The following is a 130,033-nucleotide window of genomic DNA, read 5'->3' as shown; positions in this document are numbered from 1 at the left end:
ATACCTAAAAAAAATAAACAAATCAAACATTATAAAACTTAATTACTTTACATTCCAAACAAATATTACAAACTATATGATGACTTTCTTACAGGTTCCTTATTTCCAAAATTCTAGCAAAAGTGTTTATACAGCAAGATAACTGCTCACAAAATTATTTATATTGATGACAGCTCCTTATTTATTAAACTATGTTGATGATCAGCCAACATATGACAAGGTGAATAATCTACTAATGTAGATAAAAAAACTACACTACAAATTAAATTTAAAAATTTAGTTCAATGTATTTTTTTTTTTTTGTCTTCAGTCACTTGACTGGTTTGATGCAGCTGTCCAAGATTCCCTATCTAGTGCTAGTCGTTTCATTTCAGTATACCCTCTACATCCTACATCCCTAACAATTTGTTTTACATATTCCAAACGTGGCCTGCCTACACAATTTTTTCCTTCTGCCTGTCCTTCCAATATTAAAGCGACTATTCCAGGATGCCTTAGTATGTGGCCTATAAGTCTGTCTCTTCTTTTAACAATATTTTTCCAAATGCTTCTTTCTTCATCTATTTGTCGCAATACCTCTTCATCACTTTATCCACCCATCTGATTTTTAACATTCTCCTATAGCACCACATTTCAAAAGCTTCTAATCTTTTCTTCTCAGATACTCCGATTGTCCAAGTTTCACTTCCATATAAAGCGACACTCCAAACATTTACTTTCAAAAATCTTTTCCTGACATTTAAATTAATTTTTGATGTAAACAAATGATATTTCTTACTGAAGGCTCGTTTCGCTTCTGCTATTTGGCATTTTATATCGCTCCTGCTTCGTCCATCTTTAGTAATTCTACTTTCCCAAATAACAAAATTCTTCTACCTCCATAATCGTTTCTCCTCCTATTTTCACATTCAGTGGTCCATCTTTGTTATTTCTACTACATTTCATTACTTTTGTTTTGTTCTTGTTTATTTTCATGCGATAGTTCTTGCGTAGGACTTCATCTATGCCGTTCATTGTTTCTTCTAAATCCTTTTTACTCTCGGCTAGAATTACTATATCATCAGCAAATCGTAGCATCTTTATCTTTTCACCTTTAATCTAAATTGTTCTTTAACGTCATTAACTGCTAGTTCCATATAAAGATTAAAAAGTAACGGAGATAGGGAACATCCTTGTCGGACTCCCTTTCTTATGTTGTTCAATTATTACTGTTGCTGTTTGGTTCCTGTACATGTTAGCAATTGTTCTTCTATCTCTGTATTTGATCCCTAATTTTTTAAAAATGCTGAACATTTTATTCCGGTCTACGTTATCGAATGCCTTCTCTAGGTCTATAAACGTCAAGTATGTTGGTTTGTTTTTCGTTAATCTTCCTTATACTATTAATCTGAGGCCTAAAATTGCTTCCCTTGTTCCTATACTTTTCCTGAAACCAAATTGGTCTTCTCCTAATTATACTATTAATCTGAGGCCTAAAATTGCTTCCCTTGTTCCTATACTTTTCCTGAAACCAAATTGGTCTTCTCCTAACACTTCTTTCACTCTCCTCTCAATTCTTCTGTATAGAATTCTAGTTTAGATTTTTGATGCATGACTAGTTAAACTGTTCTGTATTCTTCACATTTATCTGCCCCTGCTTTCTTTGGTATCATGACTATAACACTTTTTTTGAAGTCTGACGGAAATTCCCCTTTTTCATAAATATTACACACCAGTTTGTATAATCTATCAATCGCTTCCTCACCAGCACTGCGCAGTAATTCTACAGGTATTCCGTCTATTCCAGGAGCCTTTCTGCCATTTAAATCTTTTAATGCTCTCTTAAATTCAGATCTCAGTATTGTTTCTCCCATTTCATCCTCCTCAACTTCCTCTATAACACCATTTTCTATTTCATTTCCTCTGTATAATTCTTCAATATATTCCACCCATCTATCGACTTTACCTTTTGTATTATATATTGGTGTACCATCTTTGTTTAACATATTATTAGATTTTAATTTATGTACCCCAAAATTTTCCTTAACTTTCCTGTATGCTCAGTCTATTTTACCAATGTTCATTTTTCTTTCCACTTATGAACACTTTTCTTTAATCCACTCTTCTTTTGCTAGTTTGCACTTCCTGTTTATAGTATTTCTTAATTGTCGATAGTTCCTTTTACTTTCTTCATCACTAGCATTCTTATATTTTCTACGTTCATCCATCAGCTGCAATATATTGTCTGAAACCCAAGGTTTTCTACCAGTTCTCTTTATTCCGCCCAAGTTCGCTTCTGCTGATTTAAGAATTTCCTTTTTAACATTCTCCCATTCTTCTCCTACATTTTCTACCTTATCTTTTTTACTCCGACCTCTTGCGATGTTCTCCTGAAAAATCTTCTTTACCTCCTTTTCCTCAAGCTTCTCTAAATTCCACCGATTCATCCGACACCTTTTCTTCAGGTTTTTAAACCCCAATCTACATTTCATTATCACCAAATTATGGTCGCTAACAATGTCTGCTCCAGGGTAAGTTTTGCAGTCAACGAGTTGATTTCTAAATCTTTGCTTAACCATGATATAATTTATCTGATACCATGCAGTATCGCCTGGCTTTTTCCAAGTGTATATTCTTCTATTATGATTTTTAAATTGGGTGTTGGCAATTACTAAATTATACTTCGTGCAAAACTCTATAAGTCTGTCTCCTCTTTCATTCCTTTTGCCCAGCCCGTATTCACCCTCTATATTTCCTTCCTTGCCATTTCCAATGCTTGCATTCCAATCTCCAACTATTATTAAATTTTTATCTCCTTTTACGTGTTTAATTGCTTCATCAATCTCTTCGTATACACACTCTACCTCACCATCATCATGGGCGCTTGTAGGCATATAGACGTTAACAATCGTTGTCGGTTTAGGTTTTGATTTTATCCTTATTACAATGATTCTATCGCTATGCGTTTTGAAATACTCTACTCTCTTCCCTATGTATTAAACAAATAAATTTTCTAATGGTCACAAGAGGCAAGCAACAAAATTACACAAAACTATCAATGATAGACCCTTCCACTCAATACCCCTAACTACTCCTCACGTAAACTGTTCCATCTGTTACTCAATGCACAATTTAAGGACAACTCACTATACATATGTCACCTGGAGATTTCACAGAATTCAATGCTACAAAATATCTAAAAACATGAATGAATATAAAAGCATATAACTGAAGATTCCTATTCAAAATAATTAAACTCTAAACAAAGAATTAAAGAAATAGTTTAATTTAAAAAGTATAATCTGAAATCATTGTGGCTTCCAGAATAATTAACAAAACAAATCATTGTACAAAGAATACAACCACCAAATTACATGAACTGTATAAAAATTGAACTGCTCCAACTAACAAAAAAGAACCACATCTTAATGTGATCAAGACATTATGAAATTTATAAACACACAGCAAATGAACAAATTCAACTCATGCTATACTATCTAAATATTACTTGAACACACCCAACTGGAAAAAATCTACAAGGCGAACATGTTTTGAAATTGTTAGAAACGCTTTATTTATAAAAAAAAAATTGGTTCATTTTGCTGCTTCAGTTCATAGTTTTAAATAATTCACAATTTGGATGATTAATTATACATGATGATTCACGAGGACAGGGCAATACTTTGACAACTCATTCTAGAGGCTAAAAATAAGAAAAAAGTTCATATAAACATAGATCCGAAAACGCTTCATTAGTGAATTCCTGCGGGTAAATTAATGCTTTCTGAAATTCTGGGAAGGTCAATAAGGGGCAAATTCAATTGCTTCTTATGGTTTTTGAGCTGGGAAATCGAAAAAAAAATAGGTCCAAGAACTGTATATCTCTTAATTTCTAAGATATCCCGTGTAAAACGCCAAAAATAGGGTCAAAAAACTCATTTTTTTACATTTGACGTACAGTAACATTGTTAAATTGGCAATAAATCATACATTTTTTAAACTTAAATTGTAGAGAATTTAATTATAAGAAGATTGATGTAAATAATGTCAACAGAAAACAAATAAAATTTTAAACATGTAGACTTTTATTAACAACAAAACAGATTAATTTTTAACAGATAGAAAAAACTTTTTCGTTATGTACAGTAGATAATAAATGGAGGAAGAAAGAATACTTACTGTTTTTTTTATGATAATGATAAAATGCTGCTTACAAGTTGTATTTCATGTGGTTTAATAACTTTCACAAATGCCACTGTTGTGTTCAATGCACTTTTCAACGCGTTGTACTAGATTTTGTGTTGCCAGTCTAACGGTATCTTTGCGTTCCTTGATTATAGCTGCAGTGTTGAGAATGCAAGCAATCAGTTCATCGCGTGTGTCTACTTTTTGCTTGTAAACCTCATTTTTCAACCATCCCCAAAAACAATAATCCAATGGAGTGAGGTCTGGGGATCTCGGTGGCCAATTAACCGGCCCTCCACATCCTATCCATTTACCAGCAAACTTTTCACCAAGACATTGCCTTAATTCATCAGTGAAATGTGTAGGAGCTCCATCAAGTTGGTAATACATTTCAATTCGTTTTGATAAGGGGATATTTTCCAGCAATATAATAAATTCATTACGTAAAAATTCCAGATAATTTCTCCCTGTAACACGATGTAGTATGAAAGGACCAATTAATTGGTCATCTATGATACCACACCAAACATTCACTAAAAATTGTTGCTGGAAATTATTTTCCACTGTGGGTTTTCTTCAGACCACCGATGCGCATTCCGTGAGTTGTTTATTCCGTTACGACTGAAAATAGCTTCATTCAAAAATAGTATAAATGGAATTAAATGTTGATTCCTATTAACCCACTGAAAAAACTGCAGCCGACTGGTGTAGTTGCACTTTCTGAATACAAAAAGGATGCAATCCATTATTATTTAATGTCCTCTGTACTCTACTTTGTGAAATATTGAGCCGTGTTGCAATTAATTGTGTGCTCGTTGCCGGACTACGTTGAACCATCTGCAGAATGTTTTCACCTTCATCAGCATGATTTGCTTGTCGTTCAAATGAAATATGAGTGCTGGGAAGTGTACCATTCTCACGAAGATTATTAAAATTCTAATAAGTACTTTACGATTTGGTACAACACGACTAGGATACCTATGTCAATATTCTGTAACCGCTGCCGCAGCACTTCCATTGCAAAATCCATAGATGAAAATCATGTCGGCATATTCGGCATTAGTGAAGATATCAGCATTTTTCAAAACAAAACTAAACAGAATTTCACTTTTTTTAACACAATTTGTAAATTTTTGTAAAAAATTTTGTAATTTTGTAATTTGAATACAAAATTACACTTCTTAACAGTTTTCTGAAATTTTTACGATAAGAATTTGACGTAATACTGCAAACACGATTGATCAGCGAAAGGTTATTTAACACATTACCACAGTTAACTGACAACAATGAGTAGTATTCAAAAAAATTGTGATGAAAAAAATCAGTGTTGCCAACTTGTTTTCTGTAGGTCTAAAATTATTGTACCTACTAGACACATCTGTTTTCTTTTTTTGTAACATTTTCTTCTAAGTTTTCGTCGTTAATAAGAGTCGACACATTAAAAATTTTATTTGTTTTCTGTTGACATTATTTACATCAATCTATAATTAAATTCTCTACAATTTATGTTTAAAAAATGATGATCTATTGCCAATTTAACAACGTTATTGTATGTCAAACATAAAAAATGTGATTTTTGACCCTATTTTTTTCGATTTCCCAGCTCAAAAACCATAAGAGACAATTGAATTTGCCCCTTAATTGACCCTCCCAGAATTTCAGAAAGCCTTAATTTACCTGGAGGAACTGAAACTCAGGCGAAATCTTTCACCCTGTATAACTCGCTAATGAAGCGTTTTCGAACCTATGAACTTTTTTCTTATTTTTAGCCTCTAGAATGAGTTATCAAAGTATTGTCCTATCCTCCTGAATCACTCTGTACATGAACTGTTATTTAAATTTGATATTGACTAACCATCCATCAGTACAATTGAAAAATCATTACTTTCTGTTTAGAAAGAATTAACCTAAACAGATGAACATGTATTGGTGGCAGCCAATGACATCACACCAGGGAAGTTACTTTGTAATCCAACTTTTGAGTTTTACCATGTTTTCCATGTACCAATGCTGTAAATAACAAGCCTGCATAGACAATGCTGCTGCCATATAACTAGCTGGTGTATGACATCAACTGATTAGACTGTTTTGTGGAATTTTTGTTCAATATTTGATATTTTAGTTAAATATTTTTTATTAAAAACAAGTTAAAGACAACTGAAATATTTTCAAACCTAAAAATATACTTAAAAATATAATATACTATAAAATTTCAACGTAGCTCAATAATTATTTGATTTTGGAACACATATTTTGCACTATTAAAAATTTGGTCACTAATAATGCCTTCAGAGGACAGAGACTACCTAAATTTGAGAAACATATCTAGATTTTGTGTAATTTTAATTATGATGATGTGTATAGTTTTTTTTGATTCCTGTGTGCTGAGTAGCACACTTTCAGCAAGGTAGTTTAGAATATACTTCCATGCTAGGAACATTAGCTCTTTTTAAACTGATGTTAAATTTTTCAATCTACCGCAGCATTTATTTTCTTCAGACACTTTCAAAGGAGCGTTGAACTAGATTTCACACTGTTTTATTAAATAACTTCATAATAATGTGAAATAATATTTTTGTGCTGAATTATAACTTTTCTCATTCCAAAACCATAAAGTAACAATTTTCATTGAATAGAATAAAGGTGTTCATTTTTTATTGTGTGAAAAAAAAAAAATAGTAGAAATACAGTTAAAAATGAAATTGACCATAAAATTGTTTTCACACAATTTTTATTAAACACAATAAAGGGAATACTGTTTTTAAAATGACAAAAACGTTTTTTTGGTCAGCATTATAAAATGTAATACACTTAAAATACGTGCCTACTGTAATTCAACTATTACAGAGGGATGTGATAACTTTGCAAGGGTCTTCTGGAAGCTCCATGTTCTGCATATGAAAGCCAAGTTGTTTTTAATTTAAATTTTGTTACAAATTTAAAGAAAAAAAAAAAATTACATTTTTATTTTTATTTTTATTTTTAAGGATTAAAATTAGAAATTAACAGACATAAAAATTATAAAATAATTAAATTATATAAAATCAGAAATATTTCCCGTTAAAATATTTATGTAACTTACACTTTCCAGTGAAGACAAATATTCTTAATTTTCAACAATATAAAATGTTTAATTTTTGGTGGAACGGTGACCTGGAATATTTATTTCAGTATCACTTGTTTAAAATTAATTTATGTAAATTTATAAAACACCATATTGATTTAAAATTATCAATTACAAATTTCAATTTTACCTTAATATTGAAATAGTAATTTACCAGTTAAATAAACGTGTTAAAATGCAGTTATTTTTTTTATAAATATAATCGATTTCAATGATTGTAAAAATATATGAAGTATACTTGACAAGTTTTGTTGTGAACCTCAACCTAATCCACAAAAATGTTATTTTCTACAGAAGCAGGAGTAACAAATTATTTTTAACTCTTTGTCTGTAATAAATCAGTAAAATTTATTATTGACACTATCTCTTGTAGGTTTTCTTGGGTCCATTTGTTTAGTAAAACAGCGTATAGATAATACGTGATAATTTATTGGATTGACTATAAAATGTTAAACCTTTTCAACAGAAACGAGAGAACAGATGCACACTAGCACTTTAAATTTTAGAAAACTAACACTGATCATTATACTATTAAATAAACCACCTAGTACAGAATACTGAGTTAAGACCTATCTTACCTTAATTTTTCATGAAAGTACGTTTGCAGGATCCTGGATCCTCTGTCATGATTAAAATAATTCTGTTATTGTAAATTAAAAATTTTTAAATAAAAATACTATAATAATGAAAATTGCATTTTATATGAGTGCTGCTATCTGTTGCATTTTTTATGACAGTCTCCTTCAAATACTATCTTAAGTTTTATAAAAGTGATATTTTGTTTGTATTTATAACACTGATTTAATATCTTTCTAATATCTTTAATTTTATTACATCTTTTTTAATTTCCAATATTTCTAAATTTAAGTTTAGAAGTAGAATGTTTATTTATTATTAGAAGGCCTGCCATATTAGATAAATCTAATTTATTATTTTTATAATTTCCAGAATGTTCAAAAAATCTAGATTTAGAAAAATATCTAGTTTTATTATGTAATTACAAAATTATTTTAATCATGACGGCAGTGTATGCGGGATCCCGCAAAAGTACTTTTATGAGAAATTAAGGTAAGATATGTCATATGTCAATATTCTGTGCTAGGTGGTTTATTTAATAGAATTTAAATACAAATTAACTGTACAGATGAATAATACGAATCTTAAAAAGATTAATCTCAATAAAATAAGATACCCATCTTATTTTACCCATCTTTTTTTTTGTGTGTGTTTACATACATTGTAAAGTAAAATAAAATAAAAGCACTTCAAGTTAAAAAACTTAAAAATTAAATGTAAAACTCAACTTTACTTGAAAATTCAATGTAAAAAAGATGAGCTGATGATTATGATAAAAGAATGTAATAAAATTAATTAATATCTTTATTTTATTATTTTTGAACAAAAATGTTTTAAAAATATGTGATCAAAAATTGATTACAAAATGATAACATGCAAAATAATATAAATATAAAAGTTCCAGTGAATGAAATGATCACTTTTCCCTTTGGTTTATTAGTTTTATGATAAATGAAGTAGTTATGTTATCACCAATAACATTTAAATATAAAAAAAACTAATAATTTAAATCACTGAGCTCAGATTTCAATATTTTAAAATTCAACTTTTTTACACTGTAATAGAAATTATTAATTTAATTTTGGACACAGACTATTTAAAACTTATTCTGTTTCTTGCTTGAAACATATATAACGAAGTCCTTAGTATTTACTAATTATAAATAGTACATGCTAACTTTTGTGAAACCATCTAAAATATACACCTTTCAACATATTTTTAATTTTTTCTGTTTTAGGATCTGGTGTATCAGAACTAGATAAATTCTGAAATCTAATATAAGGTTGATATCCAGATTCATTTGCAATATATTCAACAATCTGTTGAATACCATCTCTCCCATTAACAAAGTAATCACCAGTTTTACTGTTATCAATAAAACCTTTTTCATGATGTCCTTGGAATGTCTGAGTTTGATTAAATTCATAAAGTAGTCCAGAAGGATCACTAGATGATATTTCTTTATTAATATTTGGTTTTTCAGGGTCTGTAAATTTTGTGTTAATTCCCATTTGTGGATTTCTTGAAGTGCTGATAGTTTTTTGTATGTCATTTAAACCCATTTTTTGAATAGACATTAACTTGGTTATTTTTGGATTTTCATTTGGTTTAATATCATTTAATTTAGACATCATATATAAAACTGGACTAATATTATTTTTTTGCGGTTGATTATTTAGATTTTGCCCTTTAGTTTTTTCATTTATATTTGTTTTTGTTGCTGCTGTAGTTGTAGGAATAAGACATCCACTACATCCTTGAATTCCACTAATTGACAACCTCATATTTGGTTTTATAGTTGTACTAGGTGCTACGCTTGGAGCAGTGGTCATTCCTTCATTTGCTGAAAAAAAAAGATTTTTTTAACTTATCTGAAAATAATGACTAGAAATTCAAGAATTTAAAAACAATCTTACTGAACGTTTTGAATTAATTTAAAAAAAAAAGCTAAAATAATGGGCTGGAATACTTTTGAGATTTGTTGTATGAAAGTTGATTGTGCTCTTCTGTTATAAAATAAAAAAAGGAATAAATTAAAAAAAAAAAGGAAGTGTAATTTTTAAAACTTAATGCCTTGGAGCTGGGGTATAAGCTGAGCAGAGGGCTAGGTGACTGTGTTTTAGATTCGGTTGAACAAAGGCAAGTTTTTATCTTTGTTGAATTAACAAGATTAAGTACCATAACAATTCACCAAGCAGTATAATAAAACATTATAACACTAAAATTATTAAAGTAATGAATTATTCAATTTCAAATATTTATAACAGATTTGTCTTTAGCAAAGTCACTATTATTGCTCTTAAAGGTTAGGAAACACAAAAAAAAAAACAAAATCAAATAATATATTCATTCTGTGTTGAGTTTCTTCAATTAATATGTTGTTTTGTCAAATTTTGTAAGTATAATCTTTTTCATGGTGAGATCTTGGTTTTTATGTACCTTGTGCAAAATTTGCATATTGTTGAGATTGTCTTCAAATGCATCTACAAGACAATTTGTAAAATTTGATTCGGATTATTTGAAATTTGATGTTGTGTGTAGTATTTGTGGTTCATCACAATTATAATTTGGAAGAGTGACATATTGCTTCGTGTTAGTTCTCACACTAATAAAAACTTCTTGATTCTAACCCCTGTTAATATAGATTCTCAACATGAACATCTATATAATATGCACCAATAACTTATGAGCTTGGAGGGAAAATGTTACCATCCAATGTAACAAACAGAATGAAACACTTAATTTTCTTTTGATAAGCTCTATCAACCTGTCAAGAAGTAATTTGTCTAATCCATGCGAAAGTATTGCAATACAATGTAACAGATCATCAAGATACAGGTGATTTTTTAGTCCTGTTACCCAATTGTTAATGTCTGGTAATTTTTTTCTAAGAAAGGGAAATTTTGTTTTGTGACACAAAGTTGGTAGCACTACTCAATCGGTATAGGTACAGCAGTGTGAGTTGATTCTCCTTGAACTGTGTAAACTTTTATGCCGTTTCCAGTTGTCTTACGAACAGAATGTCTTTTACCATAGAACGAGTTTTCATTCTTGAACAATATTTTGCTACAAAATTGTACGTGAGTGTAAAAGAATCATTTCAAATTAAATTTGTTGGTGTTCCTCCGCTAGAAAAAATGTCAATTTCCAGGCTAGCAAACCGATTTCGAGAGACAGGTAGTGTTTGCGACAGAAAACGTAGTGGTCGACCAACTCGCTTGACAGATGACGTTTTAGAGAATGTGAAAACAAGATTGCTCAATTCTTCATGGAAAAGTTTATGAAAACTTTCCATGCAAGTCGGTTTGTCATATTCGAGTGTTCAGAAAGCTGCTAAAAAATTGAAATTGTATCCATATCGCGTACAATTAGTCCAACAGCTTCAGCCTCCAGATTTAAACAAGCGATTGCAATATTGCCGTTGGTTTAGGTCTCTCGTAAATGATAACGGAATCGAATTTTTAAACACAGTGTTGTTTAGTGACGAAGCTTGGATTCATCTCAATGGTTATGTGAACAGTCAAAACTGTCGAATTTGGGGGGTTGAAAATCCTAACGCTTTACAAGACAAATCTTTGCATCCTGAAAAAATTGGTGTGTGGTGCGTGATATCTCGTCATCATATAGTCGGACCCATATTCTTCGAACAGACAGTAAATGGTGATGTATACAGGAAATATTATGCGCCAATTTGTGTCCCTCCTGGAACCTCAAGAATGGTACTGCTGGTTTCAGCAAGACGGCGCTACATGCCACACGTCTCGAGAAACCATGGATTTTCTGCAAGAGTGATGATCGAATAATAAGCAAGGGCTTATGGCCTCCAAGGTCCCCAGACCTCACATCTTCTGACTACTTTTTGTGGGGCTAAAGTCTGAGGCCTTCAAAAACAATCCTCACACTATTGCTGAAAGTCAATATTAAAGACTTAATCATGAATATTTCCAATGCAACTCTTAAAAAGGTTTCTGCTAATACGCTGATAAGTCTGGGCGTGTATAGGAGTCTTATATGCTGATAAGAGTCTGTGCAAGGGGTGGGTATTTTGGGCATATTCTTTAACAATTATGTAAGTAATAGCTTTTTATTAAATCTCTTTTGTAAGTAACAAATACATTTTTTATTCCAAGTACATTTCCCTTTCTTAAATTACATTTAAAATTGGGTAACAGGACTAAAAAATCACTCTGTAGAGCATGTTTAGACAGGTCCCAATCTGAACTGTAGTTACCCTTGTCACTGTCTCAGTGTCATTTGCATTTTAGCTGTGTTAGGGAAAAGAGGAAGCGATGTCAATGTGGTTGAAAAGTGAATACCGGGCAATTTTGCATATGGGTTAAGTGCTTCAAGGAAATGACTCCTGTGCTTGGAGAGGATTGTCTTCATTGTACAATATTTAGGTAATACTGAATGTTTGAAAGAAGAAATTTGGCCTTCGAGGACACTCCAAGATCAGGTGGACCGTCTTTGTCTGTGACTGAAGGAAACATTGCTGCAGTATGAAAAATAATTGGTACAGGCAAGCATGTGACTTATCACCAAATAGAGATGTTAATTCATTAATGCACCAACAGTTTGTGCTATTCTGTGAGATCACCTTCAAGATAGAAAGCTTTGTATCCAATGGATGCTGCATAACTTGACAATAACGTAATGATCATATGGCATGTCATATTTTATGGTTCATATTAAATGCTGAAAAATATTTGAAAATGGGAAATCTTTGTATAAGAACTGTATTGTGACAAGTGGTGGAACTTAGCTGTACTATTATGATAGTACAAGGCTTAGAACAAGGCCTAGAACAAAGTGTGTATGCTAGAAGATGTAGATCCTCCTGGCTGTTTGAAAATCCCAATCAGAGAAGAAGAGAATATTATTTAGTGTGAAAGGAGTTTTACAGTATCTTGGAAACTCGGAAGTTACAGGGAAGTAACGTATCAAGAAATTCGTGCCTTAAAATTATCAAAGGTCTCAAGAAGTTGTGACCAAACTCAAGGATGGAAACATTGTTTTTTCACCATGAAAATGCTCCAGTGCACAGCTCCAAAGTTTGCTCTGAGTTTTTGGCCAGCACTTTCAGAACTGTTAGAGCAGCCTACCTACAGTTTTGTTCTTGCTCCATGTGACTTCATTCGGTTCCTTACGATGAAGAACAGACTGAAAGGGAGGTATTTTACATATGATGATGACGTTCTGCAGGTGTGGGACAATGTATGTGCCTATATCTCTGACAAAACAGGCAGGGTTTCTTTGAAGAGTAGAAGTGTATAATGTGTGGTGGAAATTATTTTGATGCATTACAAAGTATAAAGTCATACTACAAAACTTGCCTAATGCCCTTTGTACATATTATTTAGATTGTTAATATTGCACGACACTGGTTAATAGAATAACTGAAAAATGAAAAAAAAATTCCTGTCATCAATACCACCTCTATCACTGTTAGTATGGAATGGTGTAATGAAAGAGTCTGTTACAGTATCTAAAATTTCTTTCTCTCTCAAATATTCAGCAAATTCTTTAACCTTTTCATACAAGTACTTTTCTATAAGTTATATTTGTTTAGTATTACTTAGTAGATTTAAATTTACAATGTTTTATAATAAAACATACCATTTTAACAGTCTTCACTTAAATGAACTTCCAACACAAAATAAAAATTACAAAATGTTTAAAAAACCAAAAAAAAAATTTTAAAATTGTGTAAATCTAAAAGGAAATAAAAGCAAAGTACAGAGTGTCTGGGCTACCCATCGGGTTGGTCTAGTGGTGAACGCGTCTTCCCAAATCAGCTGATTTGGAAGTTGAGAGTTCCAGCGTTCAAGTCCTAGTAAAACCAGCTATTTTTACACGAACTTGAATACTAGATCGTGGATACCGGTGTTCTTTGGTGGTTGGGTTTCAATTAACCACACATCTCAGGTATGGTCGAACTGAGAATGTACAAGACTAAACTTCATTCACACTCATACATATCATCCTCTGAAGTATTATCTAAACGGTAGTTACCAGAGGCTAAACAGGAAAAAGAAAGAAGGGTGTCTGGGCTAAAGGTATCCAACAGTAACGGTTTCTATTTAGAAAGCAATATGTCATAATCTCTTAAACATAGGCTCAATTGACAGGAAATATCTCCAAGATTTGTTCGGTATACTCTCAAGGTCAGTGAAATACGCATGTGCAGGCAAGCTGACTCACAATGCAATTGAAGTCAGAATTAGTCAGTTAAGAGGTGAACCCCACAACAGAAGGATCAATGCATGCTTTGGTTAGCAGAATTACAGTCAGTTATGCATGTTTAACAGCATGTATGAATTGAATGGAATATCGATCCAAGTCTATTCATCAGTGGTATACAGCTTTAACAAAGATTGGAATCTTGGTTTCACAAACTGGAAATCATCCAAATTTTCAGTTAGAAATGAGAATGTGGATCGTGTACGCAATACATTCAATGCCAGTCCTGGAAAATAAATTAGGGGAGCTAGTTACAAACTGCAAATCTTCACTCCACTGTTCACGACATTATTTTTAAGTGGCTTTGTTAGCAAGCGTAAAATTTACAACTCCTTCATCACATTACAGCACATGATCGCCACCTAAGTTACTAGTTTGCTGCAGAAGTAATGCACTGTGTCGAAAACAATCCTAATTAGCTTGATACGTTGTTATTTAGTGACGATGCAACCTTTCACACATGTAGGAAAGTTAACAGGGACAATCGTCAAATTTGAAGTACTGAAAACCCTCATATGGTATTGAAAATGAAAGGAACACACCGAAAGTCAATGTCTGGTTAGGACTGCACAACAATGGCATCATTGGTCCATTTTTTCCTGGAATCCAATGTGACAGGACACACATATCTTGACATACTTGAGAACTTTGCTGTTCCTCAGATTCCTGCAGGCTTCAGTTTCCATGAAGATGGTGCTCCACCACACTTTCTCATTGAGGTGTTACCTACCATGCTATTAAACAACATTTTGGAGGAGGTCCAACTGTATGGATATCTAGATTTCCAGATAACACTCACTCCTTTGGACTTTTTTGCTTGTGTGTACCATAGAAAAGTTTGAGATTTGGACGATTTAAAACAGTTGAAGCTGTTGGTCTAATAACACTGCAGATGACCCTAAACACCTGGCAAGAGTTAGATTATCATCTAAATGTCTGCCAAGCTACAAAAGGTGCCCACATTAAACTTGACTAACCTATATTAAAACTTTGTGAGTGGCAGTGTTTATTGAAAAAAAAAAAAAAATTAAATTATATAAAGGTGACAGACAATAAATGTGACCCAAAAGAATAGTAACTTTTGAGAAATGCAACAAAAAAATTTACTGACAGAAACCTAACCATTACAATTAAAAAAATATAATATATATAAAATTATTAAAATACCTAATATCACTTCTTGAAGATTACATCACATAGATGTACCTCCTTTACATACATACTCTGCCATTGAGGTTCCCCATTGCTCGTTGTAACATCTCAGATGGGATGTCACGAATTTCAACTTGAATTGCTTGTTTCAATTCATCCAATGTCTTTGGCTGACTTAGGGACTACACTCTTAAGGTATTCCCACAAGAAAAAATCACAAACCAACAAATCCAATGATTTTGGAGCCAGGGAATGTCATTGAATCTTGAAATGGCACAGTTACCAAATAATTCTTACACAGGTGCCCTTGACTGCCTTGCAGTGTGCAACATCGCACCATCCTGTTGAAACCAGGCTTCATGTTAGTGTGGGAAATTGTTCAGTGCAGGTCTTACAAAAGATTGCATGTCCACATACAGATCTGTAGTGACAGTGGTTGTGATTCGCTCCTCATTTTCGAAAAAGTATGGTCAGAATACTCCATATAATGAAACTGCATACCATACACAGCAGCAAGAGTGCTGCTTCGTGTTGCTGTCTGTCTGCCTAGTAATAATAGTTCTGCTTATTCACGTAACCTGTGAAATGGAAATATACCTCATCTGACATCCACAGCTTATCCAGAAATTTGTTGTACTTGTTAATGTTTGCCATAAGTTTTTGACAGAGTTCAAAGCAGAACTGATGATCATTCTCCTTCAGTTCTTGCACTGATCTGTAACATGTTAAGGATGAAATTTTAAGTGGAAATGAAGAATTCAGTGAACACTATCTTGGTACAACCCAACCAAAGCTTGCTTGTTTACAAATTAACATCGTGGGCTCTGTATGATTGAAGCACATAAAGCTTCAATATTGTGTGGAGTACAAGCACTTCTTGGTCATACTGTTGACTTCTTTTTCAGAGCTAATCCAGTCTCTTCACAGTTTTTATTGCATGTTATTATGAAACACGCCCTAAATTGTAATGCCCTCAGAACTCTCTCTGTGCACCTTCTTCTAAACTACCATTGGTTTTGTAAAAAATTTTTATGGCAAAAGTACGCTGTGACCATTCCACTGTTACATAATGACTGAGTGGCAAGTTTGTCTCCACCTAAAGCATGCTACCAACTAACTGTACATGGCTGTCACTACGCATTTCAAAAGTTCACATTTTTTGTGCCACTTGTATAAGCTACTTGTAAAAACTATTATGCTTGGATACCTTTACCCGAGACACTGTACATTCTAAATAAACTGGATATTATGATTTAATAAAATTATAAATTATTTATAAATATTTAAAGTTTTAAATAAATAATTAAAAATATAAGCTATTTAATACAATTGTAAATAACTTATGGGGTTGGCAAGAAAGTAATTTCAGTTTTACAAATAAATAACTCTTTATGCTTGTTTTGGAGAACTTCTGTCAAAGTTAATTTTTTTTCTGTTGACATTTGTTAACTGTCACTTTTGATCATTTAGTTGCTCCAGAAATATTTCAAAGAAGTAATATGAAAATTTTGAATATACCAGGTGTTTTCATATAGTTTGATGATTTAATCATAGCAGCTACTGATGAATGTGAACACAAATAGATTTTAAATAAGGTAATGTGGGAGCAAAACAGAATAATGTTAAAATTAATAAATAATGTAAAATTTAATGTCCACAAGTTGTAGTTGAAGGTAAAGCTGATAAAATATTTAGGGTTACAGACTGCATTCCTAAGAGAATTGACAAAAAGTAATATTGAATGGCTTTGGATAAAATGTCATACAATAGTTTTTGAAAAAATTAAACATGTTAATGCTCCAACTTTGAAACTCTTTGACAACAAACATCCTATTGTAATTCAGGCTGACGCATCACAACATGCATTGGGTGCATGTCTGTTACAGGAAGTCTTGTTGTATCAAAGAGCTTCACTAATATTGAAAAGCAGAATCCACAAATAGAAAAAAAGTTTCTGGACATTTGTTTAGCTAAAGAAAAGTTTCACCAGTTCTAATACGGTAATAATGTAAAATTTTAACTGACCACAAACCGACTGTATCAATTGTTAAGAAGGATATGTACATAGTAACTCCTACATTACAAAGGTTAAAATTAAACTTCTTAGATATATGTTAGATGAAGAATGTTTACTTGGAAGTCAAACATTAATAGCCGACTTGCTATCTTGATCAGTCGCAAACGGTGTAGCAAATAATTATAACTAACCAGTTATGGTCTAGCATATAATGAAGTAGTACATGGACTAAATGTTGAAGTATCATGAGTAATTTTAAGGTTAAAGAGTTTCAGATGTCAACTAAATTTGATAATGTTTTACATGTAATTACAGAATACTTTTTAAATGCATGGCCTGAGTCTAAAATGAAAGTGTCTCTTGAGGTATAGCCATATTGGCACTTAAGAGCTGATCTATAACAAGTCACAATATGTTGTTTTTGAATCATAAAGTAATTTTTCCACATTGTTTGAAAAAAAGAAATGATTAAGTTGGCTCATATGGGAATAGAAAAACCTATAAACTAATTAAGACTGTTATTTTACTGGCTGAAATTAAATGCAGATGTTTGATTTTACTGCATCATACAAAATATGTGAAGTTTGAATCAAACTTAAGAAAAAATGTAACTTTTCCTTAGGAAAGGGGATGTGAGATATATGTATCAATTAACAATGTTCAATAGATGTGTGGGTCACAAGAGAAATGAACATCAGTTGTTAATGCTGTACATTAGCTAAATATATAGTTCTGTAAATATGTACTCATTACACTAATAAAATGTATTTAGTTGTTACATGTTTATCAAACTGATCAATTGACTAATGGCTAAAAAAAAAAAATTATTAACAATTAAAACAATACAGATTTTTAAAAATATAATACTCTTAAAAATTATCATATCTTTTTACTGTTTGATTTGTTGATTTGTAAGATTTCATTTTTTTTTAATATAAATGTAGGTTTTTTTAAACATATATTTTTATAATATAAGTATTATGTAACTTTTCTACACCATTTTTTTAGTTTTAGTAAATTAATCTAGAAAAGCAAGAGCATTCTAATTTAAGCTGCAGCATTGAAATTGATCCTTGCTTCTTTTTTTTTAAATTATCTTTTTATTTCAAAAATTTCAATTTATATGGCAGAATTTTATTAATTATTACATATGAAATTAGATTTGCTATTTTAACAGAAAAGGTTTTGTTTTTAATTTTTTGAAATAATCTAAATTAATTACTCATCAAACTTTTTCATTTTTATTAAATGAAAAAGTTTGAAGAGTAGAAAATTCTGCTTTTAACAATTACTTAATCAACAACTGTTTCTTTATAATCTTTCCTTACATGAGTTTGTTGATGTGTATATGTCATAACAACTGAGTGAAAGAGAATAAGGTTGATCTTTGAACTGCTGGTTAAATGGCTTGAGTTTGGAAGAACTTTACAGGTGTTGGGAAAGAATAAGTTCAAAATTTCATTTTTATGTTTGCTTTAATAATGAATGTCTTTTTATCACTCTACTATTTTTTTGTTAGTTTTCTGTCTTATTTTAAGATTAAAATGGTAAATTTTACAAATTCCTGGCAGACTAGTCTGTTATTCTTAATATCTAAATTTTTTTAAATAAAGGATCTTCATGGATGAATTTAAATATATAGATATGTGAACTTAAAATTAATTAGTGGAAGATAATTTAGCACAATTAATGAAATAAATATAAAATTACAAATAAACTTTTTAATATAAAATACATAAATAACTTACGAAGTCCTATGTAAAAATTTTTCATACTGAGGATACGAAAGCCACCATTCTCATCAGTAGCATATTCTGTAACATGGTACACACCATCACCAGTTACAAATCCAAATTCACCTTTAATAATACCTTTTTCATCTGGAAAATAATTAATTAGAAGACAATTATTATTATTATCAACTTAAAAATTATACATTACTTAAAGCCAATTTTTATTTTGTTTATTATATTACGTCATAGTAATCTTTTGGAAAAAAAAATAGGTAACATCATTGTTGCTAATCATCAGATCAGCCACAAAAAACAAAAGTAGATTTTTTATATTTTGTGCCTTAAGGAGATATAAAAAAAAAAGATTTAATGAAAAAAAATATGCCCAAGTTCAAAAAGTCCATTTTTGTCAGATGGACATTTATGAGTATGTAAGTTTGTATGTTGGCCTGTATTTGGTATTTTAACTCTGGACTAATGACTGAATGAAGAAAATTTTCTTCAAACTTGATACTACCTGTGGCGGGGGGGGGAAGACCTTTTGCAAAAATTGGAAAAGTGGTGAGGTTGTTTAGCAGAAATAGAATTTAAAATCTTTACTAGAGCATTTTAGCAAAAAATGTTTCTTACAAATGGCGTAAATATTTTTGGTACTTATGTATTAATGCCACCGCAGCTACAGCTTTATTTAAAAACAAAGTAGTCAATTGGATTTCAGTGGAAAATGAGTCTCGTTATTAATTTTAATAAATGGTTATTTATATTTATTTATTTTATAAATATAATTTAACCAAACTTAACCTACTCTCGCTAACCTTGACTATTAACACTGTAATTTTTTGAGTATTTATTTAATAAATTCAGTAATTATTGCAATTATTTATTATTTAAATAATCAAAACGCTCCTGTTAATTAGTCAAGGTTAGCGAGCGTAGGTTAAGTTTGGTTAAATAATATAAAATAAATAAATATAAAAAATAACCATTTATTAAAATTAATAAAGAGACTGTTTTGAATCTATGTTAAACTCTATATCGGCCCATTTTCCACCGAAATCCGATTTACTACTTCGTTTTTAAATAAAGTTTTTAAATAAGGTGTAGCTGTGGTGGCGTTAATACGTAAGTACCATATTTTTTTTATCAAGATAACAAATTTTATTTATGTTCATCCCCTCCCAAAAAATGACAACATATTTTTCTCTTTTTAGCTTCAGAAAGGAGTTAATGGACGTTTTTTGTATCAGTATTTTCTACATTAATAGGCCTTAAAATAATAACATTTTTTGAGCAACCCATTCCAGCAGTCTGTGGCAACAAAAATATTTTTTTAATTTTTAAAAATTATTTAAAATTTTAATCGATCTCACAAAGTTACCCGTTGATTAAAAATGTAAAAATCATAATTTTTTTTGTCGGCCCTTACTCTAGTATTTCTTGAAAAAAAAATTACCCAAAAATTTTCATTCTATTCCTTGAAAATTATAACTTGGCTGTACATTTGTATTTTTTAAACAATTTTAAAAAGTTGTTTTTTTAAATTTATTATCACCAAGTAGGGATTACTTTCTTAAAAATTAATTTTACCTGAATGCTTTCCTTGAGTATGGGAGTCTCCAGAATTAAAAAAAAAATTATTTCAAAATTTTAATCTGAAAATATATTTTGATAAAGTCACAGAAATAACTTAATATCTTTCACCTGATAGGGGAGTAGTCACATTTTTTAAAATCAGTTTCAGTGTAAATTTAATAATCAAAAAACGCCCTCTGAACACGAGCCCACAAATTTTCAAAAAGTCAAAAACATTTTTTGAGTAGCAATATTAAAAATTTTGGTTATTGCCTTATTTTTTGGAGCATCTTGGGTTCAAAAATTAATGATTTAAATATAATCAAATTAATTTTAAATTTAATTAAAAAAAAAAAAAATTAAATCAATAACATTACAATTTATTACGATATGATTTTTTAATATGTCAATGAAGAAATACCTGATTCTGTCAAATTGAGTTGCTTGGTTTCATAACCAGATACTAAAAATGTTCAAAAAAGGCAAAAAATATTTATCTAATTTTTAACCATACATAAAAATGTGAAACTCTGTTGTTAGATAGATATATAAAAAGCATTTACATATAGAATTATGGATCCTTAGATGACTTCTATTTTCCTGTAATTCAAATTAAATCTTGGATCTATCTGCTTTTAATATGAAAAAGGATATCCAGTTATGATATGAAATAAAGTGACCTATCTGGTTATAAAAGAAACATGATAAAAAAAATATTTACTTACTTTATTTACAAAGTAGGCTATGAATATTCTGTTTTTAATGTAATGTATTTATTAAAATAAGTTTTTAAATAAAAGTATAGTTATTTTCTACAAAATTTTGACATCCTTCTGGATAATCTTCAATGTTACCATAATTCTCATTACTTTCCAACACTGTTTTAAAAAAACAATAAAGATTTTAACGTTGTCCAACTGTCTCCAAAATATTTCACCAATAATTTATCAACATCCCGCTACTTAAGTGGAAGTATTGGCACTCCTGATGGTATTAAAACAGATGGAACAATGTCTGTTACCTTTTTGTTTTTCTTACAAATATTTTGAAAATTTTCAACTTCATCTTTTTGTTTATTAAAACTAAAAAAATCTTTTGCAGGCATTAAATGAGTTAATCGGCCACTGGCCAGGTGTCTTAAGACGTTACTAACACTCTTCCAATCATAATTTATTCCACCCAATGAAAATACTTTCCCAAATTCTGAAAAAAATTCTGTTTATGTTTCAGGACTTATAATAGTTGGGATTTTTTCTCTCTCTGTATGGCCAAAGACCCGGTCCAATGGGAGGAAAGAGTGGCCTACCACTGGAAATATGTACTCAATTTTTTCAATGTGACTTGGAGCATTTTTTAACCATGTACATAACATTCCCATGACAAAATAATTTTTATTTTGACCCCCACAACCATCTGCCGCAAGGCGACAGATGGCTTTCACAGTCTCAGGAATGTTAATGCTCGTTAAGAAGTGACAAATTGCTGAGTTCACTTCATATCCACGATCTAGTATTCAAATCTGTATAAAAGTAATACACTTTACTACGCTTTGGAACTCTCGACTTCCAAATCAGCCGATTTGCAAAGACGCATTCACCATTACACCAACCCGGTGGATTCAAAATACATGTCTGAAGTATGAAGACTACTTTCAGATTTACATCAGTTATCTGGGCATTGTAATGTCACATCTTGTTTACATTTTATTCAGCGAGGTACACATGATTGGGTGATTTACTGCGACAATAATGACTCTACAGTTTTAAAAGATCTTATTAGATTAATTGTGCTGTTTTTCTTGTCTTTGTAATTTACAGATTTTCGACCTCTCCTCTTTTTCTGTTGGGCTTGTCCCCGACTGATAGTGCCGTGTTACAACACCATTCACGAGGTTTTTGGATAACCTTAATGTATCCAGAAACGCTTTTTGGCAAACATGGAGTTTTTCTTTCTTATTTTTAGAGTAAATAAAATAATTAATCATAGATTTCAGTCTTTTTTGGCCATTCGTTAAGTGTGACTTTCTTTTTTAGGAAGCATTGAGTCAGTATATTTTAAAATAAAACAATCTTGCTTTGATTTGAATGCAGATATCTTGCTTTCATTACAAAAAAAATTTGTCTTTTCTAACCTCTTCACAGTGACATGAAGCCGTTCGTTATCCTTGCAGTTAATTGGTATGGGCGGTACAAAAGAGCCATATCTGCAATGGACAAAAAATAATATAGCGTTACTCTCACGGTGGCAGTAATAGAAAAGTTATTTGGAAGGGACTGAATGGAACCAAACGAAACAAACAGAAATACAGGGTCATTCACGGGAACCGGATGTTTTTAAAATAATCATAAAAAATTGAATATTTAGTTTAAAAAAGTTTTATTGGTACTGAAACACTTGTTAAATCAAAGCATTTGTTACTTACTCATGAACGAAAAATTATGTCCGGCAAGTGTTGTCCATTTTGGGCAATACATTGTTGTAGCCTTTCACGGTAACTGGCCTCAATTCTTTGTAGCATGTCTACATCAATCTGGGTGACGTGATGAAGAATTGCGATCTTTAGGTCCTCTAATGTACGCGGTTTATTGCCGTAAACACGCGATTTCAGAAACCCCCACAGAAAAAAATCACAACTAAAGTCGGGGTACCAAGGGCCAACGAATGTCGCCGAATATGGAAACGATCCGTCCCGTAAACAAGTTACGGAGAACAGCCATCGTTGCCCTCGCTGTAGCTCCATTCTGCTGGAATAACACATTTTGAAAATCGATAACGCAGTTTCGTAACTTAGGGATGAAAAACGTATTCAACATCGCAATTTAACGATCAGCTGTTAGTTACGACTGTATAAAGTGAAACATTTATGAATGTAAGCAATAACATACCTTGTTTATAAACCCCACTACGCGCGCAAAAATTAAACATAACCTACAACACAACAAAAATTTATGTATGTGCTTTTGTTTTGTTTGCTTTATTGACTTCTCACATATTTTCATGTAGTTTTTTTTTTACTTATTTAAATCAGGGTACACTTCCATGTTAACCAAATATAACTAAAACAGAGTTAGATAAACTGAACATATGCAGAAATACACAAGACTAGATCACTCAATGCGGTTAAAGGCGTTAAGAATCGAAAGTACAGCAACCCTACCTGCAGTCAGTTTAATGCATCTGGTTTTGATTCTAATGAAGAGTTACTTATCTGTTTACCATACAAATACGTATTCTCAATTGCATAATACGGCGTGATCTATACTCTTATGAAACAACTAACATATACCACAGCTGTACATATAGGAAAGATTGAATTAATCACTTACCTTATTTTTTTTAAAAAATAGATGTATCTGGTTAAGAAACAAACGACGAGTCGAACATTTTTGTATATTTTGTTATATATTCATATTTTATAAAATGAATTCTTAATTTTAGTAGTAGGGTTTTCAATAAAAAGGGAATATTTTATCATAAAAATACAGATGGAACTTAAATGATTGAATCAAAAAAACTTTTCTACTTCAAAAATTAGTAGTATAACTTTACTGGTGTGGAAAGTTATGCTATTCATTGCCGGATTTTTTTTTTACAGACTGCATAAATTAGCGAAACGTGCTTAATAGAATAGCCTTCTTTCCTTTTCCTGTTTAGCCTCTGGTAATTATCGTTCAGATAATACTTCAGAGAATGATATGTATGAGTGTAAATGAAGTGTAAGTCTTCTACTGCCTCAGTTCGACCATTTCTGAGATGTGTGGTTAATTGAAATCCAACCACCAAAGAACACCGGTATCCACGATCTAGTATTCAAATCTGTGTAAAAATAACTGACTTTATTGGGACTTGAACACTGGAACTCTTGACTTTCAAATCAGGTGATTAATAGAATAGCCATGTTAGCAATGAAAATTACTAACTGGACATCCCCATAGGCTTCTTACTTAGTACTGGGTAGTGAATAATACAGTTAACAGATTGGTTATAAATTGGTATCACTCTAAATGAATCATTTAGAATATGAATTCAATCATTAACACTAATTTTGAGATATCAGAAAAGTACTGAATTAACAACCTCTGCCAGAATGATAATATCTCCTCTTTCATCCAGAGTCCTGGCTTGTTCATTTTCATATATTACAAAATAAACACCGTAAATTTCCATGCACAAGCTTTTCTGACAGGATTATAAAATTTTCCCATTACTGTATCATATTTTTTACAAAATGTTAAAATGGAAATATTACTATAAAATTAAGTTATTAGGTAAAGTTTTTTAAATAAAAATGGTAAATATTATTATTATTATTATTATAGAGCTTTTATGAAAGTAAAAATAAAACAATACTTATTAATATGAAGTTAATATTCTTATTAAATAATTGAACATTGTAAATATTATTAATTATGTAATTAATTATTATAATCAGTATTGCTTTTAATAGTGTAAGTAATGTTTTTATTGTTTTCGATGACCAGTAACAGGAAGCAGATTTATTCACATTTGCAATATTCAGTAAAACGATTTGGATCCGATTTGAACCCCTTGATCAGAATTAAGCTAAAAATGTCATTAAATATTTTCCTTAAAATTATGCTACTAAAAGTATAATTGAGAAAAAAACAAAATTTTTAATTAATTATTTTTAATTCCAATTTGCCACCATGATGTTTTATTGTGAAAAAAAATTGGGTCCAATTTGACTGCCTTGCTTGATGGCTAAATCAAACACATATTTAATAAAAATCATAATTTGAAAAAATGATAAACGAATTCAAAAAAAAAAATTAATTCTTGTCAAGTAATTTGGGGCCCCTTTTTTTTTTTTTAAAAGTCCTATGTTGTCTATATTAATACTAGATGTTGGATTTTCAATCTTGAAAATTAAGGTTAACAAAAATTTATATTTAAATATAGGTCCCATTAAACCCACTTAATTATTTGCTGTCGTAGCATAAACGTTTATTAAAAATGAAATGAAATAATTATTAATTTCAATAAGTTAGCACAATTTGGTACACTGTTATTGAACAAGGCTAAATGAAATTACAGTTTACTAAAAAAATGTGAATCCTGTATGTCATGCTCTCTTGTCAGATGGGATCAAAAATCAGGTCAAAGGTGGATATATATACAAAAGTCAATTTGATGGCAAATTGAAACTTTTTTGGTCAATGGGTTTTCAAGGTATGAGGTAAAAACTATTTAGTTAAAAAAAAAGTGTTGAATACCCCCCTCCCACCTGTAAATCTGATTGACTTAAAATTTAGAAATTCTAAATAACAAGTACTTCCATCGTACTAAAGCTCAATTTTCTGTGATCATTACACAAAAGATCAGTAATTAAAAATGGTGAAAATTACCCCTTCCCTATTTTTAATTTTGTCTTAAATTTAATGCGTCAATTCCCCATAAAGAGAGAGATATTAATCAAAATACAGGATAAACACCTATACATGCAGATGTAAATCTGAAAAATCTCTGTAACTTTTTCTGTGGCCTAAGAGATTCTTGAAACAGTGACATTTGCAAAAACCCAGATACTCAAACTTATGGCCGATTGCTATATTTTCTGTTAATAGCAAGACTGCTGCAGTAGCAATAGTTGTAATCAGGAAGGTAGAAAAAAAAATGAAAAAGGAGACAGTGATAACTATAATTGAAACTTCATTTTTAAGAAACATATTTTAGAAACAAAAATGTTAGAAAAGCTCTTTAAAAAAGTTAACTGAAATGGGTTTAATAGCTGCTATATTTTCTACACAAATTATTCTACATTAAGTAACACATAAAATTTTATTAAATTATTTTATGATTTATTCAGTTTACTAAAACATTTTTTTTACTGAAACAGCCATTTTCTACCATTCTTTTTAAAAATAAATGATTCTTAACCTCACAATAACCTGTATCTTTGCATTTGACTGTTTAAAGAATTTCATTAACTATTTCTTCTTTCTTACATTGATGAAAGACATATTCTTGATAATAATTTTTTCTGTTTATATTACAAGTTCTATGATATTTCTATATTTTATTTAGCTGCTGGTAAAAAGCTATCAAATTAGAAGTAATTATAATAGAAGTTGTCATTTGACATCTAACCTGAAATGATAGCTGAAGAAATTGATTTATCTTGATGTACTTATACTTAACACTTATCTAAACGTAATTTTACAACTATTGGTTCTGGGAAGATCACTTACAGAACACCATTACAATACGTTGAGAGAAAAAGAAAAATATTCAGATTACTTATTCCTTAAAATAGATTTATTCCTTTGCTTGAAATCCTTGTAACTTTGTATTATTATTTTATATGATTTTGATGTAGTACCCACATTAAATTAAAAGGAATTTACTATATATTATTTTTGGTTTGATTTTATTATTGTAGGTTTCTTAATTATGCTTTGTAGCTGTTCTATAACATTTTAATATTTTGATCACCTTCATATTTTTTTTTTTTTTTTTGTCTTCAGTCATTTGACTGGTTTGATGCAGCTCTCCAAGATTCCCTATCTAGTGCTAGTCGTTTCATTTCAGTATACCCTCTACATCCTACATCCCCAACAATTTGTTTTACATACTCCAAACGTGGCCTGCCTACACAATTTTTCCCTTCTACCTGTCCTTCCAATATTAAAGCGACTATTCCAGGATGCCTTAGTATGTGGCCTATAAGTCTGTCTCTTCTTTTAACTATATTCTTCCAAATGCTTCTTTCTTCATCTATTTGCCGCAATACCTCTTCATTTGTCACTTTATCCACCCATCTGATTTTTAACATTCTCCTATAGCACCACATTTCAAAAGCTTCTAATCTTTTCTTCTCAGATACTCCGATTGTCCAAGTTTCACTTCCATATAAAGCGACACTCCAAACATACACTTTCAAAAATCTTTTCCTGAGATTTAAATTAATTTTTGATGTAAACAAATTATATTTCTTACTGAAGGCTCGTTTAGCTTGTGCTATTCGGCATTTTATATCGCTCCTGCTTCGTCCATCTTTAGTAATTTTACTTCCCAAATAACAAAATTCTTCTACCTCCATAATCTTTTCTCCTCCTATTTTCACATTCAGTGGTCCATCTTTGTTATTTCTACTACATTTCATTACTTTTGTTTTGTTCTTGTTTATTTTCACGCGATAGTTCTTGCGTAGGACTTCATCTATGCCGTTCATTGTTTCTTCTAAATCCTTTTTACTCTCGGCTAGAATTACTATATCATCAGCAAATCGTAGCATCTTTATCTTTTCACCTTGTACTGTTACTCCGAATCTAAATTGTTCTTTAACATCATTAACTGCTAGTTCCATGTAAAGATTAAAAAGTAACGGAGATAGGGAACATCCTTGTCGGACTCCCTTTCTTATTAGGGCTTCTTTCTTATGTTCTTCAATTGTTATTGTTGCTGTTTGGTTCCTGTACATGTTAGCAATTGTTCTTCTATCTCTGTATTTGAACCCTAATTTTTTTAAAATGCTGAACATTTTATTCCAATCTACGTTATCGAAAGCCTTTTCTAGGTCTATAAACGCCAAGTATGTTGGTTTGTTTTTCTTTAATCTTCCTTCTACTATTAATCTGAGGCCTAAAATTGCTTCCCTTGTCCCTATACTTTTCCTGAAACCAAATTGGTCTTCTCCTAACACTTCTTCCACTCTCCTCTCAATTCTTCTGTATAAAATTCTAGTTAAGATTTTTGATGCATGACTAGTTAAACTAATTGTTCTGTATTCTTCACATTTATCTGCCCCTGCTTTCTTTGGTATCATAACTATAACACTTTTTTTGAAGTCTGACGGAAATTCCCCTTTTTCATAAATATTACACACCAATTTGTATAATCTATCAATCGTTTCCTCACCTGCACTGCGCAGTAATTCTACAGGTATTCCGTCTATTCCAGGAGCCTTTCTGCCATTTAAATCTTTTAATGCTCTCTTAAATTCAGATCTCAGTATTGTTTCTCCCATTTCATCCTCCTCAACTTCTTCTTCTTCCTCTATAACACCATTTTCTAATTCATTTCCTCCGTATAACTCTTCAATATATTCCACCCATCTATCGACTTTACCTTTCGTATTATATATTGGTATCCCATCTTTGTTTAACACATTATTAGATTTTAATTTATGTACCCCAAAATTTTCCTTAACTTTCCTGTATGCTCCGTCAATTTTACCAATGTTCATTTCTCTTTCCACTTCTGAACACTTTTCTTTAATCCACTCTTCTTTCGCCAGTTTACATTTCCTATTTATAGCATTTCTTAATTGCCGATAGTTCTTTTTACTTTCTTCATCATTAGCATTCTTATATTTTCTACGTTCATCCATCAGCTGCAATATATCGTCTGAAACCCAAGGTTTTCTACCAGTTCTCTTTATTCCGCCTAAGTTTGCTTCTGCTGATTTAAGAATTTCCTTTTTAACATTCTCCCATTCTTCTTCTACATTTTCTACCATATCTTTTTTACTCAGACCTCTTGCGATGTCCTCCTCAAAAATCTTCTTTACCTCCTCTTCCTCAAGCTTCTCTAAATTCCACCGATTCATCTGACAACTTTTCTTCAGGTTTTTAAACCCCAATCTACATTTCATTATCACCAAATTATGGTCGCTATCAATGTCTGCTCCAGGGTAAGTTTTGCAGTCAACGAGTTGATTTCTAAATCTTTGCTTAACCATGATATAATCTATCTGATACCTTCCAGTATCGCCTGGCTTTTTCCAAGTGTATATTCTTCTATTATGATTTTTAAATTGGGTGTTGGCAATTACTAAATTATACTTCGTGCAAAACTCTATAAGTCGGTCCCCTCTTTCATTCCTTTTGCCCAGCCCGTATTCACCCACTATATTTCCTTCCTTGCCTTTTCCAATGCTTGCATTCCAATCTCCAACTATTATTAAATTTTCATCTCCTTTTACGTGTTTAATTGCTTCATCAATCTCTTCGTATACACACTCTACCTCATCATCATCATGGGCGCTTGTAGGCATATAAACGTTAACAATCGTTGTCGGTTTACGTTTTGATTTTATCCTTATTACAATGATTCTATCGCTATGCGTTTTGAAATACTCCACTCTCCTCCCTATCTTCTTGTTCATCACGAAACCTACTCCTGCCTGCCCATTATTTGACGCTGAGTTAATTACTCTAAAATCACCTGACCAAAAGTCGCCTTCCTCTTCCCACCTTCATATAAGAAATTAAAAAAAGGTTAAAATTATATGGTTGGAAAAGTCAAATAATAATGGCTGTAAAAGCAGCATTTTTGAATTATATTGGCTTAATCAGTATTTAATGTGAAAGATGATTTTTCAATGTGAAAGAATAGTAAAAGTGAGGTTGAATTGGTGAAGGTAAATAAGGAATGGTATTGATGATCATGATTATGAATGATTTATACTTAATTCTAATTGTGCTGTGTATTATTTATAAATATATTTAAACTGAATTTGACAGCTGTCAATAACTATTAACTCATTATCAGTAAATAACTCTCGTGTTTAAACACTGACCTTTTACAAGTGTTATTTTTGTGTGTAGTTGTGTATGTGTGAGCTCATGTGCACATTGGTTATGTACTTCTAATCAGTATATATAATACAAAAAAAAACAAACAAATCAGGTTTCGGTTACTATTATTATATTTTTAGTGGGAAACAAAATAGTAAATGTTTTATTCTTTTTTTGTAATCCTCTATATATGAATGCATAAATTTTAAGAAAACAATAAACACAATACATAGTGCATTATATCTATTAGAGGTCATCGTAAATGTTTAAGTTTCCTGGTTGAGTCATGACTTTTTTATTTATAAATAAAATATTTATGCGTGATTTAAATTAATGTAGTAAGTGTGTAATTTTCATTGTGAATATAATATTTTTTTTTTTAGTTAATTGCAACATTATAAATAAATTAAAGGAAAAAAATATTTAACATTACAGTTCTTTTTATTTATAACTTTTAATTTTTTTCAGAAACTTTTTAATGAAGAATGTTTCTTTGTGACTAGTAATGAATTTAAATACAGAATAAGAGAATAAATTTTAATTAAGTGTCTTACAATAATATAAAAGTAAATATTTTGTAATGCAGTATAATAAAAATTATTGTTACACAGTTTTTTTTTTGTCTTCAGTCATTTGACTGGTTTGATGCAGCTCTCCAAGATTCCCTACCTAGTGCTAGTCGTTTCATTTTGGTATACCCCTACATCCTACATCCCTAACAATTTGTTTTACATATTCCAAACGTTGCCTGCCTACACAAGATTTTCTTCTACCTGTCCCACCAATATTAAAGCAACTATTCCAGGATGCCTTAATATGTGGCCTATAAGTCTTGTCTCTTCTTTTAGCTATATTTTTCCAAATGGTTCTTTCTTCATCTATTTGCCACATCACCTCTTCATTTGTCACTTTATCCACCTGTCTGATTTTTAACGTCCTCCTATAGCACCGCATTTCAAAAGCTTCTAATCTTTTTTTCTCAGATACTCCGATCGTCCAAGTTTCACTTCCATATAAAGTGACACTCTAAACATATACTTTCAAAAATCTTTTCCTGATATTTAAATTAATTTTTGATGTAAACAAATTATATTTCTTACTGAAGGCTCGTTTCGCTTCTACTATTCGGCACTTTATATTGCTCCTGCTTCGTCCATCTTTAGTAATTCTACTTCCCAAATAACAAAATTCTTCTACCTCCATAATCTTTTCTCCTCCTATTTTCACATTCAGTGGTCCATCTTTGTTATTTCTAATACATTTCATTACTTTTGTTTTGTACTTGTTTATTTTCATGCGATAGTTCTTGCGTAGGACTACACTTCATCTATGCCATTCATTGTTTCTTCTAAATCCTTTTTACTCTCAGCTAGAATTACTATATCATCAGCAAATCGTAGCATCTTTATCTTTTCACCTTGTACTGTTACTCCAAATCTAAATTGTTCTTTAACATCATTAACTGCTAGTTCTATGTAATGATTAAAAAGTAACGGGGATAGGGAACATCCTTGTCAGACTCCTTTTTTTATTATGGCTTCTTTCTTATGTTCTTTATTACTGTTGTTGTTTGGTTCCTGTAAATGTTAGCAATTGTTCTTCTATCTCTGTATTTGAACCTTAATTTTTTTAAAATGCTGAACATTTTATTCCAGTCTACGTTATCGAATGCCTTTTCTAGGTCTATAAATGCCAAGTATGTTGGTTTGTTTTTCTTTAATCTTCCTTCTACTATTAATCATTTGTTATGCAGATAAGCATATATAAATAATTACTGTAACTAAACACACACACGCGCGCGCGCGGTATATTCATAAAGTAAGGACCGTCGGCTCATATTTAAATATTAGCGGGTCTGAATTCAGTTTCATGCATGCAGGGCCATCTATCGGCTATTTATGAAGCCACTGCAGTTGTTTTGATAAAGTAGTCGTTTGCCTGACAGTGAATACAGATCGCAATATCCGCGACAATCGTTTCTCCCGCCTGTTGTGAAGTGCGTGCTGTGATTTGATTTTTGTGTGCAAAAAGATCTTCAGCTGCTGAGATTCATCGGGAGTTGTGCCTAATGTGTGGACCTACATTAACGAGTGAACACTGATCGCTAAACTGTTTCGAGGCTCAGTAACCGTTTGTGGCACTGACATTCGGTCTTATGCTTTAGGGCGACCGAAGGGGGTGGTGGCGGGAGAAATGTCAAGCTAACCAAACGAGTGAAGAAAAGGTTAGAAAATGGTGTCGAGACTTTAAAATTGGCCGCACAAATGTGCATGACGAAGATTGTCAGGCCCACTATTCAGACCGACGAATTTGTTGAACAAGTGAACCGAAAACTGCGATGTGATCGGCGACTGACGATTAATGATCTGGCTGATGAATTTCCTCATGTTTGACGCATCTCTCACAATTATCACAGAAAAGTTCGGATATCACTATTGTTTGCAAAGTGGGTACCGAAAATGCTCACCGACCAACAAAAAAAAAAAACGAATTGAACGTAAAGTGAAGGACATGAAAACACGACACATAATTACAACATCGATTTTCTTCCATAACTCGGCTGTCAACCGATTTTCAAAAATAAAATGCCATTTTGTTCAAAATAAAAGGCTCAATATTTTAGTAAATAACATAAATTTTGATAAAACTAATATTTATGAAGATATAACGGATTGAAAAATAAACATGGCTGCCATTTTGTAATTGCTAAGGTATTTAAGTCCTGTTTTTTTTTTTGCTAATTTTAAAGCTTTATTACCAAGACGCTTATTAAATATTAATGTGATTCGTCTATTCGAACTTGAGATATACATTTTTATATAAAAATAACAAAATGACCGACAAGGAGAGAACGAAGTTGCCATTTTTGTTAATGGTATTTTTTTTTTAGTTTTAAGTAAAATTCGAAAAAGTATAGCTAATCCATCACTTTAGAAACACTCTGTACAAACATTTTTTTTTTATATATAGCCTAAGACAAACAAATAAAACATGTTAATAACAATGTTAATTTAACTTAAAATCAACGATACAGTAACAACTTTTGCAAGTCATTAACGTCATCTCACGAACAAATTTCGTGTATTGAAATTCATACAAGAAACTTTTTCCGTGTTTTACTTTAATGACCAGCTGTATAAATAATAATTGGAAATCAAATATTGTTCAATAAATTATCTGAATAACAATATTAATGGTTTATTTTATACGAAAAGACGATTGCCTGATGATATTAAATGTTATGGTAGATGTAACCCGTGAATGTTATTTAATTTTTAAATCTAACTATATTTATTAATGTTTAAAGATCACAAAAAATATTAATAGGCATTTTTTTCTGCTTTGAAGTTTTAAGCCTTATCTAAGTTTACCATTTACACACAAGTACAAAACAGTATTAGATTCCACTTTGCAAAATTTGTTTACATTATAAAATTTAATTAAGGCCAACCATAACTTCAGTTATATTTGTGTGAGCGTGTGTGTGTGCGCGCGCGCTCGCGCATGTTTATGTAACCGTTAAAAAACTGACAACACAATTGTAGGATTTTCCCGTCACTTGGCTAAAGCCGTGTTCTGGGAAAGTCCTACAGCTGTGGTTTGTTTCTGATGCACGGTTTACACACACAACATAATTTAAAATATTTTTATTTAATTTAAATGTAATATTTTTTTCGTTTATTTAATTCAATGATTCTAATTAAAGCGCGCGCGCATACGGTATTTAATTTGCGCGGGTGTGGCGGTACTAGCGGCGACGGTCGGTACTGCTAAAGTAATGAAATTTCACAACTTGCATAGAACAAATTTGGCTTGTAGGTCGGCAGACTGGTGTAGCCGTAAGGATTAACGCATCAGGTACCAAATCAATCGAGCGAGACCAGCCCGACCCAGCTACTTTTTTACACTTTAAATATTATTCGTTTATTTAATTCTACCGCTCACCTGTGACGTCACAAAATAGAAGATGATTACAACAGCAATTTTTCGGGTGGTGGTGGGATTTTGCAAAAATTTGTTTTTGCAAATATTGTTATTTTTCAATTGTTAACAAATGTGCCTAACAAAAATATGACCTTTTTCTACAGCCTCACCTCCTTGACCTTTAAGTTGAAAATTTAATGGTATCAATGCCATATATATACAAGGGATATCTCTAAAGTAATGACCGGTGGGAAATTTATCTCCTTGAAGGTTGGCGAACTTGGTCGTTCAGGGCCACGCTAGTAATGTACACACTGTATTGTCCGTAAGTTGTCGCGTTGTAGTATCTTTGATTTCGTGTGTGTTATTACGTTACAAAATGAACAGGAAAATCGATGTTGCCGCAGACTGTGAAATACGTGGTCATACGTTTTTTAAACCATCAAAACGTTAAGCCGGCTGATAGGCAGTTGGTTGCTGTATATGGTGATAATGTAATGAATTAAAGAACGTCCGAAAATGGTGTGAAAGGTTTAGAAACAACAAAATTAATGTGGATGGTGAAGAACGTTCGGGGAGACCCTCGACAATCACCGAGGACTTGTTGAAACCCGACGATGATGAAATCAGAAATATTTCCCTCAACGATTTCCGACCTGGCCCTTCTTTTTTCTGATGTTTTAAGAGCAGTTATTGGTCGCAATTCTCATGACCATTCAGGCTTCAAAAAGGTTTGTGCATGTTGGTTGCCGAACGTCTTAACGGAACGTCACAAAAAATCCAAATGGGATTTGCTTTGGAATTTTTGATGCGCTACACAGAAAAAGGTGATGAGTTCCTTAATTCAATTGTTACCGGCGATTAAACATGGATTTCGTATCACATGCCCGAGAGAAAACGGCAGTCAAGTGAATGGCGTATCCTCGATCACCAACCAGACCATAGTCATAGCCTTTTGGACGCAGACTGACGGCACAGTCTTTTGGGATCGGTTTGGCATACTGTTGATTGATTTCATGCCACGTGGAAAGACTATAAATGTAAAATCAAACTGCAAAACTCTTACGTAAGTTACGGTTCGTCAAAATTGGTGACGTGGGCGGCTGACCTACGGCGTCGTCTTTCTGTACGATAATGCACGTCCACATGCTGCGGGTCCGACACGTGATTTACTGAGAACATTTGTGTGGGAAATTTACAATCACCCACTACGTAGTCCGGACTTAGCTCCTTTTGATTACATTTGGGAAATTGAAGGCGTTTTTGAATGGAAAGCAATTCGCGGGTGACGATGAAATTAAAAATGCTGTTAATCACGTGGTTGGTAAATTGGTCATTGCAAATCAGCTGATTTTGAAGTCAAGAGTTCTAATGTTCAAATCCTGGTAAAGGCAGTTACTTTTATACAGATCTGAAAACTAGATCGTTGATACCGGTGTGCTTTGGTGGTTGGGTTTCAATTAACCACACATCTCAGGAATGATCGACCTGAGTCTGTACCAAGACTACACCTCATTTACATTCATACACATCATCCTTATTCATCTTCTGAAGTAATATTTTGTGATGGTTCCAGAAGATTTACAGAAAAAGGGCAGATTTAGGTCTAAACATTTTTTTGACTAAGTGTTTAAATCTTTTCATTATGTTTGTTTTTAGTTTCTAAAAATCCTTTGGGCTAGAAATGTTCAGCAGTTAGTGTTACCACTATTTTTGATAACCAGAAAAATAAAAAAACTTTATCATTTAACTTTTCAGTTTTGTGTAATTATGCTACTGTATAATTAGTTAGTTAATAATAATAATACCTTTGTTAATAAAAATAATACCTTTTTGTTCAGATCGGTGTTGATATCCTTCAATAGTAAATGCAAACTTGTAAGGTCTATTCTCATCTGTGAACCCGTCTGAATTTTGTGGTTTAACAAATGGCATTACAATCAATAAAAACAACAGCTTCATGCTCTAAAAAAAGTAAATAATAATCAAAAAAAGCACTCTTATTGGAGTAATAGAATGATTTATGTAATAAAATTTTACTTAAAATCCTCTTTTTATTATTTACATTGACAATGTTCTTATCCATGATAATTGGTGTATAATATGACATTCTATTTGAGATCTGAAAATTATTTTTGATTTAAAACAAAAATCAATAAAATATTTTAAATATTAATATTCACTAAAAAAGATACAATTTTATGAACTAGTATTAGTACAATTGAATTTGTATACAAATGCAGAAGATTTTGGTAATGATAATCAGAATGAAGTCCTGTTTCATCAGTAGCTACATTTATGTTAAATCAGGCAACACAGCTCTTTGGCCAGCACCAAATTTCATTCATTTTGTTTTCCATTAAATGATTAAAACATTATGGTGCTCATCAGATACATCAAAGAGATTTAATAAAGGAACAATTTTACTCCTTTACATTCGTAATAAAATCCTTTGCTAGAGACTGGTAAAGTTGATAACACTCTAGACCCAAATGTTTTTGATTCTTGGTGTCCTTGTTGAATCCAGATTTTTTCAAGGCACCCTATGCCAAATTCTCACAAGTACACTTTATGAAATACGCAATCATTTTTTGCAAGGATTAGGTAAAAAATAAACTTCCATAAACAGTTAAAGTTGTTTGCACCATATTTGCATGTCACATCCTATGATATAGAATTAAAAATGGAAATAAAGTTATGAAAATTGTGTGATTTTTTCTCTGTTGGTGTAAGAAAGGTACAGCTTCCCAGGGTGCCAAGGTGCACACCGTGAAAAACACTGCTCTATCTGATCTATACATTGAATGAAAACTGGTTTGGTAAAAAAAAAACTCCTCTAATTTAATAATGGCCTTTCTGTTACTGTTTACATATCTGTCAGAGGTGTTATCAAATTACTGGAATGATATATAAGAATTACACTGGCTAGTATTTAGGATTAAAAATTTTCATGCATTTAGTTTCATGAATATATTACTTATATAACAAAATAAGATTATCTAACTTTATCAAATCGATAACAGAATTATTTTAACATACACTTTTAACTACAGTACACGATGTTTAACTACGAAGACATACTTATTATGTGCACTTTTCGATTTTACAAATTACCTAACCATCTAAAAGATCTTTTGAATAAATTCCCCTTATTTATAAAAAAATTACTTTGTTAAATATTTTTACTTCCTTGTATGAAGTAAAGGAAGTATTGTGTTCGCAATTAATTTCAGATTTCAGTGAAAATATACATTTTGACCATCCCTGAATCCATTTTGACTAGTTTTGGCATAATGTCTGTACATATGTACGTAAGCTGTAATATTAAGTTGTGCACCGCCTCTTTTGATTGCAATCGACATGACAAAAAATGCCCCAAAAAGACCAAAATCCAAAACATTTGCATTTTGTACTTTTTCTTAACTGCATTAATAAACCTTCATTGAGAGCTTTTCAATGAAATATCATAAGCGGTAATTATTTTCATTGGTTCCAGAGTAATATCCAAATAAAATTTTAATTAATGAAATGTTTTGATCTTACAAGGGAGCACATCAGTTCGAATTTAACTTCATTTCTTTTTTTTAATGTAAATATATTGATTTATTAATAATTATTAACCTGTGATTGTAAAAATATTTTTACAGTACATAATAATCCAATAATAGAATAAAAAAAAAAAAATGAAAAATATCAGATGTTATTAGTGAAATATAATTTTGTGTTCTTTTCATTTTAATTCAAAAATTTTTACAGGGGTTAATAATTATAAATAAATTAATATATTTAAATTAAAAAAAAAAAACAGTAAAAAAAATACATATGTATATGAAGTTTGATTCAAAACGATGTGTGCATGTTTACGGATCTGACATGTTTTCACTTACACCACATAACTACTTGAGCGACGTGAAACAAAATTAATATATAAACTAATATAAAATGCTTACACAGACACCACAAAATAATATGATGCAAATGTGGTATCCACCACAATGCAAATGTGTAACTTTCCACTTTATTAAAGAATTGGATCTCACTTTCAAACGAAATGGGTTTAAATGAAGTGCAGCAAAAAATGTGTATATGTCGTTTAATAGAAGTACAAGGAAGTCATGTGGTGTCCACATCAAACCTTTTTATTTATTAATCTATATTTTGTAATTGATACTGCTCTGACTGCTCTGGTAAAGATTTTCCATGTTTTCCCTGATCCTTCCAGGCAAATGCTGGGATAATTTTTTTTTGTTCTCTAAAAAGCACAATTAATTATCCATAATATAATCTTTGAAATATAAAATTTTTTACTGATCAGAAAAAAATATTTATTTATTTGAATTTCTAGTAATGATTGTGACAGCAAATGAATCACAAGTCACTCAAAAATGAAATAGCCATCCTTAAAAAAAAAGCATCAAAATCAGATTTTCTAAGAAAAGTGAAGAGTGAAATAGTTTTTTATTATCTTTTCCACTAAAATAAATGTACTAAGGCATATTATGCATGCCAAGTCAGCTGAAAAGAGAATGATATTAAAATCTAAATTAACACTACTCTGTTCATTACAGGAATTATTGTGTAATGGACATCATTACTTACAGAGAAAAATACTCTGACCAGTGCCATTTGTACCTTAGTTGTTTTATATGTATCACAGTTATAAGAAACAGACCTCCACAGTTATATAACCTCCAGCTCCATAAGGAAACATTTTTGTGGAATGAAGAAAATATACTGTTGAAAAATCTTGTTTTAAGAAAGAATTAATGAGCACTTACTAAACTATTTTATGAAAAAATATGAGTTAAAATTTTTTTAGTTTTTTAGAATGAAAGACACACCAGTTTTAATGATAATATTTTGGTTAACTTTCATCTTACCTGCTAAAATATATGTTTATAGTATTGTAAAAATAGTTATTGTTATAAAATATGTCTATAGGTATTTTTGAAAGGTTCACCAGGAACCCTGTTTATTTTTAGGGAAAAGATTTTCCCTACTAAGCTAGAGCTTACGAAACACACAGTTTCACAATAAAAAAGGGGTTCATTTTACTTTGGAATATCTCCTAGTCTGTATCTTGTAACTGTAATGCACATAAATAAATTTTGGTACAAATCAGTTTATTCAATAAGTATTTCAGCCAATAGACATACTGTTGTTGAGTAGGAAACCTTTTTACCTAGGATAGAAACAGTATATTACTGTATTAATAATTTAGCACTGATCAGCTTAAATATAAGTTATACAACAATAAAAATTATTTTTCCTCTAAAAATTAAGGAATCAATTGAGTAGTAATGATACAACTATATACACATCTCTGAAAGCATGCGATATGTAGATGTATCCAAATGAACCATAAATCGTTTTTGGGAATTTCCTTTCTAAATTAATTGTTGAAATATATGCTGGATAAAGCTCGGGACTCATTGTTCCTCGGAAATATATATTTATACAGTATATGATATATATTTATTGTATAATTCTCTTATGAATAATCCCAATCAACATTTTTTGTTCATGATTTTTGACAAATTATAGTTCTATCTTTTTACAGCTGTACCCCTCATTTTTATAAGTTATAGTATTTTTATAACTTGTAGATCGGTTGATTCAAAAATGACTTCACAACTTTAAAAGCTTATAAAAATTTATTGAGATAACTTACAGGCTTGGTTGAGATCTCATTTCATAGCAAAACACATCAAGTTTTGACTTACATAGTGCATTATTACAAAAGTCGGCCACCAGCACTGTTAACAGTATTTTTTTAAAATGGATACAGTTATTGGTGAGGAACATGCTCGCTGTGTGTTTTGGCTTCATGATTTGCAGTTAGCAACTGCAGTTCAACATAATTTTTGTAGAGAGTCTACTGGCATACAATTTACTCTTGGCACCACTGAGACAGTTTATTGTTCTTCCAGGAGGCAACTGTAAATGGTATCATTTATCTGGACATACTTGAAAATTTTCTAATTCCTCAGTTAGATGATGATGAAGAACAACATTACTATCAGCAACAAAGAGCACCACCTCACTATTGCCTAGAAGCCCGAGATTTTTTTGATGCTTGATTCGCATGTGAAGATCCATATGCATGGCCACCTCGCTCCTCAGATTTGACCTCGGTATTCTTTTCTTGTGGGGTTTAATTACAGATTGGGTTTATGTACCACCTTTGCCTGCTGATTTTGTTGAGCTAAGACTTCATATTAATGCTGTATCCCAACCCTGTAGGTTTAAGACACCTGCCTTGTGATGCTTCCTGGTCACTACACTCCCCCCCTGTTCCTAGCCCTGATGGGCTTTAATGGGAGATATTAATGCTGCAGCTGCAAAGGTAACGCCTGACTTGTTGGCTACAATCTGGAATGAAATCGACTTCAAGTGGGATGTATATCAAATTACTCTTATAAACCATAGCGAAGCAAAATAAAGGTTGAGTGACAAACTTTATATGTTTTTCTATAAAATGAGACCTCAATCGAATCTGTAGTTATATAGATAAATTTTTATAAGCTTTTAAAGTTACAAAGTCCTTTTTGAATCACCTGTTATTTCATATATAAAAAAATTTCAATTAAAAAACATCATTTCACCTTATGTTTCTTCTCATGGTAAAGATTTATAATTCTTGTTTATACATTCCACTAAATGTTTGTACAGAGTTTATTCAAATAAGGATAAACTACCACTGGACACTAGCAATGAATAAATTAAATAAATTATTAAACTGTAATTAACAAGACAATTACTTCTATTATATTGCATAATATTTATTACAACAGACATCTTGCTATTCGGTAAGCTAATTTAACTTTGTAATAAATAAAAAGACATTAATGCAATATTCTTTATTAGAAATCATTTTTAAAAGAAACTATAAAGTACAATATAAGATTTTATCTAGATAATTACATAATTTAAAATACGTAAAAATGAATTATTATCATTAAATAACATTAACATAATCAAGTTTTAAATAATGTACGATATTTAAATTATTTACTGATTTGCTAAAATATATAACCCTATTTTATGATACCTTTAAAATAAATCATTGATACAGGTAATACATAAATATATTAATATTATTTAACAAGCATATTACAACAATTATTCAATCGATATTCCTTTTTAATTATAAATATGAGTAAAGAAATATTTTTGATTATCTAAGAAAACATTATTTCTCTACTTATAGTAAAAAATTATTACTTTTCTATTTTATCATATCCACTTTTATTTCAGAATAAATAAGATTTGTTACAGACAACTTTAAAAAAAAACCCATAAAATATGTTAAAAAAAAAAAATTACTTTTCTGACATTATTACTTTTCAGTCATAAATAGTGTATGAGTTTTTTCATTTCTTAACGTTTCATAACCCAGGGAAAAAAGAAAAAAAAAGTGGAGTTAATATTCTTACATACATACATTGGTGTGTTTGAAGCTTAATAACTTTTGATTGGATAAACAGATTTTGATGAAATTTTGTACAATGACGTGTATATCAGTCAATTTTTGGTAAAATGTTGGAGTCTATATCTTCAGGGGGTAGGGTAGAGTTCTTTGAGGTGAGTTCTCAAAATTTTCAAACGTAATCCCAATTTATATTAAGCTTAGTACTTGTGTACATGCTTATCTAACCACTAAAAAAAAAGATTGCCTCTAAATTCTCCCGTCTTCCTCAAAAATTGAAAAAGCTATCATGTTATTATTAATTACATATTTTTTAACAAAATATATTTTATCTCTTTTTCAGCATAATATTAGTGCAAGTGGTCCAAAAATAAAATACTTTAAAGAAAAATTGGGTGGGGAGCATAAAAAAGTAAAAGATATCGTTTTTTTGAATTTTTTAAACTTTTTCATGTATCATTATTTTTCCACTACATAAGAATAAATAATTAGTGCCAGGAAAGTATACAACTTGGTTGTCATCTTTTTTATATTTCTACTTTAAAAGTCGACATCAAATTCATAATGAATACCAACTTCAAAAAGTTAAAATTAATAAAAACAATAAAATTAATATTTGTTTTATATATATATATGTAAGATTTTACACTTTTTATTTTAGTTTTAAAAATGGATAAGTCTACAAAAATATGTACGTAAGAAAAAACCATTCCTAAAAAACAGAAGGTTTTTTAAAAATAAGAAAAAAGGATGCCGGAAATGGAAAATATATATTCCGCATTTATATTGCGAGCGTGCGCACGTGTGTTATATATATATATATATATGTGTGTGTGTGTGTGTGCGCATAAAGTATGTTATTAAACAATTTTTGAACCCTTAAATAACTTTTCAGCCGTTGTGAACATAGAAATATGAAATTTAATGAATGCTCCTATCTCGAAAACCGATCTCCGTGGCGGAGTGGTAGCGTCTCAGCCTTTCATCCGGAGGTCCCGAGTTCGAATCCTAGTCAGGCATGGCATTTTTCATAGGCAACAATACTGATCGGTCAAGAACGACTCACGTCCGACTCAACTAATTTATATCTAATTCTAACATGCATATCTAAATCTCAATGAAACTAAGGTAGCATTTTGGAAATTTTTTGCCTCAAAAGTTTACACACACGCACGCACACACACATACGAGTATATATATCCTGTCAAGTATTTTCCGTGACTTATTTGATATTTATATTGAACACTGTTCACGCGCATACAACCACGCTTCTTCAAAACAGAAATTTGTCTCCGAATTTACTTTCAAAATTAGTGATCATTTTTTTTATTTACTTGTACGAACTAAAGGAAGTACTGTGATCGCGAAATATTTCGGTTTTCAGATTTCAACGGAAATATCCATTTTGATCATCCCTGAATCCAATTTGACTAGTTTCGATGTGACGTTTGCACGTACGTGTATGTACGTATCTCGCATAACTCAAAAACAATTAGCCGTAGGATGTTAAATTTTGGATTTAGGACGGTTGTAACATCTAGTTGTGCACATTCCCTTTTGACTGCAATCGACTGAACCAAAAGTATCCAAAAATCAACAAAAAATATGAATTTTGGACTTTTACTTAACTGCAGTAATAAGCCCTCATTGAGAGCTTTTCAACGATGTATCATAAGTGGTACTTATTTTCATTGGTTTCGAGTTACAACCAAATAAGATTTTAATTAATTAAATGTTTGGATCTTACAAGCGAAGGCACATCGGTTTGAATCAGACTTCATCTCCTTTTTCTTTAACTTTTTTTTTTTAATTTAAATATATTGATTTATTAATAATGTTAACGTCTGATTGTAAAAAACGTTTTACGATAAATAATAATAATTCAATAATAAAAATTTAAAAAAAATATATGATAAAATCAGTAAATCAGTATTAATGAAGTAAAATTTTATGTACTTTTCATTTAAAAAAAATGTGTATATATAAATTAATAGGCGTACAAGAAAGTCATGGTGTCCACATGAGATTTTTTTTCTTAGAGCTGAAAATGTAGTGGAATTAATAAAAATGATCTTATATTGAAATAAAAATGAATCAATGTAGAAGTAAAATAATAGAATGAAAGTTTAAGCTTAACAGAATGTGTCTAGCTGCATGTAAATAAGTCGTACTTGCTCCTAGATAATCTTTTTTGTAAAAAAAAATGATCATTAATTTTGAAAATAAATTCGGAGAAAAATTTCTTTTAGAAAAAGCGTGGTTGTGTGCGTGAACAGTGTTCAATATAAATATTAAATAAATCATGAAAAATACTAGACTGGATGAGTTTTGATTTTGAAATATTCTACAAAATATGCTTACGGCTGGCGTGTCGTTGGCGATTGGACACATCAACGGGCCAGTGAAACAAATTTGATTTTTAACTAACTTCTTTGCACTTTCAACACTTTTCATTTTCTTTTTCGTCTTAAATTTTATGCACATTTGGAGTATAATTCCGTATCCAGTAATATCACATTTATTGGGGTTTGTGTTAATGATATCTTACAAATGGTGCACAGTTGTCTCTTGGCGTATTATAGAGAGATTTAATTTAGTACCGCAGAGTACTTTTTTGGACATTCTATATATGTACTCGAAGGAAATGTTTCTTCAATTTCATTTAAAACGAGTAAATTTCATGTGTGCTGTCATTTAATAAAAACTAAGACAAATATAAGCCTGAGGCATGACGTAGAACCTTTTTACTTTTGGGACGTGTTCATAAAGGCGGTCATTTAAAATTCCGGCTAGAATGCAAATTTTAAGGCCTGATTTTCTCTATCGTTCGACTATGATAACTCGTTTCTTTAAAAAAAAGAGAGTTGAATACGTAATTAAGTGAAATAGGAATAAATCTTTTTTTTTTTTAATTTTGTCCGAGCGAATCTAGGTTGTTATGACAAATGTTCATCTCATTATTTTATATGTTTATGTGTTAGTGTGTCTATATAACTAGGCCTACGACTTTCCAACGGGTGAATAGATTTTAAATAATTTGCTATATTATACTATTAATCTTAGATAAAAGTAGGCTCTTCAGCGGGAGATTCTCAACTAAATAACTAGTTTAGGATTTGGGCCATCATACAGGATAATATTGGTCCAGTTCTAATAGAGTTCACTTTTCTCCTTCATTAATGTGTATCTCGGTTCAGGTAAAAATGAAAAAAAAAAAGAAAAAAATGCACTGTATTAAATAACTGTTTTATAAAAATAATTTCCAAACGAAAGCCTTGAAAAAAATTAAGTTTTACAAAAGTCAGAATATAAAATATTTCTCTTTATACAACTGCGAACTAAGTAATAGCTTCTATACGAGAATTTATAAGCATTATCTATCTTTCTTTTTAAATTAAAAATATATAATGGTGTAATTAAAAAAAATCTGATGTGGACACCATCTGACTTCCTTGTACGGTAATTAAATTATATATACTCATTTATTGCTGCACTTCATTTAAACTTATTTCATTTGAAAGTGAGATACGATCCTCCAATTCTTTAATAAAGTGAACGGTTACACAAGTGCTAAAATATTAGTTTTTATTAACATCAAATATTTATACAATTATTAATTCAACAATCTTACATGAAATATTAGGATAGAGTAAAAGTACCCTTAATTACTCGTATTACTAGATCAGTATTATTCGTGTCTTTATGAGCTTACTGATATACAAACCTTTCAGATTTTTGGTGTGTCGTATAAATAAAAGTTAGTAATAATTAAACTATTCCGTTTAGTGAACTCCTGTATACTAGTTACAAATATTAATTTTGATCTTACGGGGTAAAATATTCTGTTTTTATTATTGGATTATTTGGTGAATAATCAGAAATGAAAAAGAAAGATAACATGAAGATATATATCTCAAAAAAAAAAACGAAAGAAGATAAACGTGAAAATGTTACGAACAAGGTAAGAATAAAAAAAATTAAGAGAAGATGATAAATACAAAGAGGAAGAAATGTTAAAACCAAAGAAAAAATAAAAAGAAAGAAAATGTTGCAAACAAAGAAAGAATAAAAACATTAAGAGAATATAAAGATTACATTAATATAGAGGAAGAGAATGATAAAATCAATTAACATTAAGGGAGGATGATGAATACAAAGAGAGAAAATTTGAAAACAAGAGAACGTGTACACAAATTAAGATCAGAAGAATTATATCAAACCAAACAGCAATTAAATGATTGGCAACAAAAAACAAAACGAAATGATTATCAACTCCGACTTGGGAGAATATTGTCCGACAATATCAGAGGAGTAATGAACTAAAATAAAATAATTTTTAGCAATTTATTAAAGATCAGGCATGTATGCCTCAGTATATATGTTGTTTTTGTGAGGGTCTATTTTTCAGTCACTCTGTAGTTAACTTAGATAAAATTAAACAGAACTTAAACTAGAAAAAAAAAATACGATTCTAAATTATAATTTTCAATTAATATTAAATAATGAGATGTTTCATGAAATCTATTACATATAGAAATAGTTAATAACGTCTATTAAATTACATATACATATTTTTAGGTACATAAAATTTTATTTCACTAACTTCTGATTTTTTTCATTTTTTTTTTATTATTATAGAATAATTATCTATTGTAAAGATTTTTTTACAATCACGGGTTAGTAATTAATAATAAATTAATTTATTTAAATTAGAAAAAAAAATTAATTAATTAAAAAAAAAGATGAAGTCTGATTCGAATCGATGTGCCTTAAGTGGTACATAAGTACCACTTATGATACATCGTTAAATAGTTCTCAATGAGGGATTATTACTGCAGTTAAGAAAAAATCAAAAATCCATATTGTCGTTGGATTTTGTGCTTTTTTTGGACACTTTTGGTTTAGTCGATTGCAGTCAAAAGGATTTTTAAGATTACACCAGTCAAATTTTTTAATTACAGTCATGTATATTTTTAATTTAAAAAGAAAGATAATGTTTATAAATTCTCGCATAGAAGCTATTATTTAGTTCGTAATTGTATAACTAGATGTTACAACAGTCCTAAATCCAAAATTTCAACATCCTAACGCTAATTGTTTTTGAGTTGTGTGAAATACGTACAAACGCCACGCCGAAACTAGTCAAAATGGATTCAGTGATGGTCAAAATGGATATTTTCGATGAAATCTGATAACTGAAATTTTTCGCGATCACAATACTTCCTTTAGTTCGTACAAGGAAACAAATAGTTACCAACTTTTTTAAAAGTTTATTTGTGTATTTTTTATAAATCATTCGTTACTAAATAACATATTTCTTTTTAAGATACGGGATGGTAAAGATTTTGGGAAAATGAATAAAACAACTTTAAATTTTTTTGTACGTGTTCTTACTATATTTGACTCTAATGGTTTATAAATTATTTTACATAATTAGGAATATTAATTGTTTGATTAAAAAAAAAACCATAACACTTTGGTAAAATTTAACATATACATAGATATTTAACATTTATACATATTCATATATATATATTACTTTCCCGAATAATATAGATAGAATAACAGCTATATTAAAGATGAAAGTATGGTTGTTTTCAAAAATAGGTATCGGATTTTTTGCAAATCTATATGATTTAGGGGTCTACTGTTCATGTAGACAAAAATACATATTTATATACGAATTTGCATCCCACTGTTTTTGGCCTCATATATCAGGATTGACGGAACCGATTTTCTTCATATTTGGCTCAGATATTTCTATACGTAAGCCATTGATCTATTAAATCTTTTCAAAATTTTTTAAAGGGGAGGGAGGATATCGCGAAAAAGACGATTTAGATTTTCTTCAGAGGATTTTCAACCCACCGGGTTGGTCTAGTGGTGAACTCATCATCGTAAATCAGCTGATTTCGAAGTCAATAATTCTAAGGTTCAAATCCTAGCAAAGGTTTTAGCACTTTTATATGGATTTGAATACTAGATTATAGTGGATTGTGATTAATCACACCTCTCAGGAGTGATCAACCTTCTGTTTCTTTGTTTTAGTCTACGGAACCACCGTAAGGTAGTACATCAGAGGATGATATGTATGAATGTAAACAAAGTGTAATCTTTTACTGTCTCAGGTTCCTGAGATGTGCGGTTAATAAAAACCCAACCACCAAAGAACACCGGTATCCATGATCTAATATTCAAATCAGCTAAAGTAACTGCCTTTACTAGGATTTGAACCTTAGAATTCTCGACTTCGAAATCAGCTGATTAAGATGACGAGTTCACCCACCACTAGATCAAGCCGGTAGTTAGGAATGGTCGACCTGAGACTGTACAAGGCTACACTTCATTTACATCCATAAAAGTCATTCTCTGAAGTAATACCTTACGGTGGTTCCGGGGACTAGACAGAAAAGAATTAGAGAAGTTTTTAGAGAAAACTTTACTTTGATAAATTTGTTATTTTTTAAAATTAGTGATTTTTTTCAAATAAATCAACCCCCACCTCTTAAAATTGAAATATATGGTTTTTGTTTTTTCTCTATTTCTCTTCGGTTTTAACGGTTAAATTTTTTCGATCATAGTTAGATAGAGCTACCAAAACAAAACAAAAATATCTTCAACTTTCCAGAATTATAAACATTTGAATTAGAACACAGAAAGTAAAAACGTTCATTACCAAACAGGTTTTGGATGGCAGGCAAAAATCCTTGTCTGAAGCACATCTAAATACGCCTTACCATTTACGGTACCCTCGAAGAAGGGACCAATCAAATCACGCACTAAAGACCGCACCACACAGCAACCCCCGGTAGATTCACTGCCCTGTCCACATGGGCGTGAGAATTTTCAGGAGTCCAGTAGGTACAATTGTGGTGCTTCACAGTACCGTTAATTTTGAATTGCGCCTCGTCAGTCCACAAAAACTTTCCTGCAAATTCCTCATCCTTGCCAACCATGTGCTCAAACCATTCACAATACTCCATCCTTCGGTCTGGGTCATCCTCATTCATCGCATGTAGCAGTCTTGGAATGTACACTTTCCACTCTTCAGAATGCGTCTTACACTTGACCGCTCACCCCACTTTCGCGCGCTCCCTGATTCACTGATTTTTGTGGTGATCGGGTGAAATGTTGCAACACCTCAGTACTGGACGCCGGACTCGTAGCTGTTCGAGGTCGGCCGGATATTTCCTTGTTTCAAACTCTCTCTGCCACTGCCGTTGTACCTCGTGAATGTTCTCGCACTTCCAGTACCACCTCAGTACAGCCTTGCGTTCAATAAAAGATAAGCGAACCTCAGCCATTGTTGCTACTCGACTGTCTTCTACTGCACTGGCTAATGTGACTGGCTCGTTCTACCGGTATCATCGTTTTGAACACATGATACTTTTATTTCTTTTAGCCTCCGGGACTACCGTTACGTATTGCTTCAAAGTATGAGATGAATTCGAATTCGGGACCTTAATTACAATGAAAAATGATTTTAATTTCAGTGATCTATTAAAGTTAGGTTTATTAAATACGATTTCGATCTTTAAGTATTTATCCGAAAATTCATTCTTTATTACTTTTAACATTTTATATTCTGAGATGGACGAATTTACTATCTGTATTTTTAGCTTCCGGGATCATCGTTACGTACTGCTTCAGAAGATGACATGAAATGACAATTCTGTACCGTGTGAAAATGCCATGTCAGACCGGGATTCGAGAGTTCTAAGGTTCAAATCCTAGTAAAGGCCGTTAAAGGTCTAGTACTAGGTAAAGGTCAGTAAAGGTGTAGTTCTAGACCGTGGATACCGGTGTTCTTTGGTAGTTGGGTTTCAATTAACTACACATCTCAGGAATGGTCAACCTGAGACTGCACAAGACTGCAGTTAATTTACATTCATACATATCATTTTCAATCATCCTCTGAAGTAATACCTTATAGTGGTTCCGGAAGCTAAACAAAAAAGAAAGAAGATCGAGATTCGAACCCGGGACCTCCGGATGAAAGTCCGAGACCCTAACACATGATACTAAGTGGACAACCTGAGACTGCACAAGACTACAGTTAATTTACATTCATACATATCATTCTCAATCATCCTCTGAAGTAATAATACCTTACGGTGATTTCGGAAGCTAAACAAAAAAAGAAAGAAGATCGAGATTCGAACCTGGGACCTCCGGATGAAAGGCCGAGACCCTAACACATGATACTAACGTAACATGAAGTAAAAAAAAACAAAACCAAAAGCTAGTTAAGTTAAAACAATGAAAGCAATTATTTTCAAAAATTATTACAGCAGTGCAACATCCTTTCCTTCTCTACCTAAAATCAGAAATTCGCTCTTTTGGCGCAATTACTGCTACAGATTTTATTTCACTTTTATAAAATAAAAATATTTTATTTAATATTTATCAAGATTCAGGTTTCTCACCTTATTTCTTTTTTACAAACGCTTTATTCAAATGAACAATGATTTTACATAATGATCCATATTTTACATAAAAATTTAAAAGTTAAAAAATACAACTGATTAAAAAAACAATAAATAAAAAAAATCATTCTTCTTTAAATTCGATTTTTAGATTCACGGACAAATTGGGAGTTAGTAACATATTGTTTTTAATATGACCGTTAATTTGGTTTTTAATTTAAATTTTAAAAATTTTGAAATTTAAAAAGTAATTTTGTTTTACTTTTTAATATTGTTTTTAATTCGATTATCTTTTAAAGATTATTTTATTATTGAATAATTTGCTCTTACAATTTTTTACGCGGAGGTTTAAGGAGAGTCGATTATTTTATATATAGAAAATTAACTGGGACTTTAATGACAAAGGAAAGAAGAAGAAGAAGAAAAAAAGATATAGAATAGTGAAGAAAGATATTAAATGAAAAGAAAAAAAAACATGAAACGTTAATAGTTAGCAGTTACCGTGTTATTATAATGGCAAAAAAGGGACGGGTAAAGAAAAAGATTATAAAAAGAAAAAAAAGACAAGTACTGTTTACTTGAATACATAATCACGTATTTGAAATTTATCTATATGTCATACGGGTCAGTTAAAGAATATTGTGGATTGTTAATCGTGACAAAATAAAAAAGAGAAAAAGATAAGACAGGAGGCAAAACATTATTATAAAATTATATTGTTTAATATCAAAGAATAACAAGTTTCAATATTTTATGACGTCACGGATTAATATCTATTACTATTCTATAGGTTATATCGTGTATTATAATTCTAACATGTTAATAGTAGCTTATAAATATTTCATTTATTTATATGTATATTTATAGGGCATGGCAATAACTACATCCTTTATTATGTACCGTGAGTGATGAAAGGAGAGAACGGATTCCACATTTATCTATAACTGTCCCTGAGAAGAGCTTTTGGTTCTGCGGATAGATTAGAAATGTTTATTTATACGTATTTACCGTCTTTTTTAAATTTATAATTATTTTTTGTAATCAAAAACATTGGCAATGATGTTACTAAATTCCTAGAATTCTTATTGAGCTTATGATTTATTCCTTCTTTTAGTGATAGGAAGTTGACAATAATTATTATTATTAATGTACACTTAACTTTTGGTAAACTCCTAAGAATTTACCTTATACATGAATGGAAGCTTATGACTGATAAAATCTCTACAAGATACAGGTAGCTAGAAAAAGGAATAAAACAAGAAGAATAACAAAATACAAATGCAGAATGTGCGTTGGTGTAGTTATATCTATTATATACGGTGTATCACGAAGTTCTCTCAGGACTTTCATAATCTATTCTACTCCTAAAAATAATGGAAAAAGTACATATAAGTATGTTTGTCCTAACGTGCTTCGTTTGCGAGTTACGGCTAGCGAAAGATTTCGCTCGGTTTACAACCACCCCGGTGAAATGAGATCGTACTGAAACTTTTAAAACGTTAATTAAGGGACAGAATTAGTGATATATGGTTTTTGACCTGAAAAATCGAATAAACTAAATGATACAAGTACTTTAATGATAATTAATCCTTAAAAGTAATAATAAAATACATAACTTGCCGGCTTCCATGGCGCGAGTGGTAGCATCTCGGCTTTTCATCCGGAGGTCCCGGATTCAAATCCCGGTCATGGCATTTTCACACACGCTACAAATCTTTCACCTCATCCTCTGAACGGTAGACCCGGAGGTTAAGAGATAGACTAAAAGGCCATACTTTGAGCAACCATGGTTATTTATTTTAATTTATAAATAGGGATAATTTTATTGTAGATGTAAGCGAGAACGCAAAAAAATATTATAATGGCACTGTAATAGATGTTACATGCATTAATAGATTAAAAATGATAACACCTAATGGGATGGAATCGAGAAGTGCAATAAATAATACACTAGTGATTAATGTTGTAAAAATTAATAAAAAATTGTTTTACCTTGAAAGAATTACATAATATATTTATTTATTCTTTTATTAATTAAACTTTCTCAAAACACTTAAAAAACCGATTTTAATATTATTGTTTTTATTCATTTTTTTTTTTTAATTTAAGAGCGACGAAGTGTCCTTAAATTAAGGATTGCTCTCTCTATAAGGATAATGATGTTATATTAGTCATATTAGTTATGTTAATGAAAAATGTATTCACGAATAAATTTCTTGATTGCGTTTTTTTTTTTTTTTAATTTAACCGTATCAAAAAAAAATTATATATATTATACTAAATTATTTATTTTTATTTTTTATACCTAAATTTGTTTTACACACATTAACATTAAATTTTTTACTTAATTATTTTTATAATGGAATACAAAATAAACGAAAAGAAAATTAAAAAAAAAAATATGAAAAGAATTATAAAAGGTATGTTTAATATAATTTATTATTTTATAAAAATAGTAATAATTATGGTCATGTGTAATGCTGTTGTAAGAATAGATTTTGCAATATTTATAATACCTGAACAGCTGGTAGGTGATACTAGTAGGTGGGCGTTCATATTAAGTATTATTCAACAAAAGATGAGTTAATGACGTTCCAATGTCATCATTATTTATTGAAAATATCTAAGCCGGTTTTATAAAAAAAAAAAAAAAAAATTACCAGTAATTTTTTACTATTAGTAGTAATTTTATAATTATTATATAACATACTTATATAGTGATTGTCTTCACCCGATTGGTGATCAATTATTATTGATAATAATATTTCATCAGCAACGACTCAAAAAATGTTGAATATCTTCTTTTTTCCTGCCGAGTTGAACTAATGTACAATATACAGAATGATATTAAAGTATGGAAACGGCTTCATATTTCAAAACTGAGAGATAGTAGGAAGTAGAAACAAGAGCGGATCTAGAGAATCCAAAATTACTACTCTATGGTGTTTGAAATTTTTGTCCGGATGGACAATTATATTTTATTTTTATATGGATAAGCCCATATTGAATCAAACCTTTTTTTAAAATAAGAAAGTGGATATATAATATATGATTTTAATGTAAAGTTTTACAACGATGGCGAAAACCGTTTCTCGATAAATGCCTTCGTTTTTTATTTATAAGCAATCAAAGATGGAAAAAAGGAAAAATTGCGGTAGTAATAAAACGAGGTAAAACGTCCCGTAGTAAACTTTTAGTTTATATTACCTCAGAATTAATTAAAAAAGGAAGAAAAAATAATAAAACTAATAATTTACAATTCTACTACAAATGGGTAGATGAACTTATATTATAAAGTTTCTGTTATTTTGAAAATTTAACGGTTGAATTGATAAAATTTGTTACTGGTAAATAAATTATTGCAAAAAGAAGAAAAAAAAAAGAGTAAATGTTATAAAATAAATTAATATATTGTGCAATATTAATGTAACACCGTAAAAGAAAAAAAAAATGTATTAAGCAATATTAATATTATTATGAGAATTAATCTTAAAATTTAAGAAAAAAATAATTTTCTACTACCTTTTCTTTTAAAATTTAAATCATAACTCTACACATTTTTTTTTTTTTAGAATTAAATATCTTAATTATAAAAAAAAACAGTACTGATGAGAAGTACGTAAACAGAGAACATAATCCAATTACAGACTACAGATCGATGTATTTATTTTTAATGAACAATTATGTTACTCCAGTTACATCTTCGTCAACAAGATTGAGAAGTGCTAAATTTTTTCGTAATAATGATAAAAAAATCTGATGTGGATACCACACGACCTCCATGTATGCCTATTAAATTACCTATACAGATTTTTTTTACAACCAGAGGTTAATAAATCAGTATAATTCAATTTTAAAAAACTAAAAAAAAAAAAAATTGTTAAAAACGTTTAAAAAACCTTTTTACAATCAGAGGTTAATAATTATCAATAAATCAGTATATATATATATATATATATATATATATATATATTAAAAAAAAATTATATGAAGTCGGATTCGAACCAACGTGCCTTCCCCTTGTAAGGCCCAAATATTTCATTAATTAAAATTTAATTTAGCTATAACTCTGGAAGGAATGAAAATAAGTACCGCTTATGATATATCGTTAAAAAGCTCTCAATGAGGGCTGATTACTGCAGTTAAGGAAAAGTCCAAAATCAAGATTTTTTTTCGGATTTTAGGCTTTTCTGGACACTTTTGGTCTAGTCGATTGCAATCAAAAGGAGAGGTGTACAACTAGATGTTACAACAGTCCTAAATACAAAATTTCAACATTATACAGCTAGTCCATGCTGAGTTATGCGAGATGCATGCGTAAGTACGTACAGACGTCACGCCGAGGCTAGTCAAAATGGATATTTTCGTTGAAATCTGGAAACCGAAATTTTTCGCGATCACAATACTTCCTTTACTTCGTACAAGGAAGTAAAAATATAGTTTGATGCTATTTTATTTCCCAACGATCTGTGTTTTTATTTTTAAATTACGAAATTTAATTTCATTATTTACAATTTTTGAAATAAAAGTCAATAATTAAAAAAAATTAATAGTTTAATTAAAGAAAAAGAAGGGAAACTGAAGAAAAATACATTTTTTTGAAGTAGAGTTTACACGTGTGCAATTTGCACAAAAATCTCTAAAAAATATGCCATATAATTAATCAAGCTGATGCGGTTTTTAACTAGTCGTCGTAAATCAGTTGATGTTTCGAAGTCGAAGGTTCGAATCCTAATTAAAGCTAGTTGCTTTTATACGGATTTGAATCACAATGGATGCCGGTGTACTTTGGTAGTTTGAGTACAGTTAACTACACGTCTCAGGAATGGTCGGCCTGAACAAGACATGTCATACATATCATCCTCATCTCATTGGGTCATGGGGAGGGTTGTCTCATTTACATGTCATACATATCATCCTCATCTCATTGGGTCATGGGGAGGGTTGTTTATCGTTCATTAGTTGAACAATTGTAATGTACAGATTAAGAAAATAGAGATATTTTTTTCATTGTACTTGCCGATTTCCGTGGTGGAGTGGTAGCGTCTCGGTCCTTAATCCGAAGGTTCTCGCTTTGAATCCCGCCAGGTATTACATTTTTCATACGCTACAAAGTTTCCATTTCTATATTTTCATGTACAAGGTTCTGGGTGAATTAATTCATCAGGGAAAAAACTTGATTGAAAACTCTCAAATTTCGCGAAGACAATGAGAAAAAGTTATTTTTTATTAAGCAGAATATATTTAATTTAATATATTTAGTGTGTTAATATAAAATTTTTTAGTAAAGGTTTTCATGATAAAACAAAATTTCAAGGTAAATTAAAAAAATGATGGGAAATAAAAAAGATTTCCCTTGATTTTTTACCGTTAGTTATATCTAATCAATTATCAAGCACAAATTACGATTTTTATTGGGATTACCTGAAACGGTATTTCTTAATGTTTTTTTTCTTTTTATCAACAGCTGGTATTTTTATTCTTTAAACACTATTAGAAATACTGGTTTTATTATGTTTCGTAAGTATTGTTTATTTATCTAATTAATATTTATTAGTTCTATTATTTCTTCAACAATTTATCTATTCACAATATTTTACATATTATAACCTTACCACTTATTCATAACGATTGTTTAACAATCTATAGTTTTTATTTTAAGAATATTTTTTAAGGTTTTTCTTTTTGTTTAAATTATTAATCTTCAAATTACCACCAAAAATATAGCTAACTTAAAACAATACATAATTATATTATAAATTTGTTTAATATTTTTTTATCAGAAAATATCTTTCTTTGGTTAATTTAAACTTATAGTATTAGCTGAAGAGGCGTGCCGTGCACGCTCTCCGCAGCTAGGCCCTCCGGCGGGTTGCCCTGGTGGGCTGCGTTTAGGAATGGGATTATTAGGTGTCCAAAATTGATTACCTCTGGTGCAAACATATATTTTTTTTGAACGATGAAAATTGATATAAGAGAAAGTTAAATTAGAAATTAACTCTAGAAGTTGATACTAACGAATCAGGATTTTCTGCTAGTGATCGATACATTCCGATGCTTACGTTTTCGTTATAATTCATTATTTTATGAAGAAAAACAATCACATGAATAAAAAAAATGAATATATATTTCGCATATATATCCGTATATAATAAGGGTACATCTGACCACTACGAGACATGTACTAACGAATCAGGATTTTCCGCTCGTGATCGGTACATTCAGTCGCTAAGCTAAGGAGGACACACACACACACACACACACAGAGAGAGAGAGAGAGAGAGAGAGACAAATGCCCTTTAGTAGGGTAGGATCTAGAAAAGGCATGGCATTTTCATACCCTATAAAACTGCCATTTCATCTCATCCTCTGAAGCAATACCTAACGGTGGTTTCCGAGGCTAAAAAAAGTATTATCTAAGGAATGTGGTGGTAGGCCAAACGCGTAACTCATAAGCTAGGAATGAAACTTTAATTTATTTCTAAATGTCATTAAACAATATTCTCATACGATAATTATTAGTAGTTGCTTTTTATGTTTGTTCAGTAATCATACATGTTTGATTAAAGTAATTATAATTGGGTGTTGGCTGAAAACTTCAGTTATATAAATAAAGGCAATCTTCGTTTTGTGTTTCCTAATAACTCAAAAACTACTTAACCAATTTCGTTGAAAATTTCATAATTTATTATTATTTGTCCCGGGAGAATTTACGTGTTATTAGTTCCATCATATTTAATAATTTAATAAAATATTTTAATCACATAATAACTGTCTGAGGAATTCGATATTGACATAGACAACGATCGATATAAACAATAATAATCGATACGGACGACATTTCTCGATATATACAACGACATTAAATTTAGTAAAAGAAGTTTTAGATTATTTACTTATACATTTTTTTAATGATTTATATAGTAGTGAGATTCCGAAGCATTGCCGGGTCCCCACTAGTAGAGATATAAATTTGATATATTTATTTTAAGTTCAAATAGGTCACGAATGTTACTATTAGTTTATTGTTTGGGCATTAATTAAAGCAAAGTTATATTATTATATTAGAGGTAGATTTAATTGTTTAATTCAAAGCTGTTAAAGTGGACTAATATCGTGAGCTATAAAAAAAAAAAATTAAAAATATTTTTTACTTCTGTGATAGCGTAGAGATTAAAAATTAGTTCTATTCTGCTAATACGCTATTTTCTGAAAAAAATTATATAATTCATTAGGGTTAGAAAAAACCTATTAAAAAATCGTGAAAAATAACATTTTTGACGTGGTCAGTTCTTATATGAAAAAATGCTGATTTATTTTTCTGCTGATTTTTTTTTTAAATGTACAAAATAAAAAATGTTCATAGAGATCAACCAATTTTAACTGCCAAAAAAATTCATCTAATGGGAGTTTTCTACTATTTCATGGTTATAGAATAAACTGTGCTGGATATATCGCGGGCGCGTGTATATATATATAAAACAAATTTAAAAAAAATATATATATAAATATAATATTAAAATTATAAATTTTATGCTTTTTATAAATAAAAAAAAAAAAACTAACAAATTATAGTACTTTCCTGGCATTGGTTACTTATTCCTACGAGGTAGTAAAATAATTATACATGAAAAAACTTAAGATTTTTTTTTGGGTGGAGGTAATTTTCGGTGAAGTTTTTTTGTGAAATTATCATTAAACCAAAAAAAGTTTTAAAAACTAAAAAAAAGTCATTTTTAATTTTTTTTCTGCTCCCGCACCTCTAAAATCACTTTCCAAGGTTTTTTTTTATTTTTCTACGTTTATTATGTTAACTGGAAGAAACTAAAAAAAAAAATCCACTAAAAAATGTGCAACCAATAAATGTTGCCTAAGATTTCTTTTTTGGTGGTGGGGATTGAATGCGATGACATTTTATTGTAATATTATTACTAAAAGTTCATTATTTAAACTTTTAATAAAATTAAAGTTTAAAAAACCAAAAAAAAATTTGAAAAATCAAGAAATCGACATTTAAAAATTTTTATCGGCTCCCACAACCCTCATACTGCTCCCAAAGTATTTCTTTTTTGACGCTTGCAACATTTCTATTAACTTATGCCTAGAAAGACATTAAAAGACCGGTTAAAAAATGCAATAAATAAAAAGATAGCTTTTTTCGATTTTTGGGGAAAGTGGAATTTTGGGGCAAAATTAAAAAAAAAAAAAAATTAAGATAAGCATGCACGCATGTACTGAGTTAAAATAAAGTAGGGTTATGTTTGCAAAATTAAAAAAAAAACTGACCCCAAAACCTGTTACCTCTTGAAGAAATTTATCTAAAAATTTTAACAACAAATTGTCCCATATACACTTGTCTCTGTGTCAAATTTCATCAAACGCGGTGTATCCAGTTAAAAGTTATAAAGCTTCAAACACCCCAACACATGTACATGAGCAATGAAACGTCGAGAAATGCAAATAAACTCATACACCATTTTTTGACTGATTACCACGCTTTCCTTCTTAAGCTTATCTCTAGAGCTAGGATGACAGGAAAGTAAAAAAAAAACTTTTTACTATTATTATTACTGATTACTATTATTATTACTAATAGTGTATTTTTTTTTAAAGGTAGACAGACTTATCAAATAATCTGGAAAAGTACTGAACCTATGACTTTCCCGACTACGCTGGTCATATACTTTTATCAAGTATAATTTGATATGACTTTTATGAAATAAATTAAAAAAAATCGCTTTTCATTTTGGGTCCGGAATATAATTTAGGTGCCAAAGCTATTTGAATTTTAATAACGCTATCAAAATGAAGAAAATTAAACTTTATTCACATAAAGTGAAGAAAAAAAAATTTGGTATAAAAAAAAAAATTAACGTAAAAAATTAAGAGAGCCAAAAAACACAAAAACAAAATATATATTTTTAGAGATTAAAAATAAAATTGAAGAAGCGTTTTTCTAAAAATATCCATACATAGGTTTAGCCTAACAAATTTTCTTAAGTAAAGTTTTCTATAAATCTAAACAAACTCCTTTATTAAAGGAAAAATAAGAAAAAAAAATTTCAAAAGACTTTTCTTCATTTTAAGTCCAGGATCTAGAATTTTTAAAAATTGTAGAAATTTCTTGGTACCTCTATATTAACTTTCAAAAATATTAAAACCAAACGGAAACAGAGCAAAAGAACAAAAAAAAAATATACATCAGTAAAGAGGTGAGAACTGATTCTTTGAAAACATTTTTTTGAGAATATATTTGCTTTAATAAAGTTTTCTTCTCTAAAAAGACCTCTCTGGAGAAAACCAAAATTGAATTTTCATGATATCTCCCACCACCCCTCAACGAATTTAAAAAAATATATATAATCAATGCCCATATATATATATATATATATATATAAAGAAATATTTGAGTCAAATTTGAAGAAAATCGGTTCGGTCGATCTGGAGGTAAAGGCCAAAAATAGTGCGTGCGACACACAACATATACACGTACATGGTCTAGTTGAACTAACTGCACCGAAAAAAGTAAAGATTTTCATAAAACCCGATATTTGTTTTTCACGTGATAAACGGAACGAAAGAGTGGCAGGAGTATCATCATATCTCCCTACGAATCGCAGAGCCGGGACAATGTACCTTGCTGCTGTATGATTCTGTAATCGGGCGTGTTTCAAAGGTTTTCTTTTAATGTCGGTTACAGGATTTAAATTTTATTTTATTTATGGAAGAATTTAGTGATTTGTGTGACATGATCAACATACTTTCTCCTTTGATATAATTATTCTAATTTTATTCGCCGGGTTAAGTAATATTGTAAATTTATTTAACATTTTTTTTTGGTTTCATTTTTACTTAACACGTATTTAAGATTAAAAGTAACGCACAGTGTATAAAAAAACGCACAGTTTCAAAGAAACACAGAAAGCAAGAATCTTGAGCCTCGATAAATAAAAATAAGGGAGATAACAACCTTATGTAACTACTGCCGACAGTGTACTAAGGCTGTTATGAATGCGGAAATATATATTTTTATAGTAATCAATGTTTTAATTATTAATTTTTTGAAGTTTTACGTAAAATTACTTTTAATATCAAAGGAAGTAACTCGGTTTATATATTATCATCCAATAAAAAAATTTAATAATGATTAATGATGACAATTTACAAATAACAACTTATCTTTCAATCATTAACGTGACTAATTTTTCGTTAATCTGTACATTTGATCGTGAGTAAAAGTTGAACTAGAAAAATAATAAAAAAAATATACAGGTTTAGTTGAAAATCTTTATCTGTTGAAGTAGGTTGAAAACCAGAGGTTCACATACACTCGCGCGCGCGCGCGCGACCGCGTGAATATAAGATAGAGATCTCTGAAAAAATAAACTATTTATTTTTTATCTTAAATTTTCGAATTAATTTTCCCGGTGTGAATAATATTTTCAATAAAAACATAAGGCTATTTATAGTTTCATTATTAAAATTTAATACAAATCAATGTTAACACAAAACTTGTGTTAACATTGATAACCTTATAGCCTTATAGCCTTATGTTTTTATTTTCAATAAAAACATAAGGCTATTTATAGTTTCATTATTAAAATTTAATACAAATCAATGTTAACACAAAACTTCCTTTAAACCTTCTATGTAAATTTAAATTTTACGCTAAACAAAATATCTTTTACTAAAGTGTGTTGGAGAAATAAAACGGGAACTATCAGAGAAACTCCACTATAAAAAAAATTATTGAAATCGATCTATCTGGAAACGTTTGTACATAAAAAAAGTTTTTTTTTTATAGGTCAAATTACGAACCTCTTACTTTTTTGTAGAAATTTCTTACAATTCGTGTAGATTCTGAGAATTTTAAATATTTTCGCAACTTTTTCGTGAAACATAATTAAAAAAACGTTTAAGAAATGAAAAAAAAATTATTAATATCTGAATCATAATTTTTCGTCAAAAGAAAAAATAATTTCTGTAAAGAAGCTAAGAAAAATTATTTTAATGCAGTGTTTTCCTGACGCATTATTTTTGTTTTTTGCTGATTAATTAATTTACCATAAAAGCAATATGAAAGCAATATTAACATACAGAAATGGAATTTTGTAGGGTGCAAAAAAATGCCATACATAACGGGATTCGAACTCGGAACCCCCGGATGATAAAATCCGAGATGCACTTCGCCAAGAAGATCGACGGATTTTATTTTTTTTTATATTTGTCCTAACTCATAAAAAAACTATTCTGGTATGACTTTTTTTATTTATATAAAAAGTTGCTCTGGTGGTTGCATTGTAACTTTTCCGAAAAATAAAAATATATATTAACAGTAAGAAAATATTCTTTACTTTTCATTATAAAAAATTATTTTCTATTTTTATCCAATTCTTTAGTACTGGATACTTGTAGAGAGAATATAGACGGCTAGACATTATTTCTTCATTATATAAGATATCTTTTTACGTTTTTTTACGCAATTATTTTTTTAATCTTTTTTTAAATACTTTTATTTATAGTCGCATCAACAGTTAAAGCGAATTATCAGTGTAATGTAACTGTACCGGTAAATGTATAGTCTTCAACAAACTCAGGTCAACTACTCCTGAGACGTGTGGTTAATTGAAATCCAACCACCAAAGAACACCTGCATCCACGATCTAGTTTTCAAATCTGAATAAAAGTAATTACTTTTACTTTTTATTTTAATCTTATATTTATTAATATGTAATTTTCTAGCTTATGTGTTTCTTGTGGAATGTTTTTTCTCATCGACAACGGTGTTTTTATGCATATAAAATAAAAAAAGTGTTAAATAAAAGAAATTAAACAAAATCTGGCACAATCTCCTCAAAATTATTCGACTTTCCGTTAATTTAACTTAGTTTTAATATATTTTTTTTATGTATAACTACAATTTAAAAACAGCTTACCAAATTCCAATTTGATTTCCTCGAGCGCTTTCGGCTAATCTGCCGTCTTCAAGAGGATAATTATGACTTAACATATGTAAAACTAAAATCTTACATAATTAAATTTTGTGTGTGTGTATGTGTGTGTGTATATATATATATATATATATAACAATTGATCATTATTTTGTTAAAATTCGTCAAAAGTTAAATTTTAAGTCTAAGTGACTACCTCAGTTTTGTAATAGTTTCTCAATTTAAAAAAAAATTTGGTTTAATATTGCTAACAATAGATACCGTAGAAAAAGAAACGTCAACGTTCCAACTTGCAGCATCATAACGAACCACGTTTCTATCTTGCTTCGCTCAAATTTTTCGACCTTAAATTGAGCGTAACTCAAGAACAACTCAACTAATCTTCATCTAATTTTCACACGCACAACTTCATACATTACTACAACATAACTAGATTTCATTGAAAATGATCAAGTAGTTTTGGAGATTTTCGAACAACAAAATTATATACATTGGCCTAGATATATATATATATATATATATATAGAAACCCTTATTTAAGTGAATGTATTTTCATACTCCTCATACCTCAAAACGTAAAGAAAATTCATTTTAATTCCCCATTCCTACCATACGTCCGAAAGTAATACTATACTTTTCTTCGAAAAGTGTGTAAAAAGCGATTAGATATCCTAACAATTAAAAAAGAATACCTTTTCATTATTTTTTTTTAAATAAATTTTAACTATTTAAAATCAGTGTCAAATTTAGGGTTGGTTAGTTTTTTTTAGTTTTTGCCCCCATTCAAAAAAAATAAAATAAAAATAAATGAGAATTATTGTAAAAGTATGTTTTTAAATAATTTTTACGGCATTTTTATAAGGCGGTTTATTATAATTTATGTAAAAATAATTTTTACGGATAAATTAAATTTGTTCTTAACTAAAATATTTGGTTTTAACCTATCGGGTCGGTCTAGTGATAAACTCGTCGTCGTAAATCAACTGATTTAGAAGTCGAAGTTCTCAGGTTCAAATTCTAATTAATAAACGTAGTTGTTTTTATTCGGATTTTAATACTAGTTCGTGGATACCCGTATTCTTTGTAGTTGGATTTCTAATTAACCAAACGCCTCAGGAATGGTCAGCCCGAGTTTGTTCAAGACTACAAATTTACCGCTAGAATTACATTTCAACTAATAAGTCAGCTAATGACTTGTAATTGTTGATGCGACTATGAAAAAAAAATTAAAATAAATATACGTATTTGGTTTTATTTTTATAAAGTGTAGAAAAAATATATGATAAATCTTTATTATTTAATTAAAAAAATAATAATTATCTACGTAATAAATATTATTCGATATTTTTATTATTTATTTTAATTATTCAAGCTTCACTATAATATTTTTTAAATTATTATATTATTTAAATATTAAAGTAATTTTATTAATTATTTTGATATGTTTACTAAAATTTAAAACATATTTAATGACTAATGTTAATAACACAATTGTTAATACGCGACACACCACACCACATGAATGACTGAAAATTAATAAACAATACATTAATAATAAAAAAAAGACAATTAAACAATAGATAATAGTTTACGTACCGTAAAAACCGTGTTAACAGATGAAGAAATTAACGGCAACAAATATAAGTTAAGCGCATAACCCCACCCCAACAAATAGTGTCCAGTTAGTTATACATACACTCGTAGACCAACTATTCCCCCAAACTCTTCCACTTCATGTCGTTTTTTCTATGCTAACATCTTTCTCCCCCTGCTAGAAATCTTTTTTTCCTTTTGTAATCTTAAAACAAAAAAAAATTCTACATAACTGAATATAGAATCCGGTTTTTAAAAAAAATACACATGGCTTTGCTTAAGTTGAAAAATCATATGACTATATGATAATATAAGTTGACTAAAATTATTTAAATAAAATCGATCCTTTCACGCATTTTAATTTCCCCCTCCCACAAATAAATTCTTATATTGAAAATCAAAAACATTATTAAAGAAGATATAAATCTAATCATAGATATGTGAATATAATTGTCTAGCTTAGTAGATTTATTGAATAATTCATCAGTTGTACTTATGTTAAGTGTGTAATCGGAGATTGAAATAAAACTTTATTGTAAAATATTGTTATTATAATGTTTAAATTATTGTAGTTAACCGGCTAAGTAATAAATAAAAAAAAAATTGAACAATTGTTTATCCATTTCATTGGCCATAAATACTCATTTCAGTTGTGAACATAACTTTTTTAAAATATTAAAATTTTTTTTCCCGGCAAATATAGCTATTGGAAAAATTTGGTGGTAATTCAAAACTGGGGTACCGGTTTTTTTTTTTGCAAATCTACGTTTTAAGGTCCAGATAATTTAACGACCATTTGTTCTCAAAGTAGGTGATAAACGTCCCCTTGTGGGCGCTGGAAGCCTTCAGGGGGAGCGGTAGAAAGCCCACAGAAAACAGGGGGCATTCAGGAGGTGACTGATTAAAAAAAGGCAAAAATGATGTTTTCCTGATATTTCAAACTAAAATTAAATACCTAATACACTAGTACAAAAAATTAAAGGAAAACCTATATTTTATAATAAAAAATTATGTATTCAAACTACTTTAACTTTGGCATTAAGAGGCTTAGAGAGACGAATAAGAAAATAGTTAAGGCTTGAATACTCTACTTTTTGACAGTATACTTCAAATTTAAAAATCAAATTAAAATAAAAATCAAAATCAGAGAGAAAAAAATTTTTACAAATTTTATTACAAGTTATTCTTCGTGTCTGATCGAGCGCATGGGGGAAAAAAATTTTTTTCAATAAACTGCATTAAAATCGTTTAAAAGCTCAAAATGTTCGCTTTAATTTCTTTTTTTATATCTTTCAATTGAAAGTTTTGTTTTAATTATTGTATTGTTACATTGAATATGCTATCACTATTGTTGTTATAACTACACAGACACAATTGTAATTTTTTTTAAAGCAATTTTATTAATTAAAATACTTCCAACTATGATTAAATATTCGTTTTAATTGCACTCATTTAAAATGTAAGTTTCAACTCAGAAATACGATATGACACTTTTAAAAAAAAACTGCAATTGCTGTTTTTAAGAACGCATCTTAAAAACAGCAATTTCAATTATTATTTTCAACAGATGGTAAGTTTAAAATTTTGGGGGCACAAGAAAATATTTGGTTCTCAATATGGGCGGTGAGCAAAAAGTTTTGAGATTCAATGAACTAGACCACTCATGTATGTATGTGCGTATGTTATGTCGCACTACTTTTGGTTTTATATCTCAGGATCGACCGAACCGATTTTCTTCATTTAAATTTGGCTCAAATATTTCTATAAACGGGCATTGATCATATTATTTTTTTCACAATTCGTTAAGGTCTGTTGAGGAATATCGTGAAAAAACAATTTCGATTTTCTTCAGGGGCATTTTAGAGAAAATTTTATTAAAACAAATTTGTTACCTATAATACTTATATAAATAATAATCTCAAAATTTTTTTTCAAAGAATCAACAACCCACCTCTAAAGTTGAATTATTTATTTTTTGTTCTTTTGCTCTATCTCCCTTGGGTTTAAATATTTTTCAAAAATTCTTTGAAAGCTTTTACTTAAGAAACGACTACAATTTTTAAAAATTATAGATCCGGAACGTAAAACGCAGAAAAGGTTTTTGAATATCTCCTTTCTTTTATTTTAACCTTTATTGAAAGGGGTGTTGCAATTTAAAAAAAACTTCACGTAAGAAAATTTGTTAGTTAAATATAACCTATATTATATGAATACTTTTAGAAAATATTTTCTTAAGATTTATTCCCCCAACTCTAAGAAAATATATATTCAGTTGTTTTTGGCTGTAACTTTTAATTTTTATCATTACTAGCCGGGAAAGTTATGGAAATACTTTGCCAGGTTTTTTGAATATGATTCTTAGTTAAAAAAGGGAAGAAAAAATATATACTCAGAAAAAATATTAACTATTTTGAAATAGAAATAAACTTCATTGTAAATAACTTTCAAAAATGTTACTGAATCTGAGACCATTAACCAAACAGCTACAAAGAAATCAATGAATGGCTTGATTGTATTAGGCTAACTTAAAAAAATATATATTTGGATATAAATAAAAACAAATATATTCTAGGCATACTAATCTAAATATTCAACTGCTTTGTCATTAAGTCATTTTCAGGAATAAAAAAAAGAAATTATTTATGAGAAACAAAGTAGTAAAGGTTTTCACAAAAGTAAAAGGTGCACTGGATAAAATATGAAGAGAAAGGGTATAATGTTTTAGACATTTAAAAGAATGAAGGAATAAAGAAGAGTTTTAAAAATTAGGTACAGTATATAAAAAGGAAGAGATTGAAAGTTAAGGAAAACATAACTAAAAAAGTTAAAGCTAAGAAGGAATAGTCCTGCACTTCTGTGAACAGTTCCCTTACACATTTTATACTGAGCTTAACAAACAGAATTTTGCAAGACAACTTTATTAATAAAGTAAAATAAAATGTGTAAGAATTAAGTACCTAATGGGTAACCACTGAGAGACAGGCTAAACAGAATGAGTGGTCAAGAATAATTTGCACCAAGATAGAGGAAAGGCTATGTTTTTGATGTCTTGGTAAAGTCAGTGCACCTCTTTATCTTAGAATAAAAATAGCCACTGTTTTGAAATGAAAAATTCTATAAATGATTGCTACATGTATGTTCTTCCATCTTATTTAAAGAAACACTGATAAAAAAACCAAAAAAAACTGGAGCTACATTTTTATAAGAAATGGAAATCACTTTCGCTGTTACTGCATTACAAACACACAAAAATACCAAAATATTTTGTTAAAATAGTAAATCTTGATTTGCTCGTTTAATAAGTAGAAATATAGAAGTAAAAAAAGTTATGGTGAAGAAATGATAAAGGGGTATAATGAAATGACAATTCATGATCTATAGTCCAATTCAGAATAATAGATAAAAGGAAGGATACGTCAATTTCTATTTATTTCTAATTTCTAAGTTTCTTCCAGTTTTTTTAATACAAATGCTGTTAAATTTTATAATCATTAAAGTTAAACCAGCTCATAAAACAAAATATTCTAATCTGATATCTAAATACATATATAAATCTAGTTGTCTGCAAGTCTGTTACACTCTTTCATGCAAAAACTAATCAACTGACTGGGCTAAAATTTTTAGCCACATAGTTTTTATATCTGGAAAGAACGTAGGACTATTGCCGTTTCAAAATGGTAGTTGTTTCAATGATTTGCAACAACAACCAGAATATGTTCCTTGGCAATATTCAATTTTATGGCCAAACCTTTGGTCAAATCGAATTCAGGGACCACTTACAGTATCTGAAATTAATTTTTTTACAAAAAAGGTCTCATCTTTTTTGGTTATAGAGAAAAGCATCTTTAAAGGTGCAACGGTTCACTATTTTTGAGATAGGGGCTGAATATTCTGAAACCTCCATTCTCCAGATAACTCAAAGTTTTAAGTCCAGTGCTGACCAAAATGTTGCTCTGAAAAATTTTAATACGTTGATAGTTTTTATAATTTAACAGGCTTTAATTGTTATTTATCAGTATTATTCTCATAAACATGAGGATAATGAACACAGTGGGGTTCCAAGGGGCGGAGTCCCCAGTCTAGATGAGAAGGATAAGTGAAGCGAGGTTTGACCAGCTAGTTAATAAAAATCTTCAATTAAATGGGTAATTATATCTATTTTATGATTTATGCCCAGTGAAATGTAATAATTTTAAATTTATAAGTTCTATATACATTTTTATAAACTAAGCCTTTTTTAAAAGATTTATTCCAATCTTTATCTGATTGAATTCAATAATTCTTATAGAAATACAGTCTTTTAAATGCCTATATTTTTTAAATAAATTTTCAAAATATGTTTTTTTTTAAGTAATTTTATTAAAAAAAAACATAATGAAAACAAAATACGCTTCAGTCCTACAGGTTCCATTGTATCCATAAAAAGTTTTCAGTGAAGAAAATTTTGTTAATGTGGTGCCACCTATGTACCTGTATTGTATTATTTATTCAATTTTTTTTTTGTGCAGACATTCATTAGCATATGAAGCATTAGCCTACCCTTATTATATGTTTTTCTATCATTCATTCATTAATTTTATTTAATGCACAATTCTGACCAAAAAATTGGTTATTCAGTATTCTAAATATTTAAAATTTGCGATGTAAGTGTATTCTCTTCATACCTTAAAATAAAGAAACAAAAGCTTAAGCATAATATGTATAATCTGGAGTTTATAATACCAGAATTATAATACCTGAATTATAAAATGAAACCAGAATTATAAAATGGCTGGTCAGTTTGTGTAAATATACTTACATAAATATATAAATAATTTTCTCATGGTATTTTAAACTAATAAACATTTAGAGTTCATCTTTTTTAATTTTCTTGAACTATTTATAGTATATGATTAGGACTGCAGAACTGTTTTTAAGTGGTTGTGTAGGATACTATTAAGTTAGATGACAAATTTTTAATTATTCTAGTCAGCCGAGTTTTTGTGCTATATATTGTGACCACTTCAGGGTTGATTATTGATAATTTTTACAGACCCTAGCTGAGAATCAAACCAGAAATCTTCATTACAGCAGGCAAGCACTGCCTTTACTAACAAGATAACCACTGCACCCCATTTGATTATGTATAGATTTGCAAATGTTTTTTAAAATACTTCTGTAGAAATGCTGACCTATTTGTCCAGTTATTATTATTAATTATTTGAATCCACAATAAAATAATACACGATTTCTCAAACATGGTTACTGCTGATATATTAATAAATTATTATTAAAAAGTATGAATCCATCTTACCAGCAATTAATTTGAACTTAAGATTTTTCAGTCCTTAATACTGAAAGATCATAATAAAATAAAAGTTAAAAATTAAAATAATAAGCAGTCATGAGTGATTGTTAGTTATCAGTAAAGTGACTGAAATTTACAGTCTAATCTGGTGGAATTAAATAAAATCAATGGGAACTGTGTTGTACAAATGATAATTATTTGAATTATTATCTCTTTCTATCTATATTTACGGTGTGTTTAAACAACTTATCATCTTTAATAAAATTTAATAAAACTTAAAAAAATTTTCTCATTAATTAGATTTTTTTATTTATTGTAAAGGTGATATTTTTCTAAATTAGATGTATTATAATAATTATAGGATAGGTCAAAAATTTTCATAATAGTATTTGGGTTGTATGTATGACCTTTATCTAATATATGTTTAACAAGGTTTTTTGTCTGTTCACAAAAATATTTTTTAAGCAAATTTTTAGCAAATACATTAAAAAATGTAATTAAATTACACAATACATAAATGTTAAAAAATTGTAATGTTGTTATTGTAGTTTTTTTTTACTTTTAATAACCAATATTATAAACAACCATTCGGTTTGGCGATGGGTGAACTGTTATTGGCAATTATGGCAGAAATATAACTATAATTTTTAGAAGAAACTGGTATTAAAAAAATTCTAACTCAGCATGATATTATGTTACATAAATTTTATGTTGATGACACCATAATCATATATAATCAAAATATTCAAATTGAATCAGATATAATGTTAGATAAATTTTACAAAATTAATAAACACAAAATTTATCACGGAAATTTTAAACAAATTTTATATCTAAAAAATTGTTTAAATTTTTTATATATGAAAATATATAACAGTAAAATAAATAACAAAATAAAGTTAGATATTTATCGTAAACCTTCTTCAAATGATACAATAATTAATTTCAATTCATTTCATCCATGGTTCCAAAAGATGGTTGTTTTTAATGTACTTTTATATAGAGACATACATTATCTCAAAAGTTTTTTTAAACACAGAAATAGTAATAATTAAAAATATTGCTACTGCTAATAGTTATAATATTAATACTATAAATAAATTATACAATAAAATAAATAATAAAATTAATACAATTAAAAATATAAAATTATTACCAGATAAAAAGGAAAAAATATATATAAAAAATGTGTATACTCCATTTACTCCAGGAATTGAGAAGTTAAAAGGAATTGAAAAGATAGATAAGGGATATATAGTTTTATGACCAATCGTAAATTCTCTATACGTGCGCATAAGAACACATGGATAGTATAAAAAACAATAAACCAGAAAAATCCTAACTTTGCTAAACATATATTAGATAAAGTCATATATACAACCCAAATACATTAAATAAAATTTTAGACATATCTTATAATTACTATAATACATCTAATTTATAAAAATATCACATTTAAAGTAAACAAAAAAATCTAATTAATGAACAAAAATTCTTTAAAGGTGATAAATTGTTTAAGCACCCCAAATATAGATAGACAGAGATAAAAAGTCAAATAAAATATCATTCATACAACATATGGTTCCCGTTGATATTATTTTATTTCACCAGATTAGACTGTAAATTTCAATTGGTATACTGATAACTTGCAATCAGTCATGATTGCTTAATATTTTAATTTTTTAACTATTTTATTATGACATTTTAATCTACTGACTATGGTTTAAGGTCTGAAAGATCTTAAGAAGTTCAAGATTAATTGCTCATAAGGAGAATTTATACTTTTTAATAATTTAAAAATAAAATAATAATTAAAAAAGGTCTTTCTTAACTTACATCTGATAATTGTTCAATTTACATAAATTATTGTTCAAATTCTATATCTGAGAATTTTAAAATAAAGTATATTAATGTTCATTAACAGTGAGACTTTTTAATATTAGAGTACTACTTATAACAGATTAAAAAGTTTTATAAAAAAATTGTTTCTTTAATTTAACTTTGCAGTTGAGAAATGGATGTCTGGATATGCAGATTAAGTCAGAAAATTCTTTTAAATCTATCAATTTATAAAAAGTATAAGTATATAAATGTCTGGTTTTGCAAGAGGTAAAAGCAATTTTCTGTTAATAGTAGGCTAAATTATAATCACAATAAATTACATCATTCATCCTCTCTGAGATGACGACGGATTCATCTAAGTACCTATTTATTCTACACATAAGGGGTCACAGAAAAACGACCTTCAGAAATATCTACTAATAACAGTAAAGCGATTATCATACGGCAACTATGTATCAAGGAAGGGCACAGAAAAAACACTACAAGAAAAATAATCTTAAAAAGTTTTAGCCAAAAAATTTAATTTTATTGTTATTGATTAATAAAATAAAACTTGTTTTATTAATATGCTTTAAGGTAAATATTTATGTATTATTTATTAATTCATTTATGTATTTCTTAAATAATATCTTCAAATAATGAATCTATAACCTATAATTACAATCAAAATATTACCTCACATTTACAGTATAAATTTAAAAGTAATATTTTCCCACAACATAATTATAATTTTGAACAACATATAGAATAAATCAAGGTTAAAGTATAGTAGGTACATGCATTGAAGTTATATTTACATTAGAAATACTTTGTATGCAATAAATCAGTATAATTACCTTATACCTACAATTAAAGAAGAAAATTATGATCTGATAAATTTAAGTTACACATTTTCAAGATATTTAAAATTAATTTACTTTTTTTTAACGCTGTCGAGTTTATTATTTTTATATATATTTGTACATATCCAAAAAAGGTTGTAAGCTATTTAACAAGTCGAAGGCTACTCTAGAAAATTTTTTAAACTATTTTTAAAAATAATATCTCATGCAAGACTTACTATGGAAAGTCAGATATTAGGGGTTTCATATTATTTTATTCAACAAGATAGACATGTTATTACACTCTGACACATCAAGGCCACTAAGATAAAGGAGATGTTTAGCTTAACAAGTGAAACGTTTGTTTTAATTATCCAGATACTGGGTGTAAAATTAATATAATTAATCTCATGTAAAGCAACTCAATAGACTTTTGCTTCAGATACTTTACATGGATCAAAGCTATAAAAGAAACTTTTGGGACAAAATAACATATTAATGTACCATTTTGATATAAAACAGTATATCAGAATAATTTATCTTTGAATTACCATATAGTATTACCTTTCAATTAAATAACTAAGTTGGTTATTTAATCTAATTAATAAAACCAAGGGATAATATTTGAAGGTGAAAAGAAATAATTTTACATAAAACTAAAAATATTATTTACATGCTATAGGAAAATTCTATTAAAAAATTAATTAGTGAAATAAAATTCGTTGTTAAAAATATTTAAAAATTGATTAAATATTAAAACTCTCACTTCCTCATTACGAGAAATTTTTCCCCATTACGAAAAAAAATTAAGGCTCTTTCAGACCTCAATTAGTAGTATCTTTTTTAGTAGAGTTTCTGGTAATGCATTTGTTAAAATAAGCACCTGTATAAAGTGCTGCTAACTTAGATCTGAAAGGTCCTATGTAAGAATAGTTCATTATTGTAACTCAATTAATGATTTTGGATTGTTGTCATAATTTGCAATGATTTTAATAAAAAAATAAGGCTCGTGTGTTCTTATGTATGCACGTAAGAAGTTATACTTCTTTGGCGTGAATAAAAAACGAATTTTTATACGCATTCAAACAAATTTGAACAGATTCAAACATTCGATAAACGACATTAAGTACTATGAATAAAAAACGCTTAAATTAAATTAATATTTATTTTATACAGCTTAAAAAGTATTCTTTGTCATATAAAACAAAGTTCATAGTCAATTAGTTCAGTTCCATTAATTCTTCGAATGACAGAATAGGCATAACGGTTATCAGCCGGCTTATGGTATGAAAAATTTTGTTTTTTGCAAATTTAAAATTACTTATGCAAAATCAAGAATTCATCTGATGTGTGCTATTTTCTGTCATTAAAAAATATAATTTTACTCGTAAAAAATAAAAAAAATACTTACATATAAATATAACCTCAAATCTTGATAACACAATTTTCACAAAATAACTAAAAAAATAAATGTACGCTGTAATATAAATAAAGTTTTATGAATATGAACAACAGTATTCACAGTTTAAAATATCCGTCTTCAGAAATTCGTGTATATAAATATATATTTATTACGATTTCTGTTATCACTGTTACACGTGCTAATCACTTAATTGCATTGAACGACTGACTGAATTAGACACATACGCCATGTGCGTGCAACTGATCCACTTGTAGATCAACTTGAAGAAGATTTTTTTTAGTCAAACTTTTATTATTCAAGTATATTGAATTTGGACTTTTTTTGCGCTTGTGAAAAATTTTCTGATTATGGTTAACATTTTTGTATATGTCCTATTTATATTATATCGGAATCAAAACCTAAACCGACAACGATTGTTAACGTCTATATGCCTACAAGCGCCCATGATGATGATGAGGTAGAGTGTGCATACGAAGAGATTGATGAAGCAATTAAACACGTAAAAGGAGATGAAAATTTAATAATAGTTGGAGATTGGAATGCAAGCATTGGAAGAAATATAGTGGGTGAATACGGGCTGGGCAAAAGCAATGAAAGAGGGGACCGACTTATAGAGTTTTGCACGAAGTATAATTTAGTAATTGCCAACACCCAATTTAAAAATCATAATAGAAGAATATACACTTGGAAAAAGCCAGGCGATACTGCAAGGTATCAGATAGATTATATCATGGTTAAGCAAAGATTTAGAAATCAACTCGTTGACTGCAAAACTTACCCTGGAGCAGACATTGATAGCGACCATAATTTGGTGATAATGAGATGTAGATTGGGGTTTAAAACCTGAAGAAAAGGTGTCAGATGAATTGGTGGAATTTAGAGAAGCTTGAGGAAAGGAGGTAAAGAAGATTTTTGAGGAGGACATCGCAAGAGGTCTGAGTAAAATAGATAAGGTAGAAAATGTAGAAGAAGAATGGGAGAATGTTAAAAAGGAAATTCTTAAATCAGCAGAAGCGAACTTGGGCGGAATAAAGAGAACTGGTAGAAAACCTTGGGTTTCAGACGATATATTGCAGCTGATGGATGAACGTAGAAAATATAAGAATGCTAGTGATGAAGAAAGTAAAAGGAACTATCGACAATTAAGAAATACTATAAACAGGAAGTGCAAACTAGCGAAAGAAGAGTGGATTAAAGAAAAGTGTTCAGAAGTGGAAAGAGAAATGAACATTGGTAAAATAGACGGAGCATACAGGAAAGTTAAGGAAAATTTTGGGGTACATAAATTAAAATCTAATAATATGTTAAACAAAGATGGTACACCAATATATAATACAAAAGGTAAAGTCGATAGATGGGTGGAATATATTGAAGAGTTATACGTAGGAAATGAATTAGAAAATGGTGTTATAGAGGAAGAAGAGGAAGTTGAGGAGGATGAAATGGGAGAAACAATACTGAGATCTGAATTTAAGAGAGCATTAAAAGATTTAAATGGCAGAAAGGCTCCTGGAATAGACAGAATACCTGTAGAATTACTGCGCAGTGCAGGTGAGGAAGCGATTGATAGATTATACAAACTGGTGTGTAATATTTATGAAAATGGGGTATTTCCATCAGACTTCAAAAAAAGTGTTATAGTTATGATACCAAAGAAAGCAGGGGCAGATAAATGTGAAGAATACAGAACAATTAGTTTAACTAGTCATGCATCAAAAATCTTAACTAGAATTTTATACAGAAGAATTGAGAGGAGAGTGGAAGAAGTGTTAGGAGAAGACCAATTTGGTTTCAGGAAAAGTATAGGGACAAGGGAAGCAATTTTAGGCCTCAGATTAATAGTAGAAGGAAGATTAAAGAAAAACAAACCTACATACTTGGCGTTTATAGATCTAGAAAAGGCTTTCGATAACGTAGACTGGAATAAAATGTTCAGCATTTTAAAAAAATTAGGGTTCAAATACAGAGATAGAAGAACAATTGCTAACATGTACAGGAACCAAACAGCAACAATAACAATTGAAGAACATAAGAAAGAAGCCCTAATAAGAAAGGGAGTCCGACAAGGATGTTCCCTATCGCCGTTACTTTTTAATCTTTACATGGAACTAGCAGTTAATGATGTTAAAGAACAATTTAGATTCGGAGTAACAGTACAAGGTGAAAAGATAAAGATGCTACGATTTGCTGATGATATAGTAATTCTAGCCGAGAGTAAAAAGGATTTAGAAGAAACAATGAACGGCATAGATGAAGTCCTACGCAAAAACTATCGCATGAAAATAAACAAGAACAAAACAAAAGTAATGAAATGTAGTAGAAATAACAAAGATGGACCACTGAATGTGAAAATAGGAGGAGAAAAGATTATGGAGGTAGAAGAATTTTGTTATTTGGGAAGTAAAATTACTAAAGATGGACGAAGCAGGAGCGATATAAAATGCCGAATAGCACAAGCTAAACGAGCCTTCAGTAAGAAATATAATTTGTTTACATCAAAAATGAATTTAAATGTCAGGAAAAGATTTTTGAAAGTGTATGTTTGGAGTGTCGCTTTATATGGAAGTGAAACTTGGACAATCAGAGTATCTGAGAAGAAAAGATTAGAAGCTTTTGAAATGTGGTGCTATAGGAGAATGTTAAAAATCAGATGGGTGGATAAAGTGACAAATGAAGAGGTATTGCGGCAAATAGATGAAGAAAGTAGCATTTGGAAAAATATAGTTAAAAGAAGAGACAGACTTATAGGCCACATACTAAGGCATCCTGGAATAGTAGCTTTAATATTGGAAGGACAGGTAGAAGGGAAAAATTGTGTAGGCAGGCCACGTTTGAAGTATGTAAAACAAATTGTTGGGGATGTAGGATGTAGAGGGTATACTGAAATGAAACAACTAGCACTAGATAGGGAATCTTGGAGAGCTGCATCAAACCAGTCAAATGACTGAAGACAAAAAAAAAAATTATATCACATTTTTATGTAAGTGATCTGCCAAATCGATAGTATTTTTTTGTGAAATGCTTCTTTGTAAATTTTTTATCTGTAGCTTTAAGTTATGGAACAGCTAAATGCATTGGTGGTACTTTGTAAGCCCCTTGTATAGAATAATCATTTATCCCTCCCCCTCTATTCCCAATAAAGTAGGCAAAATTATTTTTTTTGTAATTGGGGACATTAAACACAATAACTGATTGTAATGAAAAACATTGTGCTTTTTTTTTGCCTAAGCAAGAGGAAGGTCCTGATTTAACTTGATTTTTTGGTGCTTTGATGAATTGGTGTTTGTGATATAATTAAAATCAAACAGATTTTCCAATTTTTAGAAAATTTTGTTAACAATTTTCATAAAGAATGTTATTTCCAAATTACTTTGTTAGACAATCAAAGGGAGAGTTTTTCCCTGGGCACACAACCAAGTATCGTCATATAATTTTAGTATAGTGCTCGGATACAATATTTATAGTAAAATACAAATATTAAAAAGAAAAAATTGATTAAAAACTAAACAACAGTGATGTAAAAACAGCACAGGTTGAAAAGGCTCGAAGTTGAGAGTTCTAGCGTTCAAGTCCTAGTAAAGTCAGTTATTTTTACACGGATTTGAATACTAGTTCGTGGATACTGGTGTTCTTTGGTGGTTGGGTTTCAATTAACCACACATCTCAGGAATGTTTGAACTAAGACTGTACAAGACTACACTTCATTTACATTCATACATATCATCCTCATTCATCCTCTGAAGTATTATCTGAACGGTAAATACCGGAGGCTAAACAGGAAAAAGAAAGGCCTATGACATTTGTTAAAAGCAAAATAAAACATTAGTGAATACATTAAAAACGTAACTTAAAAGAGTAAAATTAACATCTGGCATATGCCAAATGACATAAACAGACGATAAAGACCGTATGAATATCAAATTTTTGAATCAAGATGCATGACCTTCACAAATCGCAAGACATTCAATCATCAACATCATTACATTGTCGCCCAACATATTTCACGTGTCAGCCCCTAGTTTAAACTTGTGATACTGCCACATAACAGACACAATCCACAAGGATGTGGTGCATAGTTAGTTGGCAGTCGCAGCAAGCACAAACTGGTGCATCTGTTTGAGTCATCAGATATCTGTTAGTGAGTTTAGTGTGCCCTATTTGCAAACATGATGGTTATAACTGTATGTGGAGCTTTACAGTGACACAGTGTTCTTAACAGGATGAAGTTTATTGTTAATGGTAGCATTCCATTCACTTTGCCACTCATCATAACCACTCTCTTTAGAAAACAGACAAGATTGTTTGAAGCAATACGATTAGTGAAAGGAGGCTAAAAACAAAACTCTTTTGCTGTACTATCAGCATTGCCTGAAATTCCAATATGGCTGGGGATCCAGCAGAAGCTCACAGTTGTATTACTGTTGAGTCATTTGAGAATTACACTGAATCTCACAGACATAAAGGTGTCTGAAGTATATAACTTGCTTGCAAAACACTCATGGAATCTGAGCAGACAAGTATGTGTCAAAATGTTGGGCTAATTATATTTAAGGCCTTACTAATAGCATACAGCTCTGCAGTGAAAGTACTGATGATACTGGGAAGGGCAAGTATGTATGTTCTATTGCCAACCACAAAGGTACAACTAACATTATTAATTCTGTTGGAAGAGGTGTGATGGGGAAAAATGTCTGTTGTCAACCCATATCTTCTAATATAATAAGTAAATAATCTCCTTTATTCTTGGTATGACCTATTGTATGCTATATTAACTATAGTTTTAGAAATGTTTTCACGTGTACAGTCTAATGCTCAGCTTATGAAAAAGGATCTTATTATGATTATTGAGTAATTTTGATAATTTAAAAAAAATGTTTATCAATTTATTTAAATCTGGTCACAAAATCTAAGTTATAATCTTCCAGAAGATCATCATGAATGAGTAAGTAACAAAAAGTCTTTTAAAGAGCAGAGATATAGTTCAAATTATCAACAAATATTTTATTATATTTGCTTCTGTTTTTTTACGAGACTTTTTTCATTAATATTGATCCATTGATCTTATATGAATTTTGATAATTGTTTTGAATTTTGAATAATTTTTTCATAATAGAATTAAACTCAATTTCAAAGTATTCAGATTATATATGGTTTTAATCTTACAACTAATGTTAAATTGATTTTCCCGACTATGATACAGAATCTTAAACATTTTATGACTTTTATAGTCATTTAATTTTCATAACAATTGTTCACTATTATTTGAAGTCTAGCTTTAAGAATTAGATTTTAGTCTATGAGTACATAAGGAGTGTTCTGAAAAAACTACCCAAAAGAAAAAAGCTATCAAAATTTGCATGACTTTCCCAACTATGGTCAAGCATGGTATAGTGCACAGCTTCACTTGCCAACTAAAATTATTAAAATTTTTTGAATTATTTTTATACACATTGTAAGTAACAAATTTGCTTTTAATAAAATATTTTCTAAAATACCTCTGAAGAAAATCAAAATTGGTTTTTTCACAATATTCCCCTAACCCCTTAATTTTGAACCGATCAATGCCCCAGATATTGAGATATGTGAGCCAAATTTGAAGAAAATCAGTTTGATCAATTCTGAGATGTAAGGCCAAAAGCAATGTGAAACACATATGCACATGTATACACATGTTGTTTTGGTCTAGATTAACTAATTGGACCCTAGAACCTAAAGAATTGCAAAAAATCTCATTCCCCATTTTTGACGTGATCACCATACTTTCCCCTTTAATATAACTATTCTAGCTAAAAGATATTTACCAAATAAAATATCTCTAGTATAAGATCTGAAAATTTGGTAGCCATAAGCTTTTTGAGATTAAGTAATGATAAAAATATTTTTGCAATATGGTTATCATTTCATTCATCAGAATGACAATAAGCATTATTTTGCCAAAACGAAGATTCTTAGTTGCTTTCCTTTTATAGTGCCATAAACTGTTGCACTTACCATACTTAGTTTTAACGTTAAATAAATCTGGTGTACAGCAACAGCAGATTACATCAATTTTATGTTTGTGTAATGAAAAAGAATAAAACGTCTGAGAATTTTCATCTCCATAAATAATAAGGTATTCTGACTGATCATATAGTGACCTAGGTAAATCACATCTAGTGATATGGTAAAAGTGAATGTAAACATGTAGTGTAATGACAATGTATATTTTAATGATGAAATTAAATATGATGCTGTTTTCGTCAATGAAAGGTCAATACCAGTGACAAAATTGTAAAAATTTTTCATGGTCTGGTTCTTTCCGTTCATGGTCAATATCACTGCAGTAATCATAAAATTTTCCTGAAACTCCTAAAAGCAGTAGCTATTGATAAACCATTCTGAAAGGATAACTAAGAAGTTTTGAGGGAAAGTTAAATACTCTTTTTAAAAATGCTCTTAATGCATATTAAATGCTCTTCATGCATTCATCATTCTTCCTTTAAAAAATGTTCTTTATGTGCAACTTTGCACAAACAAACATTATATATATATATATATATATATATATATATATATATATATATATATATATATATAGAGAGAGAGAGAGAGGAGTATATAAGGGAAATATTAAATTGAATAGAAAAGAAACACTAATCATTCACCAGTGAAACATCCAAACCCAGTAACTTATAAGAATATTAATAAATTTTTAAGGCTGGAAGTACTCTCTTATAAAGAGTGCTTTTTACTGTGAGATGCCATTGTCAAGTCTGATTTGAAGCAATTGGTGAGAACTTCTGTTCAAAGGTACTGTGTTGTTGCATGACATGCCAAGAGGGAGGGGTAGAATTTCAGTCTTCTATTTGGAAGGTCCCAAGTTTGAATCCCAGTCAGGCATAACATTTTTCATACTCTACAAAATTTCCATTTCATATTCCTGTTCAAAGTTTTGAGCTTATGAATGCCTATCCACATTCTGCTAGCAACACTGTTGTAAATATGTTCATCAAAGAGGTGTTGGGAGGCTGATTCCCTTCAGAACAAGATTAGAAGGATATGGTTAATGTGTGATAAACTACACTATCAAGTATGACTGAATCATGAACAATTCATTTTGAAATATAGTGAAATTTATATTTCATTTATAATATTGATATATTTAAGCCAAACAATAATATTGAAACATGAGTTATGATTAATTCTAATTCTGACCAAAAAGCCCATATATTTAATCAATTCTAATACTTTGTATAATTTACTCACGTGGTGGAAGGAAACTATTTCATCAGACACTAACAAATAAATAATAATAAAACCCATCATCTCTCCTGATAGAAGTTCTTCAGACAAATCTCAATACTAAATTGCTCTAACCAATCAGAATACTTTATATACTAATGAATTAAAATAGAGTATTGTTTGGATCATTATATAGGTCTGTCAGCACTTCGTTACTATGATAATCAACAAATAAAGTAAAAAATAATTGCCTAACCATTTGTTGGGAAGGTTTAAAAAAACTGTAGTGAAACTGAAACCTTGATTAGATTAGGAATATGTGATACAATTATAATAATAAGAAAAATGAGAAGTAATTAAAATTTTTAATAATACATTATAAAAAAACAGTAAGAAACCATCATGCAACTAAATGAAGATGGGTTAAATAAAATAAAAATATCCCAATGTATTCTGAAATGATAAGAGGAAAAATGAATATTTACCAATAATTGATCTGTAGACCAAATGCATCTTGAAGCTAGTATGCCAAACAATATATAAACTGTTGGCTACTTACCTACTTATGACCCAACACCTATAAAAATCACATAAAATAATCAGTCACACATACATTGACAGAGCACTTTGTATAAATAAAAGTTTTTTTCTTATTAAAATGAATCTAGCAGTGAACTATAGTAAAAATCAGATTCTTCTGACTTAGATTTACTGTAATGGGCATAAATGTTTCTTTATAATCCTAGCTATTAGAGGGGTACAAAATAAAATGTTTGTTAAGTTAAAATAAATCAATATGTATTCAGATTCCCCTTATACAACCCACCTGGTTGGTCTAGTGGTTAACGCGTCTTCCCAAATCAGCTGATTTGGAAGTCGAGAGTTACAGCGTTCAAGTCCTGGTAAAGCCAGATATTTTTACATGGATTTGAATACTAGATTGTGGATACCGGTGTTCTTTGGTGGTTAGGTTTCAATTAACCACACATCTCAGGTACGGTCGAACTGAGAATGTACAAGACTACACTTCATTTACACTCATACATATCATCCTCATTCATCCTCTGAAGAATTATCTAAACGGTAGTTACCGGAGGCTAAACAGGAAAAAGAAAGGAAAGATTCCCCTTATAACTTAATAACAAACTGGAGAAAGCTAAATAGTATCTAACTTTAAATTTAATGATACATTAATGTATTTTAGCTTTAAATTTAATGTTACATTAATATGATTATGAGTAACAGATGTGATGACAAACTGTATTCCATACAAACTGGTTGCTTTTCAACAACTGCAACATCTGAAGAAGTAGTATCTTCATTGAAGGCAGTTAAATATCCTCCTTCAATGGAAGACATGATCTTCATTGAAGAATTTATGCTATATTTATCAATGAGCCGTGTTTTCTTACGTATGGTTCACATTAATGATTTTATTTTTCAGTGCTTTGGAATTTTCAGTGGGGCATGTACACCACATTTATTGTTACTTAATCATTAATACGTATCATTGTCAATAAATACTCTAGCTTCTTCCAGTCTTCAATAACTTACAATTAGATTATTTTTCATTGATTGCACCAATTGATTTTTCCTTACATAATCATCATTATTAATAAACTTTATTACCACACTTCAGAGAAAATGATCTAAGTTCCATTATTATACAATCATTGCTTTGTGAGGTAATTACTGAATAAAAAAGATATTTGAATCATTATCACATGGAATTTGATTGTTAAATTTACATAATGGTAACTGCAAATATTAATATTTGCAATATTATAAATGAATATTAATATTTTTATATTATTTTATTTATTTATTAAATAATATATAGTTATATTCAAGTGAAATATTAAAAATGAAATGTAGGATTAAATGATTATAATCTGTTACATGAAATAATGATACTGCAATAACTTTATATTTTTAAATAATTACAATAATTATTTTAAATTATGCCTTTAGAATGATAAATTATTATCAAACTGATAAATTTAACAACTACAGATGATTAATTAATGTATTTTCTATTATAATATCATAAAAGAAGGGAGTTGACTAGAAAAAGAGGCACTTAATAAAAGAGCTGTACTATAACCAGAGAATAAAAGTGAGGGTAGCAGATGAGGTGACAGGAAGAATATGGATTGGAAGGAGAGTGAGGCACGGATGCTATATATCACCAGCACTTAAGTATATTTGTGGAAGAAATAATTAAATGCTGTCTGAGTGAAAATAGAGGAATAGAGATTAGGGGAAGAAGAGCAGAATGTATATGTTTTGCTGAAGACATGGGGGTATTGGAGGAGAGTCCAAGTAAAATAAATAAAATACTTGACTTAAATGAAGCTTGTGAAAGTCAGTGTATGAGGATTAACAATAAGATAAAATGTATGGTATTAGGTTGAAAAGAGGAGAGGATTGAGGTTAAGATAGGAAACTAAGTTTTAGAGCAGGTGGAGAAATTTCAGTTCTTGGGAGCTACGTAACTGATGACCTGACTTGTACAGTAGAAATTAAAACAATATCAAGAAGGAAACAGGCATTTAATAAGAAGAGAAGACTGCTGAGTGGAAAGTTAAACTTAGTGTTAAGGAACAGATTAATGAAATGTTTTATTTGGAGTGTGATGCTCTATGGAGCTGAAATGTGGACAATGAGAAAGGCAGACAAAAAATGAATTGAGGCTTTTGAGATGTGGGTATGGCACAGAATGATAAATGCCAGTTGGCAATTCCATATAACAAATGAAGAAGTATTAAGGAGATTTGGAGAGGAGGAAAATTTTAAATATGACTGAATAAAGGAAAAGGAACTGGCTAAGACATTGTATGTCTTAGCCAGTTCTTAGCCAGTATGTCTTAGTGGATATGATCGAAGACTGGAAAGAAAGGAAGGAAGAGATTTCAAATAATGGATGGGATTATGGAAATGGGAAAATATACAGAAACAAAGAGGTTAGCAAAGAATAGAACAAGGTGGAGAGCAGCACCTGTGACAGGATCTGCCCTAATAGGAAAACATTATGAATGAATTATCATATTACTCTTAATTTCAGGTAACTATTCTGAAGATATTTAAATATAATGACTGTTAATTTATTCTTTAAAAAAAAAACACTGCTTTAATGGATAGCTGTTGAGTTTCGAGTAGCAAGTCAAACACTTTTTTTTTTATTATTATAGCAGGTAGCAGTTACATGGTAAAATACAACAGGCTGCAACTCATAAAATCATTAGGAAAAATAAAACTAAAAAAAGCCGTACAGAAAATAAAAATTTATTAAATAATGTACTTTGTATACTGGAAGTTTTAATTATCTTACACCAAGTAGGAAAAAGTATATTTTTTATTATTTAAATGATTCTTTTTGCATTTATTATCCAATATCTGTTGCAACAAATGATGTGTTAATTATAGACCAGAGTGTAAGAGTCTTAAGTGTCCAGAGTTGATAATTAATTTCATAACGTTCGCACTATGGAGTAAAGTGATAGGATGTTTAACGTGATATTGTAAGAGAGAAAGTTGAAGTCTGCCTCCTGCACAGATTAGACCTAAATCATCCAAGAATGGATCTAATGAATTAAGCTTACTTTGTTTGTCAATAACCTGATTATTTTTAAGATTCTTTATCTCATTATTGAAATACATGGATTGTGATTGACATATAAAAATGTAAAGAGTATGATCTAATTCCTTGGTGGTTAGATTATTAAAATTGTGTTAAGCACTAAAGTATTTGGGATTTAAATTAGCATCATTAAACATAATATTACGATTCATTGGCCAATGGGAAGAAAATTGTAATAGCCAAGGAGAACCATGCCACCACGGTGACATATTAAGTAATTTTCTTGGTGAGCAACCTCTAGACAGTATGTCTGCTGGATTATCAGAGGATTTGATGTAATGCCAATTGGTAATTGAAGTGTTTTGTTGAATTTCAGAAACTCTATTACCTATAAATACTTTTCAATTCAAAGAATGTCCATGTATCCAGCAAAGTGCTATTGTAGAATCCGTGTGTAAGTGTACCTCATTAAAGTGTATCTTTAACGCAGTAGATACCTTCATGAGTAAGTGAAAGTAGTAAACAACCACAAAATTCAAGTCTGGGTAATGTGATTTGTTTTAAGGGGGTTAGTTTTGATTTAGAACATAGTAGATTAGTTGTAATTGTATGGTTGGCGAATAACGAGTGTATATTAAGGCAACAACTATAGCTCTTAATAGAGGCATCAAAAAATCCATGTAGTTGAATAGAATGAATTTTACTATTATTGTTAAAATTAATCGATCTACTTATGTTAAATGACTCAGTTAAATGTAATTGATTATACAGTGAAAGTCATTGTATTATTAATGGTTTGGGTAATATCTCGTCTCAGTCCATTTTGTATTGTCATAATGATTGCATAAACTGTTTATATAAAAATATAATAGGGCCAATGAGTCCTAAAGGATCATAGACACCTGCTATGATGGAAAGAATATTCCTTTTGATATAAATTTTATAAATATTAGAATGAGTGATTTCAAAATGTAATGTATCTGACTCATTCCATAGAACTCCTAGAGTATGTATGTCATGTTCTTGTTTAGATGGTATAGATGAATTATGATTAGACATAAATATTTCAGTTGTTAGAATACCATGTGTAAAGTGAAAAACCATACTGTTGTAATAATTTGGAGACATTTTCCTTTAATTGAATAACTTCATTTGGGTTATCTGAACTAGTAATGAGATCAACATAGAAATAATTTTTAATAGCTTTAGAAACTTGTGGAAATTATTTTCATTTTCAATTTATGTTTGAATGTGACATTTTGTGATTAAATATTGTGCACAAGAGGTTCTATAAGTTATGGTTCTTAGTGCATAATGTTTTGAAGAATTATGTCAGAGAATCTGTTGTAAATTAGAATCGCTGGATTTATCTAGTACATGTCAATACACCTTTTTTATGTCGGAGATAATGACATAATTATGAATTTGGAATCTTAACAATTTAGAAAATAAATATTGTTGGACAACAGGTCCAAGTAGTAGAGTATTGTTAAGAGATAAACCATTAGTGGTTTTAGATGAACTGTCGAAGACCACTCGAAGTAATAGTTAAGAGTAAGTAGTTAATTTAAACACCAGATGATGGGATAAATAACACACATTTGATTTGTCTATTAACAAATCATCGGAATTAAGTAATGACATGTGACCCAAGTCACAATATTCTTATACAAAAGTGGAATAGTCTCGTTTAAGATTGTTTAGCTTTCCTTCCAAGGATAAAAATCTATTTGCATTTATGAAAGAATTGTCTAATATTATATTACGTGGTAATTCCACTAGAAATCTGCCTTGATTGTTTAGACTAAAATTGAGTTGAAAATGATTTTCGCAAATAGAACTTTCATTAAATGAAATGTCATATTAATTTCCTCAATTTTCCAGAAGTTCTCAAGTGCAGTCGAAAGATTTGTAGAATTCTTTTGAGAAATAAAAGATGCAATGGTATTATTGCTCTTAAGAGTTAATAGGAAAACAACCACTGAAAATATATCCCAGCATGGTTTCTTGGAGAACAGGATATTTAAAGTTTCTAATAAATTTCCTAGGTAAAATAAAAGTGAAATAAAATTGTGCTCCAATAAGGATGTCAATTTTATTTGTTATGTTAAATTCAGGATCTGCAAAAAACAGATTATGAGGCAAATTAAAATGCAAAATATCAAAGGTACATGTCGGTAGACTGTTATTTCTGTTAAAATAGCATATTGGAATTGGAATGAAAAGTTCATATATAAAGAATGTAATTCAAGAAATATCATTGAAAAGCTCTGGTTCCAAAAGCTAGAAGTAGGATGGATCAAAGAAATTAGAGAAGATATGAAAGAATTGGGAATTTCCCTGACTGACCTACAGAATAAAACTGGAAAAATTACAAAGCTAAAAGACAAAAGCATTAGATTTAAACAAAAGACAGACAAACGACAAAATACAACGAAGAGGGTGTTTACATATGAAGAAAAGAAAGCAAGATCTGAACGGATGAAGAAATACTGGGCAGCTCGGAAGAGTAAAATAACACGCTTTACTCAGACAAGATCCAACTAAAATTGACTTAAGTGGTCCCATATTGGCCGTAATAGCATAATAATAATAATAATGAATGTAATGTCAGTCAATACAACACTATATTCAGAATGATAAAGTGTATTATTTATTCCTAAAATAGGAATATAATTTTTTATAAATGGAAGTTCTATATCTTGTGCAAATTTATAAGTACAAAAATTCATTTGTCTGCCAGAGTCTAGTAAAACTCTGGCATGTATGTCATTGGTAATACATAATGCAGTAGATAAAATTATGTTTTTGTTTGACTGCAATTTAAATGAGGAATGATACTATTTTCAGATTTATTGTGCTTTAATTTAGAATTAATGATATTTAATGAATAAAAGTTATGTTTTTGAGAACAAATCTCGCACACTGTTAGAATAACATTTGTCAACTGAATGACCTTTATCTAAACAATTGTGATTTTCCAGAAATCTTTTCTGTTCATAAACAGAAAAATTTTTTAATTTCTTACAACAATGTAAATAATGATTAAATTACAAATTAAACATTGCTTATAATTAATTTTTGAATAACAACTAAAATTATTTGTCTTATACTGCTTGTTAGCATTTATTTTAAAATGTTTAATGTAGGATTTAGTTCCATTGTTCTGTTGTTGTCCCTTAGAATTACGTCTTGAGATGTCTTGATGGTTTGACTTATTTGCATTAATATTTTCAAGCATGTCTTCTAAATTCAAGGAATACTATGAAATCTTTGAAAGTGGGAAATCTTTGAGTTGAAAATTTCTCCTTCCATAATCTGCAGGTATTGTAATCTAATTTTGATGTTAACAACTGAACAACAATAAATTCGTATGTGTTGATTGGATTATGCATTACTTCAAGAACACTGACATATGAAGATACTTTGATAATAAATTTGTATAAATTATCTAAAGATTCCCCGTTGATGGAATTTAATTTTAAAATACAATTTGCATTATGAGATGTAATTAAATATTTATTGTCAAAACTCCTTTTTAATAGATCTACTGCAATTGTAAAATTTTCATTCATAATTGGTAAATTTTTAATAATAGCTAACGCTTTGTCCTTCAAGGAGGTATGTAAATAGTAGTGTTTTTGTAAATTACTTAAATCGTTTCTATTATGTTCTAAATCGCTAAATAAATTATAATAATGTTGCCAGTCAAGAACATTGCCTCTGAAAAATGGTAAATTAATCGGTTGTAGTTGCGTTTGCTTAGTTGCTGTAACTATATTAATTTCTTGATCAATTGTCGTTTGCTTAATATTATCTATTAAACACTGTAATTTACATTCAAAACTGCATAAATCGTCTTCAGTCTGTACACGATCTGAACAAATATCATCTTCAATTTCAAGTTGCATTTCAATGGCATCATATTTGTCTTGCAACTCTTGAAGGTTTCTTAATTTAATTCGCAAAAGATGAATATCAATTTGAGAGACATTATATTTTTCAATAAATGAACCATTTCTTGTTGTAGAGGATTTAACTAATCCTCTCAGTCTAATTGTTCTCTGTTCATTATAAATTAATCTCAATTAAAAATGATAAATATAAATAAGAAATATTTAAATGAAATTACTTGATGGTAATGAAGAAATAAGTTGTAGACTGTATTTCAATGAATAATTGGCAACCTTAACTTCTTTTTTGATTAATCATAAATTGATATGTTGAAAGATTTGTAACGCATAACGTGGATTATCTTTAATGCCACAGTAAATCAAATCTTCACATATCTGTAACATGGAGGACCAGAAAAAAATATGTTCGAATAACTGTGTCTAAGTGCACCTTCCAGTATTCAGAACTTATGCTGCTGATCAATAATGTCTTTCAGTAAATTCCTTGTCACTGTGATCAATTATATTTTTATTTATATGTAATTTATAACAGATTTAGATAAATTATTTTAATATTATACTATTAGTAACTTATTTCAAATAGTTTAGGTTAATTATGATGCAAATGTATTATATTTATATTTTAGCGAGTATTAAAGTATTTTATTTAGATTCACGTTTTAAGTTACATTTTTAACAGAACTGAATTAACTTTTAATAAATCTTTAATTGAAATGAATTAACTTTTTTTACATCTTTAATTGAATTGAATTAACTTAAAAACATCTTTTATTGTAGTGATATAACTAACAATAGTGTTATAAAGACAAAATATATAGTACAAAACAGCTGTTGAACTCAACTACATTGACATATTTGCATGTCTTACATAAGTAAGAAGAAAAGAGTTACATAGTTTGTTTATCATTAATGAGGACATGAAACTGAACACTGGCGTTCTTTCGTGGTTGTGTTTCAATTAACCACACATCTTGGGAGTGGTCGACCTGAGACTGTACAAGACTACACTTCATTTACATTCATGCATATCCTCATTCATCCTCTGAAGTAATACCATATGGTATTACTTCACCATATGGTATTACATTACATATGGTATTACTCTGGTTCCAGAGGCTAAACAGAAAAATGAGAGAGAAATCTTCATGTTGCTAAGGAGATGGAATTAGGTGAGACAATCAGAAGGTTAGGAGTATTACAATCATGTATTTAGAGTAAGTAGTGTAGAACTGGAGCCATTCCTTAAATTTAAATCAAAATCTATTACTCAACGTAAAGTTTTTGTTGAACATTTCAATTCAATATGATATATCCTGCAAAAAATTGAACCTGTTTTAATTGACATAAAAAACATTCATTCAATGATGAAATAACACCAGTTCTCTTTCTCCTTGTTCGCTGGGTAAAGTTATCAGACTTCCTGCTATGCTTTGTCACATTAGCATATCTTACCAATTGTAATCATTCAACTATCAAATTGTTTTATCACTTACCTGTAGTCATTATTATCTGTTTTAATTGAGTTATCACTTGCTGCTCATATCAGTAACTCCACTACAGATGTAGTAACTAAACGCGACAGATGATAAACGTTCTTGTAATTTTATTGCTGTCGAGCCATATAAAGAAAAATTAATAGACTGTCCAAGAATTGGGTATTGTCCTTACCGGGTTTATAATGTCGATGGAACTGAGTTATTTTGGAGGCTGCTACCGAAAAAACATAGTGTCATTGTGTCGAAAAGAGCGCTCCAAGTCGTAAAATATCCAAAAAAATTTATTTATAGCGACTCATCTTCTATTAAATTTATACGAAAAACGCAAAAAAAAAAAAAAAAAAATAACAGTGGAAAATTAACAAATATCGACGACATCCGAAGGTAGTGATTTCGTCCCATTCCTGATGCTAAAATAAACGACATTAGAGAGTCGCTAGATTGTGCAGTCACGTCGACTCAGGACTGATACAAGACGGCGTAAATGAACGGCTGGCCGGAATCGAAGATGAATTTATCGATTGATTACCCAACGGGAGATAATTCAAGATGTACTGGATCAGCACGAAGACGATGATGACAGCGAAAATGTAACACTTCGCCACCGATTAGTACCGTAGGAAATTAAAGTGCTTTAATGTGTTTAATGTGTGTATTAAGCGGGCTAAAGAAATGAAGTGGCGGCTGCCTATATTTTAATATTAAAACGTTGGAGAGAAAATAATTTTACACTGTCAATTAAAGCAAAAAAAAAGAAGACTATTCAGTGTTCTTCTGTTAAGTAAGTAGTTATTTGTATTGTTATTCTTTTTTAATGAAATTACAACAGTTAGTCAAATTAATAAATGCATATGAAAGTACGTAACGTTTTCTGTAGGTTATTCTACTGAAATTAGGGTAATTCCATTTTTCTGACACCAGGCCTGGCCGTATGTTGGATTATCGAGAGCCTACTGTACCGATTTACTATTGATCACTATTATTAAGTAAAAACACTTTCATACTTTTTCTGTTTGTTTAATATAGAAAAGTTAATTAAAAAAATTTTAATTTTATTCTTAATATAGTTTTAGGATAATATGTATTAAACGTGAAAAATTGATGATTCTATCATATGTTGTTACATTGGAATAAGTGTTAACGTGAAGTTATATATTTCCCAAACATTTTCATTTAATTAACAACAAATTGAATTTCCCCTGATATATTCTCCTTTATTTTTGGTTGATGATTAATTCACCACATAAGCATGAAGCTTGTGCGTGGGATACAATTATTAATAAATTATACATAAAAAAATAGATGCGCTTAAAGTCTATATTAATTATTTAAATACAAACATATGTAATAATTTAAAATTAAATATAAAAAATTACTTCAAAAATGAATTAAGAAGCCACTATTCAAAATAATTAATTTATGTACATATTCACGTACACAGAAACAAGATGCGGAGAAATTGTGTTTTTTTCTTAATTAATCAACAGAGTATTATTATTTGTAAAAAACAGCATTGTTTCTGAAATTAAAAACTTTTATTCACTTCCATAAAGGCTACACAAGCAGGATAACCGTGCAAAATGAATTTCAGGTTTAGTATTTCAACTTATTCCTTCATTCTTTATTATAAGTACTGCTTTTTATAAAATTATTTATGAAATACAAGATTTTTAGTAAAAATAATGTTAACAAGAGAAATGTGTATTAGACTGAATGAGTTAATAAGCCTACAGATCTGCCTTTTAAACTATATTCACTTTCTTATGCTGTGCTGGGTAGAGATATTACATGCTTTAAAGATGATGAAAGATGATTTTCTTTCATTTATGTGCTCTCATTCCTACGGTCAGTGGAAACCTTGGAGTATCAACATAGTAATGATTTAATGTCTATCAACAGACCATTCTGATTTCTCTACAATCATCTTTTTAGAATAGATGGAAAATATGAGAGCACATATTGATGAACACGGCAACCAAAAGTGTTTATTAAATAAAAATACAAAAACCCAAATTACAGATAAGTTCTAAAACACAGATTAACATATTAAACTTTTGATTATCAATTCATAGAAAAAGATCATGTATAAATACATTATAACTATGATGAGTAAATTTTACACAAATCACTGTAAATCAAGTCAGAATACATTTCAACAGTTGTGAAATTTATAAACACACTAAACATGACAAAAAAAGATATTAGATTAACGAACATAATATTGATAAAATATACTGTTTAACTATGTTCTAAAAAGGTTAAGCTTTTTATGCTATATGATGTCAGTATAGTGATACCACTAAGTGGGCTGAAGGAGGAGCTGATAATTATTACAGGAGGTCTTTGGAAGAATAATTTCCTTAAAGTTTGAAAGTGAATCGTCAGTTGTTTTTAGTATCTTTAAACCAACAAACCTTTAGGAAGTATTTGATGATATAAAGTTGTACTTATATTATCAATTTTTAGGAAAATGGTGTTAAAACATAGGGTAGGGGAATAGTTTGCGATCAGAAAATGTTTCCCTTCATTCAGTTCTCTTTAGAATGAAATACAGAGTCATCTGGTAACATTACAATAGAATACAATACAATAAAATAAAATATTTACTATAAAAAAAAAATTGATTTTATTTTTTAAGAGGAAAAAGAGTTACTTATAATTTGTTAAATAATCAGGTAGCTATGATATCTGAAGAAAATGAAGAAAAACACACTCCAAAATAAAAAAAATAAGTATGCAATCTGTAACTGCTGCTTTTCAGTTTTTTTTGTAGGGATTAAGTAATTAAGAATTTTCAAAAACCCACATAAAAAAGTTTAAAAAAAAAAATAATTTTTTCACTTTTCCTTAATTTTTTTCAATTTAAGGAAAATGTATTAATTTACACAGATTAAAATCAGGTAACCATTAATTTGGGATAAACATCAGAAATTAAAAATTTAAAGAATTGAAAAGATATTATTGTTTAGTCAATTTATTTATTTTTTAAAAGTTTACTTTTTTAATGTTTTGTTTTTTTTTTAATTCTATGGGCTTAAAAATATGGTACCATATTATAAAAATTGATGTTTTAATGAAACACACAGGTGAAAAACCTGAAACTTAAAAAATAAGATAAGGAATTTGATGAACATAATGAAGCTATTGTGTGAGCAAGAGTTATGGGTTTCTATAATGTAGAAATGTGTATTATTTTTACCTTAGGTTTTCCCAATGAAGTTTCTTAAATTTTTATATAGAAATTCTTTAACATCATTACTATATTAGACTATAAATCATTACACTATAACAATTCAATATTAAAAATGATAATGACAAAAAAATTAAAAAAAATTAATCTATGTAGACGCATAATTTTTCATTTTAAAGTTTTCCACTTGGTTATGTGAACAAATTTGTAACAGGATACTAAGAGAAATCTACTGTACAAGTAAATTAAATAAGTAGTCAAATCTTCCATTTGATAATATTTAAACGTACATAAAAAATTACAAGATGAATTGAGTACCACCCTTTTTTTCTAAAGTCTAAAAACATTTTAGAAGAAATAATGAATGTTGTTATTGGTTACAGAGTCAATTTTAAAATAAATAAGAGTAAAAATAAAAATAAATATAAGAGAAAGGAAGTTTTATTACAAAATATTTGATAGGAGGGAATGCGATGGGAAAAACAAGCTGATAAGTTACTAGTGTGGAAAAATTTGGAAAAGAATTTGTAATAATTTGAATCAAATGAAGAGAATGGCAAGAATATTGTAGGAATAAAGTCAGCACAAATAGGCCAAAAGAAAGACCCAAGAAATGATGGATAGCTAAGGTGAAGGAGGAAAGTAACAGAAGAGGAATGGAACCAAGAGCAGTTAAAACAGGGAGATACATAATTAAATACCTAATCCATGAACTTCAATAAGGGTTTAATATGAAAAAGAAGACAGGGCATAGTACACCATTAGTTGTAATATTTAATAACATTTTAATAAATATATGCAATTTTTAAAAATAATTTAATAAGCTGAAAAATGTACGACACAAAAGATGTCTATAATCATAACAACTTCCTAATTATGTAATTAGAATAAAGATTAACAAAAATATAATGTTTAGAAGTTAATTCCATAATGCTTCTGAAATGTTTCTTTTTAATTAGCGAATTGAAAAATTCAAAATTAAGAGATTTTAAGACAGTTTCAAGAAACAAAATAACATATTTATTTGTGTAAACAGTAAATAACAATTCCTATTTAAATCAAGTTCTAACATTATTCATAGAATTACAATGTATCTTGTATTTTTATTATTCTCTTTTATCTTAAAGTAAAATTATTATGGAATACTCTTTTATTCTAAGTACAAAACAGAAGTTAAAAATTAAGAAGAAAATTTGACTTATAGTAATGCTGAAAAAAGGGTACAAATATTTAGTAGAATAAAAAAACTTTTGTTAGAGTACCTCATATCTCTTATAAAAGGAATAAAGGACCCTCAAATTGAAGAGGAAACACTAAATTCAAATTTAAAATGATTTGAAGAAAGAAAGAAAATGCACCTAGAATGAGAAAATATTGGGAAGAAATGAAAAAGAAATATTAGAAGAATAAATTGTAACTGCAAGCTTATGCATGGATCTATGTGACTAGAATGGATTTAAAAAAAAACATTTCATTGCAATTAAGGGATAAAGGTTATAAAAAATGGTTCTTTTATCATAAAAAGTGAATGAAATGTGAAACTTCAAAAGTTGATCACGCCTCAAAAATTTTCAACTAACCTAAGCTGAGTATTCTTGATAGTTTCAAAATAAATATATTTATTTATCGTAATGAAGAATTGTGATCAATGGTGACTTGCATATAGGCACTGTGGAACTGCAGCACCCCCTATTTCCACTTGATATTATCGATAATATTTAATATAATATTTTTTAATTATATTAAAATATTTTTAATTTTTTTAAAATTTTTTTCTTTAATTCTTTCTTTATACTTGTACAATATATAATCCTCTATTTTAATGGGTTGCTTAAAGTGTTTAATACTTGTATTTAAAGAAATGCATTTAAAATTTACTTCCTCAAACAAATAATTTAAATGTAAGCCTCAAAAAGTTTTGTTTATAAATTTAAATTTGTAATTGTGCTATTTTGAAATGCATAATAAAAGAATGCATTTATTCATTGAACAGCATTAGAAAAAATGACATAAAACTAAAGTTATTATTAATAATTGAGTTTCAGATTAATGTAATTTTTCTTCAAGTCATTTGTAGCTAATTATTGGTTCTTTCCTGGAATAAATAGGATTGACAGTAATTAGCTGTATAAGGCATCTTGGAAGAAAGAGTTTAATTAATCTGAAACTGGTAGTCAAACTTTAACCTGATATAGATTCATTAATTAAAATTAAACATAAAACAATATTTAAAGATTTAAAACTAGAATTAAGATTTTTAAAGGTAGGACAAATGGAAAATGTTAATGAATTGGTTCTTCTCCAAGGGAAGTAATTTTGTTTTAGTTGTTTTAAAACAAATTTTAACTTTTCCCTTTTACAAAACAATTCAAAATTTATTTTTATTTGTGATTATAAGCTCAAGTTATGTCACTTGAACACTTCTCCAACATTCTACTTATCTTTTGATCTCAATGTGTTAAATAGATACTACATGTAAATTAATTCTTAACATTATATCTTCTCATAGTTTTTGCAGTAGATCGTTCTGTCCATTACTGAATTATAACCAATTCATTAGTGGGAGGGAGGCTTGGGTATGATGATACCCTATCATAACTCCTTACAGTTTGATGATTCCACAACATTGTGCAGGGTAAAATCCTGAAAATTGAAGATTATAAATAAAGTAAAATGCTAATGGCCAAATGATGAAGGGCTTAAAAAACCTCAGTCAAACCCCTGGCTAGCTTAGTTGTAGAGTGAAAATATTCACTATGCTTCTTTTATATGTAATAACGTTCTTTTAAATCACTGATTCTCAAACTTTTTCACCTACAGCCCACATTGAGAATCAGAAATTTTCTAGCACCCCCAAATTTTTAGACTTACCATCTGTTAAAAATAATAATTGTAATTGCTGTTTTTAAGATATGCTCTTAAAAACAGCAATTGCAATTATTGTTTTTAAAGAACGTTTTAAACTTTCCCTTCTACTGCTATAGCACTAGGAGGGAAAGTTAAAAAGCAGCAATTCATTTGTATGAAATACATTTACATTTTCAAATGAAATATAATATACTGGTTACTAAGAAGTCAGGCATTTTTACAACTTATATTGCCAATGTTTACGTTTTAACCGTTACTATAATCCCAAATGTACAATCATTAATGTATAGTGCATTAACATAACATAACGGTAACAATAAATAATAATCATCACCAATCAGCTGTCATCGATCACTGATCAGATCATAGGTCACCATTCATTGTTCAACAGTCATCATCATTATCATCAACAATAAAACAGCTATCAAAATTGATTACAAATTCTGTTAAAATAATTAGGTACACAATATAATATGGCAGTATATGATTCCTACTCTAGACTTCATTCAAATTCCTACCATTATTTATTTAAATAGTCATTATATCAATTGGGTTTAAGAAAAGACTTGCTGTTATGATCACATTTAATATTTGATGATAAAATTTGATTTGTGACCTCAAATAGCAGCAACAGTTTATGTATTCTTCAGGTCTACAGTTAAGCATAAATATCTAATTAGAAAGGAAAGCTGGACATATGAGTAAAATATCAATCGGAAATGGATTTTCAGGTTTGGTTCTCTTGATACAGAATATATATTATTGTTATATTAATGTAATGTAAAAGTTAAGATAATTTGCCAAACATATTCCAGTATAACTGTAATATTATTTGTACCCTCTTACAGGTGGTTCAAAGTTACATTGTACTAATTATAAATTGAAGGGAGGTTCAAGGATGTTCAGGTGATCATCAATAAGTCATTATCAAAGTGGCATATATGATGTAAAAGAATTTTACATTCTACTCTAATGTTGAGTTTTTTAAACCTCCGGGACCATCTGACGGTGCTCCTGGAGGTTAAAAAGGAAAAAAATTATTAGAATTTAAAAAAATTCTAATGATGGTTTGAACTCATAGAATCAAACTCCTCTCAGATATTCATCAAATTGGAAAGCATCGTAAGATGTAAAATAATAATTGGAAGTATGTTTATTTATATTGCTACAAATCTCAAAATTCTTGTTGATGCCCTTGTTCTCTTTACAGTACAAGATTTACTAGTCAGTATATGAACTTCCCTTGCCTAATTTGTAAGGCAGGTAGTATTATGGAAAAACAAAATTTTAACGGTGTAGTAATCTGATCTTTATTAAGGGTGCAGGTGGGAGACTACAGACTTAATGGAGCAAGAAGGGATTTGAATCTTCCTCTACTATAAATTTTTCTGAAAGTAAATCCATTTTGAGAGTAAATCCAAATTTTTACACTGCCCAAAAAGGTGTGTAATGTATTTAGTATGTATGTATGTGCCATTGTAGCAGCTCAACAGTTGAACCAATTTAAATATATGACTCAGGTTGGAATCCTTATTTTACTGGGAGTGTCGTAGGCTAGTATTAGTATCACATAGGCTGTTCAAAAAATTTGAAAAAAAAATACTATATACAAAATTGTCATCCACACGCTTTTTAATTAATCTATATTAAAGAGCAGGTTTCTTTTTGACAATCGTGTTATTTAATATTTTAGATATTGCAAATGATTGAGAGAAAGTTTATCCTTGGAATAGAATTACAACATAAGTATACTGCTTAGTAAGAAGTCAAGCAGTTTTACAACCAATGCATCCTTTCAAATTTACCTTGTGCTTCAAAGTAATTGATAGTGGTTTTCATTTTTTCCCCCCAATTCAAGTATAATTTTCCAGTTTAACCAAAATTACAGCTTTGGGATCACAGTTGGTGAATTTTTGTCTCCCGAAAGATTTATTTTGGGTGTATGTCGGTATTAACTCTGAATAATTTACAATCATAATTAATTCATAATGCCAGTTTTTCAAAATGACATCTGGATTTCAGATAAAAAAAATTAGTTTTTATTTTATTTATTAAAGTAATCAGCCTTCAGTTCAAAATATGGCACACAAAATTTGATAAGAAAATTTATAAAGGTTGAAATTGGATTGAATGATTGAAATATACATCGGCGGGAAAGTCTCGCCGAAATCGGGACACCCGGCAACTATGTTTACAATACTTATATCATTTTTAATATTGGCTTTTAGAGCGGTATTTTATGTTAGAATTATTAGTGCAGCTTCAAGTAAGCATTGGGTGTGAATGTCCTTAAATAGTGAGTTGATCCGTTTGTTACTTTTGTTCACTACAAAAAGGCCTTGGAAAACCAAATAATAGTTTAAAAACCTGCAACTCATCCAGGAAGAGATAAAGAAAGCAAGTGTTAATATATAATCAAGTTTTAATTTAGATTTATGTTTAGGTGACATTTGTAGGTTATGTACAATTTTAAGCAATGTACTACTAATGTAGCACTGATATTTAATCATATTATGTCGATAAATTTAGCCCACTGTTTCTGATATTTCTGTAGTTGCATATGAAAATATTTTACCTGCAAAGCAAACATTTGACCATAGGTAAGAGTACCAAATCAACAATCATAATTTATTAGAAAAACTTCAAAATAAAAAATTAACGTCTTACACACACCCAGTTTTCTTCAATCATCTATTTCTTTTCCCCTCTCTCATGCACACACAGTTGTGCACACACAAAAATATTGACACCAGCAATGTAACATAAAAAACATTTCAATTTAAAATAGGCTACTCTTTTATTTAGATTAAATCACCATTGAATATAGTGCATACACCTCATTAATTGTAAAATAGAAAATCCATTCAAGTTAAATTAAGATTACAGGTACTACTTACACTACCCAGTAGGCAGTTAACTTAGGTGTAGAAAAAGAAAAGTTTTTGAAATGATGTACAATAAGGCCTTGGAACAGTAATATTTTATGTAAAAGTCTTTAGTTACGTATAGCTTTCACTCTTAGCTACCAACACCCTGATGTTACCACTTCATTTGTAAAAAGGTTAGAACAAAGAGATCTAATGCAAAATACAAATATTTACTGAAAAAAATGGAAAGAATGTTTTCCTTGTCGCACCACACTTTAACCTGTACAATAGCATTTTGCAAAATTATAATCAGATGAAGATAGCCAGTAAGTTGATCCTCAGCAGTGCATTCCATATAATTTTGAATGAAACTAGAGCAAAGTAGATCTGATGAAGAACATCTACCGAAAAAAACTTAATAATATCTCTTCAAAACTCTGTACACATAAATTTAAATTACTTGATAATTTGCCATCTACCATCAACCCTAAGTCTTTAATAGAATTCACCCAAGATATGACTGAAAAGTGGCATTGTAGTTGAATACGAGCACAATCAACACTAGTATATTAATGAAGCTAATAACCTTGAAGCAGATGATAAAGAAAAAAATAGATATTTGATTTTTAAAGCAATCTAGATCAGTCTGCAACCCATCAATATTCTTAGACGAATTATTAGAGCAACATCTGCAAAAAATATAGCTTTCTCTTACCATAAAATTTATGTGAAATAGGTCATTAATAAAAATTATAGATAGAATATATCCTTAATAATCAGGTCCTGGGGATTATACAATTTACCTGAAGGTTATTGCTCACATAATCGCCCACAATTATGCACTTACTTACGCCTCATAGATAATATGCAAACCAGTTTAAATCTAGACCTCTAATTTCAGTAATTACATTTTAAATAAAAGCGAATTTGATGACTAACCATATCAAATGCTTCATAAATATGAAGAAATAATACAGTAACATGCATTGTAAATTCAGTACACACCCTCCTGAAACCCAGATTGATATGAGTAAAAAATTTATTTTTTACTGGCCGATAGTTGCCAACCACATCTAAAGAGCCTGATTTATGAACTGAAACAATTTCTACTAATTTCAGGGTGGAAGGAAATTTACCCATAGCAAGACTATTATTATATATAGCAGATAAGGTAGGGATTATTTGAACAGAAATTTCCTAATATGAGCAGAAGAAATCTTAAAAGTACCTGGAATTTACCTGATTTTATATATATATATTTGTCTTGTAATAACTAATATCATGTAAAAAATGAATTTTTAAGTGAAATAGGAGAATTAAAGTGATTATGTTAATTCTGCATCATTTTATCATTCACAGTTTTAGCACTACTGATAACTTTATTAGATACTCCAACAAAGTATTCATAAAAAAATAATTTAACCTTCATTGGAAGCATTACCATTTATATATATTTTTGTTAGTTTATTGGTAATACTATTATACTGGTTTATAATTCAACACCATCTTTTGGCTGGCAGGTAATTCCCTGATTTTTAAAATATTGTTTTTTATCTGCCATAATCCAAACATCTTTGTTGATCCCCAGCAATGCAATCTTTAAATGAATTTCAAACGAACTAGAATAAAGTAGATTTGGTGGAGAACATCTAGTGGAAAAACTTTATTATATGATAAAATTGTTTTATTGCATATAAACAAATATTTCTTCAAACTTTGTATATGCAACCCCATGAATTCAAAAAACCATCAATAAAATTCACCTGAGATATAACTTAACAGTTGGATTGGACAAGTACAGTCATAATTGTGGTATATTAATGGAACTAATAGCATATGGAAGCAGATGATATAGTAAAAATTAGATATTTGATTTTTAAAGCATTTTGAGCTAATTTACTGAGGTAAAACTATAAGCCTACATTATCCAGATCACTGCATTAGAGATAGCAACCTATCAAGATTATTAAGAATATACTAGAGCAGTATCATCTTCAAAATAAGCAGCTTTACTGTAAAATTTGTGCAAAAGTAGGACATTAATAAAAATTATAAATAGAGTAGATCCAAGAACTATTTTCATTAAAAATATTAGCAATTTTAACCTATCAGAATCTATGTTTACATACATTTTTGATATTTTTTATTTAATAGAGGCATAAATGTATATTGGTTTTTTAATTCTCCATCGATTCTTTGTAGGTAATAACTTCATATTTAAAATTTTTTTTTTTAGCTGCCGTAATTTACACATCTATCTTTTTCTTAAACTTAATTTTGTGGCTGTGAGAACTTTTATGCCGTATCTTATACAACCTGTCTGAGAAATAATAATGCACAGTCCAACTGTAGCCATGGCCTAAAATAAATAAAATTTATTTTGAAATGTACTCTAATATAATATCTAAAAAGTAATTAAACTGAAAATCAACATAATCATTATCAAGAATTTCCCTCTAGTCATGTTCATATAAATATAATCTAAATTTATCTTAATCCAGGACCTCTTTCAAATCCTTTACAAATTATTTTGAGTTCTGTCCGTAGAAATAGCTACGACAAAAGTTCTATGATCATTAAAATGTGTCAGAATGATAGCACTAGAAACGTTGTACGAGGGTTATTTTTTTTTCAAGGTCCGATCGGTCACGAAATTAAAACCACAGTACAAATAAAAATTTTTTTATTTGTAACAAGTACTTACATAGTTACGCTATTTCTCTACATAGTCGCCACTCCGATTTAGACATTTGTCATAGCGTGGTACCAACTTTCCAATATCCTCGTCATAGAACGGAGCCGCCTGTGTTTCCAGCCATGTTTCTACGCTGGTCTGCAGCTCGATGTCTGTGCCAAAATGTTGTCCTCCTAGCCAGCGTTTCATGTGAGCAAAGAGGTGCAAATCGGATGGAGCCAAAGTCCGGGCTGTATGGTGGGTGATCAAACACTTCCCAACGAAAACTTTGCAGAAGCTTCTTTGTTACAGTTGCAGTGTGCGGCCAAGCATTGTCATGGAGAAAGACAGTGCCTGATGACAACATTCCTCTCCTCTTATTCTGAATTGCCCTTTGTAGACGTTGAAGAGTCACGCAGTATGAAGCTGCAATGATGGTCGTGTCACGTTCCATGAATTCCACCAAGAAAACTCCATTCCGGTCCCAGAACACAGTAGCCATACACTTTCTGTTGGAGAAGGTTCGCTTGAACTTCTTTGGTTTACTGGGAGAATGAGAATGCATCCGCTGTTTGGATTGTTCTTTTGATTCTTCAGTTTTGAAATGGACCCATGTGTCTCGTCCCCTGTGACAATTTTGTTCAAAAAATCTTAGTACCCGTTTTTTCGTAAAACCTACGGTAGTGGTCTGGGACCACCTTTATTCAATTTCTTAGATTTACAACCATAAAGAAGCGCTAAATTTAGTTCTCGATTTGCACCCGACGAAATTTAATATGGTTTAATTTCACAGAGGAAGCAGAAAGCAGAGCTAAATGTTTCGCAAGCCGAAATTCGCTAACAAACCTTACCTGATTTAATAATAAATGGATAATTCTGGAGTAACCAGCAACAAAAAGTAAAGCTCAAATGCTTTTGAAAAACACATTAGGTGATGTAAATTTAGGATGCGACCATAGAACAGCAGCCCGAAGTAATACCTCGTTTCCAAGAATTATCTGAATTACTTTGATATTGAGTTTATTTATTAAGAAACAAAAACGAGTTGTATGAATTTAGAAAAATTAAAGTTTTTTTTAGCTGTAAACAAAGACATTCAATGGGTGCGCCAAAACATCCGACCAGTAATCAATTTCATCCCTTGTTCGTCGTAACATATCCACTTCTGTGAGTTCGAATACGTTAACAACCTTCTCTTTAAGGTCTTCAATATTCACTACAAGGGTTTCGTATACATTATCCTTCATAAAATCCCACAGGAAAAAATTACACGGAGTTACATCCAGTGATCGGTCCATTACGTCCGATCTAGCGATTTGGAAATGTGTTGAGGGATTCACGCACCAATAAACCCGATATTCGAACGTTCACTTTTCCAGACAAGTGAAATGTAGTCTCGTCTGAGAACCTAATTTTTTTTAAGGTAACAATCCATCATTTTCAATCATTTCCACAGCAAATTTCTTTTTATTAGTGCGATCTTGTGGTGTAGTTTACTGCAGTATTATAAAACTGCAAGGACACAATTTTAATTTTTTCATCAAAACATCGTGAACGGTAGATCGCGGAAGATGTAACTCGCGCGCTGCACTTAAGAGTTAACTTCCGAGGGCTATCAACAAAAGATTGAAGAACGGTCTCCACTCTTTCATCTGATGGTCTAGGCCTGACTTCACCCTTCTTATGTTCAACAGTACCAGTTTCATTAAATTTATCGTACCGTACATGTTCTAGAGGATAACTCTAAGTTATACCGAGTTCTAAAGTTACGTTGAACTTATGTGTCTAATTTTGTTTCGAACTCTACGCATTGTGTTTCATCTGTAGATTATGTCGGCTGACTTACGCGGTTACACATGCGACTACAACGCTATCTAGTATTTTCCGAGAGAAACTTTACGAGAACCCGTTAAAGAGAGCTCAACCATTCTTAACAGCATTGTTACTTTCTACTTCCTTGTACGAAGTAAAGGAAGTTTTGTGATCGCGAAAAATTTCGCTTTACAGATTTCAACGGAAATATCCATTTTGGATATTTGGATATATCCATATTGGAGCGTTTCAACGATATGATAAGCGGTACTTATTTTCATCGGTTCCAGAATTATAGCCAAATAAAATTTTAATTAATGAAATATTTGGATCTTACACGGGGAAAGCGCATCGGTTCGAATCAGATTTCATCTTAAATTTTTTTAATAGACGTACAAAGAAGACATGTGATGTCCACATTAGATTTTTTCTGTTCAGCCTCCGGAACCACCGTAAGGTATTAATTCAGAGGATGATATGTATGAACGTAAATGAAATGTAATATTGTACGGTCTCATGTCGACCACCACCAAAGAACACCGGTATCCACGATCTAGTATTCAAATCCGTTTAAAAGTAAACGCCTTGTAGTGTTGTAACGTCACAGGTGAACGATAGAATTAAATAAACGAATAATATTTAAAGTGGCCGCTAGTACCGCCACAACCGCGCGAATAAAATATGCGTGGTATGCGCGCGCGCTTTAGTTAGAATCTACGTTATTCACGTGTTGGCATGAACAAAAAAATATTATATTTAAATAAAATTATAAATATTTTAAAATAAGTCGCGAGTGTAAGTCGTGAATCAGAAAAATGCTGCGTGACGGGAAGGAAAGTCCTACAAATGTGTTGTCAGCTTTTTTAAGAAAGCGGTAAAGACTGATTTTGATTGAGTTATAACTAATATGGAATGGAATGCAAAGTTGGCGGGAGTTTATTACAACCTACTTTATCGCAGAACCTGGACAGAGTCCCTTGCTGCTGGGTGATTCTATCGGGCGTGTTTTTGAGGTTTATTTTTAGTTAGCGGGTCTAATTTTTTCAAGTTTTCTTAATTATTATTTAGTATTTTAAGACGGATTTAATTGCATTCCAATCCGTTGTTCAACCAGCGTTATCGAACCCATTTCAAGGGCCGACCGCGGAAGGCTAGGCTTATAAAGCCTGTCCTCCCGACGTAATTCCCCTTCAGACCGTCCACTGAAGTCCTTTCGGTGCTAACGCTTAATAGGCTAGCAGGAATACGCCACAACGGGGCACTAGCTATAAGGAAAGAGCAATGCGTCCCCTTTTCCGGAGGAGTCGCAATTGCTGGGTTATTTTATCTTTCTTGTAAGTTTTGAAAAGGAGAGGTTGTGTAGAAGCTCTTCATCCGCTTCTGGTATGGCTGCCCTTCAGGACGCATCTCTGCTGGGCTCTGCTCCGGACTCCAGTCCGTGATGTTGAGACGAGTGGTTGGTCTTCCTTCTTCTTCTTCTCCCTCTTCTTCTTCCGAAGACCTCTTCGTTCTTCTTTGGCCTGCACTTTCCAAGAATTGGTAGAAACCGAAGTTACATACCATTAACCTTGAAATTCCCGAGGCCCCGAAGGGCTGAACGGGGGAAAGTGCAGGTTTCTTCGTTCTTCCGTGTTGTCAGTGGCTGCTGGGCAGGTGACTGCTGGGCAGGTGGCTGCTGGGCTTGTGACTGCTGGGCTGATGGCTGCTGGGCTTGTGACTGCTGGGCTGATGGCTGCTGGGCTCGTTCCCTCTTTCTTCTTTCTTGAAAGGAAAGGAAGGTAATAGGGAACTTACAATATGGTGATACCTATTCGCGATCGCGGTTATGGGGCGGCGATTTTCTTAGAAGAAGTAAACAGAAATTATTCACTCCACGTAATTATTAACCTTCAGACACACGTGTGTCTGAGAAGGGGTTGGGGGGAACGCGTGGCCGCAGTGAAGAAAGCATTTGTTTTTGTGGTGGCTGTTGGTATCTGCAACAAAAGAAGCAGAACACACACATACGAAGAAAAAGAAGTAAAAAAATAAATAAATACAAATAAAAAATAAAAATTTGATTTTTACTTTCCTTTGGACTGGCAGGATGAGAAGAAGGAAAGGCCGTTTCCCAAGACGGCACGACGAGTCGTTCCACATCCACGTTTCTCCCGTTTCTGAAACAAGAGAAACAGAACAAAACACCCGCGGAAAAAATAAAAAATTAAAAATTTTGACCGCGTTTTTGTTCTATGCGCGACTTACCGTATTTTGCTGTATTTGCTTCAGACTGTATACCTCGCGAAAACTATTCACTCGCGACCCCGGAAACGCGTCCGACGCGCTATTCCGTTTATGCTCATGCGATATGGAGGCCCCTAAGCCTGGTTTGTCGATTCTTGGCTCCCGCACCGCACCATCACGGTGGTTCGTCCAGTACGGCGTGAGGCCGCTTCCTTACAACTGTCGGGGTTGGGTCCTCTCGGCAGATGTTCCGAAGATGACTGTGTTCGGACACAGCCGCTCTCCCGAACAGTCTGCGCGCCTGCGCCACCCCGTCCTCGGACACGGATTGAAATCTCGCATCAGATCGGAGAGTGGCGTTCCTGACGAACCACGGAGCTCCAAAGATCGTCCGCAACGCGATGTTTTGGACGGCCTCGATCTTCTTTTGAAGCGAGGAGCTCAACACTGCCCCCCATGCCGGGTAAGCATATGCTAGAATCGGTAGTACGTACAGCCGAAAAATGAGAAGCTTAGTTGCCAGTGGGTAGGGGCTGGCACTGTTCAGCACTGGGTATAGCGAGGCTCTGGCGGCCTTAGCCCTCCGGGTCGCATAAATTACATGTTCGCCGAAGGTAAGCCGCCTGTCCAACACCACCCCCATATAACTAATACATCAGTATCAAATAGGGAATGAAAATCCGCTCCATTTTATTACAAAGGTCCGTGCTAGCGCCGATATTCTTGTTTATAGTCGTATTGTTTAGCTAACCGGCTGGGGGGATAGCCCTAGCCGGAACATATAAAAATTAAAATTAACACGAATATTTCATAAACATTATTTCAATATTAATTGACATTACACACTAAATCAGATGAAAAATATTCTAGTCAAAAATATTTTTTGTAATTATATTTTTCCACCGGACTTGTTTAGCGGTTAACTCGTCGCAGATCGGTTGTTTAACAACTGATTTTCGAAGTCGAAAGTTCTGAGGTTTAAATCCTAGTAAAAGTTAGTTACTTTTATACAGATCTGAATACTAGACAGTAAATATCGGTGTCCTGTGGTTGTTCATTTTCGTGTCATAGATATCATCCTCATCTCATTGGACGTTGTAGTTGCTTATTGTTCACTAGTTGAATGGATTACAATGTAGCCGTTAGGAAAATAAAATATAAATATTTCCTTTCAAAAAGGCAGCTAGTTTAAGAAGAATGTCTTGTGTTATCCCTCTTTGAGTCACCTAGCCTGGCGGCTGCTTTTTGTACATACTTGTAAAAATATTAATTTTTTTTGTTCGTCCTTACCACTAAGGATCACATTTGCATAATACTATGGAACTTCCCCCCCCCCAATATTTTTTAATTTCTTCATTCTGTTGTTTTTTCTTCCTATATTCCTGTTACCTTATTTTCTGTAAACTTAAATTCTTTGATTCATTTTCTAACTTTGTCTCTATTTAAACAGGTTTCTTTGGAGATTTTTACAATTTTAAGGTCGTTTTCTACTTCTTTAAACCGGCTAAGTTTTAATAATTGTTCTGTTATAAAAGTTAAATATTTGTTTTGTTAATCTGTTTTCGCTCATTCTGTTATAAATACCCGTAAAAAATTGTAATCGTCTTCTCCAGACGTTTTTTTTTCTGTATTTTTATAAATTTCTGTTTCACTTTTTGCTTTATAATTCCGTCCTGGTAATCCGGTCTAAATATATATTTCGTAAAATTTTTTTTCTATTAAGGTCTTTTATCCGAAAAATTTTCGAAACGCTCAGCGCCATATAACGACATTTTAGCACTTCCTTTTCTAGACTGTTAGGTGTTATCACTAATTATTACTTGGAATTTATTGCTTTGCAGTAACTTCCAAAAAAAACGTCACCGGATTTTTACTTCACCACATTTGATTGATGCCTTTGTGTTTGCGACTTTACTGGATTTAAATTTATCGGTTTTTTTTTCCGTATGAGTAGGGGAAAGTGGTACAGCTTCCCACCCCCTCTTTTATCGTTACCGGTATAGGAAGAGAATGAAGTTTATTTAAAAAAAGTTTATTTAAAAATGTTTCAGCAGATTTAATAGATATTAAATATTTCAGTAGATACTTAATGTATTTAATTTGCGATAATCTTTTCATAAAAACACGGGCTAGTAGGATCATTTTTAATATTTAACGTTTTTTACATGTTAACATTTTTTGTCGGTTATTATTGAAAATAAAAAAAGTCTGTTGCCGTAGTTATTGTATTTGCCGTCGTAATGTAAATAAATAATTCGTTGATTATATTTTATCCAAATGCGTACTCTGTTACTTAATTTTAAAACAAAAACTTTAACGTTTTGGAATTAATAATATATAAGTTGGGTTTTTTATTCGGCGGCGGAGGGGAAACCTCTACCGGTCTCCGTACGCTCGTATATACGGAAGTGTCGGGCTTTAACCGACCCCCTCCCCCTCATCACATGATGCCGAAATATCAGCATCATTTGGGTTAAAACCTAATTTCAAAGCAAATTTTGAACCCCAATTTTGCCCTAAGTGTAATTTTTCCAGTTGCTAATAAGCATTCGAAAAGAATTACAATCGGGTAGAACAATACGTACCTGTTAAAAAAATCTAAAAATTCAATAACGAAAATAACTAAAGTTTCAGACTTTATTAACTTTATTTTCATTCCTATTAATAGGATAGAAAACACATATAATAAAGGTTTCAAAACTTTTAGTAAAATTACAAGTACATAATAAGTAATACGAGGTGCGACAATAAAGTAATGAGACTGATTTTTCTTTGCAAGATGTGGCAACCCTGCAGCTTGCGTAGGCATACCATCTTTGTGACCTTGGTCTATAAGCTACTAATAGTCCAAGCGGCACATTGATGCAACTGCTCAGTCGTGAGTTATGCTGTAATAAGTGAACACGTGTTTGTGTCTCTCGTCACAGAAATGAAACCGCAAAATATTGCGTAACAGTATGCCATGTTTTTTTGCGTTAAATGAGTGAAAACGCGACGACAACTTATGGTAAGCTTCAGAAGGATTTTGGAGAGGAGGTTATGTCAAGAGCTCAAGTTTTTCGGTGGCATAAAATTTTTAGTGAAAGCAGAACGAATGTTGAAGATGAAGACCGCAGTGGACGACCATCAACCTCACGGAGAGATGCCAACTTGACCAGGGTGCGTGAAATCGTACGATCTGATCGATGATTATCCGTGAAAATGATTGCAGAAGAACTCAACATCAATCGAAAATAGGTTCGTCTAATATTAACTGAAGATCTTGGTATGAGAAATATTTGTGCAAAAATGGTCCCCAAAAATCTCACACAACAACAGAAACACGGAAAAATGTGGCAGCCGATCTGTTAGAGCAAACGGAAATCAATCCAGATTTGTTGAGGCGTGTTATCACTGGTGATGAAGGTCGGTTTTTTTAATACAATACGTGACGGGAAAATCCTACTGTGTTGTCAGCTTTTTTAGTACTGTAAAATAGAATGGAATGATATATAACTACAGAAAAGGATTGTTAGATGTAATACAGCACTCAAAGTTTGTACGTTTTATGAAATTATACATTAAATTTATAGATTTTACAAGTTACTTTATGCGTAACATAGAAATCCAGATTTGAAGTTGTATGTCTTATACAATTTTTTAATATTATTAATTGACATGTATGCTGTCGGTAACTTTATTACAAAAGAACAATTTTAATAATTGCATTATAACAGGAATAGATAAATTATTTTTTAAGTCGTAAATTTAAACAAGTTATTATTGTTTTAAAAGTTACATGAATGAATGAGAATATCTTTATCATTATTATCGCTTAGTTTTGCCCTACTTCTCCTTCATTGTGGTAGTGCTGGAGAAACGTTAGGGAGGCGTCCATTCTCATTGTTTTGTGATGGTCGGATAGCATCTTGGGAACCCATTTCGCGGTACTGAAGTCTTTCACTCACAACGGTGTAGAGAGCTGACCTTGAAATTTCAGGAAACGAATCGCTCAATACAGAAATTGTGAACAGACGAATTTCTCGAATCGTCTCATCCAATCGCTCAACGAGATCATCGGTTGATAATCGCTTCCTTCCCTGACCGCCTGCATCATGAACATCTGTCTGTACCTCCTGCTTTAAAGTTCTTGCACCAGTGTCGCACTTTGCTGTCAGTCATTGAAATTTCACCGTACACATTAGTTATTCGTCGATGAATTTCAGCCGCATTCATTACACCCCTCAGCCTGAAGAAATCGAATTACCGCACGCACTTCACACTTGGCGGTAGATGCTATTGTTGTAGACATGTTTACGTGCTAGCTACGTGTTCGGAAATAAACGAAGTGACGCGGCGTAGTTGAAGGCCATACTAGAGACGCTGCGCAACACATATGCGCAAAGGTTCATCCGATTTTTGCGCGGGTTTTTATCTCGCGACCGATCGGACCTTGAAAAAAAAATAACTCTCGTATTTATATAAACTGATCGAAAATGTGATCAATACAGGATGGTGTATCACTCTCAGTAACTTTTTTATTTGTATTATATTTTTAAATAATGGTAAACAATATCTAGTATTTCTAAATGTTGTTCACCATTACTATTTTATTCTTTCATTAATATTTGCAATTGAAAAAAATATTGCATGTTGGAATCGAAGGAGAAGGTCTTCAAGGCCTTTCAAAATCAGTCATATTTTACTTATTCCAGCTATAGACATCGAGAATGTAAAATGCTGTTTTAACCAATTCTTCTCCTTTCAGAATATGTCCCAGCCAGTTAGTTCTCTTATTTTGAATTTTTTCTGATTAAGCTTCTATTCTTGTAAACAATCTCCTTATTATCTCTTCATTTTTCAGTCCATTTATTCATTTAATCTCCATTCTCCTCCTTACAGTTGTTCTAGCCTCTTTTTCTCCATCCCCCTAGTGTCCATGTTTCATATGCATATACTATGTGCATATGAAACACAAAATACTTCATCAATCACCCCACTATATAATAACTATCTCTTTGTGTTAAATGTTTCCTTCCCCGTTGCTATTCTTGTTTTTATTTCATTTTCATTTTTGCAATGTTTTGTTGACATCCTACCTAATTAAGTATATCAGTATTGTTTTACTCGTTCAACTGTGTTTTTTTTTCTTTTTTTGTAGATATTCATGGGCTTATTTTTTCCTAACCTCATTACTTCTCTTAACATTCATTGTTACACTCTATTCTGCAGTAATGTATTCTAATTTTAAATATCATATGCTTCATTTCCAAAAAAAAAATTATACAATCACTGTAAACATTTTACTATTTATTTTCCTTTCTCTTAGTTTATTCTGTCATCTTCTAGAGCATTTTTGATCACTTCTTCAACTACATAATAAATATAAGCGCGTCCTTGCTTATTCCTCTTCCTAGGTTAAACTCAATTTGAGAATCCTTTATTTTAATAACCAATTTCCGATTCAGATACAATTCTGTAATTAATCTTTATATTTGGAGTGTACAATTGTTCTTCATCTTCTAATTATTTGCATTAGTTATTCTATTTGACACAGTATATGTATTCCTTTACCTCTTTCTATATTAGTAAATTTTTGATTAACCTAATCACATCTGTAGTGCCTGTATTCCTTGCAAATCTATTTTGTTTTATATAATCGTGTGATTCATTTTTACTCAGTCTTTCTGTTGAAGAGAAGATTAAAACTTAATAACATGCTTCTTGGGAAATGGAATCGTGATTGTTTTAAGAAAATCTAACTACATTCCATTGTTGTAGATCTCATTTATGTAATCTTGTTGTCTCCTGAAATCCTCCTTTAAGATTTAATCGGTTCTGTTGATGTTGATAAAACTTGCAATTTTAGTTTTGCTGCTTCTTCTTCAGGGTTTTCCATTTTTTTCCAGCCTTTATTATTTGGCTTCCTTTTGGGCACTGTTGTTCCTCTATACACTTATTCCACCTTTCAAATATTATTTCCTTTTCCTATAACACTTTACTGTTTTTACTGGCAATTTCTTTAGTGCCTGTACCTCTACTTATTCCACGTTGCTGTTTTTACTTTTTCGCACATAAGTTCATCCCATCCATCATGTTTTTGCTGAATTTTCTATGTATGAGTGGACTCACAAAGCTATTTCTTCTTTACTTTTTGTGTTGCTCTTCTTAATTCATTATTTAGTTTTCTCCATCATCTCTTATTGTTATCATATTTCTTGTAAGATGAAGAAAAATGTAAGAGGCAGGTAATCTAGGCTTCCTCAACAAAACCAATAATTTTTCTGTTGCTTTTTTATGGAATTTTTATTTTTCATATTCATACTGAATTCATTTTCTCTTTTGCCATACTTATTTCTTTCCTTCAATAAAATAAGAGTAAACCTGTATTACATACAGCCTTTTACAAATATTTAAGTTCTAGTTGGTCTGTCTAACCAGAACCTGGGCCCTCAGGGGTCAGGTCAACCTAGACGAATCCCAGAGTCAACTCAGGGGCTTCCCGGGGCCAAGAAGCCAGGGGTCCTACACCATGGTTGCAGAGATCATTTCACTCACCATTCCCAATTTGCCAGGGGGATCGGCAAACTGGTGAATGAACACTATCGAACAGTATGAAACCCACAAATAATACAAAAAATCAAACAAAAACAAATCCATAGTTAATAAAAACTTTTTTCTCCTCTACCACAATCAAAATGTTTACCTGGCAGCCTGATTTGCAATCAAAATTAGTATTGATTTGCTGCTGGTCTTCGAGAGAAAGGCATATTTTCAACTAATGAAATCAGATTTTTTTTAAACATCAGTTCATAGATTTCTGCTTCCAGAAGTAATTCATATTACTACTTGAAAGGAGAAATCTGTTAATTATTTGCTTATTTAGCTTACAATTAATTCTGAAATATTGTAAGTTTTACCTTTATTTAGTTTGTTTAATAATTACTGAATAACTTAATATTATTTTTGTTAATTTTGTTGATACCGTAATTATCCTGTTTACTGGTACCAATTCATTGGATCCCATAGAACTTGCAAATTATTATAAGGGTATTATACTACAACCAATTTTTTTTTTAAGTACAGTATACATTTTATATGAAAATTTAACTACAGTTGTGGTAAAAAATGTTAGAATAAAAAATGGATAAAAAACGACTCCACCAGGTTGGTCTCGTTATCGCAAATCAGCTGATTTCAAAGTCGAGAGTTCAAGATTCAAATCTTAGTAAAGGAAGTAACTTACTTTTACGGATTTGAACACTAGATCGAGGATACCTATGTTCTTTGGTGTTTGGGTTTCAACTAACCATACATCTCAGGGACGGTCGATCTGCAACTGTACAAGACTACAACTTCATTTACGTTCACACATATCATCATCATTCATCTTCCGAAGTAATACGTTACGGTAATTCTGGAAGACTAGTAAGACTTTCTGGAAGACTTTAGTAATTACGTTTAAAACAGTAGTATCACAAATTTTTATTTTGTTCATATTTATATGATTTTTAGAGCATCATAATTTTTTAAGTAAGTAGGTAAAATAAGTATTTCAAATAATATATTAAAATTAATTGCATTTTGTTCTCTTTCTAAACATGTTCATATCATTACAAAAAACCATTTACCAACAACTGAATTCGAAGCGCTCATGCGCTTTCGGAATTAAATTCCATCTTCAGGAACTCTCGTATTCGTCATATTTATTATATTAATTAAAACTTCACATGAAAATTATAAAAAAAAGTGCTATTTGCTTAAAACCTTACAGTTGGTAGTCATATGTTTTATGTCAACGTACACGTCCTGTCAATCTGGTGGTCTCAACTGTTGTGTTTTTATGATAGACTAGTATCCTCCGTCGCGGCTTCGCCCTTTCTATTTGCATATAGAAATTAAAAATTGGAAATATACTTTTTTTTAGTAATTATAAAAGGCTGTTGCCTTTATACGGATTTGAATATTAGATCTTCGATACCGATGTTCTTTGGTTGTTGAGTTTCAATTAACCATACTTGTCAGGAATGGTTGATCTGTGACCGTACAAGACTACACTTCATTTACATTCATACATATCATCTTCATTCATCCTCTGAAGTAATACCTTACGGTGATTCCGGAGGCTAAACAGAAAAAGAAAAAAAAGAAAGTAATTATATGTGAGCTGTTGCTCTCAGAATTATCGCTATTCACAATTTACCGGATAAGATAGATTAATTTGGTTGGTTAATTACAGATTATGACATTAAGTTTAATAAATCACATAACTGTGTGAAGAAATCGTTGTAGACAATAGTATCGATATAGATAATGAAATTAAATTTAATAAAAGAAATTCTAGGTTATTTATGTATATATTTTATTTATGATTTATATAGTAGTGAGATTGGTGTGGTTGGAAATGTGGTAAACATTCAGGGGGGTGTCATAAGAAAGCTACAGTTAAAATTTCGTAATGATTGGTTCAATAGTTTTCGCGGTTATCGGGAACAAAGGAAAAACGTTGTCGCTTAATTTAGTGTTCAACTTAAAACAGGCCTCATCAATCAATAGTTTATAATAAATGCATATACTGGTGTGAGATAGGTAAAAGTAATGTGGAAGTTGTTGGTACGACTGGAGCTGGATTGGGGAGGATTGCTGATTGGGGGGGGGGGGGGGGTGTACCTGCACATTTGAGTATTGTCAGTCTGTGTGGAACATTGGCTTTTGAACAAGGCTGCGTAATCGTGTGTTGTGTTTGTTAAAACGCGGTTAACTGTTGAAGAACGAGTATTCCTGATAGAAACTTATTTAGAGACGAAATCTCAAGTTGTGTCTAGTAGTACTAAAGCGGGACCCTCGCTCCACTAACCAATCCCGTTGCAGGAATTTGATCACGTGACCCCCCACCACCCCCTTCCTAGCTAGGCCATCCATAATTTTCTTCTCATTGACTTCCTAAGGAAGTCATGTGGTGTCCACATCAGATTTAAAAAAAAAGTTTGAATGTATAGTGGTTACTGCTCAAGTCATACGGTACTCTCAACGAAAATTACGTTGAACTGCAAATCGAAAACGCATTTGTACATTGGTGCCTCCAAAACCAAAATACACAGAGGGACGTTCCGCATAGTAAATGCAATTATTTTTAACATCACTGGTGACAACGCTTATAGCCAAATTCCGCAGTAATAAACTACATGAGTTACACCTTGATATGTTTTGCTATGAAATGAGACCTAAACTAAGTCTGTGAGTTATCTTAATAAATTTTTACATGTTTTTAAAATAGTGAAGTCTTTTTTGAATCGCTCGGTATGTACGCGATTTTGATATATAAAAAAATAAATGAATTTTTAAATCTAATTTTAAAGCATCATATAGCTATATTATATGAATAAATTTAAGAAGGCAAAAACCATCCGCAACGTTAAATAATAACTGTGATAAAAGAAAATTTTAATTAGGCCGAGCGGTTCGTGTGTTTTGAACAATCGTCGATAAATAATCGTAAATTACATTCTAATTTATACACACAAAAAAAAAAAAAAAAAAATAGGAAAAGAAGATTAAAAACTGAAATAAAAAATTAATTTTTATCAAGGTTATTATATACTTTTTATTAATTAATTTCAATCTTTAAATAGAAAAATATTTTTGCATAAATTTTAAAGTACAATAAACTCTAATATATTATATAAAAAAATAAATAAATAAAAAAAATAGTAAGAAAAAAATGAAATGTCAGAAAACAGATGATGAATTTAGAAATTATTAATACATAAACATTTTTATTTTAACTTATGAGTCATTTATGAAACATAACCCAGCCCATAAGAAAACCCAACCCAATCGAATGAACAGTTGTACAATAGTTTATTATAACGTAAAGTTTATGTAAATTTTACTTAAGCTAAAATAGGAAAATATAGCACAGTCAACAATGTAACTCGTCTGGAATAAGTTTACAACATAATCAGTTAATATGTATCTATTTTGCTTATATCACCTTATGTGAAGTGAACAAATATTTTTTAGAAAGATAGAAAGGTTTTTAGATTTAAATTTAGAAATATTCTTTCATTCTCATCTCTTAATAATGTAGTATATAACAGAGGGAAAATGTTGTAAAAAATAGGGAAATACGAAAATCCTCCTGGACGTAGATTCTCTTCGTTTTGAGGTGTCTTCTCCACACATAACGTACAATAAGTTTTTATAAACACGTCTCAAATATACTAAATGTGGCAGTGAATCGGCGATTTTAAAAACGTTATTAAGAATAAATTACTAATTTTATTCGTTTTTAACAAGTATGAACACAACATAATCATGAAAGCATTTACTATTTTTGATTTTAAGTCACCGAAAAGAAAAATTTATCCTCCAAAATTGACCTCAATTCAGCCGTACATAATCAGCAAATCTCTTGCTAAAGTTATCAATTTTTCTTTCATCATTTTTTTTATTAAAGGATTTTCATTTGATTTTTTGGTTTGTTTTAAATAAATGATCTAGAAAGATCTTCCAACAAAAATTATAATTCTTAGCCTTAAAAACCTTTCTAAGAAAATAAAAAAATAAAAAGGGGTTAAAATAGTATTAATAAATAAATTACAATTTAAATTAAACCTGAAAAGAAAACGATTAATTAACAGTTAAACTGAAGTTATTTTTGATTATGACCTCCAATTAATTGATACATTTATAAAAAATTCATAAGGAAAATAGCGTTTAAAAAAAGTTATAAATTGCATACGAAGCTAAATATGTTTTTGCTCGTAATGCAATAAGGAAAAGACATACAATTAACAAAGAAACACAAAGTTATGGAATGAATACTTATGTACAACTAATTTTTATATTTGCATAAAAAAAGGCTATGCAAAAAATTTTGTTTAGTTGTTTTATACAAAAAACAGACTACGGATGGGTTGGGAGTTTTAAGATTATTATCTATTTTCTTTTATTTGTCATTTTCATGTACGTTGTTTAAAAAAAATACGAGACGAACATGGAATTTTACTGTAAAACATGTTACAAAAGGTTACTCTGGGGCAGTTAAGGTTTTGCTTGAGGACACTGAACTGTAGTGTCAATTAGTGGGCAGACAAAATGTAGGATGAAAAATCCGTTATCCTTTTTGATTTTATTTCTTTTATGATATATGAACATTTTATGTTTATTACTGATGTACCGTAATTATAGCTTTTGAACAAAATAATTATTATTATTATATTTTAAAAGATATATAAAAAAAAACATAAACTGCAAGTTGATGTCATTGAAATGAATTACAAAGATTAGCAACAATTTTTTTTTAAAAATTCAGAAAATATATAGTCTAAATTAATAAAGAAATGTAAATTATAATAAAAGATATTTAAAAACACCCCGAAAATAGAATATTTATTCAGAGGTGCACTTTTAAATTTTTCAGTACCAAAACGTTTGATTTTGTGTTATAGCAGATCATAAATATGGGTCACAGCCATAAACGGCTAGCTACATGACAATGTTAAGAAAAATGGAAATTCATTTTAATATTTAAAATTTAATAAGAAGCAACAACAGTTATCTTTTTCATGTCAAACGTTTAACTTTTTTCTTGAATTAAGATTTTTAACGTCATATTTTGTCGTCGTTTGCCTTTGGATTACCAAAAGCAAGGACCATTTTAGTCTGTTTTTTATAATTTGGGTTATTGGACAATTTTCTATTTCTCCCAAAAACCAATACCAGATCGACTTTCCAACACCAGTGCAAATCTGTTTTTAATCATTCTTTTTTTATCTCATGTGATAAATCTTAAAAATTATTTTCATTTTGATAATGTGGCATTAGGAAAAAAATCTGATATCGACAACACATGACTTCCTGATACGCCTATTAATGACATATACACATTTTTTTTTAATGAAAAGTACATAAAATTTTATTTCATTAAAAATTTCTGATATTTTTTTCATATTCTTTTTTTATTGTTATTGAATTATTATTTATTGTAAAAGTTTTCTTACAATCAGAGGTTAATAAATTAATGTATTTAAATTTAAAAAAAACTAAAAAAAGAGATGAAATCTGATTCGAATCGATGTGTTTTAAGATTCAAATATTTCATTAATTAAAATTTTATTTGGCTATATCTGAAATCAATGAAAATAAGTAAGTATTACTAATGACATATCGTTGAAATGCTCCCAATGAGGGGCTTACTACTGCAATTAAGAAAAAGTCCAAAATCCAAAAAAATTGGATTTTGTGTTTTTTGGACACTTGGTTCAGTCGATTGCTATCAAAAGGGGAGGTACACAATTAGATGTTACAACAGTCCTAAATTCAAATTTTAAAATCCTATGGCTAATCATTTTTGAGTTATGCGAGATACATACGTACAGACGTCACGCCGAAATTAGTCGAAATGGATTAAGATTGGTTAAAATGGATATTTCCGTTGAAATCTGAAAACCGAATTTTTTCGCGATCACAGTACTTCCTATATATCGTACAAGGAAGTAAAAATAATGAAGAAATATATTTTTTCGGGATTTTCAAGTGTAATTTTATATTGCTTTCATCTTTAAAGTATTCAATACTTAATGTAAATAACTATTTAATTAACTATTTATTTTTCACGTATAAATTTCCATGTTTTTGGCGCCTCTAAAACTACTGTAAAAAAATGTATGACCAAAATAAAACGGATTTTTATATTTTGCTATCCGTTTTACCTATTTAAATATAAATAACTGCTCTTTGATAATTACTTGAGAAACAATAAATTATATTATAAATTTATCTGATAGATGTTCTAGATATGCTGTTTGACACGTTAAAACAAAAACCACGTTAAATAAATGGTACAGTAAATTATATCACTGGTGACATGATATAGTGACAAATATTATAATTATTTATTATAATGAATTGATTGATACAATCCTTTAGGAATGATAATTATTAAGGAAGCTTGATTCTTTTCCCCACTCCTACGTAGTATTCTATGTCTCATAGTAACCCATTGTTTTATAACAACAATAAATGACCTTGAAATATAGCCAATAATGCATCATTGAAATAAACAGCTGTTTAATAAACATATAACGTTCTAATATTTAACAACGCTAGGAACGTTATCCGAATATTAGTTTAAGAAATAAAAGAAGACAAATTCTTTAATATTTTAGTAGGTGGTATTCAGTTAAAAGCTGCATTGTTAAATAAAAATTTGTCCACTAGCGGAAATATACATCACGCCCACAGGAAAGAATTTACTACTTAAAAAAACCAAGAAAGAAGTTCGTGAAGAGGAGCAAAAGTAATGCCTGTACTAAAATCGTAAATAACAAGGTAGATAACTTAAAAATATCTCAAATTGTCCTAATCCGGAGGTCCCGGGTTCGAATCCCGGTCAGACATGGCATTTTCACACACGCTACAAATCATTCATCTCATCCTGTGAAGCGTGCCTAACGGTGGAACCGGAGGTTAAACAAAGAAACAAAAAAAAAATTGTTATCAAACGTCTATATTTTTCTTACGAAGCAGAGATCGTTGCAAAAGCGCTCATCAAAGAGAAAAAGGAAAAATATAAAAAAATAAGTTAATAATAAAGAAAAAAAAAATTAAGTAATAAATGTTGTTTTTAGAAAAAAATGTTATATTTAGCGATCGCCATTTTACTTCTTTCAAATACGCACGAATGAGCTCAGTTCACGAAACTGATTCTTAGATTAACGTATTATTTATACACATTAACCACTTATTGATACAATCGGGTAAAATGTATGCTAATGTTTATTAAAAAATGAAATAAATAACTAAATTTTTTACGGTACTTAATTTACAATCTTGTAACAAATTTTACTACAAAAATTTAAAACCTTCACATTTAGGGAAATAAATGATTAATATAACTCCTACAACTTTCCTAAGATAATTTAATAAATTATAAGACTAAAAATAAAGAATGGAGCATTTTTGAAAAAAATTTTAATCGAGATTCAAAGTTTAAGTTATAAAATGTGACGAGCTGAAAAGAGATAGTCTCAGTGATTTTTGAATTATTATTTACTTCTTTATCATACAGCTTTAAGGTTTTCGATCACAATATAGATACAAATACAAGAAAAAAAAAAACAAAAAAAAACACGGGCAAATGGAATATGATTTTCCTAAAAAAATTTGAGTAAGGAAAAATATAGAAGTATTAATCTATAACCGTAACGGTTGTAGGCGAGGTGACATAATTCATAAGTTACTCCAAAAAATTACGTGTTTCAAGAATAACAAACATATCAGGCTTACTAGGAAAAGTGAGGAATTAAGTGCTTTCTTCAATGAACCGAATATACTGTTGCATATCAGTATACGAAGCCTTACTCAACTTATCACGGGGTGACAGTGAACATCATTACTCCCAGAGAAAAAAAGTTTGATGCATCACTTATTTAACATTCATCAGAATCATAAGAAATATTGGGACATAGGTAAGTATAAATTATCTGAATAAGAACTGGTATGTTAAAATTACACCCCATTATTGAACTACAAAATTCTAAGCCGCTATATTTGATTGCTGCTTAGTGAAACTTAGAGGTAATTACAAATCCCACGTTACAAGTTAGCGGAAGTTTATATGCTGTAAAACCAATTATAAAAATGAGAAGTGTTTGGAGGAAACAAAATTACGTACTCATTAAGATAGACACAATGCTACTTCGGTCAACTGTTAAACAGATGATTAAAAAATTTGAGCGTAAGTATTCCCTCAAAGTTGATATACCGCCTCTTCGTCAACATATCGGTCGGTCTGCACAAAACATTGTTGTAGTGAATGAAAGTGTAACAATTAATTCTAAAACCAGTGGCGGCTCGTAGCTAAAATTAGTGAGGGTGCTGGTTCAGAAAATTTTTTTCTGGACCTTTTCAAGGCCGTGGATAAAGTTTTGTGTAAAATAAAGAACATGAAAAAATGAATCAAATAGAATAGCTGGAAGCAGGATAATAATCTAATTCTATACTTTATCATATTCAAGAATATGGTACACGGTGTTTAAGCACATTGTTCTTAAAAACCGTATTCGGTTTACCGAATAAAAAATAGACTGTCAATACAGATAATATTTTTTAGTATTATTCGATAATAACTTAATAAAATGTCCGCTTAAAAACACTATAGTCTACCGGTGCTTAATTTAAATTTCTTTATACTCAGAAATAAATACATAATTAGTTTTTACTAATTAACTTCTCTTTCGCCCTTCCAGCGTGTTTTTTGGCAATCAAAGAGCCCTTGCTTTCCGCCATCATCTGATCACTACTGAAAAAAACAACGAAACCGCTTTCATATTTCTTTTACCGACTAAACTAGAAAAGGGAACCAACAAGGAACGTTCCATATACACGCGGGGTAAAAAAAAAAAAAACTACCTTCCACCAGCACGACAAGGTCGGCACTGCGGGAGCGACAGTGTTCTCTCTCCCTCGCAGCCTTGCGTGCAGCTTTCTATGTGCGCATGCGCACAACAGCCAAACACCACGCCGCTGGGAACTGTGAAGCGCACATTTCCATACAAAGATTTTTGTATATTTTTCATAAACTGGGGGATGGCTACTGACATTAAGCTTAAGGATTATATATTATTCAAGTATAAAGAAATAATTAAAGAAAAAAGGACTCATTATATTAAATATTATCGGTAATATAAAGTGGAAATAGGGGATGCTGCAGTTCCACAGTGCCTATACGCGAGCCGCCACTGCCTAAAACATCAATACGATATCCAGCATAACAATTAAACATTTCATGGAGTACATTACAACGAATTTTGACATGGGATTTCTCTTTCATGCATAAAAAATTCAGGTGACGCAAGATCTACTTCCTTCAGACCATAAACAATGAAGTGACTTCGTCAATCGGGTGTTTGAACATAAGGAAGTGAATGATGAATTTCAACGTAATATTTAGTAGTTTCCGTGAATAAACTAAATGTTCGAATTTGGGGCAGTGAAAATCAAAGGGTAGTTTACATGCATTACATACAACAATAAATGAAGATATGTGCATTTCTATGTTGTATGCATTACATACAACAATAAATGAAGATATGGTGCGCAATTTGGGCTGGGAAATTGATTGAGTTTTGTTTTTTCGAGAACAACGCTGGTGTTACCGTTACGGTTAATGCTATTTGTTATCGTGCGATGCTTGAGAATTTTTTTTTTTTAAATTGGTTCTAACAGGACGATGTCACCTGCCAAAAAGTACGTGAAACCATTCTAGTTATTGCAGACCAAATTTCAGGTCGTGAAATCTCTCGTTTTGGGGATCAAAATTGGCCTGCAAGGTCGTGGGATCTAACAGTTTGGGATTACTTTTTGTAAGGTTGTTTGAAGAATACCACATGTATGATAGTAACCCACAGACACTCCTAGAGTTGAGAACGAAATTCGCCGCTGTGTTGAAGATACTGACTTACTAAAAGAATGCCGACTTAGCCATAGAGATCATTTATATTATACTTTATGTTATAATGAAAATATTATATATTGTGATTGTTTTTCCTAACAAAAATATCGGTTTTCGTTGAGACACTCTTTAATTAACAAAAAATCAATGTAGCCTTTCTATTAAGAAAAAATGTATTAATGATAATACTGCCTTTACTTAGTAGGTATGTAGAAGAGAAAAATAATAACTTAACGACCTTTTTTTATCATTCTATATCAGATAAAGATGGTATTACTAATTGGGTCAATATGTTACGGATGATTTCAGTAACCTAGTTCACCAATTTTTTCTGTTGTTATATAACATTAGAAAGAGTTATATTACATATTTAATGATAATAACAAATAAAACTATTAAAAAAAAGAAAAACATAAAGAATAATATGAACAATGGAAAAGGAAAAAAATCAAGGATGTTTGAACAAATAATGTAAATTAAATGAGCGGAAATGCGGAACTAAAGATAGATTAAAACATAGTGAGTGATATGAATCTTGAATTTCATACAGAAAAATTATTATAAAAACAACGGACAATACGATATGTCCTTAGTATAAAGGTCTTAAAATGTGTGAAAAGATTACGTAAACTTAAAAATAATAAAATAGATTATAATTATAAAAAAACTATCTGTTCGACAATTTTATTATATAATAAATATTTAAAATAGTTATTACTTCCTTGCATGAAGTAAAGGAAAAATACCTTGTGACCGCGAAAAATTTCGGTTTTACAAATTTCTCAAAAACTACTACAAATACGTTCTGGAATCTAATTTATTTTATTTTTAAGCACAAAACCCATAAGAAATCACTAATTATGTCTCTTAATTAATGTCCTAAAAATTTCATTACGACCTCATTTCACAGGGGGTAGCTGAAATCTCAGCGAAATCCTTCACCAGCTGTAACTCGCAAACAAAGCATTTTAGGATATATGTTTATAAAATTATTTTCAATAGTAGAATAGTTTGTGAAAGTCCGGGGGGAATTTCGTGATAAATTCTGTATAAAGCTTAACCTAACTTAATTTAGTCTTAAGTGAATATAATCCCATTTTTAACTTAATTTTTCACTAAAACTAAATTATTTAGTCCGAAAATATTGTATAGTACATTTGTAAAGTGCTGAATTACAAAATTTTGGTGAGGGACCGTGTAACACGAGGAATGTCGTAACTTGGGTGAAAGGCGTTTACGACGAATAATTTCAATTGTATCCCAAGTAACGTATATTCCAAATTCCATCAAAATCCTTGGTGAGTCCATAACTGTGTATAATTACCAAGGATTCTTTGAGAAACAAACCTATAGATGTAAAATATTTTATTTTTATTCGTTTAAAATGGTGAAAAATGTGGGCTTAAAGATACATTGTAAAAAAAAACTACGATTTCCTCCTCCCTTGCAAGTAGTAAATAAAATTTATTTTTCTCTCGCTATAGGCGTGCGTGTTCATTTTTGTTTTTTATGTATAGAAATAAGTACATATTGGCTAAACAAAGAAGTTTTAAAAACTCTTTTCCAGTGCTTTTAGGCATAATACGGCAAATTTCATGCGATACTCGCTAGACAACGGAGACTTCATTGCTTTTTTTTAATAATAAAATAGATTTTTTTTTGTTAATTTTATGCTTATTGTAGGTTGTTAAAAATTTCCTTGTTTCTTAAAGTATTTAAATTGTAACAGATTTGTAATTTTTTTTTCATTTTAATTTACTGAAGTACGACTAAACTCCGTTGATTCATGGCCAATGAAATTTGCTTAATGTGGTGCTAAAACTAGGCCTCGTGTCTGGATATCCGGGCTCTTGGATGCGCACCGGATCTCGACCTGTGTATCCAAACCGTATAGAAGGATCATTGATAAGTGCTAACTCTTTACTGAAACATGTAATTAATTTGACAATAGATGAAAGTTTAGAGATTTTATAATATCCATTCGTTATTTAATTATTAAAATTTCCCGTAATGATAAAATAGTTCTCATAATATATAATGTGAGTTTAGAACTGTGAAATAGCAATAACTGCCCTGAGTTCAATACACTTTTCTAACATAACATTTAGATTCTATTAGCTAATAAAATATTATCTAATATAGCCTTGTATTTAAAAAGAAATATTTAAAAATATCTATTTTATAATTATATATTTATTTTTAATTTATAAAAAGAAAACAAAAATTTTAAGTTTGGAATACGGTAAGTTATATAGGTTATTTTTTCTAAAGCTACACTTCTATACAGTTAACATTAAGTAATTCTAATACGATGTAAAACTTTTAACTAAAGATCTTCCAATAAAATGTTTTCCATTAAAAAAAAAATCAAACTTAATATAAAATGTAGTTACTAATTTACAGGAAAATGTCATCATTAAAAAACTACGGATTGAAGGAAAAATAATTTTTTCGTATAATAAAATATAAAATTTATCCTTTGTATATGCAATATAAATTGTTGTCATTAACTGATTGCAAAACATTAACCAGATCCTGGCTTTTAAATAATGTTGAATAAATTAAGTCACTTTTATTTAATGATCTGGTGTTACGATTACGCGACTTAGGCCAAATGGTGATCGTAATATTATGCATTTATTTGTTGAAGCAGTAAATATTTTTCCTATAAATAGAATCTATTACAGAGAAAAAATAATAATTTTTGAATTATTTTATTATGTACAGGAAGGGGTTTTAAGTAAAAATTAACAAGAAAAGCCTTTTCTACAAGGATTTTTTAAACTTTAATATAATATATTTGTATGTTTCTTCAGTTTTGTTTGAAATAAGATATGAAAAAAGCTGGAAAGGTATCGCATGAATTTTCCGGTTATTAATAATAAAAATTAAAAGAATTAGAACCATACAATAAAAACAGAATATATATTTTTAGAGGTGGGGAATAAATTATAAGAAATGTTTTTCTCAAAATGTTCATATATTGATTAAGCTTAACAAATTTGCTTATAAATCTAATAGCCTCTTCAATAAAGGCTAAAGTAATTAAAATGTTTCAAAAAACTTCTCTACGTTTTAGGTCCGGGATCTATAATCACACACATTTCTAAACTATACACATAAACTGTGTATAAACTATACACATTTCTTGATAGCTCATATATGAATTATAAACTTTCAAAAAAATTTTGAAAAACCTTTAAACCAAAGGGAGATAAATAAATAGAACAAAAAAATATATTCAATTTTAAGAGGTAGGATTTACTTTTTTGAATAATTTGTTTATTATTTATTTATAAATTGTAACAATGTGTTTTTTAAAGTTTTCTCTAAAACTTTAAAAAAGAAAATCGAAATTGATTTTTTCGCAACATCCTCCACTCCTCAACGAATTTTGAAAAAAAAAATTAATATGATCAATGTCCCAAATACAAAAATATGAGTCAAATATAAGGAAAATCGGTTCGATTATTCCTGAGATATAAGGCCAAAAGCAGTGCGACACACATACGTACATACATTCGCACGAAGTCTACATACATACATATGATTTTTGGTCTAGATCATTCGTTCTCAAAGTGGATGAAAACGCCTCTTGTGGGCGCTGGAGGCCTTCAGGGACGGCAGTAAAAGGTCCACAGAAAATTGGGGGCGTTCAGGCGGACTACGAAGGCGATGGCTAATTAAAAAAAAGCCAAAAATTATGTAGTACAGGCAATTTGTCATAATAGGCTGTATTTGAAAATCCTTACCTACCGATTGATCTTTTGTCCATGCGTTAGGGGTGATGAGGGAAGCTTAACTCCAGATTTTAAATATCCCCCCCCCAAAGATTTTTGAAAAACTCAAAAAGTTTTTGAATGCGTTTTTCTCTGAATCTATGCATTTTAGAGAAAATTTTTTCAAACAAAAAATATGGAGGACATTCTCCTCTACAATTAATGTCTTGAAGTTATGCTGTATAGTTTGAAATTGAAATACTAGGTGGCGCTGAAGTTGTAAAAAACGTTGTAATCGAGTAGACCGGTTTCGAACACGTGTCCAATTCACAACATTTTCACACTTTCACAAGCTACAGCTCCAAAACGGTAAGTCGTACAAGAAAATTGTTTAAATAAAATTTGTCTGTTTTTTGAAATTAACAACTTTTCCAAATGCAATACAGACGAAAAACAATTTTCCCGGTGAATAAACACGTTTTTTACAACTTCGGCGCCACCTAGTATTTCAATTTCAAATTATACGGCATAACTTCAAAGACATTAATTGTAGAGGAGAATGTCCTCTACATTTTTTGTTTAAAAATCTTTCTCTAAAATGCATAGATTCAGAGATAAACACATTTCAAAAACTTCTTGAGTTTTTCAAAAATCTATGGGAGGGAGATGTTAAAAATCTGGAGTTAAGCTTCTCTCATCACCCCTAACATATGGAAAAACATCCATCGGTAGGTAAGGATTTTCAAATAAAAATACAAATTGACTGTACTATACGGCTACCAAGAATTTTGGGTGTAAAAGCCAATCCCGCACTGTACTCTGGATTATGGTCGATTGTTCAACGACTTCTGATAGCATTCCCATCGTCGTGTTTGTCTCAACGAGAATTTAGTGCTGCAGCAACGTTGCTAACCAAAAAGAAAAATCGGTTGGATGTTACCGAACGCGGCGCATTTTCGGCTGCTTTTAAGTAAATTCGAGCCCGTTAAAGCACATCAGTTAAGGTAAGTGTAATTTTTCAGTTGAAAGGTTTGTTTAATTATTGTATTGTTATTGTGAATATGCTATCACTATAGTTGTTATATAACTATATAGATACAATTGTAATTTTTTTGAAATCAATTTTAGTAAAAATACTTCCAAATAAGATTAAATATGCGTTTTAATTGTTCTCATTTAAAATGTAAGTTTCAACTCAGAAATAGGATATGCCATGTTTAAAAACAATAATTGCAGTTGCTATTTTTAAGAGCGCATATAAAAAACAGCAATTGCAATTATTATTTTTAACAGACTGTAAGTTTAACAATTTTGGGGGCGTTAGAAAATTTTCGAGTCTCAATGTGGGCGGTGGACGAAAAAGTTTGAGAATCAATTGTCCAGATGAACTTAGCTGGACCTTAAAACATAACACACCGGGTTGGTCTAGTAGTGAACGTGTCTTCCCAAATCAGTCAATTTGGAAGTCGAGAGTTCTAGCGTTCAAGTTCTACTAAAGGCAGTTATTTTTACACGGATTTGAATACTAGATCGCGGATACCGGTGTTCTTTGGTTGTTGGATTTCGATTACACATCTCAGGAATGGTCGAAATGAGACTGTACAAGACTATATTTCATTTACACTCATATATATCATCCTCTGAAGTAATACCTGAACGGTAATTCCCGAAGGCTAAACAGAAAAAGAAAAGAAAGAATCCTAAAACATAAAGAGTTGCAAGAGAAACCCAATGTCCCACTTTCCATATGACTATCATACTTTTTCCCTTTAATATAGCTATTCTATATATATTCGCCGGGAAAGTAATAGTGATTTTCTCAGTTAAATCCTACATTAATCGCGAAACCCCAGATTTAATTGATTTAGGAATTAGTGATTCAGGAAAGGTCCAAATTTCTTAGATCCCACTATTTTTTTTTTTTAACAAAAGTAAGAAATATTATGTAAAATAACAATCTGGATATCCGCTATTTCAATATTTTTTTTTTTTTTTACTAAGCGAATTGGCTGAATTTCTATGACATTTGGAAAACGTTGAACGAAGTCAGTCAGAAAATCTTCACTAATGACAGCACAGTTCATAGTCTCCGATATATTTAATCTATCTTAGAGAATGATTTAAACAGTAATACAATATTGCGCATTGTTGATCAACTGTTCTTATTTTATTGCCAACTTTCAAATAATAATTTTCCAAATTATTTATTGTATTTCTGTCATTAACAAAGAAACTTATTATGAAAGATTTTATTTTTTTAATTCATTGTCATTTTACAACTAGCAGACCCTGCAATTCTTCGCTATTGCTAGATTTAAGTAAACATTAACAAAATGAACATTACGGAACTTCACAAAATTTAATATTTCCCTTTCACCCTTTTCCCCGTTTTCATTTTTACCACATTCCCTCCCATTTCCCTTTCCCCTCCCCCTCTCCATACTCTTATTTACCTTTTCCCCCTTCTCCTTTCCCCTTTCAATTTTCTTTCCCCGTTTCCCCTTTTCTTTTTTCCATTTTTCCCTTCTTCCCTTCCTCCCTTTTACCTTTTTTGATTTTTCTCTTTTCCGATTTTTCCCTATTTTCCGTTTCAGATTTTTCCCTTTCTTCCTTTTTCTGCGCGCGTAAATCGGTCCAGTAGTTTTTTAGCCTGTAGCGGATATCGAAAACATTAAAATGAATTGTAAAATATTTAGTATAGCGTGTGTTGCTTTTACGTCCAACAGATAGCGCTGTTTTTTAAGAAAAAGCATGTTTTTACCTGTCACAAGTGTGACATCTTAGGTATATAAATAGTTGGTATATAAAAACACCCGCGTATTCGAATGAAATGTTGTGTCAAAATTTCAAAGGAGTCGGTGAAAAACTTTCGGAGATTTAAGATTTTGAACAAGCGAACATTTTGAACATTTTTATTTATATAGATTAAGTAATTTCCAGTTTTGTTTTTTTAATTTTTTAACAGCAATTTTTAACATTAAATTCTGTTTTTATAAATTTCTCACATCATCAAAAAAGAATTTAATTTTTGTTTATATTAAATAGAACTTTTGTGACAAATATAGTAATGTACTCTTGTCTAAATAAAATTCAAATTTTTCTAACTTTTCTTTGTTTTATTCAAATTATCTTACACTATTTTGTTCAGAATTAAATCCCATACAAGTTTCGTTAAAACGTTTTATGTGTTTATTACCCATTTCACAAAGTTATTGTACGTCAAACATAAAAAACAGGGTTTTTTTACACCAATTTATTTGTTTTCACCCAAGATTTCTCAAAAACGACTGCAAATACAGTTCTGGTACCTATTTACTTGATTTTTCAGGTAAAAAACCACAAGAAATTACTAATTCTGTCTTTTTATTAATGCTCTAAAAATTTCTGTACAGAATTTCACCGGGGGTTGCCCGGTGACGAGTAAAATCTTTCAGTAGCCGTAACTCGCAAACGAAGCATTTTAGGAAATATATTTATATGAAATTTTTCCATTATTTTCAGTAGTAAAATAGGTAATGAATGTCCCGGGAGAACTTTGTGATATACTCTGTTTATTCATTATATGTACTTGTAAGGTAAAATACGATAGTACACCTCAATGAATTAAAATAATAATTATTATAATAAATTTATAATAATGTGAACAAAATGTTTTTTACAACAGATAAAAAACTTTTCCTAAAACAAAGAGTTTTTATCTAACCATGCAAAAAACATTTTATGAAATTGGGAGTTCTTATTTATTATAGACTAAATAAAATAAACTTGATTTTGAAATTTTTTAAAATCACAATTTTCTTTTAATTTCCTGATAAAAATTTTCGAGTTTATTTTTATATTCACTTAGATCAAAAGCAATAAATCGATTGGACCCGGCTTCATTTTATTTTTCATTATCAATTTATTATCAACAAACTTAACAAAAATAATTTATTCTTGTTTGAGGAATAAAGAAAGAGACAGACAAATTATACGTTGTCAAACTACAACCAACATCAATCCTGGGACTGTCCACTCTGATCATGCAAACATCGACCGAATGAACGTTTATATCTGAGAATTAAAGGTTGTTAATATACTATAAACTTTTGACTATAACATTTACTACATACATTATGTTATATATATAAGAAACACGGACGCTCCATTTATTAAAATAAAAACATGTTTATTTAATAGATATAGATAGCAATTTATCTTTTACACTTTATTATTATTATTATTATTATTTTATAGTTGTTTTTCCATAACCGAGGTTGGCCACCTTTATACGTATTATGTTATTTTATTTTTTGTTATATTTCGTTCCGTTGCGTCAATGATTTGTCGACCCTGGATTTAAGTCCACAGTGGGCGATCCGCAATAATACTAATAATGCCTTACAACCTACCTTCCTACCATCCCAGGGCGTGTCTCTATCTCTTGGACTTTTATTCTCAAGGTTTCTTTAGTTGTCTTTTGTCCGTATTTTTTTTTTTTTTAAGGGCGGTATATTATGACTGCCTTAATGTAAATTAAGAATTGTGTCAAATATGAGAAAAGAAAAAAGAAATGTCATATTTTTAAATTAAAAATCAATAAAACAATAAAAAAATATTATTATTCAATACAGTAATAATCAGTTTCAAGACCAGTTATTGAAATTTATTTTAAATTAAAAAGAAAAAAACCTGTTTAATTCATTACGATATTAAAACCCATTAAAATGTTATTATATGTAAATTTTGCCAATGTGCGTTGTTACATAACATGAAAACAAAATAAAAATTATTGGAAATTAGCCACTGTTTTAAAATTTAATCGCTATTAAATCAAAAAGAGAAAAATTCAAAATATTTTAAAAATAATAAAAGATTAGAAATAGATGCGCATTTCGATTGTTAAACAATTATCATTAGTAGATAAGAGGGAAAATGATAAAAAATTATATTAAAAAATAAATACAAAATAAAAATTATAAAAAAAGAAAATAATACTAAATATTTCCCAATTACAAAAACCCCAAGAAGGTTGGAAAACAACCCAATGAAAAATTCCCTAATAAAATTAAAAGTAAGAGACTCCAATTTTACGACCTCCTTTACAAAATAAATAATAATAATAAAATATTTTACCACTTCACATATAAAAAAGGGGAAACTAAAATGTAATAAAGAAAACTTTAGGTAAATGATCAAAACTATGAAAGGAATCCTGAAATGAATCCCTTTCTAAAAA

General features: G+C 30.1%; 1 protein-coding gene across 5 annotated transcripts; it reads right to left on the bottom strand.

Moving 5' to 3' along the window:
- Positions 1 to 8,675: 8,675 nt before the first annotated feature.
- Positions 8,676 to 72,978, bottom strand: l(3)mbn (lethal (3) malignant blood neoplasm). Of its 5 annotated transcripts, none has more exons than XM_075377475.1 (4): positions 72,802 to 72,978; positions 35,871 to 36,006; positions 19,022 to 19,153; positions 8,676 to 9,707 (listed from the first exon to the last, which is right to left on the bottom strand). In XM_075377475.1, exons 2-4 carry the CDS (start codon positions 36,001 to 36,003, stop codon positions 9,037 to 9,039), a joined length of 936 nt encoding a protein of 311 aa, XP_075233590.1. In that variant the 5' UTR covers positions 36,004 to 36,006; positions 72,802 to 72,978; the 3' UTR covers positions 8,676 to 9,036. The 5 variants fall into 5 exon arrangements, with proteins under 5 accessions (XP_075233590.1, XP_075233591.1, XP_075233589.1 ...); XM_075377476.1 differs by lacking the exon at positions 72,802 to 72,978 and adding an exon at positions 71,630 to 71,700; XM_075377474.1 differs by lacking the exon at positions 72,802 to 72,978 and adding an exon at positions 63,444 to 63,590 and having other exon boundaries at positions 8,677 to 9,707.
- Between the last annotated feature and the right edge of the window lie 57,055 nt (positions 72,979 to 130,033).

Source organism: Lycorma delicatula, chromosome 10, assembly GCF_047948215.1.
Source record: "Lycorma delicatula isolate Av1 chromosome 10, ASM4794821v1, whole genome shotgun sequence".
NCBI lineage: Eukaryota > Metazoa > Arthropoda > Insecta > Hemiptera > Fulgoridae > Lycorma > Lycorma delicatula.
Note: the sequence above shows the minus strand (reverse complement) of the source record. Positions and strands in the feature narration are given on the sequence as shown.